Source organism: Capra hircus, chromosome 23 (assembly GCF_001704415.2).
Source record: "Capra hircus breed San Clemente chromosome 23, ASM170441v1, whole genome shotgun sequence".
NCBI lineage: Eukaryota > Metazoa > Chordata > Mammalia > Artiodactyla > Bovidae > Capra > Capra hircus.
This window is the reverse complement of record NC_030830.1, coordinates 26,864,495-27,008,673: the sequence shown is the minus strand read 5'-3', so window position 1 is coordinate 27,008,673 and position 144,179 is coordinate 26,864,495. Positions and strand designations below refer to the sequence as shown.

Genomic DNA, 144,179 nt, shown 5'->3' with positions numbered 1-144,179 from the left:
TTTTGAGATAACATTGGCACCAGGTAAGTCATCCTGGGCCATAAAATGATTGACATGAATCTTGAAGAAAGGCAAGTTTCCAAGTAAATATATAGTTTCATTAACATAGATTAGGAGAACAAGGTGTGAGTAAAACATATAGGTTTGTTGAGCCTTTACCGGTTCTGAGACTTCAGCAGAATTTGAAAAAAGACAGAGTCTAGGGTAAATACATAGTTCCTTAACATAGTTTAAGACAAACATTTCCATAAGAAAAATGCATTGGTTAACTCAAGGTTTGAGAAAAGCTAAGTTCAAGTGGAGCTAGGTGTCATCATGGCAACACAGAATTTTAAAAGAAACCTCTTTCTTAATTTGTATAGAGAAGGGGAAAAAAATCTAACACTTGTTTGTTTCCTCCTGCTGCTTAAGAGAGAGATTAAAAAATGTCTGACACTTCCAGCCTATTTCCTCTGTTTAGAGACCCCTGGCGTTCCTGCCTATTACCCTCTCACTGGGTAGACAGAAGGCAGAAAAAGATTATAATGTGATAGAAACCAAAAAATAGGGGAGTATTTCTTTTTTATTGAAGTATAGTTGATTTACAATGTTGTGTTCATTTCTGGTGTACAGCAAAGTGATTCATTTATACGTGTGCACGTGCATGTGTGTGTGTATATATATACATATTTTTAATATTCTTTCCCATTATGGCTTATTATAGGATACCAAATATTGTTCCCTGTGCTGTTTATCTATTATATATACAATAGTTTGTATCTGCTAATCCCAAATTCCTAATTTATTCCCCCTCCACTCCTTTCCCCTTTGGTAACCATACTTTTATTTTCTATGCCTGTAAATCTGTTTCTGTTTCATAAAGTGATTGCTTGGAAAGACTGAAAGCAGGAAGAGAATGGGGATGACAGAGGATGAGATGGTTGGATGGCATCACCGACTCAATGGACATGAGTTTGAGTAAACTCCGGGAATTGGTGATGGACAGGGAGGCCTGGTGTGCTGCAGTCCATGAGGCTGCAAAGAATTGGACAGGACTGAGTGACTGAATTGACTGAACTGAACTGTGTCATATTTTTTGATTCCACAGATAACTGATACCATATGGTATTTGTCTGACTCCACTTGGTATGATAATCTCTAGGTCCCTTCATTTTGCCACATTTCATTCTCTTTTTATGGCTGAATAGTATTCATAGTATTCCACTGTGTATTTATACGACATGTTCTTTATCCATTCATCTGTCACTGGACATTTATGTTGCTTCCACATCTTGGCTAGTGTAAATAATGCTGTTATGAACATAGAGGTGCATGGATCTTTTTTAATTAGTCTTCTCCAGATATATGCCCAGAGGTGGGATTGCTGCATTATACGGCAACTCTAGTTTTACTTTTTCAGGAATCTCCAACCTTCTTTCCATAGTGGCTACACCAAATTACATTCCCATTAACAGTGCAAGGGTTTCTCTTTTCTCCACACTTTCTTGAATATAGCGGTATTAATTTAGGAAATAAAAGCATAAGAGAAGCACTGAAGCCAAACTTTATAAAACGTTTGACTTTGTAAGGAAAAATTCTTATTCTGATCACCTGATTTGCATGGCAGAAAACTGAGTGATAAACCATTAAGTGGGAATATTTATATCTCTTAAGTGAACATAATCACCTCAATTCATTTCACAATAGCATTTTTGTAGCTATTGCTAGTAAAATTCTTAGAATGGCAAATAGAAAAAAACAAAAATAGTAGAGATTTCTCATTTTGTTTGCTTCTTCATAGACATTTGAAGCTATGAAACTCTCTTTTTTCCCCCACTGAGTAGAAAAGGAACATAAAAACAAATATTGCACTTTGGGAGTCTAAAAGAAAAGCAAATAATTAATATAACTAAGTAATTCTTGTAAAAACAAATATAAGCATGGCAATTAGAAAAAAGTTTTAAAACTCACTATTTTTCCTATAAAAGCCAAGTAATTTCATTAGAAATGATGTATCTTAAGAGAGATCGTCCCACAAGCAGGCCCTGTAACAAGAACTTGAGGGTAAGTAGTTTATTTGTAAGGTGACCTTAGGAGGCCCCAGTATAGGCAAGGCAAAGTGAAACCAGGAAGGATAGGCAGACAATAAAGGATGTGCCAATGAACCAGTTAGTGCTCTCGGTGGCTGGGTGTCAATTCTGTTAGGGACCTCTGGGAGAAGCTATGAAATCACCTCATATTTATCCCACCCAAGGAAGCCAAGGTTTTTATCCTCTCTTTCCCATCATCATTGAGGAAGGCTGCTTCTAGGGGCCTTGCTGCCCAGAACTCCCAGCCTGGTAGCCTAGGCACACAGCAGTCTACCCTGCTCCAAGAGTCACGGGTACTCACATAAAGAGGCTGGGAACATGTTCAGCCGTTACTGTCTGTGCATCTGTGTTAATTGTCTCAAGAGCTATTTCAATTACTTACATTTTTTTTTTTACAATAAACACTGTACCTCCAGCAAGACCTCCAAAAACTCTTAATTGACAAGTTACTTTAATGCCCTTAATTAAAGCTCTATTGGACCAGAAACGAATTAAATAGCTGTTGAGAGAAGATAATAAATAAATGGTTAATTTTATTTAATTATCCGTGTTAATTCTTCATTCCCTAGGAATTGTGACTTTCTAGGTTATCCCTTAATTTTTTTTTTCCATACTGAGAACAATATGCTAAACTTAAATATCAGTCTTTCTCCTCAGTTAAATATATAGCTATTCACTACCAAGAAATAACTGTGAGGGGGGAAAAAGGGAAGCTGAGTGAATTTAGATAGCTTATTAAACACAAATCAAATCAAAATTTACTTAGGTTGTCTTTTTTCTTCTGCCTTTATCTCCTGCTGCATTTCTTATGTCTACTATTCCTCTGTACTTTTAAATACCACTTTACTTAACAACAGTTCTAATGCCTTTCTTTAAGAAAAAACATCAACATTCTACAGCTAAAATGTCCCTCAGGACTCATCCAAAACTTTACCACTGAATTAATAATGACAAACCAATTTAAAAGCTCTATTATTTCAGTTGCAACATTTTGGCCCTATATTTTTTTCCTTTGACAAGTAACAAATCAACCATGCTCTCATCTTTGGATCTGAAAGGCTTTGAGCTTCTGTTTGATTTTTTTTTAACAATTCCACCTGTGACAGAGTTGATGATGGCAGTAAGCAAATATTGAACTTCTCTTCAAGTGTCTCCTTCCCAAAGGACTCTTTTTTTTTTTAAATGAAATTTAGCAATCTAGAAAGTTTGTCCTTTGAAGCCTTCCTCCTTTGGAAGAGCGCACCAGTGAAATTTAGGAAGGAATTAAGTCTTCCCTTAAGGAAGCAAGTCATTCTATTGCCAACAAAGCTAGAGATATCACTTTTGTGACTGAGCCACAGGAAAATTAAATTGCCCTTAGCAATCTGAGGATTATCAGGTGCAAGAAAAAACCACTTTATCCACTTTTATAAATAGGCATACAATCATATAGGGTAAAGACGATTTCTCGGGTCCAAGGAAAAATTTCATTTACATGGCACTCATCAAAAGGTGAGTTTTCAAAGTTAGTTAATCAGGAATCATGCTTAATACAATAATTTTCTTAGCAGTGAAACATTATTATATATTTGGCAGTACGATTAAGAGGATAATTTGGTGACCTCTTCACTGAAAATGGCTCTCATGAAAACCTCATAAGATTTTTATGCATATTCAAATTTCATTTATATGCAAATAATTACTCTAGAGAAATATATCACTAACTTTTCAGTGTTGGAGTAGACAATGCTGTAAGTCAATAAAATCTAGCCATGGCAGGCAGAGTTTAAGGAAGAAAGGAAAAATACAGTAGAAGTCCATTTTGTTAGAACCACTGTTTACCTATCTAGAATCCATTCTCCCTCTCATTCTGATGGATGTTGTACAGGCAATTTGCCAACTAAAATCAATATTTTTCAGCCTGCCTTGCAGCAATGATGGTGACACATTTCTGGACAATAATATATAAGCCATACTCTGCCAGAGGCTTCTAGAAATGCTTTGTATTACTGAGATAAGCAATTTTTTGTTCCTTTCTTTTTATGCTTGTAATGTGGTCTGGACCTGAAGCAGCTATCCCAGGTGACACTAGCAGTAAAGAATCAGCCTGCCAACACAGGATATGCAAGAGACAGAAAGTTTGACCCCTGGGTTGGGAAGATCCCCTCAGAGTAGAAAATGGCAACATATTCCAGTATTCTTGCCTAGAAAATTCCATTGACAAAGGAGCCTAGCTGGCTACAGTCCATGGGGTCACAAAGAGTCGAACATGACTGAACATGTGCACTCACACACACGTCATGGAACCAAAAGTACAAGGGCCACACACACCCAAGATGATGGGGCACAAAAATAAAGGATGACTGAGACATACATGAGTGATCTCAAGGGACTGCTACCTCAAACCTCAATAACCACTAGCCTCAATACTTTTTATATTATACAAAAAATTCATCCCTTTTTGGCTAAGCCACTAGCATCTGGTCCCATGACTCCATGGCAAACAGAAGGGGGAAAGTAGAATCAGTGACAGATTTTACTTTTTGGGGTTCCAAAATCACTGCAGACAGTGACTGCAGCCATGAAATTAAAGAATGCTTGTTCCTTGGAAAGAAAGTTATGACAAATGTAGAAAGCATATTAAAAAGCAGAGACATCATTTTGCTGATAAAGGTCCATACAGTCAAAGCTATGGCTTTTCCAGTAGTCACATACAGATGTGAGAGTTGGACCATAAAGAAGGCTGAGTGCCGAAAATTTGATGGTTTTGAACTGCATTACTGGAGAAGCTTCTTGAGAGTCACTCAGACAGCACGGAGATCAAACCAGTCAATCTTAAAGGAAATCAACCCTGAATATTCATGGGAAGGACTGATCCTGAAGCTCCAATATTCTGGCCACCTGATTCAAAGATCTAATTAACTGGAAAAGACCCTGATGATGGGAAAGAGTGAAGGTAAAATGAAAAGAGGGCAGCAGAGAATGAGATGGCTAGATAGCATGACCAACTCAATGGACATGAGTTTTACAAACTCCAGGAGATAGTGAAGGACAGGGAAGCCTGAAGTGCTGCAGTCCATGGGGTCTCAAAGAGTCAGACACAACTGAGCGACTGAACAACAACAATGGTAGTCAGGTTTCTGTTACACCGTGCCAAATGCAATCCTTTATGCACAATCTTAGATAATGTAACCACCAAAAAAATATTGTAACAAACTTCTTGAATGAGGACAGCTATTTATTTGAGCACTTATCATGAGTCTTAAGTGATACTGGTAGAAGAAAACTACACCTAAGAAAATTATGAGCTTCTGAAATGGTATTCTCCTCTGATTTCTGTACAGAATGTGAGAGAATCTATTATGCAATAGATAAAATAGGATAAGTGAATGTAAATTTAAAATGTCACTCAGCCAGTGCCTAAGACATATTTGCTACAAAGAAGAGACTTCCTGATTAAGCATCTTAAATGATCTTGACTTACCTTCCTCCCCTTCTTTTTCATAAAATGACTCTTCAGTTAATTATATTACTCCTTTTCAACACACACATGACAACCATCTGTATCTCAGAAGCTCTGAAAGTCTGTCCTAACATTAATAATACACATGTTTCTTGAAAGTTCTAGGAATGGTCATAGTTGATGACAGCTCTAGAGAAAGTAGCTCAACTTTCCAAATAGTCAGATGGATCTGTTACGAGCTCTATTTCTCAGCTGGATTGGAATTGACAAATCTTAACTGCGTTTACAAACAACCTCCTTTAAGCCTTTTTTAAAACTTCCCTAATTCTGTCAGTTCTGCAAAGTCGATGCTTAGAAACTGTTTCACTTCATAAACAAAAACCTAACCATTTATAGGTAGGCACATCTCTTTTGAACCATTAAGTCAGCCTTACCCAAACTCAGAGATGTACATATTCATATAATCAATTAAAATATCAAATGAACTTAGGAAATATTTGAGTCATTTTATCTGTAGGTTTTTGCTTTGAAAATCTAAAGAAAGAAACAGCACAGTTTAAATGGAGGTCTCAGCCAACTATACAGGGATTTCTGTATTTGGAGACCTTCAAAGTTTTTTTAAATTGAGGTAAAGAGTAAAGCTTTACCAATACATTTCTATTATTAATAATTATTAATAGTAATTGAAAGTGGGTTGCCCTTGAAGAGGGAAACTATTCTTGAATGAGTCGTTTGCCATCAACTATGATAATTCTGGGGTTTTCCTGGTGGCTCAGAAGGTAAAGAATCTGCCTGCAATGCAGGAGACCCAGGTTCATTCCCTGGGTTGGGAAGATCCCAGGAGTTGGCAACCCACTCCAGTGTTCTTGCCTGGAGAATCCCATGGACAGAGGAGCACAGAGTCACAAAGAGTTGGACATGACTGAAGGGACTTAGCACTCACACACCCATGGTAATTATGAGGAAAAGAAGCAGCCAACACTCGCCTTAATCAGGGGCATGAGTATATTGACTTGAAGGAGGAACTGGACAATGCACCTCTGAGACCTTGTCATCAGTTGAAGACTTCTGGGAAACACTGTTATGAGATATGGCTCTCATCATACTCTGTACCCCTACTATAAACCCTGTATCCAAACACTGTTGTCAATTTTACAACCTATTCTTTCCATGACCATTTGACCAACCTATTAGTTTCTGCCCTTGAATCACTGTAAATTTGTTCCTCAAGCTCTGTTCCAACTTGAAGTAAATAACCAAAGGCACACCCAAAACACTACCCATTTAAAGAACTTCTTTTACTATTTTCAGAACCAATCTTGCTAACCAACTCTGCAGATAACATGTAAAAACTAGTCCTTACTTTTCCACAGCTATAGGTGGCGGGAAAAACAAAGACCTAGACACCAAGTTGCACGGATCTAGACACTCCTTTTTCCAGCTCACTCTGAATGCGAATCAGAGAGAATTTCTTGAAGGTGGGAAGCTGGAGTGTCCAAAATATATGTATATAAATGATATTTGTGACTAAATAATGCACCCTGCTGCTACTGCTAAGTCACTTCAGTCGTGTCCGACTCTGTGTGACCCCATAGACGGCAGCCCACCAGCCTCCCCTGTCCCGGGGATTCTACAGGCAAGAACACTGGAGTGGGTTGCCATTTCCTTCTCCAATGCATGAAAGTGAAAAGTGAAAGTGAAGTCGCTCAGTCGTGTCAGACTCTTCGCGACCCCATGGACTACAGCCTACCAGGCTCCCCCATCCATGGGATTTTCCAGGCAAGAGGACTGGAGTGGGGTGCCATTGCCTTCTCCAAAATAATGCACCCAGAAGACATGAAAATAATTTTGTTTTCAAGAATCTATTACTTAGTATTCTGTGTAAAAAACATTTTTGCATAGACTATGTAAAAGAAAATTTCAGCCTTGTTTCTGAATTAGTTTGGAATACAAGCCAGTGACGTCAGTTAGATTTTATAAAACTGTAGAGCTGAAATTTTTCTTCACTGTTTTAAGTGCTACAGTGTTGAAGAGAATAAGGGGGGATGATGAAGAGCAACCTGGTCCAGTATTTAATCCTTTTTGGCAAAGGTCCAACCACACTGCAGAGATTAAAAGTAACATTTAGAAATCTGGGAATCAAACTTCACCAGTACAATGCCACAGCAATCTGCTATAACCAAGCCCTGGCAGCAATTACCTTTGTAGAGAGATCATTGAATTCCTCCTGGGAAACCTTGAAAAAGGAAACAGTGAAGTAGAGGATGAGAGTTATCCACAAGATAGCATTTAAATACCAAATAAAGGGCATTTAAAAATTGTGGCTCTGGGAGCTTCCCTGGTGGCTCAGTGGCAAAGAATCCACCTGCCCATACCAGAAATATGGGTTGGATCCCTGACCCAGGAAGATCCCACATGCTGTGGAGCAACCAGACCCATACGTCACAACTATTGAACCTGTGCTCTGGAGCCCAGGAGCTGCAACTACTGAAGCCCGCACTCCCTAGAGCCCATGCCCCACAGCAAGAGAAGCCACAGCAATGAGAAGGCTGCACATCACAGCTAGAGGGCAGCCCCCGCTTGCCACAACTAGAGAAAAGCCCGCACAGCAGAGAAGACCCAGCATAGCCAAAAACAAATAAATAAATAAATTATTTTTAATTAAAAAAAAAATTGTGGTACTGGAAAGCACGTCCATTGTTGAGGGGGAAAGCAAGTTCACAAAATGCAGTATTTAATGTGAACCCATTTATTTACAGATATATAATACCTAGGAATATATATATATATAATATACATAAATATAACACACAGAAGAAAAGCCTGAAAATAAATATAAAATAGTGCTTTGAGAAGAACTTGACTCTCTTTTCCCTCTTTCTGATTATCTTTAATAGGAGAAGGCAATGGCACCCCACTCCAGTACTCTTGCCTGGAAAACCCCATGGGCAGAGGAGCCTGGAAGGCTGCAGTCCATGGGGTCGCTGAGGGTCAGACACGACTGAGCGACTTCACTGTCACTTTTCACTTTCATGTATTGGAGAAGGAAATGCAACCCACTCCAGTGTTCTGGCCTGGAGAATCCCAGGGATGGCGGAGCCTGGTGGGCTGCCATCTGTGGGGTCACACAGAGTCGGACATGACTGAAGCGACTTAGCAGCAGCAGCAGCAGGATATACAAATATAGATAGAACTTGTGAAATTTTCAAAGTTGCGTGTAAACAGTTATGGATAGGCTGATGAACTAGCACATGGACATAAAGGCTTGCACCGTGCACAGTCCTAGTAACACACAGCATTACACTGTGTCAGTGCTTCTCATCTCTTCTCCTCAGTCAACTCTGAGCAACTTGAGGTCAGGTAGAGAGGTCAGATACTTCTGGGTACCCAATTCTAAAGAAGTGTATGTCTTTAATAACATGGAAGTAGTAATCAAGCTTAATTCTTATAACAACTCCATAATTGTCAGTCTCCCCGATTTTACAGATGAGAAATTGAAGCTTAAAGATATCAAGTAGCACAGTTCATGTTCTTCAGTTAAGAGCACATGATTCAGGTGCACATCTGTCTGATCCTGAACTCATGTTGGTGTTACAATTTCAAACCTGCTAAACGGAAGAGATAAAGGGAAAGGTGTAAGCCAGGTAGACCTGGAAGTTTAAAGTTACTAATGTAAAGCAAATAAAAAGAAGATAATATAAAATACACAATAAGCAAGGGTTTAAAATATGTATAAAAAATATGCATCTTACGAGCAAGAATGTTCTCCCTGGCTGATATATCCAGGTGGGAACTGAATTATTACCACTAAAGAAAACTGTCATAGAGATTGCTGTCCTAAGGGAAGATACTTTTAGGTAATATCCAGGCTTATTCATCTTGGTTCCCCTGTATTTTATTAAGGTTAGTATCTCAATTTTTTAATGAAGGTCCCAGATGATTTTTTAGGGACAGAAACCTCTTTCTTTCATCTTACATCCTCTTTCATTTGGCAGCAATGCACCCCGGTGGTGCATGAAAGAAACAGCAATCAGAGGAGATTCACGATGATTCTAATGAATCACAAGAGACAGGCCCTTTGTTTCAATGCATTAGCAGAAATCATGGATGTAGAGCAGTCCCCCAGGTTTTCTGGAGTTTCTTAATAATTCAAAGTTATTCCATTAGTGTTATCTCTCGGGCATTATGCCTGAATTTTATGATAGCTTTAATCAAAAAAGATACACCCATACGTAAATGCTGGGATATACTCAGAAAGTAGGTCAGGCTAAGGTTATCCAAAAGCATAGATGAAGTAGTTGATTTTCTCTTTGGGACTTAGAATAATTTTATAATACCAGTTACCATATTGCTCAAGAATGTGGCTATGAATTAAAGAGCTCTAACTATATTGTAATTTACAGCTTCCTACAATCTAAGCAGATAGTCCTAAATATGCCCTGACTTTATTTTGTCTTTGACAAACATGTCTTGGCTGACGATAGAATCTGATTTTCATTGGAAGCTGGCTCTTTTCTGGATGAGGGATTGTGAAAGATGTTGTATTATGCCCATTTTACAGATGAGAAATCCAAGACAAGGAGATTTCATAATTTGTGCAAGGGTATACAAAGAATGTTCAAACTACCGCAGAACTGCACTCATCTCACACACTAGCAAAGTAATGCTCAAAATTCTCCAAGCCAGGCTTCAACAGTATGTGAACCGTGAACTTCGAGATGTTCAAGCGGATTTAGAAAAGACAGAGGAATCAGAGATCAAATTGCCAACATCCTTTGGACCATTGAAAAAGTGAGAGTGCCAGAAAAACATCCACTTCACTTTGTTGACTACGCCAAAGCCTTTGACTATGTGGATCACAACAAACTGTGGAAAATTCTGAAAGAGATGGGAATACCAGACCACCTGACCTGCCTCCTAAGAAATCTGTATGCGGGTCAAGAAGCAAAAATTAGAACTGGACATAGAACGGATGGGTTCCAAATAGGGAAAGGAGTATGTCAAGGCTGTATATTGTCACCCTGCTTATTTAACTTATATGCAAGTACATCATGTGAAATGCTGGGCTGGATGAAGCACAAGCTGGAATCAAGATTGTTGGGAGAAATACCAATAACCTCAGATACGCAGATGACACCACCTTTATGGCACAAACTGAAAAAGAACTAAAGAACTTCTTGATGAAAGTGAAAGAGGAGAGTGAAAAAAATTGGCTTAAAATTCAACATTCAAAAAACAAAGACCATGGCACCCAGTCCCATCACTTCATGGCAAATAGATGGAGAAACAATAGAAACAGTGAGAAACTTCATTTTGAGGGGCTCCAAAATCACTGCAGATGGTGACTGTAGCCATGAAATTGAAAGATACTTGATCCTTGGAAGAAAAGCTATGACCAACCTAGACAGCATATAAAAAGCAGAGACATTATTTTGCCAACAAAGGTCCATCTAGTCAAAGATACGTTTTATCCAGTAGTCACGTATGGATGTGAGAGTTGGACCATAAAGAAAGCTGAGCGTCAAAGAATTGATGCTTTTGAACTGTGGTGATGGGGAAGACTCTTGAGAGTCCCTTGGACTGCAAGGAGATCAAGCCAGTCAATTCTAAAGGAAATCAGTTCTGAATATTCATTGGAAGGACTTCAGTTTCAGCTGAAGCTGAAACTCAAATACTTTGGCCCCCTAATTCAAAGAATTGACTCATTGGGAAAGACCCATATGCTGGGAAAGATTGAAGGCAGGAGGAGGAGATTACAGAGGATGAGACGATAGGATGGCATTACTGACTCAATGGACATGAGTTTGAGCAAGCTCCGGGGAGTTGGTGATGAACAGGGAAGCCTGGTGTGCTGCTGTCCATGGGGTTGCAAAGAGTCAGACATGACTGAGCAACTGAACTGAACTGAACTGATACATTAGCATCCTAGGATTCTAAGCGAGGAAGCCTGGCTTCAAGTTTGTATTTTTTTAATTTATGGCTCTTCATTGTATTTTTTGGTCACACTGTGCACCATGTAGAATCCTAGTTCCCCAACCAGGTATTGAACCCATGCCCTCTGCAGTGGAAGCTTGGAGTCTAACCATTGGACCACCAGGGAAGTCCCTGCACTGACTTTGAAATAAGTCATAAATTATGAAGGTTGGGATGAAAAGTGAGAGAATCCAGGTTATTCATTCCCTGAATGTTTTTCGAGTACAGGGTAAAAAAAAAAAACTCTTCCATTCAAAGAAAGGAACTTGAAATTTTTCCTACATCACGAATTGCATGGACAGTGACATTAGAAGTACCACCTATTCAGTTCAGTTCAGTTCAGTCACTCAGTCATGTCCAACTCTTTGTGACCCCATGAATCGCAGCACGCCAGGCCTCCCTGTCCATCACCATATCCCGGAGTTCACTCAGACTGTCCATCGAGTCAGTGATGCCATCCAGCCATCTCATCCTCGGACGTCCCCTTCTCCTCCTGCCCCCAATCCCTCCCAGCATCAGAGTCTTTTCCAATGAGTCAACTCTTCGCATCAGGTGGCCAAAGTACTGGAGTTTCAGCTTTAGCATCGTTCCCTCCAAAGAAATTCCAGGGCTGATCTCCAGAATGGACTGGGTGGATCTCCTTGCAGTCCAAGGGACTCTCAAGAGTCTTCTCCAACACCACACTTCAAAAGCATCAATTCTTCAGCGCTCAGCTTTCTTCACAGTCCAACTCTCACATCCATACATGACCAATGGAAAAACCATAGCCTTGACTAGACGGACCTTAGTCGGCAAAGTAATGTCTCTGCTTTTGAATATGCTATCTAGGTTGGTCATAACTTTTCTTCCAAGGAGTAAGCGTCTTTTAATTTCATGGCTGCAGTCACCATCTGCAGTGATTCTGGAAACCAAAAAAATAAAATCTGACACTGTTTCCACTGTTTCCCCAACTATTTCCCATGGAGTGATGGGACCAGATGCCATGATCTTCGTTTTCTGAATGGTGAGCTTTAAGCCAACTTTTTCACTCTCCTCTTTCACTTTCATCAAGAGGCTTTTTAGTTCCTCTTCACTTTCTGCCATAAGGGTGGTGTCATCTGCATATCTGAGGCTATTGATATTTCTCCTGGCAAGCTTGATTCCAGCTTGTATTTCTTCCAGTCCAGTGTTTCTCATGATGTACTCTGCATATAACTTAAATAAGCAGGGTGACAATATACAGCCTTGACGTATTCCTTTTCCTATTTGGAACCAGTCTGTTGTTCCATGTACAGTTCTAACTGTCGCTTCCTGACCTGCATACAAATTTCTCAAGAGGCAGGTCAGGTGGTCTGGTATTCCCATCTCTTTCAGAATTTTCCACAGTTTATTGTGATCCACACAGTCAAAGGCTTTGGCATAGTCAATAAAGCAGAAATAGATGTTTTTCTGGAACTCTCTTGCTTTTTCCATGATCCAGCGGATGTCGGCAATTTGATCTCTGGTTCCTCTGCCTTATGGAAATGGCATGATGTCACGACAGACATTCCAGAAACAAATATCTTGTATTCTTATGATATGTATCTACACAAAAGAGTACATCTTTTCACTTCTTTTATTTTTTACCAAATCTCTCATTTCTTATCTATATCTTCAAAAGCTTTAATCCTTACAACAGCACAAAATAAATGTGTCTGGTAAAACTTGATAAATATCAAGTTCTATCCCTGGGTCAGGAAGATCCCCTGGAGAAGGAAATGGGACCCCACTCCAGTAGTCTTGCCTGGAGAATCCCAAGGACAGAGGAACCTGGCAGGCTACAGTCCATAGGGTCATAAAGAGTCAGACATGGATTGAGCTTGAGACATGACATTGACTGAGCTTCTGAGAAAACACACAAGATCAAAAAGGTCTACCAGAATGAGACAAAGAGAGGTGATTTCTACTAAGAAATCTTTTTTGGTAAGACAGTAATGAAGCACAAACTAAACTGATATTCTAAGCACTCTGCTGGGCTCAGGGTATCAAAGATAATAAGTAGCTTCTTCTCAGAGGAACCTATTGTCTATGGAGAATGCAAACCATAACAGACAAAAATAAAATTTTGAGATAGGTATGCTGATGTAGATATGCACATGTATTCTATGTTCAGCAGGAGGTGACTGTTAACTCAGGATACTGGGGTACTGGAAGGGCTTCCTGAGTATCTACTGGAGCTGAGATCAAGTTCTATAGGTTTTAATGAAGCAAAGGGGTGGGTGTAGAGAAGAGGGAAATACATGCTGGAGAGAAGGGGTTATATGAATGAAAACAAAACAATGAGAAAATGCAGTGGTGAACTATGAAAAACTTTAAAATGACAGACAATAAATTATAGAGGAGAGAAAGGAGATATGAAGAGGATACAGTCAGGCAGTGGGTAGACGTTAGATTGGTACATGAATGAGCTAATCCTTGGGGAGTTGTTGTTATTCAGTCACTCAGTAATTTCTGACTCTTTGAGACCCTAGGGACTGCAGCACACCAGGCCTCCCTGTCCATCACCATCTTTCAGAGCTTGCTCAAACTCATGTCCATTGAGTCAGTGATACCATTCAACAATCTCATCTTCTGTAGTCCCCTTCTCCTCTTGCCTTCAATCTTTCCCAGCATTAGGGTCTTTTCTAATGAATCAGCTCTTTGTATCAGGTGGCCAAAATACTGGAGATTCAGCTTTAGCATCAGTCCTTCCAAAGAATATTCATGATTGATTTCCTTTAGGACTGACTGGTTTGATCTCCTTATAGTCCAAGGGACTCTCAAGAATCTTCTCCAAGACCACAGTTCAAAAGCATCAGTTCTTTAGTGCTCAGCCTTCTTTATGGTCCAACTCTCATATCCATACATGACTACTGGAAAAACCTTAGCTTTGACTATATAGACCTTTGTTGGCAAAGTAATGTCTCCACTTTTTAATATGCTGTTTAGGTTTGTCATAGTTTTCCTTCCAAGGAGCAAGCATATTTTAATTCCAAATCCTTGGGGAGTTGCTGAAAGGTTTAAAGCAATCAAGTGGTACTGTGCATGCTAAGTCACTTCAGTTGTGTCTAAGTCTATGCAAACCTATGGACTACAGCCCACCAGGCTCCTCTGTCCATGGGATTCTCCAGGCAAGAATACTGGTATGGGTTGCCATCACCTCCTCCAGGGGATCTTCCTCACCCAGGGATCAAACCTGTGTCTCTGATACCTACCTGTCTTGGCAGGCAGGTTCTTTACCACTAGCACCCCCTGAGAAGCCAAAGTGGTATTACCAAACCTGAATTTCTTTTATTTACTTATTTATTTATATTGAAATATAGTTCATGTACAATATCATGTGAGTTTCAGGGGTAATAATTATGACTTGACATTTGCTCTTGTTCTCTAGCTTTTTTAAGAAATAATGATTTTATTACATTTGTAGCATTTTTTCATCCCTCCAGATATCTCACATTTGCGTTCAGTTACAAGATACAGAAAGCTCCAAAGACACCACAATGCACACACAAAATACAGATAAATCAAAATCATATATGATGAAATGCACCATTCCTATATTCAAATATTCTTTCCACAGATGTCCCAATCTCTTACTGCTCAGCCTAGACTCTGGTGCTGTGAATACTGACTGCTACCTCCTTCTTAGGAAGATAATCCAATTAAATCTTACTTCACAATGGCACCTGCTTCATCCTTGGGGGTGATATCACAGAGGCTGACGATCATTAGATTTTGAATTCTTCACTAGTAAGAAGTCTCATAATAAGAAATGTTCACATATGTTTTTCTTACCCCCAAATCATACCTTAAGGGGGTACTGTGTAGACTCACTTGAGATTTTTTGTGTGTCTTCCACACACTGTCCTAAACATACTACTCATTCAATCCTCACAACATCTCTGTGATACGTTTTTATTATATTTTTTCACGAAAAGTAAACCAAAGAAGTTTCAAAATTTATCCAAGGAACTGTAACTAGTTAGTGATGAAGGAAGACCCAGGGAGTCCAGACGACCAGCTAATTAAAGGCAGAACCCAACATAAAACTCAAGTTCCTGACTTGCAAACTGGCAACAACAGCAGGCTCAAAAAATACCCAATCCCTTGACAGACTTACAAATTGAACATCTCCAAAGAGCACTCCTGACATTGATCGAAAGTGACATTTCAACCCTGAGGAGGCACTGTCTTTCCTCTCTAGAGACCGAATGCTCTGAAGTATGGAAATGATCAACCACAGAGTGTATCTGGTGAACTCCCACGCTTCTGCCCCAGATTGCACTACCCCCGGCGCCCTCAGGGAGAAATACCCAGGTCCACCTGCTGACAAACAGGGTTTTCATTCTGAAAATATTTTCAGTCACCTCAGGAATGCTTGCATATGTAACCTAGAGAACACTTTCACTCCAGTAACCTTGGCTGTAGCATATGGTAACTTGTATGTGCATTTTCTTTCTTGCAGAATCAGAGCAGCAGTCCCTCTGCACCATACCTGATATTGAAGCTTCCTGAGGTTTTATTGAATCAATTTCACCATTCTTTTTCTTACCCCATGGGTGACGGGAGATGACGTGCAAAGCACATACAGGTATTAAGAGTGTTCTAGCATTGTCTCACCAGTTTCCACAGCCTGGTACATAATACAGCTTAATACATCTCAACTGAATGAAGTTTTAAATTTAATAAATGCATATAAGAATAAAGGAAATTTTCTCCTTTCTAAAATTTACCTTTACTTTGTTCAAGGTATATGTCACCATGTGGTTATATGAAAGTTATTTATCATATGTGTTATTTTGTAACTAGACTTTATACCCTAAAGAGGAAAACGTCTACATTTTTTTGTGTACCCTCACTCACACACACACACACACACACACCAAGAAATCCTATGCAGTTGATGTCAAACAATATCTCTTAAATAAATGAGGAGGGAAAAAAGAAACTGTCTCAAGTGAAGTGGAGAACAGCTAACTAAGCTTTCACATGTTTCCTTTCCCAGGAATATTTGAACTGAAAAGAGTATCACTGAAGAGTTATGCCTGATACGCTAATGCGGTTTCACAGAGTTCACAAACCACTTTTATCTTTTTTCAGATTCCATTCCATAAACAGGCTCCTCCTATTGGCCTGAACATAAATGTCTCTCTTTGTAAAAGAAAAAAAAAAAAAAAACTGTAAATGACCTTAGGAGATTTTTGTCACAGTCTCCTGCTTCCCTATTCTCCACGTCAAAATGTGATGGTACCCATAAATGCTGGCATTTGTCCTCTGAGGGTGTTTTGATCAACATCTCCCAGCTCTCACTAGCAGCTTCCTGGACCAGTTCAAGATCCCCCTGTTCCATCTTAATAATGGAATCCTTATTCAATTCTTTTCCAGCAAGAATCAGACACATTTCCTCTGTTAAATGAACACATATTCAATCATTTTAAATTTCCAAGAAAAACAAATGCAGGGCTTGGTTTAAAATATGAGACCCGATTATCCTACATTCCTCTGTAATCAGAGAATGAGCTCATTCACTCTGAACAGCACACCAGGAGTCAGGCTGGATGTTAAATAGCATCATCCTGTCACCAAAAGATGAATGGGTCCAATTATCAGTGGCGCCTTGCCCTCAGTAGAGTATAAACTGAAAGGTAACAGACGAGAGCTCCTTAGCTCCAGGGCCAGGGTTTTGTGACCTAAAACTCAAAAGCAAATTCTGCTCAGCCCAATATAAGATGTCCAGCTTTCTTGCTATTGCTCCCGGAAGGCTTCACTGTGTTAAATCATGATGTTTAAAGGCAATCCATTCACAGGTATACACTGCCCCTCGATTGCTGATTTCTCCTTGTGCTGGAAGAGCTTAGGTTTGTACCTCCCTCTGACTTGCCTTCCAAATCCCTCACTGGAGCTAACGAGGGTTGCACACTCCCTTCCCCACTCCACGTGGGTAAGTGGATTGAGAGTGGGAAGATACTGTAAAGAGGAAGAATTAATACAGCATAGAAACTCAGTGGGGATAAAAGGGTGACTTCTGACTTTTCTGAGATGGATTCTAACTATCTTCACCCAGCAGTAGGCAATGGCTTTGAAAAGAAAAGTAGAAAAGAGAAGAGAAGCTCTTTAGCACTAGAAATATATTCATGCCACCAAAAGTCACCCTCAGTGCTAACACTGGCATCCCATAATTTAAGCCGTAAACCTGTCTTCGTGCCCACATCATTAGTCCAAAGGCACTGAAAAGGCTGTATATCAAAGTGAAAATGCAAGATAGGGTGTGATTCAGTTCACCTTATGAAATCAAAAACCTTTCCTCTTTCTTGGTATAATTCTATATACACTTATAAATGTGAATACACAGCACAGAATAATGACTTCCAAAATGTGGTTGTTTTATGGAATGTTAAAAGGAATGTTTGTCATTTTGGAGATATCTAATATGCAAACTTTTTTTCTGTTTGAGGGGGATCTCAAAGTAGAGGTGGGATTCCATCTCTAATTATCTAAAAAAAAGGAAAACACTGTCCTTCCCAGCCCTCTGGAAGTTGGGCATGGGTGTCAGACATAACCTTAGGCAGTACAAGTCCCAACTGAAATTTTGAACCTTGAGAAAGTAATACAAAAAACTTCAGAGGAAATTAAGGTCTCAATAAGACACTGGAAAAGAGAATCTACAATATATGAGAAGAATTGTACACCATGACCTAGCCTAACATCTGAAAGTCAATCAGTGTAATACACCATATCAGTACAATAAAGGACAAAAGCCACATGATCATGCCAACAGTTGCATAATAGGAGTATTTCACAAAATCCAATATCACCTCATTAAAAAAAAAAAAAAACTTACAAACTAGGAATGGAAGGAAACTATATCAAGCTGATAAATGGAATGGAAAAAATGGACCTAACCTTGAAAGACTTAATTCCTTTCCCCTAAGGATCAGGAATAAAATGAAAATGTGCACTCTTGCCTCTTCTGTTCAACATCATACTGAGATTGTAGCCATGGTAAGTAGGCAAGAAAAATTAAATAAAGGGGAACAAGATTGGGGAAAAAAAAAAAAACTGTCCCCCTTTCAAATAACATGATATTGCATATGTTGTTCAGCAGCTAAGCAGGGTCTAACTCTTTGCAACCCTGTGGATTGCAGCCCACTGGGCTCCTCTGTTCTCCACTATCTCCCAGAGTTTGCTCAAACTCACGCCCATTGAGTTGGTGATGCTATCTAACCATCTCATCCTCTGCCACCCCTTCTCCTTTTCTCTTCTATCTTTCCCAGCGTCAGGGTCTTTTGTAATGAGTCAGCTCTTCCCATCATGTGGCCAAAGAACTGAAGCTTCAGCTTCAGCATCAGTCCTTTCAGTGAATACTCAGGGTTGATTTCCTTTAGGACTGACTGGCTTGACCTCCTTGCAGTCCAAAGGACTCTCCAGCACCACAATTTGAAAGCATCGGTTCTTCAGCACTCAGCATTCTTTATGGTTCAACTCTCACATCCTCATATAACTACCGGAACAACCGTAGCTTTGTCTATGCAGATCTTTGTCAGCAAATCGATGTCTTTGTTTTTTAATGTGTTGTCCAGGTTTGTCACAGCTTTCCTTCCAAGGAGCAAGCATCTTTTAATCTCATGACTGTATTGGAGCCCAAGAAAATAAAATCTGTCACTGCTTCCACTTTTCTCCTATTTGCCATGAAGTGATGGTACCAGATCTTAGATTTTGGAATGTTGAGTTTTGAGCCAGCTTTTTCACTCTCCTCTTTCATTTTCATCAAAAGGCTTTTTAGTTCTTCTTCACTTTCTGCCATAAGGGTGGTGTCATCTGCATATCTGAGGTTCTTGATATCCTAGAGGTCAGTCCAGTGCCAACAGAACAAAGGATGCTCCTATGCGCAGGATGAAATTTTGGTTTTGATATAGCTTCAAATTTTGGTCCAGTTTCTTAGTCTATTTCCTCAGCCCTCCCTTAAATCCAGTGATCTCTATTACCCTCTAAGTAAATCCCATTTAAGTGGAATTGGTGTCTATTTTTGAAAACCAAGAATCCTGACTGCATTGGTATTATTGCTGTACTGGTATTATTGCTGCTTCGTTTTCCTCCTTTCCTAATGATTTTTGCTTAGGAAAGGAAAAGCCTTTATAATTCCTAAAACATACACATATTTTTAACCATTTCTAAGTGCTATTGCTCTCCCAATGTTTAATTCATCTTCACAATTTAACCATGCAACTTAATAATAACTTTAGAAGGCACATATTATTAATCCCATTTTTATATGTGATAAAAGTGTTAGTCACTCAGCCATGTCTGATTCTGTGCAAACTCATGAACTGTAGCCCACTAGGCTCCTCTGTCCATGGAATTCTCCAGGCAAGAATACTGGAGTGGGCAGCCTTTCCCTTCTCCAGGGCATCTTCCTGACCCAGGGATCAAACCTGGGTGTCCTGCATTACAGGCAGATTCTTTACCATCTAAGTTCAAAGAAGTTAAATGATTGTCTAAGAGAGGATAGACCTCAGATGGAAATCTAGATCTGCTTAGCATGGATCCTGAGCAAGTTCTACTATAATAAGCTGTTTCCTTGATTTTCTGTCCTCAAAGCACAGGAAGTGTGCCAGCTTGCCTCTCCCTAAGGAGAATGGCACTGAGGTCAAGTAGAACCCACACTAAACAACATAAAAACTCAATAGTTAAAGAAATAGTTACATGAACTACTTACATGCAGTCAATGGAACAGGAAGCAGTTATTAACAGCTATGTTTTCAAAAGTATTTAATGACATGACAATATTAATTGAAAAATTCAGAATAAACACTGTCAGAAACAAATCCATCTGTGCAACATATAGACATGTATGTGTGTCTTTATATATGTGTTATGTATTAGACAGATATAAAGTGCTAAACATTAATAGCAGAAAGATAAGGAGGGAAAATAGTATACATTTTGAGAAGAAATAGGAGTAGCAGGAGGTAGGCAATTGTAAAGACGATAGATAGCTCCAGTCTTGGGCCTTGAAACTCCTGGAGCCATGCAGTGCTATCGTCTGATACTCACCAAAAACCTATTGTGTGCTCAAATCCCTGAGAAAGCCAAGCCTCTCCTTTCTGGGTCGGAGATTCCCATCGCTTCTGGCTTCTCCAAATAGCCAGATCCTCCTATAGCTTCCTGAATGCTGACCTCTTCTGGCCATTTCTGATATTGCAGCTCTTCCAATGGAGACACTTTTTCGTTGAGACAGCAATCAATCAACCTGTTGTCTCTTCACATGATGCAGATGAACCGAGACGACCAGAGGTGCCTGAGAGGCTAACGCTGCTAGAGACCCACTACCAATAATCCTCAGTGTCCTTAGTGTCAGTCTTGCCACTGTACAAATCCAAGTTCACCATACACGGACATTCTCAAGAGCTCGTTCATCACCTAGCTGTGGGCACTGGAGACTTCTCTGCTGTGGACATTTTTAGACTCAGGGAGTTTTTTTCAAGACAGGGTTTCCATTACTGATTTGAATTTTCTCACTCTCATTTGTGTTCCCTGGTTTTGTGCCTTTCTGTTCTCATCTGTGTCCCCTTTCCGCCTAATTGAACAACACAACTGGCTTTGATCATTATGAGTCTCCACACCAGATGAATTTGGCAGCAATATCAGTTATGAGAGAAGGAAGGCTGGGCCCTTGGATGACTGAAATTCCATCTGTCACTCCAGGGAGCTCTCAGTGTAAGGGGGCTGTGTCCTAACATCTAAAAGGAGGCTCCAAAGGTCTCCAGCTGTAGTGGGAAACAGAACCTTGCTTTGGTCAGTCCTTATGGACATCACTCCACTACCAAGCAATTCCATGGGTCATAACACTATTGTAGCCACTAATGGCCAGCCAGCTTTCTTGCCAGCAACACAACCAGGCCAATACAATCACTTGATGAGGGCATTTGTCAGTCAGACCAGCAATATTTTCTCTTCATGCTGAGAGTTAATAGCCGGCTAAGATAGAATTAGAAAGCAAAGCTTTAACAGTGAAAACTATCCAACTGGTAAAATGCATCTGATGCCATCTATATTACGGTCATAGCCTGACAAACAATTTTGGATGGATTATTTTAGGTAGCACAGATATTCCGTGATCGCCTTGGGATTTTCTAAGGGTCACTTCCTTAGAAAGCGTGTACACAATTTTTGAGCATTCCTGAGTAAATTTATGGCCAGTCTTTCTGAATTTAAATTGTGATAGAGCCCATTAAATGACAAACACTTCACCCCAGGAGTGAGAAAGGGGAGAAGGGAGAAGTGGAGAAGAAACAGCCATCACCATAACGAAGCAAGTGCGGGGCTGTTCAAGCAAGAAGCTGTGAAGCTTTGTGTTTCCAGCCTGCAGAGTCACAGTCGGAAGCACTGTCCTCAGTCATGGTTTCCATTTCCACTGAATCTTTGTATCTTGCCTACAGCATGTCTGCTTTCAATTTAAGTCTAGTTTATTTCAGGCCTCGGGCCTGTGGAGTCCTGCTAATGACAGGGTTGTATAATCTGAACAATCTTTGCTTTCCTGGGGTGCAATTTCTTTGCCTTTGCAAGAAGTCTGGGAACACAAGTACCCATTATGCAAAAACATGCGATAAAGAGAAATATAATTATAATCAAACAGGAAGTATTTAAGAACCTAAACTTTCACAGATATAGAGAATAAACTAGTGGTTACCAGTGGGGAGCAGGAGGGGCAATACAGGATAGAGAATTCAGAAGTACAATTATGTATAAAAAAGCCGCCGAGGAGACTTCCCTGGTGGTTCAGTGGCTGAGACAGGGGTGTGGATTTAATCCCTAGGGCAGAAACTAGATCTCAAGTGCTGCACTAAGACCCGTTGCAGCCAAATTCATAAATATTTTTTAAAAAATAAAATAAACCACCAAGGATATATTGTACAGTACAAGGATTATCGCCAATACTTTATAATAACTATAAATGGAATATAATCTTCAAAAATTGTGAATCACAATGTTATACACTTGAAATTTATATAACATTATACATCAATTATACCTCAATAAAAAAGTTTTTGAAAAAGAACCTAAACTTGCTCTTGGCACCATCAAAGATACAAGAGAAATATATCTTCCATGGAATGTGTTGGGTGCAAGAAACAGAATATGCAGCTAAAACTGGTTTAACAGGTCAGAACAGTTATTTCTCCCCATAATGAAAGTCCTGGAGGCCAGGAAGTTCCAGGGTCGGTGTGGCCACTCGTCAGTATAGAAGATCTGTGTTCCATACAGCTTTCCACTCTGCCACCCTTAAATTACTGGCTCTCATTTTTGGCATTTCTCTTTGGAGTGGCAGGACGACCGTCAGAGCTCCAGGCAGAAAACCGGAAATTTTATTTCCATGAATTTCTTGCAATCAGAGAGTTAAATATTGCCCAGGAACCACAGAGCTGATCTCCACTCAGGTGTTACAGACTAGAATTAAGCCCCCTGACCAAGTTCTAGCTGCCAGAGATGCATCGAAGAGAGTATTCAGGAATTTTCAGTCTTGACAGCAGGAGAAGGATTCTGACAGCAAAGAAAGAAAGCCCACAATACACGTGAGCAGCCCACACAACCTGCCACACAAGACCAGGAGCATTTCACTCTCAAAGAGCTTACAACTGACTGTTAACAATAATTCCGTTTTGTATGGTGATTGACAGTTCAAAAAACCCTTTAGAATAAATTACCTCATTTAATCATCACATGACCCTGCAAAATAGATTAAATTACACTTTCCATATTTTTAAGGAAGAAACTGAATCTCAATATGGAAAAAGGTTAGCAATATAGTACAAATTAAGCCTCCTTCAACCCTTTAAGTCTATTAGTATACAAAGTTATAAATCATGGGGATTTGTACAGAATTGGAATGAAGATATGAAAGCCAGAGACTGAGGCAGGGAAATCGGGACCATGTAGGCATATCACCCGCCAAAATTAGCAAATAGTCTAGGAAAGGGAATGAGCAGACACGCAAAAGTGAGTAGCCAATGAAAGGGTTAATTTTCAGACAGGGATCATGAAGGCAACACCAATGGAGAAGTTGAATTCTACATATTTGTTGGGCACTTACTATTCGTGTAAAGTTAGACTGTGGAGAAAATCAGTGTGAATTAGACTTGGTCTCTGTGATCTGAGAGCAGAGTCTAATGGAGCACCAATTAGTAAATGCTCTGCTAGAAACATGAAGCTCAATATCTCATGCACATGTGAGGGAAGATAAAAGAAAAGTAGGCAGATTTTACAGAGTAGGACACCACAATCTCTTATTTAGCTCTCTTCTCCCTCCACATGAGGCGTTCATTGTTAATGAGAATTCCTTTTCTTCCTACAGAATAAATTTTTGTTCCCAGATCGTTTGACATGAACACCAACCAGCCAGGATGGATATGGGCCAAGGTGCCATATTCTTAAAGACCTGTGCACATTTGATCCGAGTATGAGTGGAGAGACATATCCCATGGTTCATGCAAACCCCCTTGGAGGACTGTAATGAGCTGGTCAGAAGAGTCCTTGGTCTCCATTTCATTACATATTTTGTTCTTTGTGATCCTCAATTTCTCCTACTGAGATCAAGTGCTTATGGACCTGGCTGTCAAATCCTTAATAACCATGTAAATCAACACATTGTCAAGATCTAGGTTCTATCCAAAATTTGACCTAAAATATAGTTATTTAGCCCTAAGTTTTCAACATCTTTCTAGTTTTGTTTTGTTTTTTCCTTAAATCTGTACCACTAGGAAACCCTGAATATATTTGCTCTCTGCAGATCCTTATGAAAGTGATACAATTAGAAACATGGAAAGTGCTGCAAAGTGCTGAGAAAATGTGCTGGAAAGCTCATGAAAAGTGGACAAAGATTTTCTATAAACTAATATAAAGTGAAGTTAAACATTTTTTCTACCTTCGGTATTCTTTAAAAATTGACTTGCCCTCACAAAGGAACTTCAACTCCTAAGCTGTTGTGATGTGCTCAGGAGATATTTCAAGGACATTTCTTGAGAGAGCACTGTGTTATTGAGATCATCTGGACTGAATACACAACTGAACCCAATCAGTTCAGTTCAGTTCAGTTCAGTCGCTCAGTCGTGTCTGACTCTTTGCGTCCCCATGAATCGCAGCACGCCAGACCTCCCTGTCCATTATCAGCTACCCAAACCCATGTCCATCGAGTCGGTGATGCCATCCAGCCATCTCATCCTGTCGTCCCCTTTTCCTCCTGCCCCCAATCCCTCCCAGCATTAAGGTCTTTTCCAATGAGTCAACTCTTCGCATGAGGTGGCCAAAGTATTGGAGTTTCAGCTTCAGCATCATTCCTTCCAAAGCAATCCCAGGGCTGATCTCCTTTAGAATGAACTGGTTGGATCTCCTTGGAGTCCAAGGGACTCTCAAGAGTCTTCTCCAACACCACAGTTCAAAAGCATCAGTTCTTCGGCACTCAGCTTTCTTCACAGTCCAACTCTCACATCTGTACATGACCACTGGAAAAACCATAGCCTTGAATAGACAGATCTTTATTGGCAAAGTAATGTCTCTGTTTTCAATATGTTATCTAGGTTGGTCATAACTTTCCTTCCAAGGAGTAAGCGTCTTTTAATTTCATAGCTGCAATCACCATCTGCAGTGATTTTGGAGCCCCAAAAAATAAAGTCTGACAGTATTTCCACTTCTCCCCATCTATTTCCCATGAAGTGATTGGACCAGATGCCATGATCTTAGTTTTCTGAATGTTGAGTTTAAGCCAACTTTTTCACTCTCCTCCTTAATCAAGGCCTCTATAAATTTGGAAGACTCTGATGGATGCGTGTGAAGATCTACTTATCTTGTATTCTTCCAAGACAAGTCTCATATGTAAGTTCCTTAACTTATTAAAACTGCCACCTACCAATCTGAAGTGATCTACCTCTTTCTGCATTCTCTCTTTGCCCTATGTGTATAAGAGCCAATTTCAGATTTCACTCACCAAGTTCCCAAGGTTGCAAACCAACATTATCTGACCTTCAAATAAATAAAGCAAATCCAGATTTGGGATCATGCGAACTCTACCTTGCACATGGCCTTTCAAAAAATATTTCAGGGACCAGCCCTCCAACTGGCATTTAGTATTTTGTACAACAGTGATGGCTTATTGTATATAAAGGTGAGAATTTTTGAGCAACATGTACAGTTCATGGAGAATAAAAGCAGCCTTCTCAGAAGCTAATAAAAGGCCATCTGGAGACACCCTTCAACACTGATGTTACATTTCATTTTTTTAATGCACTAGAGATTGCATGGAAAATTAGGTTTTGTGAAAGCTGGCATAGTGGCATGTTGTTGCCTTTCCTTCAAACTTTGTCACTTATATTCATAATATTGTTTCTAAACTGACAAGGTGACAAATCAAATCCAATTTTAGAACCTACTTCAGTTTAGTTGCTGTAGATTTCTATATATCACAAATCCACAGCTTGGAAGCAAACTAAATAAATATCATATCTTATGTACCAGTGTCCTTTGATATCTTTAGTAGTCAAGGTGAAGTAGAAAATCTGATTTTTTTCCTTCCAGTCTTAATGAATGAAAAATTGCTTCCATTGTCTTCTTGGACAACCCACACTGTGTTTTCTCCCTCTCCCTGAAGAAAGTAAAACTGACATTCTTCAGTGTTTACTCTGAGACCTGTGTTCATATACAAAACATTCAAAAAGGGCATTAAGGTATACAGAAAACTGAGGCTCAGCAGGACAAGTAGATGAAGTTACCTACCACTCAACATCTGGAAAGACAATAAACTAGAACCTGGGTCAGTCTAATGCCAGTCCATGTTCTTTCCACAGCTGGACATGATTAACTGAGGGTGATCTGAGACTCTACCTCCTGGGTACACAATCATAAAAGCCTCAAGAGTGTGTGTGTGTGTGCATGTGTGTGTATGTATGTATGTGATGGAATATTACTCAGTCATTTAAAAAGGAATGAAATAATGCCATTTACTGCAATATGGATGGATCTAAAGGTGACCATATGAAGTGCAGTAAGTCAGACAGAGAAATACAAATATCATATGATACCACTTATATGTGGAATCTAAAAAAATTATACAAATGAACTTATTTACGAAACAGAAATAGACTAACAGACATAGAAAATTAACTTGTGATTACTAAAGGGGATGAGGGGAGGGATAAATTAGGAATTTGGGATTAATAAACACATACTACTATATATTGGAGAAGGAAATGGCAACCCATTCCAGTATTCTTGCCTGAAGAATCCCACAGACAGCGGAGCCTAGTGGGCTACTGTTCATGAGATCACAAAGAATCGGACACAACTGAGTGACTAAGCACAAGCACTACTATATATAAAGTAAATAAACTATTAAGGACCTACTGTGTAACACAGGGACTATATTGAATATCTTATAGTAACTTATAAGGGCTTCCCTGATAACTCAGTTGATAAAGAATCTGCCTGCAATGCAGGAGACCCTGGTTTGATTCCTGGGTTGGACAGATCTGCTGGAGAAGGGATAGGCTACCCACTCCAGTATTCTAGGGCTTCCCTTGTGGCTCAGCTGGTAAAGAATCCACCTGCAATGAGGGAAACCTGAGTTTGATCTCTGGGTTGGGAAGATCCCCTAGAGAAGGAAAAGGCTACCCACTCCAGTAATCTGGCCTAGAGAATTCCATGGACTGTATAGTCCATGGGGTTGCAAAAAGTAGAACACAACTGAACAACTTTCACTTTCAGTTTCTTTCAGTAACCTATAATGGAAAAAAATCTGAAAAAGAATATATATACATATATATATGTATATATATATAATCAGTTTACTGTACACCAGAAACTAACACAACATTGTCTGTCAACTACAGTTCAAAAAAAAGTAAATTTTTTTTTTTTTTAATGCCACACATCTAGAGAAGCCTTTTGGTCAACAGAAGGAAAAGGAAAAAAAAGAAATGCATTTTCATATTGGAATTTGAATCTTAGAAACAGAGGACTCCAGAGGGTGACCTCTGCCCTGGTGCCACCCTTCTCCAGCCCAAGTTCCCAGAGTGGGGTTGGCAAGTGCTTTCCCAGGCTCTAGTGGAGTTACTGACTGCATCTGAGACAGGAAGACAAAAGCAGATATTTGGGGAAAGCACCAGAAAAGATCGTGGGCAAACAGGCCTTGTAAGTTAAAGAATAAAGACCCTGGGGGGCTTGAATTGCAGAGGAGGGAAAAACAGGCTTAAAAGATTAATGTTATCTCTGTTACACTAATGAGTATACCTAGCTGCCCCAAGACAAAAAGCTCAACTATAGATTTTAACCTTATCTCTTCCTGTGCTTTCTTGCAGAAAATTCTCCTGCATTTCTTTCCCCTCACAGAAGCACTCCCCATTGCTGATAGCCACCCTGGAGCCCCTTGAGGCTGATCAAAGAAGTATGACGATTTCTGGAAATTACCAGTGACTATGAGACAAATCCTTCCATGTGTTATAAAAGCAACTTGCCCCAAGGAGCTGGCACTTTTCTTTCCCCTGCTTTCTTCTCCCTTGTGCATAGGCTATCTCTTCTAATAAAATTCTGTGCTTGTATAAGAGTCTTGTGGAAGATACTCATTTCTACCGTCCAGGAATCTGGAAAGGTCTGGGCAACACAGGGAGGGATGCTCCAGGTTCGCGGGATAGACTACAAGGATTCAGAAGTCCCCGCCGGCCCGCCTGGGACGGAGCGCCCAGATATGGGAAGGCGAGCTAAAGGTTCCAAAAGGCAGCGGGAATCGAAGATGGAGAAGAGGGGAGACCCGGCAGGCAGGTGGAATCTGGAAGGTGCCAGAAGTCGGAGCCAAAAGCGTGGAAGGCGCAGGGGCGGGGTGAGAGAGCTTCAGGGCTAGTGGCAGGGACCCCAACCTGGCTCACTCTCCTCAATCAGTCTTTTGAGCTGCGATGGCCCCGGGGAGAACACCAGGACATGGGTACAGCCTCTTTTAGTCTCCGCCAGGCCTCCCGCGCCGCAGGTGGGGATCCCGGAAGCCCTGAGACGCCTTGGCCACGCAGGGTCTGTTTCCACCTGGCGGGGTGTGGCACTTCGAATCCCGTGTTTTTTCCAGAACCACTTGGAGAGCCCCACTTAGGGGCCCAGCGGGGACCCAAATGGCCCTGACCTAACGTCCCGGGACACACAGGCCAAGGGAGCTTAGATTCTGTTCTCTCATCACCATCCATTTCCCAGGGACCCTGAAGAGGTTGCAGGCACACCCAGCTGCTCAATAAATGTGCACTACTGAATTTTTAAAAAAATTTTAAATAGAAACCTTTATACCCATCAGTACCCAAAATTAGTTTGCTTCCACATCACCTGCACCTACGTCTTCAATACCATTTAGTGGACCCTCAGCAAAGATAAGAAGTAAAAGAGGTTTTTTTCACCTTTGTGTGCGCACACACACACACATATGTATGACCACATACATGTTACAAATAAACTAGTTAATGCAAATAAAGAGTTTGACAGAGGAAATGTGTCTATATAGAGGAGATGTACATACAGCATTCTCTAGCATACATATTTTCTTTCCATCCTTGGTTCTCCATGGAGCACACATTTCTTGTTGACATTCTCTTTAGGAAAGTGTCCTTTTGGACATATATATGTTGGGGTCTCCTGGTTCTTGAATCAAATTTGGCCTCAGCAAACCCATTGGGAATAGTGGGATAGCAGAGTAGATGAGAGCATAAGTTATACACAGGTAACTGAAAAAAACAAAACAAAAAACTTTTTTGCCAATTTCCCATTGTTTAGGGGAACCAATTGCAAGAATGTGGCTTGGGAATTGGACCTAGTGGTCCAGTGATTAAGACTGCGCTTTCACTGCTCCAAGCCTGAGTTTGTTCTCTGGTGGAAACTGAGATTGAATTTGAAAAAAAAAAAAAAAAAAAGGATGTGCCTCAATTTTCCCTTCTTCTCTGTCCACCCCCTGCATTCTACTACTCACACAAATACTCATTTTACTCTCTTAGTTTCTTTATAATCTCTCCCAGATCAAAATGCATGTGTGTAAAAACATCTAATATGAATTGTCAACATGTCTCCCAGAGTTATTTACAGTTATTCTCAGTTCTAACTAGAATTAAAAATGTGGCCTACTTTTATAAGCATTTCTAGTACTACTAAGCATGCAAGAAAGTGTATTTGGGAGTGGCATCTGTGAAATCATACTAGTTGATTATTTCTTCTCTTGGTCTACAAAGTAATTATCCAACTGAATAGTGACTTTGATGAGAGTCAGAAATTTTGAGTTCTCAGACAAATGACGTGAGACCTCCTTGACATCATGCAGTTACAATCTTCCTTTGAGTTTGTCTCCTGCAAACTGGCTACCAGCTCCTTGAGAAGAGCCACGTCATATGTATACATTATTTTTATTTCCAAGAGCTAGAAGTGAGGCTAGCATAAAGCATAATAATTACTATAGAAAAACACTCATTGGTCTTTCACTGTAAGCTGCACAGTTCAAAGCACGTTACATGCATTTTCCCATTTAATCCTTAAGACAAACATTTGACATGGGCTCTGCCATTATCACCCCTTCAAGGTGGAAAACAGCAATACCAAGTACGCAGGGCTATGAAAACTCAAGGCTACAAGGTAGAAGCCTCTCCCTGGAGTTGGGCAGTGCCACAACCCATGCAGAATTAGTGGGGTCTTCTCAGTCAATGCTTTCAGAAACAAATATAATGTTGAACTGAATATTAGGCTTTTGAGGATTGACCACAAGATGGCAGAGTAGAAAGATGTGAGCTGACTCCTTACAAAAACACCAAAATCACAACTAACTGCTGAACAACCATCAACAACAACAAAAACTTGCTGGAACCTACCAAAAAAGACACCCTACATCCGAAGACGAAGAAGAAGCCACAAGACAATAGGAGGGGTGCAGTCACGATAAAATGAATAGTAGGCTTTTATCAGATGTATTGGCAATTTTAAAGAATATTTTTAGAGGTCTTGATGCCTTGAACCAAAGAACATGTTATAGGCAAAGACAGCCATCTGCTTAGTGTCCTTCAAAATATATTGTCCAGGTAACCATTTAATCTGACAGAAAACTGTCACTAGCATTGCTCTGATGACCATATGGTCTAATGAGAATGAGAAAACTAAAGGAGACTAATAGGACAGGCTGTTTGAAGTAAAGATAGACCAGAAAATCCGAGAATATCATCACTGTTACTCTACTACAAGCTCGAGGCTATTTTAGTGCTTGATTATTTCACAGAAAATCTTGCATGTTTTTATTTTCTAAAAGTAATACCATATTAGAACTTAACAATTGAGAGTCAACCAATAGAACCATATATTACATAAACTCACAGCATTTATCCAAATTGATATTTTGTCCATGATCTCAGAATCAAAAGGATATTTGAATAATCCTGAGAGAAGTTATTAAAGTCTGCATTTCTCTTTTTTGAAGGAATTTGTATACTCTGTTGTGTGTGAATGCTGTTATTATCATCCCTCTCCTATCTCATGGTAAATAGTAAGAGAAGGTCAATATAACAATAAGAGGTTTGAATGCAGAGGGAGGAAACAGGTCATGAAGAATTAGTAACTTAAAATGAGTTAGTGTGAATTAGGGATGGATTTACTGAATAGAATTCAATAATAATCTCGTATTCAAGGTCATATTCTAGCTTCTACTAATGAACTAATCACGTTAGCACAAATGCAGCACAGTTAATGAACGATCACAAACATTTAGTTTTATCACAGATCTCAGTCACCAAGGATGACATTAGGTGTATCTAAATAGATTATCAGAGATTTTCTGAGACTGTTTATAGCACCTATGGGTTGCCAGAATGGGCATCATTTCAAATATTGTTTCAGAGAAACAGAATAATCCTGAACTTAGGGAGACACCTACAGGCACAGTTGATAAAATAAAAGGAGGATCCAAGAGTCAGAAAACAATATTTAATCAGGAAAACCGAAATAATCTTCTTTGAAAATACTTTTGAATGCTGAGAACTTTTTATAAGCACAAATTAGACAATAATATCTTAGTAACAAATGTGTATATATATATTATCTTTCAACTTCAGGCTAGTTATAAAAATCAAACTTTGTCAAATGGTCTAAAGCATGACCCATAATTGTTGGAAATGGGTCAGGATTTATTGATTGGTAGAAATAACATTAGTTGCTGTCATTCATCATCATCATCATCTTCATCATTTTTACTGAGTGTCTATCAAATAGCAACAAGTTTATTTAGGTATTTATCACTTTGGTAAGTTTTTTCCCCTTATTTAAAATAAAAATAATTCTGGTAGAACAAACATGGTCTATGCTGGCACATTTATGCCTTAACGTAGGCTTCCCTGGTGGCTCAGTCAGCAAAGAATCCACCTGCAATGCAGGAGACACGGGTTCAGTCCCTGGGTTGGGAAAATTCTCTGGAGAAGAAAAAGGCAACCCACTCCAGTATTCTTGCCTAGGAAATCCCATGGAGAGGAGTCTGGTGGGCAACAGTTCATGGGATCGCAGAGTCGGATATGACTTACCAACTAAACCACCAGCCACCAGGACCTGTTTTTAAAAAAGGATTGCTTAACAATATAAAGTGAATAGGAATTTGCAGATACTAGTGGAGGGTGGCAGTTACATCTGACATAATCTTGTCTGTGAATATAGAACTGTTAACAACCCTCCCCCCTACCTCCATTACAAAACTCCCTGAAACAGAAATTAGAAGGGGAATTCATCCTTTTTTCATGTTACTTTCTCTCTCCTGCTTCCATGCAGGTTTTGCTCAGAAAGTATGCCTCTTCAAACCTCTCCTCCACTTCTGATATTACTACTATAATATTTATATAACACAAATTTCCATTAAATTGCAGGGAAAAAATTTAGACATCATTCTAAAGCCCGACACACTTCCAAAGAAAGAAAAGCTTCTAAAGCTCTGATATTGACCCAAATAATCATTAGAAAACAAATCCTATAATTCAACCTTTTCCTAATGTTGACATTAGGTCTGTGTATCCAGTTGTGAAATCACTGCACATTAAAAAAAAGAGTCCACAAAAAAACAACTAAAATGAGTGATGGAACAGCAGATTCCACACAGCAAATACCTAAGGATCAAGAGCCTACTCTTTTTTTTAGATGAAAGTCAGATTCTGTCAATTCAATATTCCAATATAAGATCATAGCCTCTCCATCTTTTCCATCTCTGAACAGCACCTAAGCAGATAAGCTTAGATACTTAGAATTTCTCTGGTATATTATTGTAACAGTCTCTTAATTCTTATCTCCAGTCTTGCCTCCATTAAAAGACATCTTTCACACAGCTGCTATGCTAAAACTCAAATCTCATCAGATTATTTCCCTGGTAAAAATCCTTATATGATTATCTCTATCTTCAGGATAAAGTCTGAATCCCTTAACTGTACAAGCCTCTGTATGAGATCAGCCCCTGCCTACCTACCTTCCCAGTTTCATGCCTTAGCATTCATTCCTTTAAAAATAATAACCCGAACATTTATAAAACAGATGCCATATGCCAGGGCTGTCCTAAATATTTTTAATGGTGGTAAAAACATACCACATAAGCACTTCCCAGGTGGCACTAGCGGTAAAGAGCCCACCTGTCAATGTGGGTTTGATCCCTGGGCTGGGAAGATCCCCTGGAGGAGGGCATGGCAACCCACTCCAGTATTCCTGCCTGGAGAATCCCATGGAGAGAGGAGCCTGGTGGGCTACAGTCCATGGGGTCACAAGGAGTTGGACAGGACTGAAGCGACTTAGCATGCAGCACACATACCCAATATAAAGTTTACCATGTTAACCATTGTTAAGCACATATTTCTGTGGCTTTAAATACATTTATATTGTGCAATTATCACCGTAATTCATCTCTGGAACTTATCTTCCCTAACTGAACCTCTACACCCATTAAACATTAATTCCCCATTCCCTGTTCTCTCCAGACCCTAGCAAGCACCATTCTACTTTCTGGCTCTATGTATTTGGCTATTCTAGGTATAATACCTCATGTAAGTGAAATTGGGCTTCCCAGGCGGCGCTAGTGGTAAAGAGCCTGCCTGCCAATGCAGGAGATATAAGAGACACAAGTTCAATCCCTGGGTCGGGAAGATCCCTTGAAAGAGGGCATGGCAACCTACTCCAGTATCCTTGCCTGGAGAATCCCACAGACAGGGGAGCCTGGCAGGCTATAGTCCATAGAGTCGCAAAGATTTGGACATGACTGAAGTGATTTAGCATGCATGAATACATAAGTGAAATCATTCAATATTTGACCTTTTGTGACTGAAGTATTTAGCATGTTTTCAAGATTCATCTGTTATGTGTCAGAATTTCCTTTTTAAGGCTGAATGCTGCTAAGTCACTTCAGTCATGTCCGACTCTGTGTGACCCCATAGACAGCAGCCCACCAAGCTCCCCTGTCCCTGGGATTCTCCAGGCAAGAACACTGGAACAAGTTGCCATTTCCTTCTCCAATGCATAAAAATGAAAAGTGAAAGTGAAGTCACTCAGTCGTGTCCGACTCTTCAAGACCCCATGGACCGCAGCCCACCAGGCTCCTCCATCCATAGGCGCTGAATAGTATTCTATGTGTTTATTACATTTTGCTTATTCATTCATCTGTCAGTGGTCACTTGGGTTGCTTCCAGCCTTTGGCTACGGTAAATAATGCTGCCATGAACATTAATACACATATTAATGTACAAGTATCTATTTGAGTCCCTGCTCTGAATTCTTTTGGATATATACCCAGAAGTAGAATTGCTGGGTGATATGGTAATTGTTTAATTTTTTTGAGCACTGTCATCTTCGATGGTGGTGGTTAGTTGCTAAGTTGTGTCTAACTCTTAGCAACCCCATGGACTGTGGCCCAACAGGCTTCTCTGCGCATGGGATTCTCCAGGCAAAAATACTGGAGTGATTTGCCATTTTCTCCTCCATAGTAGCTGCAAAATTGTGCATCTCTACCGGCAGTGTCAAAGGACTCTGTGATAGTTAATTTTACATGTTAACTCAATGGGGTACCCAGATTAAACATTATTTCTAGATGTGTCTGTGAGTGTGTTTCTAGATAAGATTACCATTTGAATTAGTGGACTTGGCAACGTAGACTGCCCTCCCCAGTGTGAGTGAGCACCATAAAATCTGCTGAGGGCCTGAACAAAAACAAAAGGTAGAGAAAGAAGGAATTCACCACTTTTTTCCCATCTCACTAATTTGAGCTGAGATATTGCATCTTCTCTGGCCCTTGGACTGAGATTTAAACCATGGGCTCCCTTGGTTCTCAAGCCTTCAGACTCAGACTGAATCATATCACTGTCTTTTCAGATACATACACAGTGGCCCTTCTACACTCCTAGCTCATATCATCATTCTAAGCCATGCTAAGAGCCTAAGAACTTCCATTTTAGGGACTACTCATGAAGATCCACTCTCCTGGGTCTTAAGCCAAGCCCAGAAATAACAGGGTCACATGTTCATGTCTAAGATGAAAGCAAAGTCACTTGAAGAATTTCTGCTATTTCTTTCCTGCCTCCCCATTCCAACTTCAGGTCTGACTTAATACTTGTATCAAAGTAATTCTGGTAGAATTTGGCTGAGAACCACAATCACAATATATTCCTTTCATAAATATTCCTACTATTTTTTCCAATATAGGTATAATTATTTTATTTACCTATGGATTATATCTTCTGGTGTTTAAGTCAATTAAAACTAAATTAAAGAATAGGACTAGTTAAGGCTATGGTTTTTCCAGTAGTCATGTATGGATGTGAGAGTTGGACTATAAAGAAAGCTAGGTCCTGAAGAATTGATGTTTTTGAACTGTGGTGTTGGAGAAGACTCTTGAGAGTCCCTTGGACTGCAAGGAGATCCAACCAGTCCATCCTAAAGGAGATCAGTCCTGAGTGTTCACTGGAAGGACTGATGCTGAAGTTGAAATTCCAATACTTTGGCCACTTGCTGCGAAGAGGTGACTCATTGGAAAAGACCCTGATGCTGGGAAAGATTGAAGGTGGGAGGAGAAGGGGACGACAGAGGATAAGATGGTTGGATGGCATCATCGATTCAATGGACATGAGTTTCAGTGGACTCCAGGAGTTGGTGATGGACAGGGAGGCCTGGCTGGCTGTGTGCGGTTCACGGGGTCGCAAAGAGTCAGACACGACTGAGCAACTAAACTGTACTAAACTGAAAGAACAGGCTTAGTCAGATTGCTTTAGGTATTGTTTAATTCTTAAAATAGAAAGTAAACAGATTTATAAGAAATATTTCAAAGAAATATCACAACTGTTAAAAATAATACCTTTCTCTCCAGTTTCTGACAAAGTACTCAGCATGTATTATAGAGTTTTTAAGGATAATTTTAATTTTTAAAATTAAAATTAAAGTGAAACTATACACACACACATAGCATGACAGCATTCTCATAAGTCAGGTATTTTAACGTAAAACTTTGAGGAAAGCACATATTAGGTATTGAATAATTTGAAGACATGGCCTCTTTGATCATTACTGAAAGAACAGATTAGAAAAAAGCTAACCCCAAAACAGGATGTTATATAGACTGTTGCTTCTTTTCCAAACACTTTTCAATATCATCAAGCACTTGAACAGCAGCCTTTGGAATTCGAGTCCCAGGACCAAATACATTGGAAACACCAACTTCAAACAGAAATTCATAATCCTGTTGAAAGAATTTATTTTATTAATAGAAGAGACAATATTTATATTTCAAGAAAGTGAAACAAAAGGACAATGAATGCTGTTCCTTCTTCTTTATCCTCAGTGCCGCAAACTTTCTCATCTGATACACTACTGGCATTTGAGGCTGAAAAAAATCCTCTATGACTGGAGCTGCCCTAACCCTAACCTTTACACTCCAAGATATTAAAAGAATAAAAGACATTCTGCCAATTTTCCAAATACCTTAGTGTATTGTTTTTGGTGGGAAGCTGTATGGTCCACCAGCTGAGAACTTCTGGACTCTATACCATATTACCTTACCTAAATTTTTACTATTTGCCATTATTTGTGTTAAATTTAGTATCACATTATAGGTTCAGATTTACAAGGCTATTTATTTCCTCCAGGTGCTTTGCCTGCAGCTAGTGAATGGCAGTACTTTGAATTTGGCTTCATGCTGGAATTAGATTTTCTATAAATGAAAATTGTTGTTGTTGTTGTTCACTCAGCTGTGTCCGACTCTTTGTGACCCCGTGGGCTGCAGCACGTCAGGCTTCCCTATCCTTCACTATCTCCTAGAGTTTGTTCAAATTCATGCTAACTCATTTGAAAAAAATTCTCTGTTGTTGTTGCTGCTATTTATTAGTTTGTTTTAAAGAAAGTTTAAGTGAAAAGATTCCCAGGGCACAAATACTGTTCCAGGCTTTAGACTGTTTTAACATTAGAGTATTTGGAGCTATAATATCAAGTTTAGGAGATGCTTTAAAGCTCTAATCCTCATTCACTGAGTTAGTCAGTTCAGTTCAGTCGCTCGGTCATGTTCAACTCTTTGAGATCCCATGAATCGCAGCACGCCAGGCCTCCCTGTCCATCACCAGCTCCCGGAGTCTACTCAAACTCATGTCCATCGAGGCGGTGATGCCACCCAGTCACCTCATCCTCTGTCGTCCCCTTCTCCTCCTGCCCCCAATCCCTCCCAGCATCAGGGTCTTTCCATTCACTAGAGTGATCATATTTCCAGGACATCCTGGCTTGTGCTTTCTATTGCAACACCTTTTTTTCCATGAGGTTTTTTTTTTTTTTTAGCTTTAATTGACATTAGTTTCAGGTGTACAACCTAATGACTCAATATGTGTATACACTGTAAGATGATCATCATGGTAGATCTAGTTAACATCTATTACCATAAACAAGTAAAAAAATTTTATGTGTGCACATATGAGTTTTGCTTCTCAGCCTTTTGGCTGAGATCGCAGACAGTAAAGCGTCTGTCTATGATGTGGGAGATTCGGGTTCGATCCCTGGGTTGTAAAGATTTCTTGGAGAAGGAAATGGCAACCCACTCCAGTACTATTGCCTGGAAAATCCCATGGACAGAGGAGCCTGGTAGGCTACAGTCCATGGGGTGGCAAAGAGTCGGACACGACTGAGCGACTTCACGTTCACGTTCACGTTCACATATGAGTTTAGAACTTTTAAGATATCCTGAAAACTGTGCAACACTGTGAGCTCTTGGTACCTCTCTTAGTTTCTTAGTACTATGTCTTTGAGGGTTTCCCTGGTGGCTCAGTGGTAAAGAATCCCTCTGCCAATGCAGGAGACGTGGGTTCAGTCCCTGGGTTGGGAAGATCTCCTGGAAGAGGAAATGGCAACCCACTCCAGTATTCCTGCCTGAGAAATCTCATGGACGGAGGAGCCTGGAAGTCTACAGTCAAAGGGTTGCAAAAGAATCAGACATTACCTAGCAACCAAACAACAACAATGTCCTTAGTCCTTGGTCTCTAAATTACTACCTAGTTACTTAGTTACACACTACTCTTAGTAACTTTCAAATATGCAGTACAGTACTATTACCCATGGTCACCACACTGTACATATATTCTCAGAACTTATTTATTTTATAACTGAAAGTCTGTACCTTTCGGCTCCCTTTGCTCGTTTCACCTACCCTCTACCCACTGCTTCTAGCAACCACCAATCTGTTCTTTCACATATAAGTAAGATCATGCCCTATTTGTATTTCTCTGACTTATTTCACTTAATATAAAGCCCTCAAGGTCCACCCATGTTGTCATAAATGGCAAGAATTTTTTTATGGCTGAATAATATTCCTCTGTGTATGTGTGCGTGTCACATTTTCTTTATTCATTCACCCACTGATGGACATTTAGGTTATTTCCATGTCTTGGCTGCTGTAAATAATACTGCTATGAACATGGCAGGGGGTGAACATATATCAAGCTAGTGTTTTTGTTTTCTTCAGATAAATACCCAGCATTAGGATTGCTGGATCATATGTAGCTCTATTTTTAACTTTTTGAAAAATCTCTACTGTTCACCATAGTGGCTGCACCAATTTACATTCCCACCAACAGTGCATGAAAGCTCCCTTTTCTACATATCCTCGACAACACCTGTTATTTCTTGTCTTTTTGATGACAGCTATTCTAACAGATATGAGGTGATATCTCATTGTGGTTTTGATTTGCACATCCTTGTTAACGGGTAATGTTGAGCATCTTTTCATGTACCTATTGACCATTTGTCATCTTTGAAAAAATGTCTATTCAGATCCTCTGCCCAGTTCTTAATTGAATTGTTTGTTTTTGCAACACCCTTTTTAGTAGTATCCATTTTTCATTCTCAAAATTGATCATGAGATGATAAATCACATGGTCATGCTAATTATCCCCCAACTACTTCTTTTCTGTCTCTATTATTTCCTTGTAATATTCTTATAATACCACAATTCTGCAGTGGCACTTTACATGTCTTATTGCTATAAGCTCCACAATGGCAATGGTTAAATCATTCTGATTAACAGCCATACATTAGTGCTCTCTAATTTAAAAGCTAAGAGACTTTCAGCTGAATAATAACAACATTTTATATATTTACTGAAAACAAGTAATGAGAAAAATGCATGGGTGTTAACTGATATCATTATATTTAAAAAAGATGCCAATATTAACACACAAATGTGTCATTATAAAAAATGATCCTTCATCTTTAAACTCAAGAAGAAAAAGCACGGCAAACACCTACAGATGTTCTGCTGCTGCTGCTGCTGCTGCTAAGTCACTTCAGTCGTGTCCAACTCTGTGTGACCCCATAGACGGCAGCCCACTAGGCTCCTCTGTCCATGGGATTCTCCAGGCAAGAATACTGGAGTGGGTTGCCATTTCCTTCTCTAATGCATGAAAGTGAAAAGTGAAAGGGAAGTCGCTCAGTCATGCCCAACTCTTAGCGACCCCATGGACTGCAGCCTACCAGGCTCTTCTGTCCATGGGATTTTCCAGGCAAGAGTACTGGAGTGGGGTACCATTGCCTTCTCCACAGATGTTCCAGGTAATTTAAATATCTAGAGACTTCTATGATATATACAGCTTGAAAATGTCAGCCCCTTGTATTACAGGCCTGCATTTCTTCTCAATTTTTTTTTTTTTAACACCAAAAACATTTTGTATTGGGGTATAACCAATTAAGAATGTTGTGGTAGTTTCAGATGAAGAGCAAAGGGATTCAGCCATGCATATACATATATCCATTCTCTCCCAAAACCCCTACCATCCAGGCTGGCATCAATTTGTATTTCAATGCCACTACCTTGTACTGCCTAATTATTTGAGTCTTACATTTTAATATCATGCCTAAGAGCTTAGGTATTAATATTATGGGCTCTAAAACTGCAATACAGATAGAAGTGTTCCATAGTCAGACAGTAATAAAGAATTAAAGCCCTTTATATTTTCAAATAATATACTTATCAAAATAAGAGGCAAAGGTGCTAATAAAAGTAGTTTTGTGTTGACTAATAAATAAAAATTAAATAGTCACTCAGTCATATCTGACTCTGTGACCCCATGGACTGTGCCCACCAGGCTTGTCTGTCCATGGAATTCTCCAGCCAAGAATACTAGAGTGGGTAGGCATTCTCTTCTCCAGAAATACTAGAGTGGATAGGCATTCTCTTTTCCAGGGGATCTTCCCCATCCAGGGACTAAACCTGGGTCTCCTGCACTGCAGGCAGATTCTTTACCATCTGAGCCACCAGGGAACAAAACCACTTTTGTGTTGACTATACCACATTAAGCATTGCATTGTTAGAAAGAAGTAATATACAACTTGGTTGCCAGTCCATTATAACCAACCTCACAAGCTCATACATATGTTTCTTCTCATTTCATAAGTAGTGTATACATTCATTATTTTATATTCTGAGTTGTAACAGAAGGAGAAAAACTGAAAACATGGGCACAAGGTCACATTTCACTGACAGATTCCTGCTATACAGTGGTGGGGGTCTTTGTACTACATACGGTCATTTACTTAGGAGCAATCTCATATACAGTTCTTGTAACTCAATATTTTTTCCATTCTCGTAAAAACACAATTTGATATTATTAAAAACTGGATTGGAAATAGACCCAGGTTATACCTTAACTATTTTAACTGATTGGTAAGGTCATATATTGGGTCGGGAACATCCCCTGGAAAAGGGATAGGCTACCCACTCCAGTATTCACAGGCTTCCCTGGTGACTCAGATGGTGAAGAAATCTACCTGCAATGCGGGAGACCTGGGTTTGATCCCTGGGTTGGGAAGATCCCGGGAAGGAGGGCATGACAACTCACTCCAGTACTCTTGCCTGGAGAATCCCCATGGACAGAGGAGTCTGGTGGGCTATGGTCCACAGGGTCGCAAAGAGCTGGACACGACTAAGCAACTAAGCACACACAGCACAAGGTCACATACGGGCCGCGTCCCTCCCTGTCTCCTTAATAAATTAATTAGCATTACTGTTATCTAGCATCCATTTATCTTTTCCTAAGAGGATCCACATTCTTGTTCTAGAATCCACACATTCTCCATTCAGCCATAATTTTCAGGACAGGCTGATTCCATTTATGTCTGAATTAGGTGTTCTGGGCTCTCAGAAAACTATATCCCAATTGAATTAGCTTCATGAAAATGGGGGTTTTATAGGACCATGTAACTGATACAGTGCTAAGTTAGGGCAGCATTCAGGGATGGGGATATGGAGGAAATGAACAAGGTAGCGACTCTGAAACAACAGAGGCAAGTGCTGAGAGGACTGAGCAACTAAAGGACTGACTCCACTGCCAGGATGAGGGGTGTTCACTCTTTCCCTGGGGAGGGCTGATATCCTCACTGTGTGTTCACCATTCTTCTCTATTCCAGTTGTTAGATTTTATTACTTTCAGCCTGTTCCTTTTCCATCGTGCTTACTGAATTTGACGAAGACAGATCTCTATCTAGGTGACTAATTTGTAGGGAGGCAACTCTCTCATAGAAGCGTTATGTAGTATTAAATTATGCATACTGAGGGCTTCCCAGGTGATGCTAGTGGTGAAGAACACGCCTGCCAACGCAGGTAGACCTAAGACACAGGTTCAATCCCTAGGTCGGGAAGATTCCCTGAAGGAGGTAATGGCAACCACTCCAGTGTTCTTGCCTAGAGAATCCCATAGACAGAGGACGGACTACAGTCCAAGGGGTCGCAAAGAGTTGGACACAACTGAAGCAACTTAGCATGCATGCATGCATACTGAATTACAATACAGTCTAAACAGAAAACAACATTGACCACTTTTGTAGAATTTACTTAGTAGAAGCACTAAGAAATAATTTGGTTCTAATTTGGCTCTAACTCTGCAACACATTTTTAGAGAAAATATACAGTAAATTAAATAATTACATACAAACTACTGTTACTCAGCAGTCCCAGTACAGTACTAGAAAATGCAGGAGATGAAAATACCTGTGGCGGTATCACTCCCCCACACATGACAAGAATATCTGGCCGTCCAAGGGCGTTGAGTTCCTTGATGAGCTCAGGAACGAGGGTCTTGTGCCCAGCAGCCAGGGTGCTCACACCCACAGAGTGCACATCTGCATCCACAGCCTGCTGGGCCACCTCCCGGGGAGTCTGAACAGTTATAAATTAAAGACGCAAATCATTATTAATCCCAAAAAGTGTTTCTAAAGTGTTACAACTACTTCAGTGGACATTCTAAAATTGTCCTCATTAAAAATCTTGATGTGAATGTAACTTCATATTTCACCATTCTCAAATACCACCTTATCCAACTGTTGTAATAAACACCAGTGCTATGTCTGCTTCTAGCTCTAGCATTTATCAATTAAGTTATATCAAGATGAAGTTCCCTGTAAAATCTTTAAGATAACGGGGAGATATAGGCAAAATATATTATCTCTTCATTATAATTTTTTTAAAAATACATCTGTTGTTTTCATTACCAACATTAACTGAGAGGTAACGTGATAGGATCTAAAGAATTAAAGACTGAATTTAAAATGCAACATTAGAAAAGTGAATTTCAGGATTAAAAATTGAATGAGAAGACAGAAGATGGTGTGGACTACAAAGCACCAGGACCTTGTTCTCCCATGGAAATATGAAATTAACGGTAATATATGGAGCAAAATAGGGCTTCCCTGGTGGCTCAGATAGTAAAAGAATCTGCCTGCAATGCAGGAGATGCACATTCAATCCCTGGATCAGGAAGATCTCTTGGAGAAGGGAATGACTACTCACTCTAGTATTGTTGCCTGGAGGATTCCATGGACAGAGAAGCCAGGCAAGCTAGTCCATGGGGTCAAAAAGAGCCAGGCAAGCTAGTCCATGGGGTCAAAAAGAGCCAGGCAAGCTAGTCCATGGGGTCAAAAAGAGTCAGACACATCTGAGCGACTGACAATCTCACTTTCACTTCATGGAGCAAAATAACAGGAGAACTGTAGAAACTAGTTAAGGGGCTATAGCATCCAGGGAAGTGCATAAACAAGAGAAGGGATGATTCAGGTGAGGCCATGTCCCTCATTTATTATCTGAGTTTACTGCTGCTGCTGCTAAGTCGCTTCAGTCGTGTCTGACTCTGTGCGACCCCATAGGCGGCAGCCCACCAGGCTCCCCCGTCCCCGGGATTCTCCAGGCAAGAACACTGGAGTGGGTTGCCATTTCCTTCTCCAATGCATGAAAGTGAAAAGTGAAAGGGAAGTCGCTCAGTCGTGTCTGACTCTTCACGACCCCATGGACGGCAGCCTACCAGGCTCCTCCATCCATGGGATTTTCCAGGCAAGAGTGCTGGAGTGGGGTGCCATTGCCTTCTCCAATCTTAGTTTACTAATGGGATATAAAATTATAAAGGATGTTTTCAAACATTCAATTATGAATTAACAAAGATCATATCTCCTCTGTTATGAGTTCATGACACTGCTTAGATAATATATATGAATTTAAATCATTTCATATTAAAAAAAAAGTACCTACATGTCTCTAATGGTACATATAATGTAAATCAAGACAATTGGGAAGGATAAGGCCATCTGAGAAACCACTGCATAATTATAAGCAGAAAAAATACTATAAAATTTGTGAATTTTCTTGGAGTTTGGCAAGATTTTAAGACTCATAATTTTAGTGCAAAAACAAAGGATTCATACTCATTAATGGAACTACATTTAAGAAGATCCCGAGGAAAGTCATATAACATATTGGTAAAACCTTGAGTCTGCAAAAAATATTGACATGAAAATAAAACCTTTTAAAATTGTACATATTCTTGCTATTGATTTCTTAAAGACAAGGCATTTAATTTAAGCATGATTTGTTATTCATATCATCCATGCCACCAGAATTTATTAGATTAAAACTCCATTTGAATAATTCAGTTCCATGCCTTATGTTTATATGTCAAAGTGGAAATTATCAAATGTTGCAATTTTGAAAACATCAAATCGATTATTTTTATTAAATCAGTCATCAGAGTACTACATGATTGTACCTTCAGCCACAGATAACTATTTTTTTTAATGATGCAGAATTATGGTAACAAAGCTGATACTACTAAAAGACAAATTAAACTTTTAGAGATGGTATTTAATGGGGAAATTAACTTTCAGTTATTTCTAAGATTCCTTTAGGTTCCAATTTGTTTAAATTTTTCCAACAATTTTTTTAAATTCTTTTTATTTTATGAGAAAAACATTTCCCAAAAGCTAACCACTAAATATTTGCTTTATATTTGATCAGTATTTAAAATAAGCAAACAAACTAAAGCAAAGGGATAGCAAAGTGTAAGAAAGTAGAATGGAAAAGTATTCAACTTAGAAGACTGAAAGCAAACTAAATACATTGTATACAATTTATTTAATCTTAAATATATTTGAGATTCTTAACAAAACTCACCTTAAATGTATGAGACTCTAAACACATTTACATATTTATCTACCAATACAGTTTAAGAACACATACCCAGAAGTCTGGGCTAACTCTTTATCATAAAAATTTTCTCTAGCTTTTCTGAGCAATATCTTAAAATCCCAAATGGGAAAACTCTAATGGGAGACTCTATAAAGGCTGGGCCTCTTGAGTAAGGTGTACTTCTTTCCCAGTAAAAATTCAATGAATACTCTTTAGTCTTCATTTCAGTTGACCTATCTGCAGCATATAACAACAGGACTTGAAATTCCTCCCAACAGTTTTCAATACCTGAAAAAGAGGACCAATATCCACATCAAAACCAAGATCAGCAAATCCTGTAGCAATAACTTTTGCTCCTCTGTCATGTCCATCTTGTCCCATTTTTGCCACAAGAAGACGAGGCCTGCGACCTTCACGTTCCATGAACTTCTCAACCCTAAGGAACATTTTAAAATATATTTTAAGGCTTAAGAGTCCTAAAAAAAAGAAAAGACAGTTTAGTGTTAGCAGGTGTGAGTATCACTTCTAGAAATAAACCTTCAGGACAGGAAGTCAGTAAAGAAATAACATCACAGACCTTCAAGATTATGATGTTGTAGAAGAGTTATATTTAAGGGGCTAGCAAATAAAAATGAGAATAAAGGCATTAGATACCAAAGATTAAATAAAATAAAATATAACACTTATATAATAATTGCCCAAAGTTAAGATATAAAACTATAATTTACTTGCATCAAATCTTTCTAATTTATATAAAAACACCTAATCTGTTTATTCATATTTTATTAATATCTTTGTTTTACATCAAGAACTCAATTAAAGCCTGAATATGTTTACCATCTCCTACCCTAGAAGAAAATTTGAAGACTGTAAGCCTGTAACACTGAGAACATCACAGTGAAGCAAGATGAGAAAACAACAACTTTACAACTTCTTAAGACAGTCTCCATAGTACAATATGCAGAAATAGTAAAATATTAACTAAAATATGCCTTCAGAATTATTTGTATATATACTTGACTCACTAGCTGTTCTGGACTGTCCATATCTCACTTACCATTCACAAGTGTGAACTCCTCCAAGTGGCCTCAATGTGATATCTTATGATAATGTATAATCAAAATAGTTTCTTGCTTAAGTCAATAAATGTACGCCCCAGATGAATAAGCACTAAGAAACAAATTTGCTTTTGTTAAAAGAAAAAAACATGTGCCATTTTGATGACTTTCACCTTGGTTGTTTTGATATTTATCTCATATATGAGTAGTGATATAATTGTGGAAAATTTATTACAGAGGTTGAGAAAACCAATCATCAGAAGGTACTACTCACACTACAGAAACATGATCAATTTATATTAATTCATATTTCCAACTCATGTTGGACTGTGTCACTTACTATCAGTTCAGTAATGACTGCTTTTAACTTATTCATAGATGGCAACCAAATGTTTACTTTCAAAGAGGAAAAGTAAAGATTTTATAATTGTTTGAGTGATTAAACAATGTAAATAAAATTTAAGATAATATAAAAGTGTACCATTTAAGGAGATTGAAATCTAAGTCCCTGGAGGATGTGAAGCAATATTAACATTAGTTAAACAAACATTTGCTTTAAATGAGAAACTCCTAAAGGGGACTATGGTCAAAGTTCAAAATATTATTATAGTAAAACTACAGATTAAGGAGGAAAGTATAAGTCAAATATCAATATTTTCCAGTTGTATGTGAGAAAATTAAGCCCACAGTAGATACATGAGGATTGTGTTAACAGAAAAGATGACATTCTGGTTTAAGAAATCTTACACATTACCTTTTGATAGCAAATGCTATCTCTTTACTTTCTCCAAATTCCTGGCGGTAGGCTCCACTCACCATACGATCATTAGCTTTATGTTCACCAAATACCTTTTTCATGGCATCTGTGATTTCCCCAACTGTACATCTAAAATATTAAATGGAGGTTCTGATAATATCACTATTTGGGATATAATATTTATCTTAATATTCAATATACTTAGACATATTTTATTACCTCTGTCAAAAATAGGCTGTCAAAAACCTAAATCTGAATGTTCTTTACTGCATTCACGACTGCATCTTTCCTCAGAATAATTATGAAAAAAAATACTCTGGATGCCTTTATACAATGTGATCTCTTTTCACCATTTGTCAACTGAAAAATGACTGAATGACCTAAAAACTACTAATAGACAAGTATCTAAAGAGTACTGAGCAATTCACTGCTTAGCAATATAAATGGGCAAAGAGCAATATTCCCAGTAAGATTTTTTTGATAAAAAGTAAATTTTTTATTAATAGCATATTACATTTTTGTTTATTAATTCATTCAACATGTACTGAGTACCTAATATGGGGCAAGACCTGGCAAGTGCTAGAGATATAGTGATAAATAAAACCAAACAAAACAAAAAACCTACTCTTGCAGAGCATATCATCTAGTCAGAGTATACACAGTATACTAACAAACAAATTAATTTCATATGGTAATAAGTACTATGAAGACATTAAAATAGGCAAAATAGAATGAGGTGCTTGGGAAAGCTGTTTTAAAGCAGCTGAAGACATGAAGATACAGCTTTTGAACTAAGATCTAAATGATGAGAAAGAGAAACTCAAGGGAACTTAAGAGAGAAAAGTGTTTGAAAAAGGAAATGCCAAATGCAATGACTCTGAGAAGTAGGAAAATATATTTTATGTGCTAAAAATAGAAAGAAGGAAATTGGGGACATTAACAAAGGAAGCAGGATAAGACAAGGTCAGAGAAGTAGGCAAGAGTTACATTCAGCTGTCTTACAAGCCATAGTAAGATTAGGTTTTAATTTAAAAGAAATGGGAGACCATTGAAGGATTTTAAGCAGATAAGTCATCTTATTTCTTTTGAGAAATTAAAACTGAAAAACAAACAAAAAAGTAACATACTATTCATTCTATCCCTTAAGCAGCTGAAACAACTTAAAAGTTCATTATATTAATTATATTAAGCAATAAACAATAAAAGCAAAACCAATTTCTTTAGTGACATTATCATATATTGGGAGAAAAGATTTTGCGGGTCACTTGCTTTTCTGCACGTTCTGTAATGCAAAGGACTAACTGCCTTTATTCTAGACTATTTTTTCAAAGATGTCTACATAGTACACAGCTCAGGAAGAAAGAGATACTGTCCACCTTTGACAAAAGGCAGGTTTGCTTACTGTGAGCATAATAATGTCTTCCTATACTTGAAAGAACATCAAATTTGAACCTGTAAATCAGTGACATTACAAGAGCTTCAAATGTCCTGAGCCACAGGGAAATACAGCTATTAATAGACTCCATGCAAAATGGATGAATGTTTTTAAAGCACAGATATTTAAAAAAAAAAAACAAGAATCAATTTTATTTTGGTTTCCAATTATTTTCTTTTAGGTTCACATGGTTTACAGAATCAATCGCTTATTTAAGACTGATTCTGAAAAGCTCAACTGGTCAACTTTTGGTATTTGGAAAACTTCAAACTTACATATCCTTTACCTTGCTCGAGTTGCATCTACAGCAAGAGCGAGAATATTCCCATCTCCACTGGCAGCACATGCCGTCAGAGCATCGAGACACCGTTCAGCCAAAGCCTGATCCCTAGTGGATTTGACCTTACAGAAACAGGTAAAAAAGGGACAGTTTGTGTGATTAGAAAATAAAATACAGATCAGATTATACATACATATATAAATACACACACACACATATATACACATATATACACACACACATTTCATATAGAAACTGTTCCAAAATCCTAACTATAAAAGCAAAAAAAAAAAAAGAGAGACAGAGAAAGATAACATATATCCTACATTTGGTATTTTGTTCATTTATTCACTCCCTCAACGTTTAAGAACTTCCTAAAGATGGTAATTGCAGCCATGAAATTAAAAGACACTTACTCCTTGGAAGAAAAGTTATGACCAACCTAGATAGCATATTGAAAAGCAGAGACATTACTTTGCTGACTAAGGTCCGTCTAGTCAAGGCTATGGTTTTTCCTGTGGTCATATATGGATGTGAGAGTTGGATTGTGAAGAAGGCTGAGCACCGAAGAATTGATGCTTTTGAACTGTGGTGCTGAAGACTCTTGAATGTCCCTTGGATTGCAAGGAGATCCAACCAGTTCATTTTGAAGGAGATCAGCCCTGGGATTTCTTTGGAGGTAACAATGCTGAAGCTGCAACTCCAGTACTTTGGCCACCTCATGAGAAGAGTTGACTCACTGGAAAAGACTCTGATGCTGGGAGGGGTTGGGGACAGGAGGAGAAGGGGATGACAGAGGATGAGATGGCTGGATGGCATCACTGACTCGATGAGATGGCTGGATGGCATCTCTGACTCGATGGACGTGAGTCTAAGTGAACTCTGGGAGTTGGTGATGGACAGGGAGGCCTGGCGTGCTGTAGTTCATGGGGTCGCAAAGAGTCGGACACGACTGAGTGACTGAACTGAACTGAACTGAAAGTAATGCCAAATTCTATATAACACTGATCATTCAGAAATAAGCAGGGCAATAATAAATAATAGTGCTGACCCTCCCAAGTACTTAAGAGATCAAACTTGGAAATATCTTAGTTATATAATACTTTATTAGCTCTGGACCCAAATACATACCTAAACAAAGTTACCTAAAGCTCAACTTTCTACAAGTTTTCACATCTGTATGAGTCTAAAATATGATACTGCTTAAGATGCCACTAAAATTTTATCATATTTATAAGCAGAGGGGGATTAGGAAATTTATATTAAAGGCAAAGAACAATCCACATCTATTATCATTACTGAATTTCTCACTCTTATCTAAAAATAAGTTATATTATCATTTATGTTAACTGCATGCCCTTAAGCTGTAAGTTTAAGAAAGTTTAATTACAAGAGAGGAAACAAGGAGTTTTCCAAATATAATGAATATTGAGACTTTTGTGGTCACTTGAAATATAATTCTACATCTTAAATAAAACTCTTTTGAAAAAAAGGCAAAATGTGGGAGAGGAACAATTAACTCCTGAATGAGGGTGTAAAAAGAACTAATATCATTAAACATCTGCCATTAACTCTAATAGAAAAACAAATGGAAGATGAATGCTGTGCATATAGTCTAACTGGACAAAGTCTATTAGATTCTTAAAAGAATACTTAAACTGAGGGGAGGAAAGTCCTATCTTAATCACAAGGATAGTAAACAGAGAAAATCATTAAGGAACGTCAACTTTCCTGCCTTAGAAATAGCAGTAATTACTAAAGCCACAGATTATGAGACAAAGTAGCTCCATATAATAGAAATATATAGGTTACAACAATAAGAATTAATATGTTTTATCTATTTTATTTTAGTACTTTGTATACTTCGGTTCATCTCAGTAAGAAACTGAAAATAAAAAATTATACCAGTACTCTAGTTCCAATCAAAATAAATATCTTTCATTCTAAATTATATCTTACTGAAACACTATTCAAATATATTTGAATGTTTTTTAAAAAAATGAAAGCGAATAATTCTTTCATAGTAGTATCAGGAACACAAAAATAAATTACAGTGAGAAGACCTGGGTTTAAATATGGACTCTGAATTTAATCTTGTCTTTAACTTTGAGCTGTATAACCATCTAAGCCTTACTTCAAATCAATAAATTACTGATTTATTATTATTATGGAGCAGTTTTTAATAAGAACATACAAGTTTCACAGAGGCAGATATTAAGATTAAAAAGGTGAACATTTAATATCAACAGACTTAGATTTGAGTCTTGCTTAATTATTTATCCTGAGCAAGTTTCTCAATCTCCCTTATCTTTAGTTTCTTTATCTCTAAAATGTTGGGAAATAATACATACCTCACATGGTGGTTGTAACAATAGAGCAGGACATCTGAGGGCTTGGACAGTGCCCAGCATACCAAACAAAACCACTCAAAATATGATAGCTGTTATTACCTTCTTAAGTTTTTCAATCTGCTTATTACGCACTGAAGTATTATCAATTGCCAAAACATCCACAGATTCTTCTTTTTCCAACTGGTACTTATTTACTCCAACAATTACTTCGGAACCTATCAATTTCCCAGAGGAAAATAATATATAGATTCTATTCACAAATAACTGTCTAACAGTAATGCTCTGATCACCACATACTTTTCTTATAAGTTTGATATTTTTAAGTAGTATTCTTAACTCTTAATAGACATCAATAAAGATCAGCAAATACCAATATGGAATAGCGGTAGAAGGGGAAAAGACAAGTATATATCAGAATATCTGCAAGGGAGGGCTTTTATTATTCTCTCAAACTTTCCCAGAGCTTCTGATAAACTCTCTTCTAACACTACAAAATTAAGACAGTAGTAGCAGCTACCATCTAAGATTTATAAGGTAGAAGATAAATGTGCAAGAGCTTTTCTAGTAGTTTAATTCCCTTACAGCCAACCACTTTCAAACAACAACAACAACAAAAAAAAAACCTTTAAAATTTATAAACAATAAACTAGAATTACAAACTCTGCTTTATAATGCCTCCAAATATACTTTATACATATTTTCCCATGTGTATCCAGGCATGCAAAAATACAACACAGAGATACATACAGATTCATGAGAAACATTTTATCCAAGTTTCACTTATCCATAACTTTTGTTCTATTAACTGTATGTGCTATCTTCAAATAGAAATTAATATTTCTTTTTAAATACTTCATTTCACATAAAACCTTTTCTACTTTGTCTTACCAGAATCTATTCTAGCTTGTCTTCGGGCAGCACATTCTTCAATTCGAAGCTTAGGTATTCCCTCTGCTACAGCTTTGGCCATTCCACCCATCTCCTCAATTTCATTAATGAGCTAATAAGAAAAATACATTACTAGAAGAAACTAGAAGAAAATATGAAAATATTTTAATAAACAGTACAAACGTAATGCTATGTAAATACTAAAGTTAATAAAATTATAAATTATTTTAGTGATAAATTTAATGTTTCTTGAGAAAAGAAGTAAATTAACAAGAGCATTGATTAGAAATTCTGCAGAGCTAACAATACTATTTAATAGGTGGCTCAGACGGTAAAGAGTCTATCTACAATATGGGAAGCCTGGGTTCAATCCCAGGGTCAGGAAGATTCCCTGGAGAAGGAAATGGCAACCCACCCCAAAATCCCATGGATGGAGTAGTCTGGTGCAGGCTACTCCGTCCATGGTGTCGCAAAGAGTCAGACATGACTGAGCGACTTCACTTCACAAGAGCATAGATCTTAAAAGCTCTCATCACAAGCAAAACTATCTGTAACTATGTGTAGTAATGGATGTTAACCAAACTTATTCAGATAATTCTTTAACAATATATACAAATATTAAATCCTTACACTGTACACTTTAACACAATGTAAATATGCAAATTACATCAATTAAAAAGGACCTTCTGTGTTTAAAATCATTTAAAAAGACAACAGAAGGGGAGAGAGGACCCAAGATGGCAGAGGAATAGGACAGGGAGGCCACTTGCTCCCCTACAAATTCATCAAAAGATCATTTGAATGCTGAACAACTTCCACAAAACAACTTTTGAATGCTGGCGGAGGACACCAGGCACCCAGAAAGGCAGCCCATTCTCTTCTAAAGGAGGTAGGACAAAATATAAAGGACAAAAAGTGAGACAAGAGTTAGGGCCAGAGACCTGTCCTGGGGAGGTGGCGTGAAGGAGAAATTTCCAAACAGTAAGAAACTCTCTCACAGGCAGGTCTGTGGGGAATTTTGGAATCTCAGAGGGCAACATAACAGGGAGAAGAAAAAAAAAAAAAACCCACAGAATACACACCTAACCACAACTGCCATTAGAGAAGTAGCCCAGACACTTGCATCTGCCACCAGCAAGCAGGGGCTGGACAGGGAGGCATGGGCTGCATAATTGGTGCTTAGGTTAAGGACCGGGCATTAATGCCCTGAGGACAATCTGAGGGAGCTAACATGAGATAGCAACCCAAACTGTGAGATCCCCAGAAAGGAAAAAGAAAAGGAGAACTTTACTGCAAAAGGCTCTAACGTGAAGACTGGCCCATTCACACAGCAAAGGATTGAGCGAATACCAAAGGATAGCTAGTCGGCTGCATACAGGCCCCTAGCCTCCACCGGAGGCAGAAAGGCATGTGACAGCCTGAACCAGAAGGCAAGGGGCTGCTGCACTCTTGCCCCAGAGACCGGCATCCTCCACCAAACTGTGAGCAGGTTCCCAGCTGCTAACCACGTCTTCCTGGGATCTTGGACAGTTGACATCTGCCAGAAGAGACACAGCCTGAGATCAGCTCCCCAGGGGAGACACACAGCACACCTGAGATAACGCTCTCGTGGCACAACCAGGAAACCAAGCAGCCAAGACCAGGGAGATGATTAAGATGCATGGCCCACCTGGGACAGTGCACTCGCTAAGCACCTGGTTGCCTGAGCTGCTGAGACCTGGGAAGGGCACAAAACGCATGCCCAACCAAGTCTGTGCACTTGCAGAGTACCCCAGAACCTGAGCGATTTAGACCTGGGAAGCACACACTGCCTTGAGCTGGAGCAAACCCAGTGTGGTCCATACACACCAAGCACTCCCCACACATGCCAGCAATGTTTGTTTGCAGTATCCCTCCTTCCCCATAACACAACTGAACAAGTGAGCCTAAACAAGTGACCACCTTTGCACCCTTGTGTCAGGATGGAATTTAGACACTGAAGAAACTTGCAAACAGAGGAAGCCAAAATAAACAAGAGGGAACCATTCTGGAAGTAACAGGTAAAACAGATTAAAACCCTGTAGTTAACACTGACTAAGCATTGAAGGGGGCCTATAGAACTTGAGAACAAGTACAAGCTGGAACAAGGAACTATCTGAAACTGAACTGACCCCACACTGCTCACAACAGCTCCAAAGAAATCCCTAGATATATATTTTACTATGATCACTTTTTAATTTTTTAAATTATTTATTACTCCTTTAATTTTCATTTTTATAAACTATAATTACCTTAAGACTCTATTTTTAAAGCAAGTTTCATATATATATATTTTATAATTTTTATGACTGGTTTTGTTTTGTTATCTTTAATATGTATTTTTGAGAATCTAACCTCTACTCTAGATTTTTAATCTTTGCTTTTGATATTTGTCACCAATTTTGTACCTTTAAGAATCTAATCTTCAGTACCCACTTTCATTTAGGGGTGTGATTACTGGCTTGATTGCTCTCTCCCCTTTTAACTCTATCTTTTCTCCCCCAGGTCACCTCCATCTCCTCCCTTCCCCTTCTCTTCTCTACTTAACTCCGTGAATCTCTCTGGGTGTTCTGGGCTATGGAGAACACTTAGGGAACTGCTTACTGGCTAGATTGGTCTCTCTTCTTTTGACTCCCCCTCTTCTCCTCCTGGTCACCTCTATCTCCTTCCTCCCTCTTCTCTTCTCCATGTAACTCTGTGAATCTCTCTGGGTGTCCCTCACTGTAGAGAACTGTTTCACCATCAACATACATGTTTTATGATCGAGGATGTTTTATCATGTGCTGTATGGATAGAGCTGTCTTGAGGCTACTGTAAGAATAAGACTGAAAGCCAGAGGCAGGAGGCTTAAATCCAAAACTAAGAACATCAGAGAACTCCTGACTCCAGGGAATACTAATAGACAAGAACTCACCCAAAAACCTCCATACCTACACTGAAACCAAACTCCACCCAAGAGCCAACAATTCCAGAGCAAGACATACCACACTAATTCTCCAGCAATGCAGGAACATAGCCCTGAGCATTAATATACAGGCTGCCCAAAGTCACACCAAACCCACAGACACTCCAAAACTCACTACTGGACACTTCATTTCACTTCAGAGAGAAGAGATCTAGCTCCACCCACCAGAACACAGACACAAGCTCCCCTAACCAAGAAACCTTGACAAGCCATTGGTCCAACCACCCACAGGGAGCAGGCTCCACAATAAAAAGGAACCACACAGTTCCAGCCTACAGAAAGGGCACCACAAACACAGCAATCTAAACGAAATGAAAAGGCAGAGAAATATTCAGCAGGTAAAGGAACATGATAAATGCCCACCAAACCAAACCAAAGAAAAGACAGGGAGTCTACCTAAAAAATAATTCAGAATAATGATAGTAAAGATGATGTAAAATCTTGGAAAGAAAATGGAGTTAAAGAGAAATAGACTAGAAACAAGGATTGAGAAGATGCAAGAAATGTTTAACAAGGACCTAGAAGAAACAAGAGAGGAGTCGACTGATTAGGAATAATGCAATAACTGAGATCAAAAGCAGTCTGGAGGGAACTAACAGTAGAATAACTGAGGCAGAAGATAGGATAAGTGAGGTGGAAGATACAATGTTGGAAATAAATGAAGGAGAGAGGAAAAAAGAAAAAATAATTAAAAGAAGTGAGGACAACCTCAGAGACCTCTGGGACAATATTAAATGCCCCAATATTCGAACCATAGGAGTCCCAGAAGAAATAGACAAAAAGAAAGGCTATGAGAAAATACTTGAGGAGATAATAGTTGAAAATGTCCCTAAAATGGTGAAGGAAATAGCCACCTAAGTCCAAGAAACCCATACAGTCCCAAAAAGGATAAACCCAAGGTGAAACACCCCAAGACATACATTAATCAAACTAACAAAGATCAAACAGAAAGAGCAAACATTAAAAGCAGCAAAGGAAGAGCACAATAACTCACAAGGGGATCCCATAAGGATAACAGCTGACCTCTCAATAGAAAGTCTTCAGGCCATAAGGGAATGGCAGGACATATTTAAAGTGATGAAAGAGCAAAACCTACAACCCAGATTACTATACCCAGCAAGGATCTCATTCAAATATAAAGGAGAAATCAAAAGCTTTACAGACAAGCAAAAGCTGAGAGAATTCAGCACCACCAAACCAGCTCTTCAACAAATGCTAAAGGACCTTCTCTACACAGAAAACACAGAAAAGGTTTATAAACTCGAACCCAAAACAACAAAGTAAATGGCAAATGGGATCTACTTATCAATAATTACCTTTAATGTAAATGGGTTTAATGCCCCAACCAAAAAACAAAGACTGGCTGAATGGATACAAAAACAAAACCCCTACATATGTTGTCTACAAAAGACCCACCTGAAACCAAGGGACACATACAGACTGAAAGGGAAGGGCTGGAAAAAGATATTTCGTGCAAATGGAGACCAAAGAAAGCAGGAGTAGCAATACTCATATCAGATAAAATAGCCTTTGAAATAAAGGCCATGAAAAGAAGGACACTACATAATGATCAAAGGATCAATCCAAGAAGACATAACAATTATAAATATATATGCATCCAACATAAGAGCAACTCAATATGTAAGGCAAATATTAACAAGTATGAAAGGGGAAATTAACAGTAACACAATAATAATGGGAGCCAATATCCCACGCATACCTAAGGATAGATCAACCAAACATAAAATTAGCAAGGAAACATAAACTTTAAATGATACAATGGGCCAGTTAGACCTAATTGATATCTATGGGACATTTCACCTTATTCTCAAGCACACACAAAACATTCTCCAGTATAGATCACATCCTGGCCTATAAATCTAGCCTTGGTAAATTCAAAAAAATTGAAATCATTTCAAGCATCTTTTCTGATCACAATGTGGTAAGATTAGATGTCAACTACAGGAAAAAAAAAAACTATTAAAAATACAAACATATGGAAGCTAAACAACATGCTTCTGAATAACCAACAAATCACGGAAGAAATCACAAAGGAAATCAAAATATACATAGAAACAAACAAAAATGAAAACACAGCAACCCAAAACCTATGGGATTCAATAAAAGCAATGCTAAGAGGAAGGTTTGCAGCAATACAAGCTTACTTCAGGAAACAAGAGAAAAATCAAATAAATAACCTAAATTTACACCTTCTAGCAAAAGAAGAAATGAAGAACCCCAGGGTTAGTAGAAGGAAAGAAATAATAAAAATTAAAGCAGCAATAAATGAAAAAGAAACAAAGGAGGCTTTAGCAAAAATCAACAAAACTAAAAGCTGGTTCTTTGAGAAGATAAATAAAATGACAAACCATTAGCCAGACTCATCAAGAATAAAAGGGAGAAGAATCAAATCATCAAAATTGGAAATGAAAATGGAGAAATCACAACAGACAACACAGAAATACAAAGGACCCTAAGAGACTACTATCAGCAACTAAATGCCAACAAAATGGACAACTTGGAAGAAATGGATGAATTCTTGGAAAAGTGTAACTTTCCAAAACTGAACTAGGAAGAAATAGAAAATCTTAACAGATCCATCACAAGCATGGAAATTGAAACTAATCAAAAATCTTCCAACAAACAAAAGCCCAGAACCAGATGGCTTCACAGGTGAATTCTACCAAAAATTTAGAGAAGTGCTAACACCCATCCTACTCAAACTCTTCCAGAAAATTGCAGAGAAAGATAAACTCCCAAACTCATTCTGTGAGGCCACGATCACCCTAGTACCAAAACCAGAAAAGATGCCACAAAAAAAGAAAACTACAGGCCAATATCACTGATAGATGCAAAAATCCTCAACAAAATTCTAGCAAACAGAATCCAACAACATATCAAAAAGATCATACATTATGACCAAGTAGGCTTTATCCCAGGGATGCAAGGTTTCTTCAATATTTGCAAATCAATCAATGTGATATACCACATTAACAAATTGAAAGGTAAAAACCATATGATTATCTCAATAGATGCAGAGAAAGTCTTTGACAAAATTCAACACCCATTTATGATAAAAACTCTTCAGAAAGGCACAGAAGGAACATGCCTCAACATAATAAAAGCCATATGATAAACCCACAGCAAATATTATCCTCAATGGCAAAAAATTGAAAGCATTTCCCCTAAAGTCAGGAACAAGACAAGGGTGCCCACTCTCACTACTATTCAACATAGTTTTGGAAGTCCTAGCTACAGCAATCAGAGAAGAAAAAGAAATAAAAGGAATCCAGATGGAAAAAAAAAAAAGAAGTAAAACTCTCACTGTTTGCAGATGACATGATCCTCTACATAGAAAACCCTAAAGGCACCACCAGAAAATTACTAGAGATAATCAATGAATATAGTAAAGTTTCAGAATATGAAATTAATACACAGAAATCCCTTGCACTCCTATACACTAACAATGAGAAAACAGAAAGAGAAATTAAGGAAACAATCCCATTCACCATTGCAATAAAAAGAATAAAATACTTAGGAATAAACCTACCTAAAGAAACAAACGACCTATATATAAAAAACTATAAAACACTGGTGAAAGAAATCAAAGATGACACAAATAGATGGAGAAATATACCATGTTTACGGATCAGAAGAATCAACATAATGAAAATGAGTATACTACCCAAAGCAATCTATAGATTCAGTGCAATCCCTATCAAGCTACCAATGGTATTTTTCACAGAGCTAGAACAAATAATTTCACAATTTGTAAGGAAATACAAAAAAAATCTCAAATAGCCAAAGCAATCTTGAGAAAGAAGAATGGAACTGGAGGAATCAACCTGCCTGACTTCAGGCTATACTACAAAGCAACAGTCATCAAGACAGTATGGTACTGGCACAAAGACAGAAATATAGACCCATGGAACAAAATAGAAAGCCCAGAGATAAATCCACGCTCTTTGGAGAAGGAAATGACAACCCACTCCAGTGTTCTTGCCTGGAGAATCCCAGGGACGGGGGAGCATGGTAAGCTGCCGTCTATGGGGTCGCACAGAGTCGGACACGACTGAAGTGACTTAGCAGGATGGACACCTTATCTTTGACAAAGGAGGCAAAGACATACAATGGAGAAAAGATAATCTCTTTAACAAGTGGTGCTGGGAAAACTGGTCAACCACCTGTAAAAGAATGAAACTAGAACACTTTCTAACACCATACACAAAAATTAACTCAAAATGGATTACAGACCTAAATGTGAGACCAGAAACTATAAAACTCCTAGAGGAAAACAGGCAAAACACTCTCTGACATAAATCATGGGAAGATCCTCTATGACCCATGCCCCAGAGTAGGAAATAAAAGCAAAAATAAACAAATGAGACCTAATTAAACTTAAAAGCTTTTGCACTTTTGAAGGAAAACTGAAGAAAAATGAACGAAACTATAAGCAAGGTGAAAAGACAGCCTTCTGAATGGGAGAAAATAATAGCAAATGAAGCAACTGACAAAGAACTAATTGTAAAAATACACAAGCAGCTCATGCAGCTCAATGCCAGAAAAATAAATGACCCAATCAAAATATGGGCCAAAGAACTAAACAGATATTTTTCCAAAGAAGACATATAGATGGCTAACAAACACATGAAAAGATGCTCAATATCACTCATTATCAGAGAAATGCAAATCAAAACCACAATGAGGTACCATCGCATGCCAGTCAGCAATGGCTATCAAAGTCTATAAACACTGGAGAGGGTGTGGAGAAAAGGGGAACCCTCTTACACTGTTGGTAAAAATGCAAACTAGTACAGCCACTATGGAGAACAGCATGGAGATTCCTTAAAAAACTGGAAACAGAACTGCCATACAACCCAGCAATCCCACTGCTGGGTATACACATCGAAGAAACTAGAATTGAAAGAGACACATGTACCCCAATGTTCATCGCAGCAATGTTTACAATAGCTAGGACACGGAAGCAACCTAGATGTCCATCGGCAGCCAAATGGGTAAGAAATCTGCGGTACATATACACAATGGAATATTACGCAGCTATTAAAAAAGAACGCATTCGAATCAGTTATAATGAGATGGATGAAACGAGCCTATTATACAGAGTGAAGTAAGTCAGAAAGAAAAACACCAATACAGTATATTAATGCATATACATATGACATTTAGAAAGATGGTAATGATGATCGTATATGTGAGATAGCAAAAGAGACACAGATATAAAGAACAGACTTTTGGACCTTTTGGGAGAAGGAGAGGGTGGGATAATTTGAGAGAATAGCATTGAAACATGTGTATTACCATATGTGAAATAGATGACCAGTCCAAGTTTGATGCGTGAAACAGGGTACTCAAAGCCAGTGCACTGGGACAACCCAGAGGGATGGGATAGGGAGGGAGGTGGGAGGGGGGTTCTGGATGGGGGACACATGTACACCCGTGGCTGATTCATGTCAATGTATGGCAAAAACCACCACAATATTGTAATTAGCCTCCAATTAAAATAAATTAATTAATTTTAAAAACAAAAATAAGAAAAAAAAACAAAAAAGACAACAGAATTAACAAGTCCATTTTGGAAAACACAACAGCTCTCACTTGTTTGAGAAGCCAACTAAAGATAACACTAACTGTGTAGTCTTTAATTTTAGTTATATAAATAAAGTTTCCTTGGTTACATAAATAAAGACTCTAAAAAACAATTTCAAAATGCCATTTTATTTTTGATTTGAGGTATAGAGTAACGATATAACTCTATTACTGACATCAAGAAACATCTAAACCTTCAATCACAGCCTCATATATACATGAGATAGTGGAAAATGGATGATGGAATGGGATTTGACTTCTCAGAAAGGAGCAAGGTCAAACTGGCTTTCCCCTGACGAATTTAAGAAAGAGAAACCTATACTAGATTCAACAGAAGCCAAGAATCTTTTAGGAAGCTAAAAAAATGGAAACTACTTGAGAGTTTGTAACTACCTTTTCCCTTTCTGTCAGGAAAACTAAAACTTTAGACTAGAGAAGCAATGGCCTATGAAACATCAAGTACCGGAAGAGGCAAGGATAAGATGTGTATGAAACAAAACCCTGCATTCTGAATAAAACTACAAAGAAAAAGGTGCACAGAGGAAACAGTGACAACGTAAGATATATAAGAAAACTTCAAAAGATATAATTATCCTCAGAAAAGGAAGAAGAGATTCTGTATTAATGAAACAAATAGTATGACATGCAAGCAGAAAAAGTAGAATATAGAAGTGACCTCTTAGAAATTAAAAACACGATATGTGAATTTTAAAGTATTTAAGTAGAAAGATAAAGCTGAGGACTCTTCAAAAAAAACAGGAAAAAAAACCCTCAAAGATGCATTATAAGAATTTCAGAACAAGATTTCTAAAGTTCTACAAAAGAGAAATCACAGAAAAATGACAGGAAAGAAATTACCAAAGAAATGATATATGACTATTTCCCAGAGCCATGAAAACATGAAAAAGTGGCCAGGTGAAAAAATGTCCACCAAAGGTCAAGGACAATGTAGGGAAAAATACACATACCAAAGATAGATCAATACAAAAATAAAGAAGAGATCCTAAAGCTTTCAGAAAGAAAAGAGCCTGGGTGAGAATGGCATCAGATTTCTGAACAGAAATATTGGAAGCTGGAATAAAAAGCAAGTGAAAACTTACATATTTGCTTACAAACTCCCAAATGAAAAATTCCAAACCCAGGCTATCAAATATGAAAGTAGAATAAAGACATTTTCAAGCATCCAAAGTTTCAAATAATTCATTTCCCATGAACCATTTTTAGGAGGTTCTCATAAGATGTGCTTTAGAACAACAAGAGACAGGATTCAGGATACAGATTCAACATAGCAGAGGTGAAAAGAATTCCCAGAGTAACAACAAAGGGAAGTCCAAGGATAGTAATGGTCCAGAGAGAAACCAGTCTAAATCAAACGAGAATTTAGAGGGCTTCAGGAAGGTTTTACACTGAGATATAATTATAATACATGAGTATTATGGTATGATGGGAAAGAAGGGGCAAGATCCAGCTAAAATACCACACCACCATACTAACAAAGCAATAGATAAGGTCTAAAACTGACTGAGTCAGGACAAACGGTAACACATGTAATTTTAAAATATGGAGACAAAAACAAACAAAAAATGTAGCTAATTCAAGGAAGCATGAAAACAAGCAAGTGGAGGACAAAGGATTGCTTATTTTATTATAGCCTTTTAACCTTAGTCGTCTTTTTAACTCTTTGAATAAAATAATATAAATAAAAATATACTTTTAAATTAATTTCAGTTTTAAAGTCAAATCTAAAATTCCCCCTTTCTCTCACTTTATAAATCCTGATACAAATCTATAAATGATATCATTTATAAATCAAAAATCTATAAATCTTCATAAATCTGTAAATCTTGAAAGCAAAGTTTCAAAGAGGAGAAACTCACCTTCAAGGCAGCATCATAAATATCATTTGTGAGAGATTCCATCATATATGAACCTCCCCAAGGATCAGCCACTTTGGGAATCCCAGATTCTTCTTGAATAATGATTTGTGTGTTCCTGGCAATTCGAGCACTTTTCACAGTTGGCAAACCCAGGGCTTCATCAAAAGAATTTGTGTGCAAAGACTGAGTACCTCCAAACACCGCTGCCATTGCTTCTACTGTGGTACGAATGATGTTATTGTAAGGATCCTAAAACATTTAGTAAAAAGCAAAACAAGCCAATTGATATATACTGCAGCTGTAAATAATGATACGATTAGGAGTGCCTGATGCATACTTTCTTTGCCAAAATCTGCCTTAGTCTTCAGAATATCAAATAAATTTAAACAAATTAGGAAACAAACTAGACTTAGAATTAAGAGCCCAGGTGCCTAGTCTGTGCTTAAGCAATAAAACATTGCCTCTTATAATCATTTAAATACTAAATATTTGTTGTGCTTATTTTTTATCGCCTAAATAATCTTCTATATGAGCATCATGAAGGTAACACATTATCCTCCATCTCATAATTCACTATTTCCTAATTACTGTATACCTTAAGTATCTACTCTAATGAGGTGGCCAAAACTGGCGATGATTAATAAAACAGATAAAGAATGGACTATGAGAAAGGAAATATGTCTTATAGTTTGTTCTGTTCCTAACTGTGATCTGGGCAAGTCACTAGACCTTTCTGAACTTTAGTTTATTGCTGCTGCTGCTAAGTCACTTCAGTTGTGTCCGACTCTGTGTGATCCCATAGACGGCAGCCCACCAGGCTCCCCCATCCCTGAGATTCTCTAGGCAAGAACACTGGAGTGGGTTGCCATTTCCTTCTTCAATGCATGAAAAGTGAAGTCGCTCAGTCGTGTCTGACTCTTCGCAACCCCATGGACTGCAGCCTACCAGGCTCCCCCACCCATGGGATTTTCCAGGCAAGAGTACTGGAGTGGGTTGCCATTGCCTTCTCTGGAACTTTAGTTTACTTAGCTGTAAAAATGAGGGGATTAAGACAAAAATGATTACTGAAATTCCTTCCATCACTGAAATCTGTATTTTTCCATTTATAAGTACCTGAAGTCATATGTAATATGGATACTTCTAGTTTTTATTTGCTTTTAAATGTATAAAAGCAATGTAACTTTAAAGTTATAACTTATTTTTAATATATCAAAATAATTCAATACATTAAGAAAATGCATGTTAAAAAGATCACCACTATATAATTTTTTAATTAAATGAAATGAAAATAGATTATCCAAGTGACAATAGTTTTTAAGTGGTTTATTTGCATAGATGCTTACTTAAACATATAACATGTACATAAAAAGTATGTATAACACCAACTTCAATGAGGAAGTTTTGTGTTAAGAATTTTAATCATTAAAATTACTTAAGATGATATTAAATTATAACTGTACTTTTTCCTCATCATCACTTATTTTTTACTGTTAAAAAAGTAAAACACACAGCCATACAAGTAAGCTAAGATTTAAATGATTTTATATTGTTAACCACTAGAGGGAGCAAATTTTATTATAATTTGTGTAAAAACAAACATTAAATATGCATTATGCTTCAGAACAATTCGGAGAAGGCAATGGCACCCCACTCCAGTACTCCTGCCTGGAAAATCCCATGGACGGAGGAACCTGGAAGGCTGCAGTCCATGGGGTGGCGAAGAGTCAGACACGACTGAGCGACTTCACTTTCACTTTTCACTTTCATGCATTGGAGAAGGAAATGGCAACCCACTCCAGTGTTCTTGCCTAGAGAATCCCAGGGACGGGGGAGCCTGATGGGCTGCCATCTGTGGGGTCACACAGAGTCAGACACGACTGAAGCCACTTAGCAGCAGCAGCAGCAGCATGATGTCTGCACAGGGAGGTATCTGTCACCTTCTCAACTTTAGTCAGACACTTAACAAATTGTGACCAGTTTTTAGTTACTGCACTTTTTTTATTTATTTAGCTAGCTGTGCTGGGTCTTATGGAGAAGGCAATGGCACTCCACTCCAGTACTCTTGCCTGGAAAATCCCTTGGACAGAGGAGTCCGGTGGGCTACAGTTCATGGGGTCGCTAAGAGTCAGGCACGACCGAGCAACTTCACTTTCACGTCAGAACAATTGTGATTTTCAAATATTAGCAGAAAAGTTCTTAAATATATTTCTTGCCTAGGCCAAGTTGCTTAGAAGAAAATAAATGACTTCTTAAAATTCATACATACTTGCTCAGTAAGTGACCATCCTGATGTCTGACAATGTGCTCTTAGGAGAAGAGATTTAGAGTTTTTAGGCTGAAACATTTTCTCTATTAAATGAGCCCAGAGTCTTCTCCCAGCTCTCATTTTTGCTATTTCCATATAAAAGTTCATTCCAATTCCCCAGAAGAAAGACAACCTAAAATAGTAATGTTAAGTCCAAAATCTAATTATAAAATGGAAAATAAAACTAAATGCATCACACACACACAAACGCTCAGATTTTAATTTCAAATAACTTAATTTGAATTAAAATCAAAGCATATGTACTTCAATAACCTTAAACCTATAATAGAGGACTTGTCTTTTAAAAGAACAAAAACAAATCTGTCTTGAAAATTATATTTACATTTTTAAATTATTTTTCAAAATGTGTCAGTTAATTATTTTCAGAATAGCAGAGAATAAAATTCCTCTAATTTACAAAGAAGTATGGTCAAACTTAACTCTGAATTTTATTACTGGCTTATTCCCTAAAGGAATCTGGTATATTTACACAAATTCACTGTATCAATATATTTTGCTGAACAATCATAAAATAGTCCTATAAACTTTTTAATGTTGAGGTAATATTTGAGTTTAATTTACTCACCTTGGTGCAAATTCATCAATGGTCAGGCCAGCTTGGAGTCCAGTTCTACAGTACTCCAAACCATCTGCTATAGTATAGGCCAGTTCCAGAATGGCATCAGCCCCTGCTTCCTGCATATGGTATCCACTAATTGAAATTGAATTAAATTTTGGCATGTGCTATATAAAATAATAAAAAAAAAACTTTAAATAAAAATATTTAAAAGGTTCTATTAAATTTATTTTCTATGAAATAATACTACTTGAAAATGATGTTCAATTCAGATATAACATTAACTGAAAATATTTAATGTTTAGTTACATTCATTTTTCAATTTAAATGGCTCATCCAATGAACCACAAAGGACTACATGTACCTGTTTTATTTCCTAGTGAAAAGGAATCATCAACCATTGATCAGCACCAAAAGTTAAACACTGAATTAGTTGGCTGAGATTAGGAATGTAACCTCTGGCCCAAGAACTGAATGATAACATCTTTAATTAGAAATTGATGCCTCTGACCTCATAAGAGGTCCTAAGACCTCAAGTCTTTGGGCATATGTGCTGAAGATGTATAAATTTAACTATTGTTAACTAGTTATTAATTATCTTATCTGAACATGAGTAAGTACACAGTGGGGGAAAAAAAGAAAATGATTCAGTGCTAGTACTGTATATGAAAACTAAACAGGAAAAACGCATGACTTAAAATTCAAAGATTTCAGTTTGATTTACTATGACATTTAATGCTTAGGATATCTCAGACAGGTTCCTTCTCCCACAATCACTAATCCACTATTCCCCTAAAATGTCATGTTAGGTAGGGTACATATTACACAGAACCCCCAGAACCAAGAAAAAAAAAAAAAACTATCATCCTTCCAAGAATTAATCAAAAATAAATAATATATACTAAATCACAAAACACTCATTACAGTGGGTTCAGAATGTGAACTCAAGTCAGAGTGCTCAAATTATAGTCATATCACTTAACTAGCCAGAGGACTGTAGGCAATTTTCTCAACCTTGTTATCCCTTGGCTTCCTAAAGTATAAAATAGATATCATAATTCTGCCTTCCTCATGGAGTTGTAGGATTAACAGAAATGACTCACCAAAGCCACTTAGTATTATGCCTATATATGAAGTATTCAAAAAGAGTTAGTTGTTGGTATGGTATGGATTATCTGTATTTTACACTTGCAAATACTTTTTATAACCAACAGCTCTTGAAAAATGTTCATTACAAAGTAATAAGGGGGACTGAATTACGTGGCATTGACAGACTACTTGAGTATATTTACAGTTACAAAGAAAGCAGCAAGGAAGCAAACAGGTGCTTCCCTAACTGAGAGCAGTTTAATAGAATTTCTTTAAGAATAACAGAAATACTAGAATACTGGAATATTATTCAGTCTTAAAAAGGAAGCAAATTCTGACACAAGCTACAATGTAGACGAACCTGGAGGACAGTATGCTAAGTGAAATAGGCCAGACACAAAAAGATAAATATGCTATGATTCCACTTATAAGTACAAACAGAAAGTAAAATGGTGTTTGCCAGGGGCCAAAGGGAGGGGAAAATGGAAAGTATTTAACAGACACAAAGATTCACTTCTGCAAGATGAAAACAATCCTGGAGATGGATGATGGTGATAGTTACACAACAAAGTGAATGGACTTAAAACCACTGAATGGTTTATTTGGAAATGACTCAGATGGTAAATTTTATGTTATATGTGTTTTGCCACAAGTAAATTTTTTTAAAGGAATAACATAAAAGTTTACAAAGTACTTCAATATAACATATTTCATCAATATATGAAACTAGCACATTTATCACTTACATGAAAAATTATATAAAGCAATTTTGAACTTGCAGGTGACATTAGAGTCTTTCACAAGGTTAAAAGTCCAAGTCCATAATAGCAGATTGCTACTATCTACCCCAAGAACCATTCTCCATTCTCCTCTTGTATATGAACCATGCAGTCAGAGTGCCAATGTGTTCTACATTTCCAACCTCCTCTCTGTGTGTCCACTGAGATATAACTGGAGGTTTGGTTTTTTCCTTCTGGAAGTTCACCTTTAACCAGAGGGGTGGAGTCCCTCTCCCCAAACAAAGTCCACCTCTCTACTTCCTTAATCATGAATTGGCACACTAAAAATAGAGGAGAAAGCCAAATGAAAGGACACAGGAATCCTTATGGCTGTGGAGCTTCCATATAACCAAGACCTTGACAGCCTACCTTCCAACTTCTCTTAGATGAAAGAGAACTTCTCTTAGAATCTTCATTTACTTAAAGATACTGCTATTTGTGTGTGTGTTTGTCATATACGGCTCAACTAATCCTCCTATGCATGTTTGTGAAATTGAAAAAGGTGATAGGAATGTATAATTCTAAACAATTCACATGGGCAGATGGAATCTATGAAAAAAAAAACAGGTAAAGTGTAAAGGTTAAATATCAAATGAGGAGAGTAGGCAATACTAGCAAGGGTACTGAGAGAATGGCAATTATAAGAGGTAAAGAGATTTTTTTAAAAAAAGTTTTGATTACAGAATGACTGCCCTTTACTGTGAAATAATGGTCTAACTTTAAGGTAGATAAGAGAAGAGCATTGTCAGCAAAAAGTAAAGTGTGAATGACAGGGGAAAGTATAAATGAATTACTTAGAGGAAATGAAGAAGCTTTATGTTTCCCTGTTGAAGGTTTGCTAATATAGAAATACTATAAGAACCTTCTTTTCCTACCACTCTGGGGAAAATGAACCTACTTCAGGGGTGAAATATTAAGGATCTTATTGTAGTTGCAGATACAAGTGATATCTTCTAATCCAGTTTTAGAAACAAAGTTGCTATTTTGATTCTTATCTATCTGACACCAGTGTCTATTCACAATTGATTCTGAAATCTGGAGAGAAATAAAGAATGTAAATAATGAGCCCTCCCTGATTCTAACAATTATCAGAGAATAAAAATTTTAACAATAAAGAAAATACAATAAAGGCCAACTGTTCAGACTCCTATAGGTAATGACAGACCATAAAACTAGTACATTAAAACTAAAAAGTAAAAACTAACAATATACATACAAACACAAATCCCACATCCTGACTATACTATAACTACTACTCAGACTCAATTACCAAATTCAAATTAGGTTATGGCATTTTATAAAAATTCCTACATTCTAAGAACAATAGTAAAATCTATAATAATAAAGGATACCTTTGCTGTATATTGGAAGATGTCAGCAATAATTTTCATGGATGGTTCTGGAGGAAAAATATAAGTATTTCTGACCATAAATTCCTTTAGTATATCATTTTGGATTGTACCAGTAAGTTTCTCTTTAGGTACGCCTTGTTCTTCTCCAGTTACTATAAAAGTTGCAAGAACTGGAATAACTGCTCCATTCATGGTCATGGAAACCGACATTTTTTCTAAAGGAATTCCATCAAAAAGAATTTTGGTATCTTCCACAGTGTCAATAGCAACTCCAGCCATTCCAACATCACCACGAACTCGAGGGTTGTCTGAATCATAGCCACGATGTGTTGCCAGATCAAAGGCAACTGATAATCCTTGTTGACCAGCTAAATATATAAAGAAAAATAAGGTAGGATTAAACAGTCTGGCATCAAAGTAAACTGATTTTAACACTACTAAAAGTACTGATTCATTTCATTACAATCTACTTTGATAATAAAAAATCTTTATGCTCAAAACAAACTTACATAAAGACTTTAGTTCCTAAGAGTCTGTTGTTTCCCATGTACTAAAAAACGCACAAAGTGAATTCCAGACTTCACTATAATAAAGACTAGAAGGAATAAAACATATTGATCTCATGTCCATCTGAGGATTCTTTTATCTTAACAATTTTTGATAGAAATATCTTTAAGATTCATGGGAAGATATGGCTGTTTATATACAGTTAACATTATTTAGTACTTGTATGCTCATTTATTTTTGCTCTTGTCTTGGCCATTGAAATTTAATGGGAAATAGAATTATAAAAAACACTCAAAAAACTAAAATCTGTACCACATTTTTGTTTATTCCTTTCTTTGGTCGTCTCATAAACCATTTTCCCCTCCCATTCCTATCCTGACAGTTTTAATTAAAAGCTTTTCAAAGGCAAAGCCAATGTCTCAGAATTTTCTTCATATAATTTCACCTAATTCCTTTTATACAATGTGCATTTAGGTATTGTTTTCTTTCAAGAATTGAGCACTTTATTCTGGGTTATCTATTTTTTTGACCATGTAAATGGAAAAACATTCTTTTTTTTTTTTTTGAGAGTATAGCCTTGACTACTAGATTATAAAGTGACTATTAGCTCTATTGAGATTAACTAGCCTCCCTTCAAAAGGCCAAGATGAGGAAGTGTTATATTTGATCATAAATACTATGTCTCACATTAAAATCTCACCCTTAATATTGTCCTTATAGAACTTATTGCTCTCTTCCACAGTACTGAAACCAGCATACTGGCGGATGGTCCAGGGCCTGAAAGTGTACATGGTGGGATACGGTCCGCGCGTGAATGGCTTCATGCCTGGAAGTTCTTCAGGGAAGTCCTTGGTATCCCGGCTGGAATATAAGGGCTTTATGGAGATCCCCTCTGGGGTGTGCCATATTAGTTCTTCTGGGTTTTTGCCTTTCAACTGCTTTTTAGCCAGGGCAGCCCATTCTGGATGAAGGGGCTGTTGCTGATGCAGAAGTCGTTGCCAGATAAGCCTGGAGCCTGAGGACCCTTTCAGCTGCCTCAGGTGATGTGGTGAAAGCAAAAAAAGCCCAGTCTTAGCCCTCAACATGATGGAACATGGAACACGCCAAACAAGAACAAGAACTGACCTAGAAAAAGAAGCACAGTGCATATGTATTTGCAAGACTGGCAAAACAGGAGCTTACTGGTGAGAAAGAAAAAGAGAAAAAACAGTATATAAGTATGATTTCTTCTCCTTTTCTGTTCCCTACACATAATATTTTATAACTTTGGTCCCTCGTGTCCACAACTACTATCATTGTTCTAGTCTAGTCCTCTTCCTCAAGAGCCTCTCAGGAGGTTGTGCTGACCAGTCTTCAGCCCCCTCTCATCCATTCTGCACACTGACACCAATGCAGAGATGATCATGTCACACTGTGAAGATCTTTCAAAGGCGATGCATCAAGTAGAGGATGCAGCATAGCCTCCTAATTAATTTTTCACTCAGAAGGTTTTTAACATCTATATTATGACAGGCATTGTACTGGATGCTGGAGAAAAAAGGGGTGAATCAAACAGACATTTAAGCCCCCTATGCCCTGATCCTGCTTATCTCTCAGAATTACCTCTGCCTTTGACCCACTCCAGTACTCTTGCCTAGAAAATTCCATGGGTAGAGGAGCCTGGCGGGCTACAGTCCATGGGGTCGCTAAGAGTCAGACACGACTGAGTGACTTCACTTCACTTCTTTGACCTCTACACATTTTGTATTCTAGAAATTCTGGATCACCTACAGTGCCCTGCATGTGTCAAAGTTCCATAACTTGCCCTTGCTCTTCCACTGACCTAGAATGCACTACTTTGGCTAAGGCATACCTCTGGTATGCAGGGCTTTCTATGTGACAGGTACTGTTTAAGGACTTTATGTAGAGCAGCAATTTTAACCTCAAAACACCACCAAGAAATAGGAATTTATACTAATATTATCCCCATTTTACAGATGAGGAAACTCAGGCACAGAAGAGCTAGTATTTTAATCCTGGAAAGCAAAGCATTTAACGAATACATTCACACCCTGTCCCTGAAACTACAAGCTGGATTAAATGGCCTCTTCAGTATTCTATACCACCGAGCTCTGTTTCCCTCTTTATAAATCTATCATCTCCCATACTTCAATAGATTAGAACACTGTTTTTTATTTCATATAAAATATATTTCTTTATGTTTTGTTTATACAAAATATATGCATATAAAATTTCATATATATATTTCTTTTCTTCTATTCCATAAACTGATCTAATATCAGAGCTATATATTCCTGATAATTACCCAGTCTTATACTACGTAACTAAGTCCAATTTCATCATTTTACAGATATAGAAATTAAAGTCCAAAGAAATACAGAAATAAAGCAGCTTATCAAAATTCTACACAGAAAAACAGTACTGAAAGTTCTGCATTATTTAATGCTTATCAGAGTCATACAGTCTCAACATGTAGAGCCTAATATTTAAAAGGATTTTGAGTGGAAATTTTTATTAATATATTCATGATTCCCTACAATACATAAGACAAGTAAAGTGAGTTCAAAATTCTATTTTCCATACCATTTCTCATCTATCAATTTAGTGAATTTTAAACAAAATTAAGAATACCCAACATTTGTTAGGGAATTATAAAAGAAAAAGGAATCCAATTGGTGGAAGTATTAACTGAGATTAACTATTTAAAAAAGCAAATTGGTAACATGCACAAACAATCTCTGAAATGATCATGCCATTCCACTGAGGATCATTACTCCTGGAAAAATTATTAGACAAAATACACATTCCCTAGTAGTTTTACTTATAGTTAGGAAAACTCAGAAACATCATCAATGAAGAAGAAATAAATAAGTTCAGTATTTAAAAATTATAGAATTTTATGTAGCTGTAAAAATATGTTTAGGAATTAGGCAAAACTAATCTTTGATGTCAGAAGTCAGAGTGGTTGTGTGGTGACTAGTTGAGAAAGGAAGAAAGAAAGGAGCTCTAGGGTGATGGTCTTAATCTGAATTCCTATTATATAGATGTGTTCAGTTTGTGGAAATTCATCAAATTTTACAAATATAATACATGCTCTTACCTATATCATACATAACATATTATACATAAGTTAAAATTTAAAATGTTATGCGCAGTGTGTTTAAAAAAAGGAGATAGGCTCAAGAAGCATTAAAAGATTAAAAAAAAAAAAAGTGTCCTAGGTAAAAATTGCATAGAACAAAGTCTAAACAGAAATACAACAAAAACAATTCCTATTTCTTTAAACTAGTATGCCTTTTATTCTATTAAACTCATGGGGTCCTAGACATCCATCTTCTTCTGAGCCATAAACTGCACATACTAGCTTAAAAGGCAGATGAGAAGAAAAAATTTATAACTGAACTACTAGGGTAGTAATGTTATAAAAAGTAATCTAATAGAATGGATAGAAAACAAGCTCCTACTGTATAGCATGTGGGACTATATTCAATATTCTGTGATAAAACATAATGAACATGAAAAAATGTACATGTATGTGTTAACTGAGAGGCTTCACTGTACAGCAGTAATTAACACTCAGGGTAACTCTAGTGGTAAAAAATTTGCCTGCCAGTTCGGGAGACACAGAAATGTGGGTTTGATCCCTGGAAAAGGAAATGGAACTCACTCCAGTATTCTTGCCTGGGAAATCCCACAGACAGAAGAGCCTGGTGGACAACAGTCCATGGCATCCCAAATAGTAGGATATGACTGAGCACGCATGCAGAGTACACAGTAATTAACATAACATTGTAATTTAACCATACTTCAATAAAAAATACACTTTTAAAAAAGTAATCTGAAAACTGCCTGAGACTACGTTGCAGAAGATAATATCACAATCATTTCATGCAAAATGCAGGTTCAGTTCAGTCGCTTAATAGTGTCTGACTCTTTGCGACCCCATGGACTGCAGCACAGCAGGCCTCCCTGTCAATCACCAACTCCCAGAGTTTACTCAGACTCATGTCCATTGAGTCAGTGATGCCATCCAATCATCTCATCCTCTGTCGTCTCCTCCTCCTCCTGCCTTCAATCTTTCCCAGCATCAGGGTCTTTTCAAATGAGTCAATTCTTCGCATCAGGTGGCCAAAGTATTGAAATTTCAGCTTCAACATCAGTCCTTCCAATAAATATTCAAGACTGATTTCCCCTAGGATGGACTGGTTGGATCTCCTTGAAGTCCAAGGAATTCTCAAGAGTCTTCTCCAACACCACCGTTCAAAAGCATCAATTCTTCGATGCTCAGCTTTCTTTATAATCCAACTCTCACATCCATACATGACTACTGGAAAAACCATTGCTTTGACTAGACGGACCTTTGTTGGCAAAGTAATGTCCTGCTTTTTAAAAGCTGTCTAGGTTGGTCATAACTTTTCTTCCAAGGAGCAAGCATCTCTTAATTTCATGGCTGAAGTCACCATCTGCAGTGATTTTGGAGCCCAAAAAAATAGTCAGCCACTGTTTCCACTGTTGCCCCATCTATTTGCCATGAAGTGATGGGACTGGATGCCATGATCTTAGTTTTCTGAATGTTGAGCTTTAAGCCAACTTTTTCACTCTCCTCTTCCACTTTCATCAAGAGGCTCTTTAGTTCCTCTTCACTTTCTGCCATAAGGGTTGTTATCATCTGCATATCTGATGTTATTGATATTTCTCCCAGCAATCTTGATTCCAGCTTGTGCTTCATTCAGCCCAGTGTTTCTCATGGATGTACTCTGCATATACGTTAAATAAGCAGGGTGACAATATACAACCTTGACGTACTCCTTTCCTGACGTACTCATTTCTGTCCTCAGGAGGCAGGTCAGCTGGTCTGCTATGCCCATCTCTTGAAGAATTTTCCACCGATTGTTGTGATCCACACAGTCAAAGGCTTTGGCATAGTCAATAAAGCAGAAATAGATGTTTTTCTGGAACTCTCTTGCTTTTTTGATGATCCAATAGATGTTGGCAATTTGATACCTGGATCCTCTGCCTTTTCTCAATCCAGCTTGAACACATGGAAGTTCATAGTTCACATACTGCTGAAGCCTGGCTTGGAGAATTTAGAGCATTACTTTGCATGTGTGTGAGATGAGTGCAATTGATGGTAGTTTGAGCATTCTTTGGCATTCCCTTTCTTTGGGATTGGAATGAAAACTGACCTTTTCCAGTCCTGTGGCCACTACTGTGTTTTCCAAATTTGTTGGCATATTGAGGGCAGCACTAGCATTATTTTTTAGGATTTTAAATAGCTCAACTGGAATTCCATCACCTCCACTAGCTTTGTTCATAGTGATACTTCCTAAGGCCCACTTGACTTCACATTCCAGGATGTCTGGCTCTAGGTGAGTGATCACACCATTGTGGTTATCTGGGTCAAGAAGATCTTTTTTGTATAGTTCTTCTCTGTATTCTTGCCACCTCCTTAATATCTTCTGCTTCTGTTAGGTCCCTACCATTTCTGTCCTTTATTGTGCCCATCTTTGCATGAAATGTTCCCTTGGTATCTCTAATTTTCTTGAAGAGATCTCTAGTCTTTCCCATTCTGTTATTTTCCTCTATTTCTTTGCACTGATCACTTGAGGAAGGCTTTCTTATCTCTCCTTGCTATTCTTTGGAACTCTGCATTCAAATGGGTATATCTTTCCTTTTCTCCTTTGCCTTTAGCTTCTCTTCTTTTCATAGCTGTTTGTAAGGCCTCCTCAGACAACCATTTTGCCTTTTTGCATTTCTTTTTCTTGGGGATGGTCTTGATCACTGCCTCCTGTACAATGTCACGAAACTCCGAACCTCCATCCATAGTCTTTCAGGCAACTCTTTGTTTATCAGATCTAATTCCTTGAATCTATTTGTCACTTTCATTGTAAGGGATTTGATTTAGGTCATACCTGAATGGTCTAATGGTTTTCCCTACTTTCTTCAATTTAAGCCTGAATTTGGCAATAAGGAGTTCATGATTTGAGCCACAGTCAGCTCCTGGTCTTGTTTTTGCTGACTGTACAGAGCTTCTCCATCTTTGGCTGCAAAGAATATAATCAATCTGATTTCAGTGTTGACCATCTGGTGATGTCCATGTGTAGAGTCTTCCCTCGTATTATTAGAAGAGGGTGTTTGCTATGACCAGTGCGTCCTCTTGGCAAAACTCCGTTAGCCTTTGCCCTGCTTCATTCTGTACTCCAGGGCCAAATTTGCCCGTTACTCCAGGTATTCCTTGACTTCTTACTTTTGCATTCCAGTTGCCTATAATGAAAAGGACATCTTTTTGGGGTGTTAGTTCTAAAAGGTCTTGTAGGTCTTCATAGAACTGTTCAGCTTCAGCTTCTTCAGCTTAATGGTTGGGGCATAGACTTGGATCACTGTGATATTGAATGGTTTGCCTTGGAAACAAATAGAGATCATTCTGTCATTTTTGAGATTTCATCCAAGTACCGCATTTCAGACTCTTTTGTTGATGATGATGACTACTCCATTTCTTCTAAGGGATTCTTGCCCACAGTAGTAGATACAACGGTCATCTGAGTTAAATTCACCCATTCCAGTCCATTTTAGTTCACTGATTCCTAAAACGTCGATGTTCACTCTTCCATCTTCTTTTTGACCACTTCCAATTTACAACCAGTCCATCCTAAACGAGATCAGTCCTGGGTGTTCATTGGAAGGACTAATACTAAAGCTGAAACTCCAATACTTTGGCCACCTCATGGGAAGAGTTGACTCATTGGAAAAGACCCTGATGCTGGGAATGATTGAAGGTGGGAGGAGAAGGGGACAACGGAGGATAAGATGGCTGGATGGCATTACCAACTTGATGGACATGAGTTTGACTAAACTCCAGGAGTTGTTGATGGACAAGGAGGCCTGGTGTGCTGCAATTCATGGGGTCACAAGGAGTCGGACACGACTGAGTGACTGAACAGAACTGAGCTGAATTTACCTTGATTCATGGACCTAACATTCCAGGTTTCTATGCAATATTGCTCTTTACAATGTTGCAGGTAGGGCTTTACAAAATGCAGGAAGGGCTTTCCTAAACCTGGATAAATGATTGGAAAGAGGTGACTTCCTGAAAATCACATGACAAATTGGTAAAGACTGGAAATAGACATCATTTTTAGATAAGAACACAACTTCGGCTGATGGAAATAGGATTTCTGAACTTTTCTCAAAAGATACATCAAGAGACACTTTCAACAACCAAAGAAATTATATGCAAAGCAAATATAATAAGTTATGAGTGATTAAAATGTGTGAAAGAGCAACAATGAAGCAACATTTGCCCTAATGATGAAGCAACATCTGCCACACCCTCAAAAAAATGCGGGTAAAACACCTACATACAGTTCTGAATCAAATCCCTTTTAAATTTGTTTACACGTGATTCTACTTTAAAAGCTAGCCGCCTCCAATGTTCGTCCAATTTAGGTGAGAGAGGACAACACAGAGCATGCAAATTAAATTTAGTATCAGCATAAATAAGTCTTTAAACATAAAATACTGAGAGAAAAATCAAGTGATTTAAAATTTGACACACAAACATATTACTCAGAGTTTGGTGCGTATAAAAGATTACTCTCTTTCCAGATAAAAACGAGAACAAGTTAGCAATTTACACTTTCAAGTACGTTTAGACCTGTCTTTCCACTTCTCACCATCACCTTCATCTGTACACAGAAAGAAACTTCCAATTCGGCCACCTCTCACAAAAAACCCTCACAACCACCGCGGCCTCGAAGGAGGCAACTCTGGAGAGAGCATATCCCTCTGGAATCCTACAATCGCTCTCTGCCCGGAGGAACTTCGGGGTTCCTGGGTAACCAGGGAAGATGGCAATATGGCCTCTGGGACATTAAAAGCACCTTCTTTTCTGCAGTACCTCCGAACTTCCGCGGACCTCACTGAAACAGAGAGGCCAGTGGAGCATCTAAACCTAAGAAGAGGTAGAGCAGAGTGGGATCCCTTCTCAGCAGTAAAGAAGGAGAAGTTGGGAGTTGGGAAGAGAGAAAGGACAACTTTCTCCGGGGACAACTAAGGGTGGGGAGGAGTCTGAAGAATGGAGGGATCTGAAAGGCAGACGTGCCTCAAGGTGCACGGTCTTACTCACGAGTCGGCCTGTCTCAGACCGAGGCCTTGGAAGACGACGGCCGGACCTAGGAACCCCGAGCTCTGCAAGTCAGAAGTCCCCAAAGCAGGGCCCGGGACCAAACAAGCGCAAAGGCCAACGCGATGGGACGGGATGGGGGCGTCGGCCGACCGCCCTCGTTCCAACCAATCCCGTCACGCTTTCGTGGGCGCGCTCCTGATGACGTTAGGGGGCGTGGATAGATGCCCGCCACTCCCCATAGGCGTTTCCGGTTTCTCTGTGCTCACTTCCGGGCTTCCTCAGCTTTGGATGGTTTGGGCGCGAAGCGCTCTGAGCACAGCTCCTGAAAGGGTTCAAGGATCAGTTTTTGGTGAGTAATGAAAGCGCTTCGCCCGCCGGTGGCTCCAGTTTGGGGGATAAGTTTTGCGGCCAACACGTTTGTGGCAAACTTGGCGGCTTGTGTTTGAGGAGTTTCAAGTGGTTTTCCCAAAGGAGAGTGGGAGATCCGAACAGGTTTGCCTTTCGCAGCCGGGGATAAACAAAGTACTGTATGATTCGCAAAGAAGGAGTGAAGCCACGCATGTTTCCTCCCTCCCTTCCCCGAATCATCCTCATCTTCGTCCTGCTTCCATACTCTTTCCCGCAGTCTGGAGCGAAGTGCAGCGTTAGTGATAAGTGCCTTTGAGCCTTAAGGAACCTGCGGTTGGCAGCGTCGCTACCCCGAGGCATCAGTTGCAAAAAGTAAACATTGCGTGTTTGTAAGTTTTGGCAGACGTCGTGTTCACCTATTGTACCCACATAGAGATTTAGATTGGTGGTTTCCTCGAGTTTCAGCAAGCTGACAAAGAAGAACAAGACAACCTAGAATGCTTCCCTGTTTCCTACAGGGTAAAGAACACATTCTTTACTGCAGTATGTAGTCTGGCCGCAAACTACAGTTCGAGTCTTTCTTCTGTCCGTTGCGTCTGCACATGTCAAAGCCTCTCTGAATTTTCCCTGAACAGACTGACTGACTTTGAGCTGTCCTGCCAGTGGGCCTTTTTTCCTCTCAGATACTTTACTTCCCTTTCTTCTAGCTAAATATTTCAAAATGTAATTCATATACTACTTTTTTCTCTGAGTACCCTATATCCCCCCATGCACACACCAGTTTGAGATATGCACTCGTCTAACATTTGTTGCACTGTGTATAATTGACTATACACGGAAACTGTTTTCATATCTGTCTCTGCCTACTACCACTTGTGGTGGTTATTTGGTCACTAAGTCCTGACCATCCGATTCTTTGATACCCCATGGACTGCAGCACACCAGGCTCTCCTGTCCTTCACTGTCTCCTGGAGTTTGCTCAAATTCGTGTCTGTTGAGTCAGTGATGCTATCCAGCCATCTCATCCTCTGCCTCCTCCTTCTTCTTTCGCCTTCAGTCTTGCCCTGCATCAGGGTCTTTTCCAGTGAATCAACTCTTCACATCAGGTGGCCAAAGTACTGAAGCTTTAGCTTCAGCATCAGTCCTTTCAATGAATATTAGGGTTGATTTTCTTTAGCATTGACTGGTTTGATCTCCTTGCAGTTCAAGGGACTCTCAGAAGTCTTCTCCAACACCACAGTTCAAAAACATCAGTTCTTCAGTGCTCAACCTTTTTTATGGTCCAACTCTCACATCCATATGTGACTACTGGAAAAACCATAGCTTGACTGTACGGACCTTTGTTAGCAAAGTGATGTCTCTGCTTTTTAATAGGCTGTGTAGGTTTATCATAGCTTTTCTTCCAAGGAGCAAGCATCTTTTAATGTCGTGGCTGGAGACATCATCCTCAGTGATTTTGGAGCCCAAGAAAATAAACTCTATCACTGCTTCCATTTTTTTTCCCCTCTGTTTGCCATAAAATGATGGGACTGGAAGCCATGATCTTAGTTTTTTGTATTTTGAGTTTCAAACCAACTTTTTCAGTCTCCTCGTTTATCCTCATCAGGAAGCTCTTTAGTTTCTTTGCTGTATGGCTTATTGCTTCAAGTATGTATCAATGAAAATAGAGCTTTTCAGATGGTCTGTGGTAAAGGAATGATTTTTTTTGTTATTGTTGCTTTAATTTTTAATCAGTCACTACAACTGCTACTTTTGTAAAATACAATAAAAAAATTGCTAGTCAAATCCATGAAATATACAAGGAAGAACCCCAGTGTAAGCCATAAATTTGGGGTGATATGATGTGTCACTGTAGGTTCATGGATTGTAGTAAATGCTCTGCTCTGGTAAGGGATGTTGATAGTAGGGAAGGTGAGGTGGATATATTCAAATTTTATATTCAAATTCTGCTTAATTTCTCTAAAACTTACCTTAAAAAGTCTCTTTTTAAATGAATTACCAGAAAAATTAAACTTAAAATAAAGCCAGTTATTTTTTGACCAGACCTAGCATTCCTAAAATTGTTGTCAAGTTGCTATAAAAGTTTCTAAATGAATATTTTTAATTTCTGTACTTAAAAAGACTGTAGCACTGAATTACATGTTATTGAATAAAGAATATCAAGAAAAATGATTAACAAAACCAAACTGTAAATAAGTGCCAAATGAGAGAGACCATAAGAGCCCACAGACTTTCAGAGAGCAGTGAGGGAAAGTGGTTAGGAAGGCTTTCAGAAGCAGATGGCTCACAATCTGAGAGGAGGGTGGGCACAGACAGGAGAGTGATGCTCAGGTAGAACTAGTGCATTATTCACAGTGTGTTCAGAAAATCAAGTCTAGCTGGAGAGGGAGACTCATTTGAGGAGTCCTGGGAGAGAAGTATGGAAAGCTTGGCAAGGCTAGATTGTTGAGGACTGCAAGTGTCATGGTAAAGAGTTTGGGTATTATGAGGTGGGTATTATTTAAGGGTTTTTATTTTTTAATTAAAAAAAATCACTTATTTTCTTCCTGAATTTAGAATTGGAAACAGCTAGTAGGGTTGATTGGTGACTTTTCCATGCAGTATCAGCCACAGCCTGTTGGCTCAGGTACATGCACGAGGCTGGCAAGTTGATACTAGCTATTGGTTGGAAATTCAGCTGGGGCTTTTGGCTAGGTCCTCAGTTCCTCTCCATGTTGACTTTCGTCATAGAGTGTTAGCTGGGTTTCAAGAGCAAATATTCCAAGCAAGGGGTAGTGGTAGCTACTAATCTGTTCATGTTTGGCCAGGAAACTGGTACAGAATCATTTGCACCATGATCTACCACTTAAACTGCTGCAGAGTCTACGAGATTTAAGACAAGGAGACATAGACTACACCTCTCAACAACAGGAGTGAGAAGGAATTTGTACCATTTTTAGTCTCCTGAATGGAATGAGGAGTAAATCTTAGCCCTCAATGGTTCCTTCACCTGGATGCTTTTCTCCAGTGAACAGCCTAAACTCCTGTACATGGCAGCCCTTCCAGGGGAGGTCCACAAGCACAGCTCTCATATGGATTGGTTTCTAAGTAGGGGAAGTAAAGGGCATGAGTGTTCACTTAAGAGAATTAGACATTTCAAGAATGAAGCAGAGGAGACTGGTATAGTATACGGTACCACATTGTTCAAGAGCAGAGTAAAGTGTATTTTAGCTTCCACTGTGTTTTGTGAATGTGAGAGTTGGACCGTAAAGAAGGCTGAGCACCGAAGTGTTGATGCTTTTAAACTGTGGTGTTGGAGAAGACTCTTGAGTCCCTTGGACTGCAGGGAGATCAAACCAGTCAATCCTAAAGGAAATCAATCCTGAATATTCATTGGAGAGACTGATGCTGAGTCTGAAGCTCTAATACTTTGGTCACTTAATGCAAAGAGCTGACTCATTGTATAAGACCTGATACTGGGAAAGATTGAAGGCAGGAGGAGAAGGGCACAACAGAGGACTAGATGCTTGGATGGCATCACCGACTCAATGGACGTGAGTTTCATAAAGCTCTGGGAGATGGTGAAGGACAGGGAAGCCTGGCGTTCTGCAGTCCATCGGGGTCCCAAAGAGTCGGACACGACTGAACAACTGTATTTTGTAACTGACTTGACATGTAGTCCCTAAGTATAGCTCATGATCTTTCAGTTGATTCTTTCCCCCCATTTTGGGGGTGGGGGGAAAGCTTGAACTTTTCCTTTTAAAATTTGAGGGAATAGATTTATTCAGAGTACCTTCTTTGTCTGTCTCTAAATCTGCATATATAACTGTATTAATGTAATTAACTTTGAATTTTTAGAAAAGAAATGGTGACTGGTTTATCTATATATCTAATTGTGTGTGTGTAATGTACATACCACACATATTTAGGGGGGTATGTGTGTGCATGTCAACATACTGTACCTGACTTTAAACTGTCTGCTCCTTATGGTCTAATGCAGAAATGAATATTTTATTCCTCTGTTTCTTTTAGCAGAGATGAGTTTAGTGTGAAGAATCTTTGTTATAATTCTTGCAACCTAGCAAGAATTATAGCCTAAATCCTCAAGAGGGAATTTACCACATAAATTTCTACAGTGTAGACTCATGGTATAATCCTAAAAGTTATCTCCTCCCATCTTTGGCATAAATCTGTCTGTGTGTGTGCTAAGTCACATAGAATGATGAATCCACCTGAATGTTACTCTGAGTTGACATTATCTGTGACCAGAAAAAAACAATTCAGCACTTTATATTTCCCTTTTCTTGGATTTAAGCATGGAGATAATATTACTATATGGGGGAGTATAAAGTAAGAAATGTGAAAGTGGTTTTATATGACTTTATAAGGCCATACAAATGGCAGAAATTTTTTACTGAAGTTGAATTAGACATCTTTAATGATAACCAGCATTATTTATTTTAAAATATGTTTAAATGCTTTAAAAACACAGAATACTGTCCCAAAATTTTCATTCTGATTTTTTAAAGCAAACTTGGAACATTTATAGGTAGTCCTTTTAACAAAATATTTGTAATAAAACAAGTCTTAAGCATTTTTCTGTGTCTTTTTCATCTTTACAGATTTGAAAAACTGTTACAATTGTTCTGTTTAAATTAAGATGTCTAGCAAAGCAAATGCTTCCAAGAAAAAATCTCAACAGTTAAAAAGAAATCCAAAAAGAAAAATTGATGATGAAAAAGCAGAATTACCAGAGAAAAAGGTAATCATTCAGGACTTATTCAAAGATTTTATCATTCAGGACTCTGGTAAAAATATCATCTGTTCTGTATAAAGGAGTATGTGAAGACTAAAGGTCAGCTTTACTACAAATTATAGTAATTTAAATTCCATATATATGGTTATGTGGGAGCTGCTGCAACATGATTTATAAAAACTTGCAGATAAAAATTTTTTTATTCTTTTCCAAAATATTAATCAGATAATTCTTTGGGGAAGATGCTATGGGACATTGCTAAGGTGTTCAAATGGGAATACTGGTAATAAAGTATAATAAAGTGAATATGGCATTCATATATTAAAAGACAAGAGAATCCGTCAGTTGGTGGAAGAGATTTTTATTAACATCGAGAAAAATTAGTTGGAGAGGAATTAGCTTCTTCCTGCCATAACTTTGTGCCTCTCTTATAAAAAAATAATCAGCATTTTTTCTCTGTATTAGGTAATGCCTATATTTTTTGTTTTGAAGGAAAAGTATTTAACACTGTTTCACAGGCAAAATAAGTAATGATTTCTTTAAAACATTCTTTAGCACCATATGAAATTCTTTTATACATTATCACCATTGTTCAGGAGTTGCTTTATTATATCCTCCACTTGTGATAAATACACACCTTTTGCTATAGAAGTAGCAATATACTTTTTTTTCATCTTTCCAGAAGGTATATGAATTCACTCCAATATACATGACAAATCTATCGAAAAGCAGTATCTTTTTATCTAGTGCTTAATTGTGTGTGCATGTTTGTGTGTTTTTCTCTCTAGGTTAGAAACACAGTGAAAAAAAATAAAAATCATCCAAAACATCTGTCTTCTGAAGGTATTTCTTTTCTATGTTTAGTTTCACCATATCTTTCTCAAGCTATATCTATTTATGAAAAAGTTCTCAGCATCTTGTTTATGAATTTTGCATAAGCAAAACATAGTAATAAATGGTAGCATTCTCATTTTCGCAAGAATATGTAGTGCTGGTTAGTCAGATACCTAGGTCAGCTAAAATTTTACTTACCACCACCAGCAAAATACTGTGTGGGTTTCTAAACTGAAAGGAACTAGAGAAATTCAAAGTATACAACAGTCTGACTTATTCTGATTTGTGATATAGAGACACACCTACTATTTTCTCTTTGAGACAAATACCCTGTTCTGCTACCACTGTTTAGATTAAATTGGAGCTAAGTTTGTCTAGAGTAAATTAGTTTGGAGTGATCATCTTCACTTAAATATCACTTCATCATGGAAGAATTTTCTACCTCCTCACCCAGGAACAGGTTAGGTCCTCTGGTTTTATACTTACATAATGAACAGTGCTTTTTCCTTTATAATGCTTTGCATACCTGTAACTATAATTATTTAATCTCCCTTCTCTCCAAATGAATTTTCATGTAAGCCAATAGTGTATATCCTTTGTTTATTTATTATAAGCAGAACAATGTTGGTAACCTACAAGAGACTCAATATCTATTTTTGGTTTGGTTAATTGCCTTAGTTCCAGTTGCCACCCAACATATGGCAAAAAACATTTTCCTAGTCTTCTCAATAAGTCCTTTAGTTCAGGTCATTTCTGAGAACCAGACTTTTATGCTGAATCCTAATAATTGGTTCTTCATTTAAAATTGTCTTGCGTTTCTGTCTGCAATATCAGCTAATGGTATTTCAGTTAACACAATAACAACATATTCAACACCTGGCATTTTATGACTGTGCAATAAAAAAAGAAATTAAACAGCTAGTACAGCTTTATAGTATTGTGGTTCTCAGAATTCCATTGGCTCTTTTTAGATAAACTTGTCCTTGAATTTATAAATAAAAATATACACATTTCTAGATTAACCACAGTCTCTTCTTTGACCAGTGACAAGACAAACAAAGCATACTACTCTAAAACAGGTAAAGATAGCATCCAACAAGAGAAAAACCTGGCAACCTCTTTCGAAGAGTAGCAGAGAACATTTGCAAAATATGATGGAATCTGTAGCAATGTGAGTATGAAATATTTTACATTTCACTGTTTCCATTTCTACTTACGTTTCCTACAAACAGTATCCTTTTAAATATTCTTGTCTATTTAATGGTGATATGGTGTTTTTCTCTTTCGCAAGAAGGTTTTTTTAATGTCTTTTGATGGCCTACGCCTTCAATTAAAAAAAGCATTTATTAATATCAGAAACTTGGAATTTTATTGCTGAAATAAAAATGAAATCTACATGGCCTAATCTGCTCTCTGTAAACTTAAAACTTTTTTCTGTCAAGAGGGATACTTTAGGAAGAAATTTGCTCAAATTGATACTTTATATGGAAGCGTGCTAACAGGAATACAGAGATAGGACTCGGCCATCAAGGTGCTGAAATCCATGAGAAGAGGCATATAAATTAGTTACAATGATATAATGTGATAAAAAGAACTTAGATCATTCAGTTCAGTTCACTCGCTCAGTCGTGTATGACTTTGGCAACCCCATGAACCGCAGCACGCCAGGCCTCCCTGTCCATCACCAGCTCCCCAAGTTCACCCAAACCCAAGTCCATCGAGTTGGTGATGCCATCCAACCATCTAATCCTCTGTCATCCCCTTCTCCTCCTGCTCTCAATCTTTCCCAGCATCAGGATCTTTTCAAATGAGTCAGCTCTTCACAGCAGGTGGTCAAAGTATTGGAGTTTTAGCTTCAGCATCAGTCTTTCCAATGAGCACCCAGGACTGGTCTCCTTTAGGATGAACTGGTTGGATCTCTTTGCAGTCCAAGGGACTCTGAAGAGTCTTCTCCAATGCCAGAGTTCAAAAGCATCAATTCTTCGGTGCTCAGCTTTCTTTACAGTCCAACTCTCAAATCCATACATGATCACTGGAAAACCATAGCCTTGACTAAATGGACCTTTGTTGGCAAAGTAATGTCTCTGCTTTTTAATATGCTGTCTAGGTTGGTCATAACTTTCCTTCCAAGGAGTAAGCATCCTTTAATTTCATGGCTGCAATCACCATCTGCAGTGATTTTAGAGCCCCAAAAAATAAAGTCTGACACTGTTTCCCAACTATTTGCCATGAAGTGATGGAACTGGATGCCATGATCTTAGTTTACTGAATGTTGAGCTTTGAGCCACCTTTTCCCTCTCCTCTTTCATTTTCATCAAGAGGTTCTTTAGTTCTTCACTTTCTGCCTTAAGGCTTGTATCATCTGCATGTCTGAGGTTATCGATATTTCTCCCAGCAATCTTGATTCCAGCTTGTGCTTCATCCAGCCCAGCGTTTCTTATGATATACTCTGCATATAAGTTAAATAAGCAGGGTGACAATATAAAGCCTTGATGTACTCCTTCTCCTATTTGGAACCAGTCTGTTGTTCCAGTTCTAACTGTTACTTCCTGACCTGCATACAGATTTCTCAAGAGGCAGGTCAGGTGGTCTGGTATTCCCATCTCTTTCAGAATTTCCCACAGTTTATTGTGATCCACACAGTCAAAGGCTTTGGCATAGTCAATAATGCAGAAATAGATGTTTTTCTGGAACTCTCTTGCTTTTTCAATGATCCAGTGGATGTTGGTGATTTGATCTCTGATTCCTCTGCCTTTTCTAAAACCAGCTTGAACATCTGGAAGTTCACAGTTCAGGTATTGCTGAAGCCTGGCTTGGAGAATTTTGAGCATTACTTTGCATGCGTGTGAGATGAGTGCAAGTGTGCGGTAGTTTGAGCATTCTTTGGCATTGCCTTTCTTTGGGATTGGAATGAAAACTGATCTTTTCCAGTCATGTGACCACTGCTGAGTTTTCCAAATTTGCTGGCATATTGAGGGCAGCACTTTCACAGCAACATCTTTCAGGATTTGAAATAGCTCCACTGGAATTCCATCACCTCCACTAGCTTTGTTCATAGTGATGCTTCCTAAGGCCCACTTGACTTCACATTCCAGGATGTCTGGCTCTAGGCGAGTGATCACACCATTGTGATTATCTGAGTCATGAAGATTGTTTTTGTATAATTCTTCTGTGTATTCTTGCCATCTCTTCTTAGTATTTTCTGTTTCTGTTAGGTCCCTACCATTTCTGTCCTTTATTGTGCCCATCTTTGCATGAAATGTTCCCTTGTTATCTCTAATTTTCTTGAAGAGCTCTCTAGTCTTTCCCATTCTATTATTTTCGTCTATTTCTTTGCATTGATCACTTGAGGAAAGCTTTCTTATCTTTCCTTGCTGTTCTTTAGAACTCTGCATTCAAATTGGTATATCTTTCCTCTTCTCCTTTGCTTTTTGCTTCCCTTCTTTTCACAGCTATTTGTAAGGCCTCCTCAGACAGCCATTTTGCTTTTTTGCATTTCTTTTCCATGGGGATGGTCTTGATTCCTGTCTCCTGTACAATGTCATGAACCTCCATCGATAGTTCATCAGGCACTCTATCAGATCTAGTCCCTTAAATTTATTTCTCATTTCCACTGTATAGTCATAAGGGATTTGATTTAGGTCATACCTGAATGGTCTAGTGGTTTTCTCCACTTTCTTCAATTTCAGTCTGGTTAGGAATTCATGATCTGAGCCACAGTCAGCTCCTGGTCTTGTTTTTGCTGACTGTATAGAGCTTCTCCATCTTTGGCTGCAAAGAATATAATCAGTCTGATTTCAGTGTTGACCATCTGGTGATGTCCATGTGTAGCGTCTTCTCTTCTGTTGTTGGAAGAGGGTGTTTTCTATGACCATTGTGTTCTCTTGGCAGAACTCTATTAGCCTTTGCCCTGCTTCATTCTGTACTCCCAGGCCAAATATGCCTATTACTCCAGGTGTATCTTGACTTCCTACTTTTGCATTCCAGTCCCCTATAATGAAAAGGACATCTTTTGGGGGTGTTAGTTCTAAAAGGTCTTATAGGTCTTCATAGAACCGTTCAGCTTCAGCTTCTTCAATGTTACCGGTCAGAGCATAGACTTGGATTACCGTGATATTGAATGTTTGCCTTGGAAACGAACAGAGATCATTCTGTCACTTTTGAGATTGCATCCAAGTACTGCATTTCAGACTCTTTCGTTGACGACGATGGCTACTCCGTTTCTTCTAAAGGATTCCTGCCCAATAGTAGATATAATGGTCATCTGATATAATTCATCCATTCCAGTCCATCTTAGTTCACTCAGATTATTCCTCTGCTTTAAATGTCCTTGACATAAAATAAAGTGATTGATTCTGCCTGGTTAGTAAGAAGGGGCACTTGAAAGAAATTAGAAAAAATAAACAGATTAAATATAATGTAATGTTTGAAACTAATATATATTCAATCCCAATATTTATTCAATCCCTATTTTTTCTTTTCTAGATCAGTTCTGAGTGACAGTATTAGAGAAAATAAACAAATTCAATATCATCTGAATTTCCTAAAGAAAAGGTAATATAGTTACACAATTAAAAAAACAGTTGAAACACAGTTGGTAAAAATCCAGTCTGTTCTTGTGCTACCAGAACAGATATTTATGGAATAGAGAAGTTTTTTATTTGGGGTTTTCATTCTTTTGTTGTTGTCATTTTTCTTGTTTGTTTGTTTTGTTTCGTTGTTGACGTTTTAAGAAGATGAATGGTTTGGGAATATGTATTCTACCCTAAACTGATGCTGCATGGAATTCTGAAGTAAGTTAAATTTAAGAGAATTTCTAAAGAATCTGAAAATCAAAGCACCTACTTCCAAAGTTCACTTTTCTGTGTTGAGGTTTGAAAAAAAAAATTTTCAACTCTAACTCCTTTCAACTTCATTTTGACCAACTGCAAGTTAACAGTTCACCACTCTCATTTGCTACTTAACCCTATTGCCCTGTTTTCTCTTCACTTCATATTATATAACCTTATTTGTAACAAGTATAATTTTCCAGGATACTGTTGCTCTTTATTTCTTGCAGGTCTAAGGTGGAGGTTTCTTTTCAAGTATTTTTTGTTTTGTTTTGTTTAAGTAATTTTATTTATTTATTTACATAAATAAATATGCTATACTGGGTCTTCGTTGCTGTGTTGTCGTTTCTCTAGCTGTGGCAAGCGGGGGCTACTCTCTAGCTGCAGGACATGGGCTTCTCTTTGTGGTGGCTTCTCTTGTTGCAGATCTCAAGCTGTAAGGCACCCAGGCTTTAGTAGTTGCAGCTCCCAGGCTGTAGAGCACGTTCTCAATAGTTGTGGCACAGGAGCTGAGTTGCTCTGAAACATGTGGGATCTTCCCCATCAGGGTCAAACCTGCATCTCCAGCATTGTCAGGCAGATTCTTTTACCACTGAGGCACCAGGGAAGCCCCCAGGTGTTCTTTAAAGTCACCACTGCCAATAATTTTCAGTGACTTCTTTTTTCCTACTATCTGCCCTAAGCTGCTGCTGCATGAAGTTTTGAAGTTAAACTTAAGAGAATTTATAAAGAATCTGAAAGTCAAAATCACCTACTTCCAGCTTTCTTTTTATAGAAGAATGTTCTGCATCTTAGTTTCCTCAGGTTTGCCTGGAAATGTTTGTGACCTAGTACTTTATTCTTGGGAAGCATGAGCACAAATACTGCTCTTTTAATTCATAATTCTCAATGATATTAATAGTAAGAAAATAGAAAGGGTAAAATAGGATGGAAAATAGGAAAAGGAGTACATCAAGGCTGTATATTGTCACCCTGCTTATTTAACTTATATGAAGAGTACATCATGTGAAATGCTGGGCTGGAGGAAGCACAAGCTGGAATCAAGATTGCCGGGAGAAATATCAATAACCTCAGATATGCAGATGACACCAACCTTATGGCAGAAAGTGAAGAGGAACTAAAAAGCCTCTTGATGAAAGTGAATGTGTAGAGTGAAAAAGTTGGCTTAACGCTCAACATTCAGAAAACTAAGATCATGGCATCTGGTCCCATCATTTCATGGGAAATAGGTAGGAAAACAGTGGAAACAGTGTCAGACTTTATTTTTGGGGGCTCCAAAATCACTGCAGATGGTGACTGCAGCCATGAAATTAAAAGACACTTACTCCTTGGAAGAAAAGTTATGACCAACCTATATAACATATTGAAAAGCAGAGATATTACTTTGCCAACAAAGGTCCATCTAGTCAAGGCTATGGTTTTTCCAGTGGTCGTGTATGGATGTGAGAGTTGGACTGTAAAGAAAGCTAAGTGCCGAAGAATTGATGCTTTTGAACTGTGGTGTTGGAGAAGACTCTTGAGAGTCCCTTGGACTGCAAGGAGATCCAATCAGTCCATTCTGAAGGAGATCAGCCCTGGGATTTCTTTGGAAGGAATGATGCTGATGCTTAAACTCCAGTACTTTGGCCACCTCATACGAAGAGTTGACTCACTGGAAAAGACTCTGATGCTGGGAGGGGTTGGGGGCAGGAGGAGAAGGGGACAACAGAGGATGAGATGGCTGGATGGCATCACCGACTCAATGGACCTGAGTCTGAGTGAACTCCGGGAGTTGATGATGGACAGGGAGGCCTGGCGTGTTGCAATTCATGGGGTCGCAGGGAGTTGGACACGACTGAGCGACTGAACTGAACTGAAGATAGGATGGAGTGGATGGGTGTGAGAGTTTGTGGAGACAGGTTGAAGAGATTAAAGAAAGACAACTAGTAGTGAACTTGTAAACTGTTTACAGGAATGGCAACCTGTTAGTAAAGAAGGAATGACTAAAAATTTAATAGATAAACTAATACATAATAAAAGTGTAGCAAAAATAAATAAAATGTAGCTATATATGATCTTTTTAATATGGGGCAGGTAGCCATGTTTGGTGTGTATGAATGAGAATATTTTAGTATGTAAAACTCTTCTTAAAGTGTAGCAAAAATAAATAAAATTTAGCTATATATGATCTTTTTAATATGGGGCAGGTAGCCATGTTTGGTGTGTATGAATGAGAATATTTTAGTATGTAAAACTCTACTTCACAGTGATCACACTGCTTCATCAGAAAAAATTAAATTCTGTTCAACAGATAACCTGTTTTTTCACAATACAGCAGCCATGGAGAGACATTTCAAAGACTACTTATTGTCTCCTCATTTTTGCTTTCACAGCTCTCTTTTTTTAGTTCCCAAAGTAGCAATACTCAGGATACTTTCCCTTTTACTGATGTGACAGAATGTAGCCTTAGCAAATTGATTGTAATTAGAATCTGAACAAATTTTCCTCTAGCACCATTTCTGTGGCCTTCCCTGGTAGCTCAGCTGGTAAAGAATCCACCTGCAATGCAGGAGACCCCAGTTCTAGCCCTGGGTTGGGAAGATCCCCTGGAGGAGGGTATGACAGCCCACTCCAGTATTCTTGCCTGGAGAATCTCCATGGACAGAGGAGCCTGGCAGGGGCTACAGTCCACAAGGTCACAAAGAATCAGATACAACTGAGCAACTAGGCACAGCACAGCATGTCTCCAAATATAGTTGGAACACTTGTGCTTAGAGATACTTTGTGAATAAAAGTGATAGAGAATTATGTTTCCTGGTATATTAACATATTAAAATCCTACAGTAAATAAATCTGTTTCATTTTGTTTAACCTGGTGGTAGAGGTTTAGTCATGTCCAACTCTTGAGACCCTATACACTATAGCCCACCAGGCTTCTCTGTCTATGGAATTTCCAGACAAGAATACTAGAGTGGGTTGCCATTTCCTTCTCCAGAGGATCTTCCCAACCCAGCATCTTCCAAGTTAGTGTTTACCACAGAAACTCTTTATTGTATAATTAGTCTCATCTTTGCTTCTGTCTTCATGTTGTCTTCATTCTTTTAGACAAGTTGTCCTCAGTAGATTAGAACTGTATATATAGACAGCTTCCTGTTTAGAAAGAGGCAAAAGAAAGCTCTTAGCCTCTTAGCTTCAGTTAGAATATTCTGGGTGATTGATTCTGATCGGTTTGGGTGATTTGCCTCTTGTTGTACTGATTTTGTGGCAAGAGCTGTTATGATTGACATAGATTGAATCATATATGCTTTTCCTTGTCATGAAACAATAGAGTTGCTAGTCAACAAAAATTAACCACTACACTTTCTAGAGGAACATATTTTGGGGAATTCTGACTTATACAATGTTGTAAATGTGCTTAGATGTTGTTAACATAGTATTATGATAGGTATATTGTAACATGATAAACACTGGTTATATTTTTAGTTTAGTAAGATTTTGTAGAATAACCTACAAATTTAGAACATTTGGAATGGTGAATGACCTTTCTGCAGAACAGGTTTGATAAAGTTTTAGAAAAAAACTGTTTATAAAGGGAATCTTTATTTTACTTAAACCAAAAATTCAGGCAGGTTTTGTGCTTATGGGCTAATGATGATTTGGGGAATAGCTGAAGTTTATCCTGACAGTTTAATGAAAAGTATGATTGGTAGAGTTTAAACAACCTACTTTTTTCTTTATAAAAATTAATATTTTGAGTATGATCCCGGGAAGACAAATCTTGGGTTCCACTGTTCTTCTAATTGCCTGCAAATCTCAAGTAGTAGGATTTTTTAGGATCCAGACACACTGCTATTAGACAGAAGGAACCAAATTTAGATTTTGCTCCTTGATTTCTTCCTCATGGAACTCAAGAATCAAACCTGGGAAAGCTGTATTGCTGTCTACTGGAAGTGAGGTTAGTCATAAGATTTGAAGGGGATTTTTTTTTAAGTTAGGAAAAAATCATTAACTTAGAGTAACTGATACAGGCATTCTCTATTATTGGTCACATTCTGTGAAACAACCGAGATTTAAAGTTCAGAGTCATAGTTAAGACTAACAGAATAGTGTTTCACCTCTTACCAGAAATTCACATTAAATGATAGACTTATGTACTATAGTAGTCCAGGAAACACATTCAGAAGATACAAGGAAATTTTTAGTTTATTTTAAACTGTGTATAAATAATCAATCGTTAAATGTGTAAAAGAGAAACTTTTCCTTTTATAAAGCAACCTAGGTACCCCATGATTTGTGGTAAATCTTAATCAATCGAAAGACTTAATGAGGACTTGTCAGGGCTTTTGGTCGGGGGGAGGCTTACTGCTAAGATTAGCCGCTGTTAATAAAAGAATATTTCGGCCTTTAGAAATATGAGGGAAAGAAAAAGGGGACTACAGTATTTCAAATCAAAAACAATACTAATGGTACTCAAAAATAAGCAGTTATGTTGTTATTCTGTCCCAAAGATTGCTGCAACTGTGTGAAACCCTGAAAGTCCCTCCCAAAAAGCTGCAAGATTTATCTCATGTGTCAAGTCTACTGAAAACGGAAAGGGCACAGCACAGAGATAATGAGGAAGGTCTGGCATCTTTGCAGGTATGAAGTTTGAAAAGGGAATTCATTATTAGGGGAAAGGGGAAGAGATTTAATTTAAAGTTTTTTAAACTATGTTATTCTTCTAGTAACTAGTACTACATCTTGGGCAAGGTTTTTTATTAACTTTTTTTTTTTTAATCAAAGCAAAACCTTTCAATTTTGGTCCTCTAAAGTTAACTATTTCTAATATATTTGTAATTAAGTAGCAGCCTTATTTTTTTTATCAGACTTTTAAATATAATGAACTGTCTTATTTTTGATTAGCAAGTTATAGGAATTCATCACTAAATGCTGTAGAATTTCAAAACATTAGTTTTTCTGTCCTTCAGTGCTACTTTATTGACAAGAACACAATCATCATCATCATTTTTATAATCACTATAGATAACTTGTAACAAGAGCCTTCTATGTTTTTCTAGTCACTGTTCTAAGCACTTTACATTTATAGCCCTTAATGACTTACAGAGGCTTGTGCTATATTCCATGTTTTACAAATGTGAAAAAGAGAAATATTGGCATTTTTAGCTGAACCTTAGACAGACTGCTCACAGTTGTGATGCAGTCCTATTAGTCCAACTTTAGGGCATGTGATTTTTTATCTTTATCCTGTGGAAGGTAGTAAGAGATAATATTTGCTGTTAGGATAAACAACAGGCTTTTCATTGGGGGATACTTTAGCAGTTAAGAAAATCAATCTTAAGGGGCTTATTAAATAATTATTAAAACTAAAACAGATTGGACCATATATACTTTTGCTGTTTTGAAGTAGTTTCTAATCTGGTCTTTGTCAGCAGGTCAACTTTCTAAAGTAATAAGTCTGTTAATCTGTTACAAGGTGGTGGTAGTTTAAACAGCGGTTGCATCCCCAATGAGTCAGCATTCACAAATAGGTCATTCCAGCTTTTCCATGTGATTGAGAATAAAAATGGAAGAGTTTATTTGTAAGCAGCAGATCTACTTGTAGCTCTATAAATTACAGATTTATAAACTTGTAATTTATATATTGTAAATATATTGTAAACTTAATATATTTTGTAAATTTATATATATTGTAAATTTACGTTGTTGTTCAGTCACCAAGTCATGTCCGACTGTTAGAGACCTCATGGACTGTAGCACGCCAGGCTTCCCTGTCCCTCACCATCTCCCTGAATTTCCCCGGTGATATCATCCAAGCATCTCATCCACTGTTACCTTCCTCTCCTTCTGCCTTCAGTCTTTCCCAGCACCACAGTCTTTTCCAGTGAGTCAGCTGTTTGCATCAGGCGGCCAAATACTAGAACTTCAGTTTCAGCATCAGTCCTTCCAAAGAGTGTTCAGGGTTGATTTCCTTTAAGATTGACTGGTTTGATCTTGGTTTCCAAGGGACTCTCAAGAGTCTTCTCCAACACCACAGTTGAAAAGCTCTGCCTTCTTTATTGCCCACTTTCGCATCCATACATGACTACTGTAAATGTATAGAGTGGTGTTTTTAGTGGCTTTCTCACTTTCTTCATTGCGTGAGGTTATATTTAACTTTCATTACAGTGTAGCTTTGCAAGAGTTTATTTTCAGTACTGTCACTAGCTCCCCTGCTTAATGAACAGTTGGGAAGCATAATATGGCTTTTTTTTTTTTTTTTAGCTTTGTTTGAGATATAAGTAGCAAAGTGGTAAGATATCTAAAGTGTACATCATGGTGATTTAATGTATGTATACATTGTGAAAGGATGTCCCCCCCATCTTATTCATTAATGCATCTGTCACCTCACTCTTGTTTTTTTTCCTTGGTAAGGACATTTAAGTTCTACTTTCAATTATATAATACAAATTTCAGTTATATAACAAGTTCTCCATGTTTTGTATTAGATCCTGTGACCTTGTTTGGCCTGGTAAATGGAGCTCTCAGACCTAGAGTTTTGGGTACTCAGGAATCAGCACCTTTCTTTAAGGGTCAGATGATAAACATCTTGCTCTTTATGAGTCGCATTGGTTTTCATTGCACAGTCTTTTTCATTTTTTTAACATCCTTTAGAAATGTAAAAATCATTCATAGCTCTTGAACCAATCAAAAACAGCCCATGAGCAGTTGCAGACCTCTGTAGGTACCCTTTCTAATGGTTTCTAGAAGCCATAATATATTTGTTAAGGAAGATTACTATAATTGACAGTAACAATTCTGCTTTCAGTATTTGGAAAATGATATTAAATGTAAATACCAACCATATTGCTTATCAGGATTTCAGAGTTATTTCTTCATTACTTTCGTGTGGCTTCTGTATGGCTTATTTACTTGTCCCCTGATCCCCAGAGGCCACACTGTCCTTTGCTGTTGCTAGGACTAGATTTGAAAGCAATGCAGTACTTAATACCATTTAAAAACCCAGAAGTTGGCTAACTCTATGTGTGGCCTGCAGTCAGTACACCCCTGGTATTCCCATATTTATTTCATTCATTTATTTTCTGTTTTGTTTTCCTCTGAACGTTTTATGTTCTTTTTATGTGAGAAACTGCCACTCATTTTCTGTTATTATCTTTGCCCAAATGTTCAGCACTTATTCTTTTGGCAAGTGAAAATAGCACTCAGATATTCTTAAATTAGAGTTTCTCTGCTATTACATGCTGCTTAAGGAATGCTGCTATACCTGCTGCTGTGAATCCTTGGGTTCTGCTAAATTCACATAGGTCTTCCAGGATCTCTGATACCAGCAGCTTTGGTAAGTTTTTGAGGAAAGTTTCAAAAGGTTCATTTACATCTTTGTTCCACTGGTAAATCAATCTCTAGGGAGACTTTTTTGAAAGAAAAATGAAAATTACCAGTTTCTTCCAGAAGTGTTTCAATATGTAAGATGTTTTTAAAACTGTTTGGGTTTCACTTAATAGTATATTTAATTTAAAACATTAGCTTTCTCTTTCTGATGCAGGAAGAAACAGATAAAATGGTAGCGACTATAGAGTCAATGACTGGGGATATTCACAGCCTAAAGAACAAAGTTCGTGTTCTGACAAGTGAGATAGAAGAAGAAGAAAAGAAGATAAAACAGGTAATTGTTCCCCACCAAAAAAAAAGTTATTACCAGAATCTGGATATAATTTTTCATTATTAGATTTTACCCAGACAGCTTTTGAGTATAATAAGAGAAATCAACTTTTTGAAACAGTCTAGCTTTACAAAATAATCTATAGCTTTCTTTTTCTACTTTAGATGTTTCATATAGATAGTGGGGTACTCTCTCTTCCTGAACTTTCTCAAAAGAGTCTCAGAGCACCCATCCTTCAGGTAAGTACTTACAATTTACCATATTAACTGTATCACCAGTTATAAATTTCATATAGGTAAAAAAATTATATGCTACTTCTTCTTTTAAACAAATGAAATCTATGATATAAACTGTAAGGGAAAATTATTTTTCTCATATGATGGTATAGTTTGAACATCTCATGCTTGTCAGTTGCTGTATAACATTCCATTATATAGATGTGCCATAATGTAATTTGTGGAGATTTTGGAAATAAATAATTTTTCTAGTACAGGTAATGCTGTGTACACCTTTGTATATGCATTATTGCACATTTGTATGTTCATGGCTGTAGGATAGATTTCTGGAAGTAAATTCTGACAGTTGCTTTGTTTATGCTTCTAATAATTGCATGTAACTTTTCCTAAAATAGTATACTATGTCCTATTTGTAGTAGGCTGCACACTAGTAACTTATCTTTTTTCAAGGGACCCCAATAGATACTGTAGTGTCACTGTTTACCCTGGTAGAAAGTCTGTATGTTTTCTCAAAAAGTAGCAAAAATTTTCCTATCTAAAATCTACATAGGCTGAGGAATGGGAATGGGCAGAGAGGAAACAGAATAATATAGATTTAAAAGAAGAATGGCAATTAGTTGATAGATAATTGCAGTTGAGTGATTATATAAGATTATTATTTTATCATTCTCTCTAAATAACATCAATACATATAATATTTTTCATAGTGAAAGGCTAAAAACTAATTACATGGGTAAAGTCAAAAGGTACACACTTCCAGTTACTTATAAATAAGTCATGGGGGTGTAATGTATAAGCTGGTGACTAGAGTTAATACTGTATTGTATATTTGGAAGTTGCTAAGAAAGTAGATCTGAAAGTTCTCATCACAAGGAAAAAAAATTTGTATCATGTTTGGTGATAGATGTTAACTAAACTTACTGTGGTGATCATTTTGCAGTGTATACACATATCAAATCATTATGTTATATGCCTGAAGCTAATATAATGTTCATGTCAATTACATATCAATAAAAAATAAAATTTTTAAAATGAGTTATTCTCTCATGCCCACAGAGAGAAATTTTGACGCTAATTCCAAATCAGAACAGTCTTCTGAAGGACTTGGAAGTTCTCCATAATTCATACCAGATGAAGCACATGTTAACCTTCATTGAAGAAGTCTATAAAAGACTGGATGCCTCTTAAAGAGTTGGGTTTTTTTTTTGTAGATTGTCCCATATTAATGTTTATGAATTGTAAAAATGTTAATCTATGTGATATTGCAGAGGCTGAGGCTTCTTCAGATACGCACTTTAACCTCTAGAGGTCTACCGTTAGCATCTAATGTAGGCCTTAAAGACTGTTTTTATCAGTTCACAAGTCTAGGAACTCACATTTATGTTACTGTATCTCCAGTTATGTGCCCATAACCATAAAGTGAGAATAGCCACAATCTGATGGTTTATAATAGCTGATAGAGCTTGTTTATTGTTTAATGCAAAGCAAGTGTGATACTATGATTTAATATATATAATTGTTTATAGTGCCTAGCACATAAAAACATAAGTGTTTGCTATCCTTATTGTTCTTTAGCTGATGACTTGCATTTTCCGTCTGGTCGTGTGGAACTTGCAACATCCCCAATTGCCCTTGCTCTTTTACACAACACCCTAGACTGTATGTGACATCATTATGATTAACCAGGTGTCTTTAACTTTAAAGGCAGCATGAAAGTTTTGTTTCTTTTTTTAGGTTAGTGAATAGATGCTGAATATTTATTTTCTATTCTCATCAGAGCATACCTTTACTTCATAAAATTGTTAAAAAGAAACCCAAGCTCATTTACTCCCTTAAAACAAATGCCAAACCAAAAATAATAATAATAATAATAACTTCTTTCTAAACCTTTCCTCATGATAATATGCATATTCATGTGAAGAAATTATCACTTAAATTCATTAAAAATCATTTTTAACCAATCACAAGATATCATCTGGGTTGCTTTTAAGTATTTGTGTAATAAAATAACTCATTTAATTACTTTTCTGTCTAACCTAGGATGTTTAGTCAGTTAATTTAGAAGGTGCACTAATTCTGGTAATGCCCTCCAGACTGAGACCACCAGGAAGACAGCTTGGGTTAAACAGATTGGATTTAGTGTTCACTGTAGTCATTGAGAACCTTGGACAGCTCAACAAAAGGGTCAGAAGCAATATCCTCTTAGGAAATAATGGTCAAGAAGGACATTAATAGATTTTAAGGGAAGGAAGGTCTTCAGAAAAGGAAATCTGTAGTGCAGCATTTAAAGAGAATATGATTGTATATACTTTGGACTGTTTACTATGTGCTAGGAAAAGCAACTAAAAGAAAAAGATTTTACAAAATGTCTTAAAACTTCAAAAATCTGGGAAATTTATAATCTTGTGTTTCTTAGAATGCTAGGAGAGCCCCAGCTCACTGATTTCTGTCATTAGTCATGATGTTTATAATAGTTTTGGTGGGATGAAGGAGTTACTAAGTCTACTGTCCTGTCAGAACATCTGTTTAACAGGTGACTGAAAGTCAACAAGACTTTCAGTTCACCATTGTTGCTAAGGGGTAGTTCTTTATCACACATAAACTGGCCATCAGTCAGTTCAGTTCAGTCACTCAGTCATGTCCGACTCTTTGCAACCCCATGAATCACAGCACGCCAGGCCTCCCTGTCCATCACCATCTCCCGGAGTTCACTCAAACTCACGTCCATCGAGTCAGTGATGCCATCCAGCCATCTCATCCTCTGTCATCCCCTTCTTCTCCTGCCCCCAATCCCTCCCAGCATCAGAGTCTTTTCCAGTGAGTCAACTCTTCGCATGAGGTGGCCAAAGTACTGCAGTTTCAGCTTCAGCATCATTCCTTCCAAAGAAATCCCAGGGCTGATCTTCAGAATGGACTGGTTGGATCTCCTTGCAGTCCAAGAGACTCTCAAGAGTCTTCTCCAACACCACAGTTCAGAAGCATCAATTCTTCGGCACTTAACTTTCTTCACAGTCCAACTCTCACATCCATACATGACCACTGGAGAAACCATAGCCTTGACTAGATTACCCTCTTATAGCTTAGAAATGGAGAAGGAAATGGCAACTCACTCCAATATTCTTGCCTAGAGAGAATCCTGTGGACAGAGGAACCTGGTGGGCTGCCGTCTATGGTATTGGACAGGGTCGGACACCACTGAAGCAACTTAGCATGCATGCATGCATTGGAGAAGTAAATGGCAACCCACTCCAGTATTCTCTGCTGGAGAATCCCAGGGATAGAGGAGCGTGGTGGGCTGCTGTCTGTGGGGTCGCAGAGGGCTGGGCATGACTGAAGCGACTTAGCATGCATGCATGCAGAGCTTAAAAAAGTACCTGATCTAATTTTGAGATATCTACAGTATCTTCTGGCAGGTAGGCAAAATATACAATACTTTCTTCAAAGGCTGAATTTTGGTGTGTACTCTCTGTGAAGAATTTAAGAGTTAGTAACAGACCAAGTAAAATTGAAATTCAACTACGCAAGGTCCCAGTAATGCAGATGATCATCCTCTTGAAATATTCTTATCTGTCTAAATTCTCACATACAAAGGCCATGCCAACTATGATATACGTTCTCTTCAGTGATTGATGAGTACCAATGGCAGAAAGTTTAAATTCTAAAAGGTAAATATTTTGGAACAAAGGATATATGGTGTTAAATTATAGGCTGTGATGAAGATAGCATATCAAATAAAATGTAGAGAAAATATATTCAGTAAATGATCTTGAAGAAACTAGCTAAGTCCACTGGGGAGAGAGCTGGAGCATGGGTGCATATGTACTAAGTCACTTGAGTTGTGTCTGACTGTGCAACATATGGACTGTAGCCCATCAGACTCCTCTGTCAAAGGATTCTTCAGGCAAGAATACCGAAGTGGTTGCCTTGCCCTCCTTCAGGGAATCTTCTCGACCCAGGGATCTAACCCATGTCTCTTTACCTCTCCTGCATTGATGTGGGGCGCCAGGGATTCTTTACCACTAGCACCACCTGGAAAGCCCAGGGGGTAGAGGGGTGGTGGTGGTAAATATTCCTGCTTTATGACAGAATAGATTCAAAGTAAATAAAATTAAATGAAAAAATAGAAACTAAAAAGAATTTATGAAAGAATAACTGATGTTAGTGTGTCTAAATCCCTACAGACACACTCGTCTTGTAGTACTTTATTGCATTTTGCAGATACTGCATTTTTTACAAACGTTTGTGGCCATCCTGTATCGAGCAATATTGATGCCATTTTCCGAACACTGTTATTTTTAAATTAAGGTGTCTACATTGTTTATATATATATATAAATTTATTTATTTTAATTGGAGGTTAATTACTTTACAATATTGTATTGGTTTTGCCATACATCAACATGAATCCACCACAGGTATACACGTGTTCCCCATCCTGAACCCTCCTCCCTCCTCCCTCCCTATACCACCCCTCTGGGTCGTCCCAGTGCACCAGCCTCAAGCATCCTATATCCTACATTGAACCTGGACTGCCAATTTGTTTCATATATGATATTATACATGTTTCAATGCCATTCTCCCAAATCATCCCACCCTCTCCCTCTCCCACAGAGTCCAAAAGACTGTTCTATACATCTGTGTCTCTTTTGCTGTCTTGCATACAGGGTTATCATTACCATCTTTCTAAATTCCATATATATGTGTTAGTATACTGTATTGGTGTTTTTCTTTCTGGCTTACTTCACTCTGTGTAATCGGCTCCAGTTTCATCCACCTTATTAGAACTGATTCAAATGTATTCTTTTTAATGGCTGAGTAATACTCCATTGTGTGTATGTACCACAGCTTTCTTATCCATTCATCTGCTGATGGACATCTAGGTTGCTTCCATGTCCTGGCTATTATAAACAGTGCTGTGATGAACGTTGGGGTACACGTGTCTCTTTCAATTCTGGTTTCCTCAGTGTGTATGCCCAGCAGTGGGATTGCTGGGTCATAAGGCAGTTCTATTTCTAGTATTTTAAGGAATCTCCACACTGTTCTCCATAAGATATAATACTGTTGTACAATTAATAGACATTGTATAATGTAAATGGAACTTTTATACTCGCTGTAAAGTAAAAAAATTGGTGTGACTTTGTGGTGAGATTTGCTTTATTGTAGTGATCTGGAACTGAGCCTGCAGAATCTATGAGGTATGCCTGTATTATGCATATAAACAAAGATAAAACCATAAAGGAAAAAAATCAGTAGATCACTACCTAAGACTTTGAACTTTTTAAGATACAATTTTGAAAAAAATAAGCCAAAGGCACAACACAGACTGAAAAAATCTGCAACATATATAAAACATAGTATTTTTATTCATAAAGCTGTAAAATCCAGTAACAGGTTAAACACCAATAGGAAAATGGGCAATTGTCAAAGGAAATAAGTAGTCAATAAGTATCAATACTTGGAAGATTTTTCAACCTTAAAAATCATGTAAATGCAAATGAAGACAAACTTTTTTAATTATTGGGCTGAAAAAGATTGAAAAGGACTGAAAAGGAAAGTTGCTGAACATACAGGAAAATGGGTACCTGGTAATGCTGCTGAAGGAAGGAGGGCAAATGATATCATTTGGCGGGGGCCGGGGAGAGTGCACCCTGTACAGATACGTTAACAGAAACACAGTTTACTATCAGTCATTTAAAGTCATTATTTTATTATTAATTCATCCATTCTCACAACTTTCAGTTGGGCATATGTTTAACAAACAGGTTTTGCCTGAATATGAGACACCTGCTCAGTGACCTAAAATTAAAGGATTTGCTTTCTTTTATTTGGTCGGATAGAATATCTTGGCATTGTTTACTGAAAATAAATACAGGTGCATCTGTCAAAATTAATACTTGAGTCATTCAGATTGGCATAGTTTCCAAACAGAAGTCTCCTAAATCCTCTCAGACTTCATTCACTGTCGAGAAATATTCAGCTTTAAGGAAGAAAGAAGGAAAGCAAAAACAGAGAAATCCATGTTTCCCATGTGCACTTTATTCTTTCTAAAGGGACTGATACATTTTTCTGCCCTAACTAGTTTTCTTGTTAAGAGTTGCTGCACTTTCTTTCTGACTAACTTCACTCTGCAGGACAGTCTCTGGGTCCATCCACGTCTTTACAAATGACCCAATTTCGTTCCTTTTCGTGGCTGAGTGATAGTCCTTTGTATATATGTATAATATCTTCTTTACCCATTCTTCTGTTGATGGACATTTAGGTTGCTTCCATGTTCTGGCTATTGTAAATAGTAATGCAGTGAACTTTGGGGTGTGCTCTGTGGTGACCGAAATAGGAAGGAAATGCAAAAGAGAGGGGATATGTGTATACATATAGCTGATTGATTCAGTTTATCATGCAGGAAAAACTAACACAACATTGCAAAGCAACTATACCTCAATAAAAATTAATTTAAAACATCAAAAAGTTGCTGTCCTTGAGTGTATTTCTTGCCGTTCACCGCCACACAACCACTTTCATTAAAGTGGCTGCTGCTTGTAGAAACCATATCCAAACACTGGTTACATTTGTTAAAATTGGACAAAGAGGAAGATAAAGGGGGGACATTTTCCAAATACAACAAAGTGGGAATTCCTTGGTAGTCCAGTGGTTAAGACTTGGTGCTTTCACAGCCTAGGGCCCAGATTCCATCCCAAGTCTCAGGGGTTTAAGCTACCACAAGCTGCATGGTGAGGCCAAAAAAAGAAAAAAAATATATATATATATATATATATTTTTTTTTTAAATGAACTTTTTCTTAACTAATAGAAACAAATGTACCTTAAAATCAGTTTTAATCATTTCCACCCCTAAGGAGTTCTTCAAAATTAAGGTAGATTTTCAAATGGAATGAAAGCTATATAACAAAAATAACAGTGATAAAGTGGCTGATATTTATTGATCTGTGCTACATGGCAGGCACTGTTGTAAGCCCATTACATGTATACATGTATTTATGCCAATATTTAATCTGAATTATGGGGATCAAACCCTGTAGTAATCAGCATTATTCACATCCTGCATAATCTGAGGCAAAGGAAGCTAAGTAACTGAAATCACTCAAATAGTAAGTGATAGAGCTAGAATGTGAAAAAGAATTATAATTTTGACTTCTTAGGAATTTGCTGATAAGCTACAAATAAAAGGTAGTTCTGAAGCTAATGAGTGAATCCTAATACAGCAATGTACAAATATTTGATAATATGTATTATGAATTTGTTCAGTTGGATTTCTAGAAGAAAATCTTAAATTAACATTAGAAACCTTCCCCCCTCCTTTTTTTCTTTTGTTCCTTTTAATTTCAAGAGTCAAAAGTTTCAGTTAGGGTGGGGAGAGAGGCAGGTTGGGGTTTCAGGATGGGGGGACACGTGCACCCATGACTGATTCATGTCAATGTATGGCCAGAACCATTACAATATTGTAAAGTAATTATCCTCCAATTAATTTTAAAAAATTTCTTTCACTTGGCAATGGATATTTGGTAACCTATCATTCCACTGTAGAATTAAATGTATTTGAAAAAAATTTTCTTTACATCCAAATATATATTTACCCAAATTCTCACATATTGTTGGATTTTATGATCATTGTTTCATTTTGATTTTTTTTTTGTCTTCTACCCATTCTCGTTTCTCTTTGCATCACTTCGTTTCTGCTTCAGATAACCTGCATTAAAATTTGTCTTTAATTTTCTACTTGATTAATGACTGTACAGAAATAAAGTTAAAAAAAAAGTTTAGGTTAACTTGATGAACCTATTTCAAGTTTAATTATCTTCATCCAATGCAGTTTCCTGGAAAAGATATATTTTTCCTTTTTAGCTATTTTTCCTATGGCAAAAAGCTACTATTCTAGGTAGGTAAAGAACTTTGTAAAAAGAATAGAAATTTCTGTTCTAGAACATGTACTTTAAACCTGGGAAGACAAGTATCAGTTCAGTTCAGTTCAGTCTCTCAATCGTGTCTGACTCTTTGCGACCCCATGAATCGCAGCACGCCAGGCCTCCCTGTTCATCACCAACTCCCAGAGTTCACTCAGACTCAGGTCCATCGAGTTGGTGATGCCATCCAGCCATCTCATCCTCTGTCGTCCCCTTCTCCTCCTGCCCACAATCCCTCCCAGCATCAGAGTCTTTTCCAATGAGTCAACTCGTCTCATGAGGTGGCCAAAGTAATGGAGGTTAAGCTTCAGCATCATTCCTTCCAAAGAAATCCCAGGGCTGATCTCCTTCAGAATGGACTGGCTGGATCTCCTTGCAGTACAAGGGGCTCTCAAGAGTCTTCTCCAACACCACAGTTCAAACGCATCAATTCTTTGGTGCTCAGCTTTCTTCACAGTCCAACTCTCACATCCATACATGACCACTGGAAAAACCAAAGCCTTGACTAGATGGACCTTAGTTGGCAAAGTAATGTCTCTGCTTTCGAATATGCTATCTAGGTTGCTCATAACTTTTCTTCCAAGGAGTAAGCATCTTTTAATTTCATGGCTGCAATCACCATCTGCAGTGATTTTGGAGCCCCAAAAAATAGTCTGACACTGTTTCCACTGTTTCTCCATCTATTTCCCATGAAGTGATGGGACCAGATGCCATGACCTTCGTTTTCTGAATGTTGAGCTTTAAGCCAACTTTTTCACTCTCCTCTTTCCCTTTCATCAAGAGGCTTTTTAGTTCCTCTTCACTTTCTGCCATAAGGGTGGTGTCATCTGCATATCTGAGGTTACTGATATTTCTCCCGGCAATCTTGATTCCAGCTTGTGTTTCTTCCAGTCCAGCCTTTCTCATGATGTACTCTGCACAGAAGTTAAATAAGCAGGGTGACAATATACAGCCTTGACGTACTCCTTTTCCTATTTGGAACCAATCTGTTGTTCCATGTCCAGTTCTAACTGTTGCTTCCTGACAGGTATAAGTCCTCCAAGTTCATAAATAACTCGGCCCCTGACTTTTTAAGGTTTTCTCTGATACTATACTTCATACCTAAAACAGTTTCTGTTCTATAAATAACAGCTGGTGTTCATTTTTTAAAATCCATTTTTCTCGAATTAATGTACAGGAAAGATTAGATTTATATAGGTCCCTGGGTAATATCATTTTTTAAAAGTTATCAGTATACCAGGATCAAAAATGCTCTTACTTTGATATCCAGTAATTGTCCTCTAAAACAATTTCCTCCAGTCACTTTCAACTACCAACTACCCGTTGTATTACTTAAACCAATGTCTTCAAATAAGAATGCCCTAACATCTCTAGGTTTGATCTTGACTTTGTCAGACTTAAACATGGTAAACAGTATCCTCCCAAGTGACCACATTGAAGTTCTCTCTCTATACCGCTGAGACATTTGTACTGCTCATTATCCTAAGGCTCAGGTATTGTGTACTGAGATGCCCGTGGTGCTTGAAATTGCAGCCAGTGGAGCCAAGTAAATTCTGAATGAATTTTCATTTGAAAGACCAAGGTAAAGGAATTAAAATTCTCAAAAAACACTCTGTTCCATGAGGGGCCTCCTTAGAGATCACTCTCTTTCAGACTTGGAAGTTTAGAACAGCAAAATCATTTTCTTCAGAATAGATAAAAATATATAAACAGTCAGTACTGTCTTCCTATTGTATCCTGTTTGTCTGGGTCCCATTCCTTTTTATTCTTTTCCATTGTATCCTGTCAGAAAGATAGATTTTGTGTCTAGAGAACATCCATCTCTCAATCATGAGTATTCAGTGCCTTTTACACCATAAAACCAAATGTGGTAGAAAGAGGAGGAATGAAAATACTCATGGTGATTTTTTTCACCTGATGTCATAAACTCCTCCCCTCCTCCTGTTGTGGATACCCTGTCTTTCTCTTGCCCTCCTCTTTCCACGTAGAACTAATTAGGGAAGGTAGGGTTGAAGAATCAACCAGCCTTGGACGGAGAAGGAAATACTGCACTGCCACACAGTTTAAGACTTCAGTTCCAGACTGAACTCTCAACATTAGGTAAGCATTTATTCATTAAAATGGCAAGTATCGAGTCATTGGTTATAATTACAAGCAGAAATGGGAGACATAGAAAGAGGAGAGGTGAAATTCAATGTTGTATAGGAAGATCAACCTATATTTAAGTTTACAGGAAAAGATAACTTCTTGCTGTTGTTTTGGGGTTTGGGGGTGCTTTTGTCTCTTTGCTCTCTTAAGTTTTGATATGGAGGAAAAAAAGTCTTACAAAATATAAATTATTTGCACTGTGACATGGGCACACTAGGGAAACAGATAAGAATCTTTCTATACAGAAAACCTATCATCTGAAAAATAATCAGTATTATTGGATTACAAGTACTGTAAAAAGTTCTTTGTTTCCTCCTTAACAAACATTCACTATTGTATTATAAATGGTGTATGCTGCGCTAGCCGCTCAGTCATGTCTGACTCTTTGTGACCCCATGGACTGTAGCATCCCAGGATCCTCTGTCCATAAGATTCTCCAGGCAAGAATACTAGAGTGGGTTGCCATTCCCTTCTCCAGGAGATCTTCCCAACCCAGGGATCGAACCCAGTCTCCCGCATTGCAGGCGGATTCTTTACCATCTGAGCCATCAGGGAAGCCCATAAATGGCATATTACATCATAAAAACAGAGACCTTTTGTTTTATTTATTTATAAGAATGAATTCTAGGAGCGTGTCATGCCTTCCTTGTCTGATTAATACTAATAACATATTTTAGCTGCTTGCTGTGTCCTGATGGGCACCCAAATGCCTCAAGAAACCTCAGTTCCTAAAAGTTATGTGAGTTTAATTATTTTCCTTGAGAAAGCGACTCTGCTAATGATAAAATTGTGGCCAAAGGAGGCACAAACCTTTACTCTCCTGTTCAAGAACAGGTGTTTATTCAGAAACAAATTCACAAGCATAGAGAACAGACTTGTGATTGCCAAGAGGTGGCGGTGGGGAGGGATGGATTGGGAGTTGGGGATTAGTAGGTGCAAGCTATCGTATATAGAACGGATAAACAAAGGTCCTACTGTATAGCACAGGGAACTATATTCAATATCCTGTGATAAACCATAATGAAAAATAATGTACATATATGTATAACGAATCACTTTCCTGTACTGCAGAATTTAGCACATTATAAATCAACTATACTTCAATAAAATAATTTTTAAAGAACATTTGCTTATTATAGGGAATTTATAATTGAATTATGAGGATATAACATTCTGATGTAACACTTTTCAGAGTTAATAGTTGTCATTACGACTTTCTAATGGGATTCCAAATGTTAAAAAATATTTTATGAGACTATTTTTCATTCTTATTCTCTGGGAATTTCTGTTTTCTTTTTTGTGAGCTTTAAAATTTATCTTTGTCTTAAACAAAAGGAAGATCCTTATGAAATTTATCACTGTTTTCACAAAAGATATTGTCTATAGTGTTGCATATTAATTACAGTGTCCTCTTTGTGTGAACCCATGGGAGCACTGTCTCTCTGATTTTAATGTCACCAATCTGTGACCCTGAAAAATTTGTGATTCAAAAGAGCTGCTTAGCCTAGAAAGATAAACTGAAGCCAGAGCAAGGTCGGTTTTGATTATATAAAAGTTAGAGAACTGGACTTAATTTAGAAATGAATAAGTGAAATTTTAGCAAATGCTCTGGTAAAAAGTATTAGGATAATTTTATGGGCAGTCTGAATCATGTAACTAATCATGTTTATTTCTCTTTGTGTTACCTGTAGAAAGCTTAGAGTACAATACGGACCCTTACCTGCAAGTATAGTTGATTTTCATTGTTCGTGGTAAGGTTGAAAAAGTCACCTGTCTTAATTACTTTTGAACCATTGCTCCTAAGGAAAATTCAAGATTAGTTTCCTGCAAGCCTCTGGTAACAAGGTTTTTATTAGCAGATCAATACATAACCTTGTTATATGTGTGTTTTCATTTAAAGACACATTACTTAATGTATCTTGTTGATTATCACTGAACTTACAATCAAGAGCATTACAACCCATGCCTAAAAGAAACTTATCCAATATGTGCATTTTCTTTAGGAAGGCACATAAGAGCCTTTTTGCACTTTGGAACACTAAGCAGCACTTAAGCACTATGCTCGGGGGCCACTTTATACAGTGAAATAGCCAACAAAAAGCAAAAACTGCAAAAGAACACGGCACTGGGATTTCCCTGGTGGTCCAATGGTTAAGATTCCACGCTTCCAATGCAGGGGGTTGCAGGTTCCATCCCTGGTGTGGGAACTAAATCCCAACTAAGACTAACCAAAAAAAAAAAAAGACACTAACTAGACGTGTAAAGGACTTGTTTGCAGTAGGAGAGCTTGAGCAAGAAGTTAGCTTCTTCAGCTACAACTGACTGAAAATGTGGACATTGGGAGGCTCCAATTTTTCACTGCCCTGTCCATGTCCACAAATGACTCCAGGATCACTGTCAGTACGGATTTGAAGTTACAAATAAATTTTAACAAGTAGGTGAATTCACAAATATGAAATCCATGAATAAAGAGGATCAACCCTACATGCAAGATTGTACTCTATATGCCTTGCCTGCCTACTTCACTCATAACTCCGTATTTCTTTTGTATATTTGTGTTTCTGGTAGCCTGAATTTTTATTTAAATTTAATTTTTTATGTATTTTTCCTGTGTGTATAAGTGGTTTTGAATCCTTCGGGAAACAAACCAAGCAATTAATAAGCAAATCAGCTACAAGTATTTGGAATTCCTCTTCTTTGCACTAGCGACCTTACTACGTATTTGTATACAAAAAGATCTCTGAACATCAAACTTAGTAAGAGAAATATGATCAACTTCCCTTTAAAATCATTTCATTTCATTTTCTCTCAAAAGATGCTGGATTAGAATTAGTGAATGTGTTTAACCTAAGGATTTACTAAGAAGTTAAGACTGCATTTAGAGATGAGGTGAGTGAGTGAAAAGTCAAGCAGATACAAGGATGAGGAGATAGTGGCTATACTTCTTTCTGTGTTCAACCTCAACTCTGAAAACTTCCTCTTTTCAGTTTCTAATATTGGCTCAGACTACGAGTATTAAGGCCCAGAAGCCTGATTTACTGACTGCCTTGAAGTGAAGTGAAGTCGCTCAGTTGTGTCCGACTCTTTGTGACCCTGTGGACTGTAGCCTACAAGGCTCCTCTGTCCATGGGATTTTCCAGGCAATAGTACTGGAGTGGATTGCCATTTCCTTCTCCAGGGGATCTTCCCGACCCAGGGATCAAACCCTGGTCTCCTGCATTGTAGACAGATGCTTTACCGTCTGAGCCACCAGGGAAGTCTAGTCCTTCATATCTCTCCAACTCTTGCTGGGAATGCAAACACTTCAGACATACCACTCAGTGGACTGGAGCCCAGGGGGCTGGATCATAAGAAACATGCTTCTTAGAATTCAGACCCACATAAACTATATGACAGAGTTTTATGACAATGGATTTTAAATAAATCTACAGTCATACATTCTGAGTGTCTCATAGCCACACAGAGATGCCACATAGAGAAGTCAAGTAGCTTTCTCTGTCTGGAAAATGTATTGTAAAGAAATAATCCAGCAGAAGCCCAAGTTCTCAACGTTTAGTTATCTTTGCATCCAAGTGCCTGGCTACTCAGGGTAGGGAACAAGAGTAAGTTGGATAAGCTCTATTACACTATTTTTAAATTTTAAAAATTAAAATTAAAAAAAAATTTTTTTTTCTCTAATTCAGTCAAGACCTGATTGGAAATATGGTGGAAAAAAATTTTCTTGGAAACAAAAAGCCATGGGACAGAGCCCCCAAAATCTACAAAATGCAATTATATAAGAATGCATGGAGTTGCATACATTACATTTAGGCCCTTAATTTTATTGGATTAAAATGAGCCTCAGACTTTGTTCACATCTGATTCATCTTTAAGCTAGGCATTTCTCTCCTCTTAGCCACCTAACCCACTCAAGTTTTTCTCTGGTCTTTGCCCCACATTGTGAAAAGAAGTTTCCCTACTTAACCTAAGACTTTCCTCTGAGCTTCATACCATGCATTCAACAACTACTTTCAGCGACCCTTACTGTATGCCAGCCCCTGCGGTAGGTGCTGGGGATACAGTGGAGCACAGAGCAGACGTGGGTCTTTCTTCATGCAGCTCACAGGCTACTTAAGACAGGCTTATACCAAAGAAAGCACAAATAAATGTAAAGTTATAACTGCTGGCATGTCCTGAAGGAAGAATTCAGAATACAGTGAACATGTATAATCGAAGGCTTAACCCAGTGCAGACACTCACATCTCCCCGGGATCCAGTTTTGTGAACTTTCCATTTCCAGTGCTTCTGAATGACACATCCCAGGGCCTCCTTCTCTCTCTCTTTCTTCCCTCTTCAGATGAAGGTGGCATTCAGAATTAATCTTAAAAAAGAACAACGGTATAGATGAATCTGTTTGCAGGGCAGGACTAGCAACCCAAAGGTAGAAAATAGACATGGGGACACAGTGGGGGGAAGCGAAGGATGAGATGATTTGGAAGATTATACACATATACACTGTGCTGTGCTTAGCTGCTCAGTGGTGTCCGACTCTTTGCGACCCCATGGACTGTAGGCCTCTAGGCTCCTCTGTCCACGGGGATTCTCCAGGCAAGAATACTGGAGTGGGTTGCCATGCCCTCCTTCAGAGGATCTTCCCAACCCAGGGATTGAATCCGAGTCTTCTGCATTGCAGGCAAATGCTTTACCATCTGAGCCACCAAGGAAGCCCAAGAATACTGGGGTGGGTAGCCTATCCCTTCTCTAGGGGATCTTCCTGATCCAGGAATAGAATTGAGGTCTCCTGTGTTGCAGGCGGATTCTTTACTAGCTGAGCTACCAGGGAAGCTCAACATATATACACTACCATATGTAAATAGATAGCTACTGGGAACCTGTGGTAGGGTACAGGGAGCTCAGCTCAGTGCTGTGTGACGACCTAAATGGGTGTGATTGAGAGGGTGGGAGGGAGGTCCAAGAGGGAGGGGATAATGTATACATATAGTTAATTCACTTCATTATATGGCAGAAACTAACACAACATTGTAAAGCAATTACACTCCAGTTAAAAAGAATTACACCCTTATCCCTATGCAGTGAGGCTACTGGGGAGATTGACAAGCCCCATACCAACCCTTGCAAGGTGACTGGCTGCTCTGGCTTTGTCCTGCAGTACCACATCCCTGTCCCGAGTGGCACTAGCATCATCCCAGCCCCTGTGTCTAAGAAGTTACTGACAATACCTCGAACTGGTGACTTTCTGTACCTCTGCCATGGGCTGTACTGCCTCCATCGCCAACTTTCCCTTTTTTTTTTTTTTTTTTGGATGCACTTGCTGAATCATATTTACCTGACCAAAGATTGAACCCATGTCCTTGGCAGTGAAAGCAGGGAGTTCTAACCACTAAATAACTTTTGATGCCATTTCCAAGACCTACAGCTAGCTCACTCCTAAAAGAGATGATATTCACCAAGTCTTCATATTAGGAATTCACTGACCATCTTAAGACCCACACCAGAGTTTCTGGGCAGAAGACTCCGGGTCCAGTTGTAGCCACCATATCATTATATGAGAAAAAGTGAATGAAGCCCAGTTTAAACAAACAAACAAACAGAGACAAAAAAATGTTTCTAGGATCTTTCAGGATAGCTTTAAATATTAACAGACAAAAATTAAATATATCCTTTCATGTTTTTAAATAGGGGTGGAATTACTAGCTCTCCACTCTCCAGAGAAGATGCAGGTTCTTAACTGTTCTACCAAATTACTGATCCTGGAAAAAATGCTGAAGAGTCACTTTCCTGAATCACTCAAGGTATGAAACATTGAATAGTTCTATCTTCATTTTATTAATCTGTGAAATAATATTAGACTTATAGCTGTTTCCCAAATTTTCCTAATGGTGAGACTCCGGGAGTACTTGGTAAACATACAGTTTCCCAATCCTCTCCTTCTAGAGACTGATTCAATGGATTGGGGATACAATGCAGTTAGTTATATTTTTGACAGTCTTGCTAGATACAGTCTTGCTAGGAAAATTCAGGCTGTGCTAGACTGGACTATTTATGAAATAAATTTCAGTTCTAAATTTTATTAAACGGCAGAAGGGTAATTTCTTACTTGTTAAAATTTTATTTTTTAAAGACTTCTAAATTCAGATTAGTTGACTTGGCCTGAATGGTATGTATAATTTTTTTGAAATATCTTTCACATTATCTCATTTGAGCTTCAAAAACACCTAATCAATCCCTCTCTAAAATTAATTCCCCTGTAATATTAAAATCTCTGAATAGGCAGATATTTATATTATAATTGTACAGGTAATATTACTAAATAACTTCCCCATTTCCAGGTGCTAGAATTCAGACTAAAATCCAGATTATCACGTTTCAAATTGAGTGTTTTTGGAAATGCTTGCCTCTCACAGCACCATCTGAAGTAAGGATTAAGGAAATGAACCGTATAGGCACAGATAGATGCCTTTCTGAGAAATCTCCTCTTTAATAGCTGCTTAGCTCTTTGCTCCTAATTTCTTATTTCTCCTACCCTGAGTCTTTTTATCCCTAAATCTCTTTATCCTCCTTTAATGATTTCTTTGTTATATAATGCCTGGCTTTGTTCTTTGACCATCATTTCAAAATACCCTTTCAGTAAACACTAAGTCCTTTAGTGAATAAAAAAGATAAAGAAAAGGTAGTCTCAGTTGTTTCCTCTTCCTCCACCCACTGGAATTTATGGCTGCGTTTTTATAATCTCACTTTAGGCTTAAAATCTAGTTTAGTTGCTCAGTTGTGTCTGACTCTGCGACCCTGTGGATTGTAGGCTACCAGGCTCCTCTGTCCACCGGATTTTCCAGGCAAGAGTACTGGAATGGGTTGCCATTTCCTTCTCTAAAGGATCTTCCCGACCCAGGGATTGAGCCCAGGTCTCCCACACTGTAGGCAGACACTTTACTATCTGAGCCACCAGGAAAATCTTAAGGCTTAAATGTTTAAATAACCTTCCGGATTTCCTTCACAAGCTCTACCTGCTCATTTCTCTAGCATTTTTACTCCTTCCTAGCCACTTTGCATCTCCTCTCAACACTCACTCTTTGGATAAATAAATTATTGAAATAATTTGTTTTCTAATAAGGATTATGCTTTGCTCATGTGAAACCATTGTAATAAATGTATTACTCTGTACACATAAGATCATCAATTCTGGAATTTAACCATGAAGAGAACAAGCATGATCCTTCCAGGTTACTTTAGTTGGTGGATTTTCACTAAGTGTGATCCATGTTGCGCATTAGTATTAGACTACATTTAGAAAGATACTGTCTATGTGAAAATCTGAGTGAGGTCCCAGTTTGGGTAAGACAGAAGAGAGTTGGATCATCTTCTAGGCATTGAGATGAGGTGAGTGATTTGAATTAAGATAGTGATAAAGGAGGTAAAATGTGGGCTCTGAAGCTCTTATAATTTAACTTTTTTCACTGAAGTACAGCACTAGAAGGGGCTTGCCAGGTGGTGCTAGTGGTAAAGAAACTGCCTGCCAATGCAGGAGACAGAAGAGACCCTGGGTCGAGAAGATCCCCTGGAGGATTTCTTCACTCCTGGAGAATCCCATGGACAGATGAGCCTGGAGAGCTGTGTCCATAGGGTCACAAAGATTCAGATAGGACTGAAGCAATGCACCCACATAACACTAGAAAGTGCACAAAACATGATACAGCTCAGTGGATTTTCTGAAAATGAATATCTGTGTAACTTCTATTCCATTCAAGAAAGAACAGTACATCAAACACCGTTCTTCCCCCACTCCATACTCTTTTCTTGTCGATATCTTTCCCTGCTCTCCCATAGTAACCACTATCAGCTTCTAAAGTCGACATTTAATTCTGCCTGTCTTTGAATGTAATATAAATTGGATCACACAGTAAGTATCTTTTTGAACTTAGCTTCTTTGGCTGGACAAGCTCAATACCGTGTTCTCTTTTGTAATCCATTGTAAGAATATGCCACAATTTATTTAGTTATTCCACTGTTGCTGGATATTGTTACCAGTTTCTGTCTACTGTATTATAAAAACATTGCTGTGAACACTGGCCTATAGCTTAGCTCTCCTCCTTACCACCACAACTTTGTTTTCTCTAGAAGCACAGAGATAACATATGGAAGTTGCTTTGTGGGACAGAATCTTTGATTCTTAGTGGGAAAAAAATGTGAAAAGTCACAGAACAGAATTCTAATGATACTTAAGTATTGCTTAGTCAATAAGCATTTGGTCAGCTCTATCAGACTCCATGGATATAACAGTGAATAAGACATAGTTACAACCCTTAGGGAATGGTTATAGAGACCTGCTCTATCAAATCTAACATGCAGGGTATGCTTTTTGGCTTTTTTTCTGGGGGATAGTATCTCAGTCTCAAGTGATATTTAATTGTAATTCAAGGTTGAAAGAGTAGTTGTACTTCACATATGATTTTAAGATAGTGTGCTGCTGCTAAGGCGCTTCAGTCGTGTCCAGCTCTGTGCGACCCCATAGACGGCAGCCCACCAGGCTCCCCCGTCCCTGGGATTCTCCAGGCAAGAACACTGGAGTGAGTTGCCATTTCCTTCTCCAAAGCATGAAAGTGAAAAGTGAAAGTGAAGTCATTGAGTCATGTCCAACTCTCAGCGACCCCATGGACTGCAGCCTACAAGGCTCCTCTGTCAATGGGATTTTCCAGGCAAGAGTACTGGAGTGGGGTGCCATTGCCTTCTCTGTTAAGATAGTGTAGTAAACTTCAAAGGCAGCTGCACATCAAAATTATCCATAGAAATTTTAAAAGGCATATGAACTCTAAATCTAGATATTAGACGCTGATTCATTAAGTATTACTGACCTATATTCCAAGTCCCTGTCTGGTAAGCCTATTGATTTGGTACCTCTCACCATTGTGCTAAAAAAAACCACTAAGTTTTGGGAGCATTTTCATAGACTGTCATAGACACTTTAACAGTTTCCTTGTGCACTGATGAAATAAAAAGGGAGAAGTCTGTATGTGTATGGGTTCTGAATATATGTGTGTTTATTTATAATTTCCCCTCATGGCCATAACTTTGCACTAGTACAAGAAATGAAAAGAGCAATAAGCATCTGAAATGGTTAATAATATAACTAGCTATTCCTCTGGGTTCTCTGCCTCAGGTTTATGGAGCAGTGATGAACATAAATCGTGGGAATCCCTTTCAAAAGGAAGTGGTGTTGGATTCATGGCCTGACTTCAAAGCCATCATCACACGGCGGCAGAAAGAGGTACAGTTTTAAAAGGCAAAAAAGAATTGGTACCAACTGAAATGAAAAGATGAAGTAAAGGGGAAATCGTAACCATCATAGCTTAACACGCTATACACTTCACCATTAGCTTCTAATTTGACTGGCTTTGGAGTACCAGACATATGGAAACCTCCAGTCTAAATGTGTTCACTAGGATGATTTCTCTAGTGTTTGATAACCCCTCGAAGCATGAAGCAGATACACTTGTACACACTAGTTTTCCCACTGGGTTGATGATTCCTTATGATCATTGACTTTGGTCATATGCATAAATATGAAAGAAGATTGAAAAAGACAGCATCCTCCCCATTCTGCCTCTGAGACAAAGGAGAGGCTCACATGATCAAAGGTGGTGTGCTTTATGTGTTTGTGGTTATGTCTTCTGTCCTAGGCTGAGACAGACAACCTGGACCATTATACTAATGCCTATGCTGTGTTCTACAAAGATGTCAATGCTTACCGACAGCTGTTGGAAGAACATGGTGTTATCAACTGGGATCAAGTTTTTCAAATACAGGGTGGGTCAAGTACAAGACACTAGACACGCATCTTTTTTTCTTCTTTTTGTCATATCTCTCAGATATATAAATATGACACACTTCACACATATAAGCACACATATGTACAAATACACTTACATACATTTTATATATTAACAGCTTATGTATTACAGTCTTATAGCAATACTTTTTTTTTAATGAGGTTTGGCCTTTGGGGTTGGCAGAGGCCATTTAAATTAGGCTGTTTTTAAGTGATTTTTTTTTCTTTCAAAAAATGGTATCAGTGAATATCACAGGATATTTCTCCTTATTACTTCTAACCCTTTCCTATCATAATCTTTTAAAGAAAATCTAATTTAAGTCTAAGCCAATAGGTAAGCCTTTCTTCTTTCTAAAGCAAATGATTCTTGAAAAAGATAATCAACTGGTCTGCATAGGATAAACTGAAATGATTTTATAAGGAAAGAGTATATGTGGGCTCCGAGGAGATAACTGCATAGCCATCAACACTTCTGGAAGAACTTTAGGCCAAGACTGAAACAGATTAAGACTTTTGATTATTTGGATGGATAGCTTTGGCTTCAGTGTATCACTTGCTGTCTCAACTTTTTATAATGATTGGGAGTTGATATAGGCAATGAAGTTTGTGTGTAGCTCTTCTAGTGAAATGAGTTCCTTGGTCATTTGACAAGAAGGTAGGAACCCCCATGTTAGATATATAAATTCTGGTAATTTTTATCAGCCAGAAGTAGCTGAAGCCCTCTACAAGAAAAGTTTCTGTCCACCTATAATGATTTATGTAAATTCATAACCTAAAAACTTGGGATGTTGTATATGTATTAAAAAAGAATCCCCTTGCAAATGCTCAAAAAGACTTTATAGAGGCAGTTCTAAACTCTCTCACACATTTACAGATTTACCCCTGTTACGCTGGTTAGAAGTGAGGCATAATTCAACCACTTGCTTATCTAATTAACAATTCAGAAAAATCTCACCAGGATTACTTTAATGTGGAAATGTGTATATCTCCTCCTTGATGTGAAAAGTCATGGCAGTTACTGGATGGATTTTGGTATTATTGGTTAATATCCTCAAATCCCCTGAATTCATCATTATGGAGAGACCATCCCTCTAACTGCCAATACTTTTTTTCAGAAGGCTGAGCTATTTGTTGTGAGTTATACTCATTTTAATTGACAGTCATCTTTCCTGAGGGTTTGGTGGGGAGAGATGTGATTTATAGCACCTAATATAGCTGGAATGGTAAAACCCCTCATTTACCATGTAGAGCAAGGCTCTTGACTTCTGATGTGGTCTCAACTGTAGGTTTCTGTGGTAAGAACTGTAATCTCTTTAGGACACTGAATAGCTTCTAAGAAGTCATCAGGGTCTTTACTATTCTTATTCAGAGAACCTAAAAAGGAGCCATTTCTATAACATCTCTAAATCATGAGCCTCCCTAAAAGCCTATCAGCTACATATAAACAGCCTTTTACTTTTTGCAGGCGAGGTCAGAACTACTAGTTGGGCTGGTGGATAGATCAGGATTTAGGCAGTGAAGCTGCTTCAGTACTGGGTGTTTAGAGCAAGAACACACCCTGCATAGGAATGCCTTTGTCATTTTTAATCTACAAACCATCCATAAACAATGTTAAATCAGGGTTAATCCTCTAATGGACTCAGAGGAGCCAAACTCCTTGTGTTTGCCGTACACAGGAAACAAAAACATGCATAATTGCCCAGACAGGCCCTGCTTGTTGCTCACTGCTAGTTGCATGAACGAGAGAGCTTGTCTACATGAGCACCAGCCTGAAAGTTTCAAAGGCCTGCTCACTGGTAACTATGAACCAAAAAAAATGTCCCAAGTTCTGGCTTATTCAGTTAGCAACCCTTCCCCTTCTAAGGAGGTGGAATGGTCAATAGCAGAACGAGAAGTAGAGATTGCTTTCTCCTTGAGAAAAGAGAAAATCATTTGTTAAAAATGATACCCTGTCAACAGATAGGAGGACATGATCCACAGCACCATGGAGAGATGATTGGCAAAATCTAAACAAATCCTGTTGTTTGGTGATTAGAGGGCCCTAACCACCAGGATTCTCCGACAAAAGAAGTTTTTAAAGAGGGGAGAGAGGAGTTTAGTGGGAATTGAAAGGTCTGTTGATGAAAAGACTCACAAGACAAAAAGTGGGCAAAATCAAACTATAGTGTTTAAGGATGCAGACTTGGATAATAAAACTGTAAAGAAAACAAGAAAATGGTTATCTTAAAAATTATTATAATGATTATTTTTGGAGGAGAGAGAAGGAATTGTGATTAAAAGAGTGGGAGAGTGATACATAGAAGGGAGCTCATCAAATTCTATTCTGTGGCTTTAGAAGTAGTCAAAATGTATGTAATTATTTCTAATTAAGCTATACCTTTTATGCAGTTTTTGTTACCTGTTACATCTTATAAGTCTAAAAGGTTTTGTTTTAATGTTAGGATGACCTTTAGAAAGAATTGACTCAGTCTAACTTAGAAGAAAAAAATTCTGTTGGAACTACCAGCCACACTTTGAGTCAGCAGGGCTCACTACCACTTAGATGTAATTCAGTGTTTTAATATGGAGTGCTAGCCACAGCATCTATAATCTTAATAGCATTAACTTGAAGACTTTCTTATCTTTTCTTAGACTTAACTCCATGATGGAGAAGCCGAGGCTCAGAGCACAGTCTGTGTTCACCAGGACCTGCCGTTCATGTTTTCTTCAAGAGGAAGTGATTTTCTAGGAGAAGGAAGCAAGCAATTAGATATGAAAGGAAGTGGGAAAGTCAATTTCCAGAGCATTCAAGCAATAGCAGCCAGAATGGAAAGGACAGAGCAGATCAGGATTTGGAGAAGTGGACAATCAGTTCTAAGTAAACAAGCCCCTTGTCATGCTGTAATTACTATCAGAACAGAGACCATGCCATTCTTATATCCCACTCTGGGGCTATGCCCAGCACAGCACTTTACATACAAGAAGTACTGAGTAAGGGTTTATAGAGAATACAGTATAGCTATGACAAATGAGTGAGTGCTGGGTAAGTTAAGTTCAGAATAAACCCCACCAGTCTAAATTTATATATTGACATTGCCGTGATGGGCATTTAAGCAGGAGACTGAAAGACAGTCTTTAAAGTAAGATTGCCCTGCCAAATAAGTTGAAGCTCTTTCATACTTCCAGAACATCCCTTACCCTCAGGGGTTTAAGATCAATCTGAGAAGTCAAGAAAATAAAAAGTTCCCATATAGCATTACAAATTCTTAAGGGATAGTCCCATCAGAAATACCCATGGAAGATAGTGATCAACATGGAAATTTGAAAATCTCATACAAGACTTGAAAATCAGACAAAGGAGTAGCTCTGATAATATATGTATAAATACAAAGTGGTTAAGATAATACAAGGTGGGAAGCTGGTGGTATTGATGATACCAAGTATAGAAATACTAAAACAAATTTGCCTTTGGCATTCTCAGATAAAGCATCCACATTTTTTTTTTTTCATTGTGTGTTTCCACATGCAGGGCTGCAGAGTGAATTACATGATGTTTCCAAAGCTGTTGCTGACTCAAAGCAGGTGGATGTAAAGCTAGCTTCCTTCAAGGCCACTTGCTTACCTCCGATTTCAGCTGCAGACACCAGTTTCTTGTACGTAAACAAGCTTCTTCTGGGGGAGAATTTATGCCATGGCAGTACAAACTGCCTGGAATACTGAATACCATTTAGGAATATTGGATCTAGATGACTGAATCTAAATGTGTGTATGTGTTTACTCTTTTCCTTTTTGCTGTGCTTGACTGCTCATAATTTCCTGCAAAATCAAATCTATGTCTCTCTCCATTGTCATTAACTATGGACAGCTTTTTCACAGAATACACAAAAAAAATCATTTCTTGGGCATCCTCCTCCTCCAAATAATTCTAAATAACTTCCGTTGTCTGTGCCCAAGGTGGTTATAATTGTTTTTTGTTGTTTCAGGGATGAAGGTGTTTAGCTGACTTACGTGTCTTTTATGCCAGGCACTAAATGTTTCAAAGTTTTAAATACATTGCCTCTTGAATCCTTTCTACAACCTTATAAAACAGTACCATTATTACTCCCTTTTTGAACAGAATTGAAATAACACACAGGAGCAAACTGTAGAGCCAGAAACAACCAAAAGAAGCCTAATTCCAGGATCCAGCCCTTCAGAATGTGTGTTAGTTTATATCTGCATTCTTTCACTTTGTGGTCCCTGATCTGTCATTCACTAGTTACTTTCCATTTTGCCTTACCTTTCTGTGTGTGTGTGTGTGTGTGTGTGTGTGTGTGTGTTAGTCGCTCAGTGTGTCTGACTCTTTGCAACCCCGTGGACTCTAGCCTCCCAGCCTCCTCTGTCCATGGGATTCTCCAAGCAAGAATAGTGGAGAGAGTTGCCAGTTTCTTCTCGAGGTTACCTTTCTGAGCCTCAATCAATTCTTCCTAAAAACTGATGTATAATACCTTCTTTGCATGTTTCTTGTAAGCAAATGAAACTAACCACTTCACTGAATGTTACTTTTCTCCACTTCCATGGTGTATGTTGAAGTAATTATTAAGCAAAACAAGACTAAACCTAGAAAAGAAGGGACATTTCAAGTCACATAAAGCAACTGGATTTCATTGCTACTTTTTCAGTCATGAAAATTTTCAAACACAAGAGTTGAGAAACTAGTGTAATTAACCTCCAACACCAATATACTTAAAAATCTTAAACACCTGCCTCTTTCAATCACAAAATAATGCAGTTCTCAATTTTGTTTTTTGTTCAATCCAACTGTAACCTTTTCAACAATACATTTTCCTATTAATTGAATTTTAAAAATACAACCAAACTTGTGCTCATTAAATATACATGTATATTTTAAAAATGTACAAAAAGAACAAGATTTATTATGTTAGGAATCTTTTATCCAGATCTCTATCTTTCCCACCCCCTGATTTATTCTGAAGGAAATATCTTATATATTATTCCATTATACGACACTGTACCGTCTGAGCCACCAGGGAAGCCACTTAAATATTATACCTCCAAAAAAAGAATTATTATTATTATTAGCCAGGCCTCACGGCTTGTGGCATCTTATTAATCCCTGGTGGTTCAGATGGTAAATAATCCACCTGCAATGCAGGAGACCTGGGTTCGATCCCTGGGTTGGGAAAATCCCCTAGAGGAGAGCATGGCAACCCACTCCAGTATTCTTGCCTGGAGAGTCCCCATGGACAGAGGAGCCTGGTGGGCTACAGTCCATGGGGTTGCAAAGAATCAGACATGACTGAGCAACTAAGCATAGCATAGTATGGCTAGTGGGATCTTATTAATAGCTTTCCCATCAGGCATCGAACCCTGGCCCCAAAAGTGAACACATTGAATTCACTCAGGGAATTCCCAAGAATTTTTTTTTAACTGCTATAGTAACATCACCTCTGTGTCAGGGGTCCCCCAGACCACCCACAAGTTCAGTGATTGGCTAAGAGGACTCAGGACTCAATATATTTAGTCATGGCTATAACTTATTATGGGAGGAGGCAATGGCACCCCACTCCAGTACTCTTGCCTGGAAAATCCCAAGGACAGAGGAGCCTGGTAGGCTACAGTCCATGGGGTCGCGAAGAGTCAGACATGACTGAGCAACTTCCCTTTCATTTTTCACTTTCATGCATTGGAGAAGGAAATGGCAACCCACTCCAATATTCTTGCCTGGAGAATCCCAGGGATGGGGGAGCCTGGTGGGCTGCCGTCTATGGGGTCATACAGAATCGGGCATGACTGAAGTGACTTAGCAGCATAACTTATTATAATGAAAAGATATAAAGCAAAATCAGCACAAGGGGAAAAAGGTGCTTTGGCAAAGTCCAGAGGAAACCGGACACAAGCTCCCCAGAGGCCTCCCTGAGCAGAGTCACGCAGTATGCGTTTGATTTTCAGCAATGAGTTGTGACAACACAGATAAGATTTTTTTACTGGAGGTACCTTCTGCCAGTTCAGTTCAGTTCAGTCGCTCAGTCATGTCCGACTCTTTGCGACCCCATGAATCGCAGCACGCCAGGCCTCCCTGTCCATCACCATCTCCCGGAGTTCACTCAGACTCACATCCATCAAGTCAGTGATGCCATCCAGCCATCTCATCCTCTGTTGTCCCCTTCTCCTCCTGCCCCCAATCCCTCCCAGCATCAGAGTCTTTTCCAACGAGTCAACTCTTCGCACGAGGGGGCCAAAGTACTGGAGTTTCAGCTTTAGCATCAGTCCTTCCAAAGAAATCCCAGGGCTGATCTCCTTCAGAATGGACTGGTTGGATCTCCTTGCAGTCCAAAGAGCCTTCTCCAACACCACAGTGCAAAAGCATCAATTCTTTGGCGCTCAGCCTTCTTCACAGGCCAACTCTCACATCCATACATGACCACAGGAAAAACCATAGCCTTGACTAGACCAATTTCCTAGACTCCCAGGAGGAAAACAGGTGTTCAGCATAAAGTGCATCGATTGTACAAACAGGCCAAGCTAACCACTCTTACCAGTTCTGGGAATGGCAGGACTCCTCCAGCAATCAAAATTACCTGACACTTAGCGGCACCCCACTCCAGTACTGTTGCCTGGAAAATCCCATGGACGGAGGAGCCTGGTGGGCTGCTGTCTGTGGGGTCGCACAGAGTCGGACATGACTGAAGCGACTTAGTAGCAGCAGCAGCAGCCAAAGGCCAACTTCGCAAGCAGGTTCTCTAAAAACAGTGGCCTTGAGCCTTCTTTGTTAGCTCTTTCCTTAAAATTTTGTGAACACTATTTCCTAAATATAAAATAACCTGTTAGTAGTCACATTTTCCCAATTATCACAAAACTTTTAGCACTTTATTTGTTTTGAATAAGCACCTGGTTATTATATGCAGCTGGTTAATATCTCTCTTAAGTTTCTTTTGACAGACAGATACCCCTTTCATCTTTTTCTATTTCTCATGTTACTTTTGGTTGAAAAAAAATCACACTATTTGTCCTTTAGAGTTTCCCCACAGTCTGTCCAATTAAATAGACATCAGTTTGAGAAAATTCCAGGAAATAGTGAAGGACGAGGAGGTCTGACATGCTGCAGTCCATGGGGTTGCAAAGAGCCGCTCATGACTGAGCTACTCAACAAGTCTGTTTGCTGTCATATCCCTGAGATGTTATTTAAAATTTTCTTCAATCCCCCATCAGACTTTTTTAAATCAAATTTTTTCTTGAATTGCTCCTTTCTGCATAGGAAGTTAGACAATTTATCTTTAAAACCTAAATCATTACCCAAATTTGTACACTTTATTTTGGATACCTGCCCTTCACATACAAGGTCATTGTCTCGAATGTCCCTCCTGAAACACGTGGTTTAGTGTTTTCATTTGTAGCAGCATCACTACCTGAAGCTTCTTTGACTTTGTTCGAAAGTTTATTTTCGAGAATTAAATGAAAAAATCCTGTTAAGCCAGTTATTGCTTGCATTTATTTATATTCTTTCCCCCTGCTTAGTGGTTAGGCGAATGGCCCAGCTCCAGGTCCCACAGAATACCTGAAATATGAGCTAACATTGCATAACCACTAATAAAAGAAAACACAAACTTTTTTTTTCTATTATTATGTGCCAACTAATGAATCTTCCTGTTTTCTTTTTTTTAATTTTAATTCTATTTTATTTTACTTTACAATACTGTATTGGTTTTGCCATACATCAATATGAATCTGCCACGGGTGTACATGAGTTCCCGATCCTGAACCCCCTTCCCACCTCCCTCCCTATACCATCTCTCTAGGTCATCCCAGTGTACCAGCCCCAAGCATCCTGTATCCTGCATCAAACCTAGACTGGCGATTCATTTCTTATATGATATTATACATGTTTCAATGCTATTCTCCCAAATCATCCCACCCTCTCCCTCTCCCACAGAGTCCAAAAGACTGTTCTATACATCTGTGTCTCTTTTGCTGTCTCGCATACAGGTTTATCGTTACCATCTTTCTAAATTCCATATATATGAGAAAACACCAACTTTTACTTCATAAATAAGGACATGGTACAGGACCTCCCTGGTGGTCTAGTGGCTAAGACTTCACGCTCCCAGTTCAGGGTGTCCAGGTTCAATCCCTGCTCGGGAACTATATCTCACCTGCTGCAAGTAAAAGATCCAACATGCTGAAACTAAGACCTGGGGCAGTCAAACAAATACTTTAAAAAAGGACATAGTGAGAATGACATCAGTGGCCTCTTAACTGGGGATGTTCTTAGGATATATTAATAACTTCAAGCATGAAAGAAAATTCACAATACAACCAGCCCCCAGAGACTTGCAACTAAGTAACCTGTCTCAGTTCTTAGAAACTGCAACAATTTCTGTCCTTTTTTTTTTTTTTAATCTTAATGCCCATGGATTTTGAAATCTTTTTCCAGAATGTTTAGGGAAAGGTCTGAAAGAGCTAGCATTTCTTAAGCACCTACAAATGCCTAGAACATTAAGCAGTTTATATTTCTTTTGTGGACATGGTTGCATAAATGTAGGAGTCCTATCCTAAAACATTTATTATTATCAAGAAAAATATTAGAGGCCCAAGTATCTGGACTTATTCAAGGCCTCAGAGAGGGTGTCAGCAGACTCAGGACTTAATAAGAACAAGTCTGAGGTTTGTTTTCCAGAAAAATGAAATAATTTCCTTCATCTATTCTGAGGACAATAATAAGTGGGCAAAAATTTGAAGGAAAGACTTAGACTCAATATAATGAGTGTTTTGTCCTGTTAAAAATGAAATCCTAAAGATGTTTGTAAGTGGTAAGTGATAGATTCTTATTTATTGAAAATACTCTAGTATTTGCTAGGCACTTCTCTCCAGGATGGGTGACAATATACAGCCTTGACGTACTCCTTTTCCTATTTGGAACCAGTCTGTTGTTTCATGTCCAGTTCTAACTGTTGCTTCCTGACCTGCATACAGATTTCTCAAGAGGCAGGTTAGGTGGTCTGGTATTCCCTTCTCTTTCAGAATTTTCCAGTTTATTTGGATCCACACAGTCAAAGGCTTTGGCATAGTCAATAAAGCAGAAATAGATGTTTTTCTGGAACTCTCTTGCTTTTTCCATGATCCAGTGGATGTTGGCAATTTGATCTCTGGTTCCTCTGCCTTTTCGAAAACCAACTTGAACATCAGGGAGTTCACGTTCACGTATTGCTGAAGCCTGGCTTGGAGAATTTTGAGCATTACTTTACTAGCATATGAGATGAGTGCAAGTGTGCGGTAGTTTGAGCATTCTTTGGCATTGCCTTTCTTTGGAATTGGAATGAAAACTGACCTTTTCCAGTCCTGTGGCCACTGCTGAGTTTTCCAAATTTGCTGGCATATTGAGGGCAGCACTTTCACAGCATCATCTTTCAGGATTTGAAATAGCTCAATAGGAATTCCATCAGCTCTACTAGCTTTGTTCGTAGTGATGATTTCTAAGGCCCACTTGACTTCACATTCCAGGATGTCTGTCTCTAGATGAGTGATCATACCATTGTGATTATCTGGGTTGTGAAGATTTTTTTTGTACAGTTTTTCTGTGTATTCTTGCCACCTTTTCTTAATATCTTCTGCTTCTGTTAGGTCCCTACAATTTCTGTCCTTTATCGAGCCCATCTTTGCATGAAATGTTCCCCTGGTATCTCTAATTTTCTTGAAGAGAAAATTAGTCTTAGTCTTTCCCATTCTGTTCTTTTCCTCTACTTCTTTGCATTGATTGCTGAAGAAGGCTTTCTTATCTCTTCTTGCTATTCTTTAGAACTCTACATTCAGATGTTTATATCTTTATATCTTATATATAAATTATATATATATAATTATATATAATATATATATTATATATCTTATATCTTTTTATATATCTTTATATCTTTCCTTTTCTCCTTTGCTTTTCACTTGTCTTCTTTTCACAGCTTTGAAAGCCATCCTCAGACAGCCATTTTGCATTTTTGCATTTCTTTTCCATGGGGATGATCTTGATCCCTGTCTCCTGTACAATGTCACAAACCTCATTCCATAGTTCATCAGGCACTCTTATCTATCAGATCTAGGCCCTTAAATCTATTTCTCACTTCCACTGTATAATCATAAGGGATTTGATTTAGGTCATATCTGAATGGTCTAGCAGTTTTTCTACTTTCTTCAATTTAAGTCTGAATTTGGGGCAGGAGGAGAAGGGGACTACAGAGGATGAGATGGTTGGATGGCATCACTGACTCTATGGATGTGAGCCTGAGTGAACTCCGGGAGTTGGTAATGGACAGGGAGGCCTGGCATGCTGCGATTCATGGGGTTGCAAAGAGTCGGACACGACTGAGCGACTGGACTGAACTGATCTCCAGGATGCTTTCTCAGTTTGAATGAAAGTAAAAAGAGAAGTAGTTGGGGAATTCCCTGGAGGTCCGGTGGTTGGGACGGGGTGCTTTCACTGCTGGGGCCAGGTTTGATCCCTGGTGGGAGAACTAAGATTCCCCAGGGTTTGAAGCGAATGAAAAAGAGAGAAATACTTGTTTGTCATCATATGATCCCGAGTTCATATTTCTTCCCATGTCATTTTCTTCAAGAATGAATTCTTCCCTACAACTAACCTACCTGAGTGTTGCTGATGTTGACTTACTCAACCAGACTTGGTCTCGGGGTGGCAATGAACAGTGTCGCCGGTACATCGCCAACCTCATCTCCTGCTTCCCCAGTGTGTGTGTCCGTGATGACAAGGGGAACCCCGTGTCTTGGTCTATGATGGACCAGTTTGCCACCATGTGCCATGGCTACACCATGCCTGAGCATCGCAGGAAAGGTTATAATCGGCTGGTGATCCTCACATTGGCCAGAAAGTTGCAAAGCCGGGGATTCCCCTGTCAAGGCAACATCGTGGATGACAACACTACATCCATTAACCTCGCGAAGAGCATCCAAGGCGACTTCTTGCCTTGTCGGTTCCATAGGCTGATTCTCACCCCTCCAGCTTTCTCTAGGCAAGTTCACCTCTAGCCCATTGGAACTCCAGGGGTTCTCTTCCTTTTTCTGAATATACACACACTCCTTAACTGCCAATGAGGGGACACTTAAAACTAGAATCAGGGGGACTTCAAATTGTTGAAAAAGACCAGAAGACAAACAGGCTTAGGCTGGGAAGCCCTAACTCTCCCTGTCTCAAATTTCTATGGTAGTGACGATAGAGGTCAGAAACAGCTGTGACTAGAAACAGGATAACTATCTTCCTTTAGAATCCACTGCAGGAAAAAGGTTCTAAGCCATCAGTCTTAGCACAGGAGCAGAAATGACTGCATGAGAACAAATGACTAACATGGGACTAACTGCATTATTATTTCCCTTGGGCTTATGCCCACTTTTCTACAACCACACCGGTGTCCTACAACCATAAATAACACTCTCCTGTGCCTGCCACTGCTCTGTCTCCCCAAATCTCTTCCTACCACCTGTGACTCAGGATCTCTGTAGACTATCCTGTCTTCCCCCCTCCCTCCTTTAATTCCTGTCTCTCCTCTAGCCTATAGTTCTTCCCTGGGAATGTTTAAATGTAGTGGTTCTCACATTTTAGTGCACTTCAGAATCACCTGGAGGGCAGGTTGCAACAAAGATAGCTGAGTCTCTCCGCACAGCCCCTAATTCAGTAAGTTTGAGGATGGGTCTGAGGTCGGGCCTGAAAATTTGTACTTCCAGCAAGTTTCCATTTCTCAGTTGCCTTGGATGGAGCACTTTAAAAAGCTAGAAGCAGATGCTATCAGCATAAGACTGGACACTGCCTATCACCTATTCCAGCCCCCTTGTTCATTATCAGCTTTCTCATGTAAAACTAAGAGGCCTGTTTATGTACGTGTGCATTTGGTATGCAAATATAAACATACATATACATATATTTTCACTTCTTTCTTACTTCTGTGTGCATACGTACATACTCAGAGAATCATGGTAAGATAATAAACTTTATTCTCATTACATATGAATATTTGTGGACAAAAGAAAACAAATGACTTCTTCAAGATTGTATAGATAACCAGTGCTAGAGGTTGAGCCAGAATGGTGTTATGTTGATTTTAAACTGTTTTCTTTTCACTAGACCATGTATCTTTTAGGAAATGTAAAATAAATTTAAATGATTAAATAATAAAATCGACATCTTCTTCATCTTTTATTCTTGTCAGTATTTTTTTTTTTTAATTTGGGTTCCAATTGCTTCTGTCTGTGTATCTTTCAAGGACAGTAAAGGAAGAGATAAACATCACAAGCTGTGTTTTTCTATCTGCAATAAAAGCTGACACAAACAATGGCTGGATTTGTCTAGTCTGGATAAAGTTGACTTAGCCATATAGAAAATATATGGCTTATATGGTTTCTTATTGTGCAGAGGTCACACAAATCTCAACTACAAAGATAAGAGGAAATTTAAATTTTAGGTGTTTATTCTGGGAAAAGTAATGGAGACGAAAATGGCAGCCCAATCCAGTACTCTTGCTTGGAAAATCCCATGGACGGAGGAGCCTGGTAGGCTACCGTCCATGGGGTCGCAAAGAGTCAGACAGGACTAAGCGACTTCACTTTCACTTTTCTGAGAAAAGTAAACTGGCTGAAGGAGAGCTTCAGTTATAATGAAAACGATTCCTTGGGAGTGAATATATGCTTAGGTCATCCTGAGCCAGTGGTTACCAGAGACTTATCCTTGGGGCCGGAGGGGAGAGTTCTAAGGAACTGGAGTCCATAAGTCTCTCAGGAGAATGTGGTCTAATTTCCACCCCAGGGACATGCAGTATCTATAGCACTGATGAACAGAGGGTTACTCCCACCTGGTACATGGTCTCATTATTACAGCCTTGTGCCTTATTTCTTCCTAATGATAATGCGCCTACTGTTTACTTAACATGTAACTGCATGCTGATAATTGTGCCAAATTTTATATATACTTATGTGTAATAAATATATGTGTTTATTTTATTATGGGGAATCTGGCTCAGGGGTTTAATGACTTATCAAGAGTTATGCAGATATAAAGTCATGATCAGAGCCTGGTTTGTCAGATTCTGAAGCCTGTACTTTTTTTTTGCGGCCATGGCAGGTTTTAGTAGCAGCATGTGAGATCTAGTTTCCTGACCAGGGATTGAACCCATGCCCCTTGCTTTGGAAGCATGGAGTCTTAATCATTGGACCACCAGGGAAGTCCCATGAGGCCTGTACTTTCAATTATTATTGGCCTCTCGAGCAGCTTGGAACTCTTTGGGGACTCAGTAAAGACAACATCCTCAGCTACAGTGAGGTGTGTGCTTGTCTGCTCAGGGTGGAGGCTGACTGGGTTTTGTAATTGTCTTTGCACTGAGTGAGGACAAGCGTTCTCTCTGCGTCAGACCCACTGAGAAGAAATACAGAGGAGGAACGGAGAATTCAGTCTGCTCAGACTTTGGAAGCAGGATAAGACAGGGCAGTTCGGAAGACATTCACGCGTCCTCTAGAAGAGAATCTCATCCAACATCACAAGCTTTGTTTCTACTCACTTTGCAATTCTGTCACGAATTTTTGTTTGGTGATTTAAATTTTGACAAAAACATGAAAGAACTATAAATTACCTGTCTTTCAGTTGTCTGTGATAATACCTAGTTTTCCCTTATTGCATTAAACTCTAATGTAACTGAGCAGGACCCCATGGGGCCTTTCGGGGGAGGGGAACAGGGCTTTCCGCACATCCTCTACTTGAGCTCCTCTCGGAAGTGCCTAGATAATAGTACTTGCTGTACATTTCCTGAGTTGTTTTGCAAATATGAAACCACTCCCCTCCCTCACCAAATGGAAGAAATTAACTACAGACAACTGTGAGCACACAGCTCCAGGACTCCTGGAGCCTAAGGACTGATGTTAACCCATGTGATACCACCGGTTCCCTCACCATCAACCAATCAGAGAATTGTGCACGAGCTGACCCTGCAACCCACCCCACTTCACCTGGCTTTTCAAAGTGCTTTGCTGAAATACTTCGGGGAGCTGGGACTTTTTTAAGGTATGAACCACCCTGCATGGCCCTGCAGTAAGACTTTCTCTCCTACAAACTCCCACGTGTCAGTTTGTTTGGTCTCACTAGGAGCAGGGAAAAATTAAAACTGAAAGTAAAACACAACTGATGGAATCACACCGCACCACCTTCAAAGATGATTTCTCTCTTCTAGCTGGGATATTAGCATTGGAATTATTTTGTGCTGTGCTGTGCTTAGTCTTATCTGACTCTTCCTGGCCCCATGAACTGCAGCCTGCCAGGCTCCTCTATCCATGGGGATTCTCCAGGCAAGAATAGTGGAGTGGGTAGCCATTCCCTTCCCCAGGGGATCTTCCCAAACCAGGGATCAAGCCCAGGTCCCCTGCAGCGCAGGATTCTTTTGGACAGAGCTGCCAGGGAAGCCCTAAAAAAAAGAAAAAAAAAAGTACAGTCTAGCCAGCATCAACAGCCTAGTTCCCTTTCCCCAGGTTTCTAATCACCCATGTTTTTCAATCTCTGGTAAAAATATTGGCTCCAACTATAAAACCCAATTGCTAATAGCTCTTTTGCTTTTTCTGACCTTACTGTACCTGGCAATGAGAGGAAAAGGAGACGGAAGCCACTCCCAGCCTCCCCTTTTTTCCTTTAGCCCCTCCAGCCTCACCAGTGCTCGTGGTGTGTATGTTCCCAACCCTGTTCCAAGTTTGTTCACTTTTTGAGTGAACTTTTGCTCACTTCCCCTTATTCATGCTTTTGTGATTTTAAAAGTTACAAACAAGAATACCTAACATTGAATTACCCTTATTACTAATTGATGAGGAGCTCTCTCTCCAAAAGATCTATGCATTTCCAAGGCTGCTTGAGTATACAGTACTCAATTGAAAACTGTTATAAGGCATTAATTTATAATGCAATAATAGGACTGTCCTAAGAGAAGCAGAAGAATTGATGCTTTTGAACGGTGATGTTGGAGAAGACTCTTGAGAGTCCCTTGGACTACAAGATCCAACCAGTCCATTCTAAAGGAGATCAGCCCTGGGTGTTCTTTGGAAGGAATGATGCTGAAGCTGAAACTCCAGTACTTTGGCAACCTCATGCGAAGAGTTGACTCATTGGAAAAGACTCTGATGCTGGGAGGGATTGGGGGCAGGAGGAAAAGGAGACAAGAGAGGATGAGATGGCTGGATGGCATCACCAATTCAATGGACGTGAGTTTGAGTGGCCTCTGGGAGATTGTGATGGACAGGGAGGCCTGGCATGCTGAAATTCATGATATCGCAAAGAGCTGAACACGACTGAGCAACTGAACTGAACTGAACTGAAGAGAAGCAGAAGATATTAAGAAGATGTGTCAAGAATACACAGAACTGTACAAAAAAGATCTTCACGACCCTGATAATCACAATGGTGTGATCACTCACACTCACCTAGAGCAAGACATCCTGGAATGTGACGTCAAGTGGGCCTTAGGAAGCATCACTACGAACAAAGCTAGTGGAGGTGATGGAATTCCAGTTGAGCTATTTCAAATCCCAAAAGATGATCCTGTGAAAGTGCTGCAGTCAATGTCAGCAAATTTGGAAAACTCAGCTGTGGCCACAGGACTGGGAAAGGTCAGTTTTCATTCAGTCCCAAAGAAAGGCAATGCCAAAGAATGCTCAATCTACCGAACAATTGCACTCATCTCACACGCTAGTAAAGTAATGCTCAAAATTCTCCAAGCCAGGCTTCAGCAGTATGTGAACTGTGAAATTCCAGATGTTCAAGCTGGTTTTAGAAAAGGCAGAGGAACCAGAGATCAAATTGCCAACCTCCGCTGGATCATGGAAAAAGCAAGAGAGTTCCAGAAAAACATCTATTTCTGCTTTACTGACCATGCCAAAGCCTTTGACTGTGTGGATCACAATAAACTGTGGAAAATTCTGAAAGAGATGGGAATACCAGACCACCTGCCCTGCCTCTTGAGAAATCTGTATGCAGGTCAGGGAGCAACAGTTAGAACTGGACATGGAGCAGATTGGTTCCAAACAGGAAAAGGAGTATGTCAAGGCTGTATATTGTCACCCTGCTTATTTAAGTTATATGCAGAGTACATCATGAGAAACACTGGGCTGGAGGAAGCACAAGCTGGAATCAGGAATCAAGATTGCTGGGAGAATTACCAATGACCTCAGATATGCAGATGACACCACCCTTATGGCAGAAAGTGAAGAAGAACTAAAGAGCCTCTTGATGAAGGTGAAAGAGGAGAGACAAAATTGGCTTAAAGCTCATCATTCATGGCATCCAGTCCATCACTTCATGGAAAATAGATGTGGAACCAGCGGCTGACTTTATTTTTCTGGCCTCCAAAATCACTGCAGATGGAGATTGCAGCATGAAATTAAAAGACACTTATTCCTTTGAAGGAAAGTTATGACTAACCTAGACAGCATATTAAAAAGCAGAGACATTACTTTGCCAACAAAGGTCCGTCTAGTCAAGGCTATGGCTTTTCCAGTGGTCATGTATGGATGTGAGAGTTGCACTATAAAGAAAGCTGAGCACTGAAGAATTGATGCTTTTGCACTGTGGTGTTGGAGAAGACTCTTGAGAGTCCCTTGGACTGCAAGGAGATCCAACCAGTCCATCCTAAAGGAGATCGGTCCTGGGTGTAATTGGAAAGACTGATGTTGAAGCTGAAACTCCAATACTTTGGCCACCTGCTGAGAAGAGCTGACTCATTTGAAAAGACCCTGATGCTGGGAAAGATTGAAGGCAGGAGAAGGAGATAACATAGGATGAGATGGTTGGATGGCATCACTGACTCAATGGACATGGGTTTGGGTAGACTCCAGCAGTTGGTGATGAACAGGGAGGCCTGGTGTGCTGCGGTTCATGGGGTCGCAAAAAGTTGGAAACGACTGAGCGACTGAACTGAACTGAATAGGACTGTCAGATGTTAGTTAATACTATGCAGTTACTGCACTGAACACTAGATGTCAGATTTTAGCTCTAGATTATTTCTCAAAGAGCTAGCACTTGTTTCTATTTGTTTCATTAGAATTTTTTTTACGTTCTGGACTATTTCCTTTCAGCAGGTACCTGGGACTAGGAATATGGAAAATAAATAGGCAAAAATAACACTAAAATTTTGAAAAAATAGGTTAAAAGGGGAGATTAACCCCACTAATATTAAAACATACTATAAAACTCATGTAAAGTGTAGTAATGGTACATGATTATGCACAACAATGAGCTGGGGTGGGAAGGGGAATGCCCAGAAATAACAAGTACATAGGAAAGCTTAAAATAAGATCAAAGTGACATCTCAGGTCACTCGGATAAAGATGGAATTTTAAGTAAGTGGCAGTGAGACAAATGGATAGCAATCTGAAAAAAAGTAAAGTTGTACCCATTCTTCGTATCTATACAAGAATAAATTCCAAATTGATCCAAGATACAAATAAATAAATAAATAAGTCATAAAAATACTAGAAGAAAACATTGGTTGGTTCCTTTATCATCCAGATAAAAGAAAAATCCTTCCAAATTCAGAAGCAATAAAACTATTAAGTTGGATAAATAAAATACATATGTATGTGTGCGTGTGTGTGACTCCTCAATGGCAAAAGACCAAATCTAGTGTTAAAATACAAATTACAAAGTAGGAGAAACTATTTGCAATTTATATTACAAATAGAAAATTATTTTCAGTAAAATATAAAGAGTCCTTAACAGTGAGAGGAAAAAGTACTCAAACCCAATAGGAAAATGAGCAAAAGGCACGATTAATTCACAGAAAAACAAAACGGTCCTAATGCTTTGTTGTTCAGTTGCTCAGTCATGTCCAACTCTTTGTGACTCCATAAACTGCAGCACACCAGGCTTCCCTGTCCTTCACTATGTCCCAGAATTTGCTTAAACTCATGGCCATTGAGTCGATGATAGCATCCAACCATCTCATCCTCTGCCGCTCCCTTCTCCTCATGCCCCCAATCTTTCCCAGCTGCTGCTGCTGCTAAGTCTCTTCAGTCGTGTCCGACTCTGTGCGATCCCATAGACGGCAGCCCACCAGGCTCCCCCGTCCCTGGGATTCTCCAGGCAAGAACACTGGAGTGGGTTGCCATTTCCTTCTCCAGTGCATGAAAGTGAAAAGTGAAAGTCAAGTCATTCAGTCGTGTCTGACCCTCAGCGACCCTATGGACTGCAGCCTTGCAGGCTCCTCCGTCCATGGGATTTTCCAGGCAAGAGTACTGCAGTGGGGTGCCATTGCCTTCTCTGATCTTTCCCAGCAACAGGGTCTTTTCCAATGAGTTGGCTCTTTGCATCAGGCAGCCAAAGGATTGGAGTTTCAGCTTTAGCACCAGTCCTTCCAATGAATATTCAGGTTTGATTTCCTTTAGGGTTAACTGGTTTGATCTCCTTTCTGTCCAAGGGACTCTCAAGAGTCTTCTCCAGCACCACAGTTCAAAAGCATCAATTCTTCAGTGCTCAGCTTTCTTTATAGTGCAACTCTCACATCCATACATGACCACTGGAAAAGCCATAGCCTTGACTATACGAAAAAGATGCATAACTTCACATAAATGAAAAATGCAATTAAACTATCATGTGATATCTTTTCCTACCTATCAGATTGGCAAAAATAAAAAAATATTGAGAACACAAATTTGAAGTTATAAAAAAATAGGCATATTCATAAAATGATAGTAGGAGGAGGAAAGCTATAACTCCACTGAGGGGAATTCAGTAACATCTAATAAAACACATGGGCATTTCCACGATTCAACTTCCAGAAATTTAGACTAAGGATTCCTCCACAAATCTAAAGCCAGTGTTTGCACTGGGTTATTCACTCCTATATTATTCTTTGTAATATCAAGCTTTTAGAGATAACCTAAATTTCCATCCTTCAAAGTCACTTTGAATGAATTATGAGACATCTACACAATGAAGTGTTTGTAATCATAAGGAAGTTCTCTGTGATATAACCTGAGGTAATTTCCATGATATGTTTTTAAATGAAAAAAGAAAACTACATGTACAAAAGTCTATAAGAAAGAATTAGAAAATCAGTGTATATCTAACAGATCTCTGCTAATTTTTCTTACTTTTGCTAACAAAAATACAGGAAAATTAAATCAGAAACTAATTTTTAAATGACTTGTAAACAGTGGAGGAAGGCATTGCAGAGTCAAACAGTACTGCGCAACTGAACACAAGTAGTGGAGTTAAGGATGGGACTAAGACTTCCCGAATATATCCCTTTCATATTGTTTTGACTTTTGAACAATATATGAAACTGGGTGTGTGTGTGTTAGTTGCACAGTAGTATCTGACTCTTTTCAACCCCATGCACTGCAACTCACCAGGTTCCTCTGTCCATGGAATTCTCCAGACAAGAATACTGGAGTGAGTTGTCATTCCCTTCTCCAGGAGATCTTCACAAAGCAGGGATTGAACCCCGGGTCTCCTATATTGCAGGCAGATTCTTTACCACCTGAGTCACCAGGAAAACCCCTATAAAACTGAGATTAAAGATACAATCTTTTTTTTTAATTCTGTTGACTGAAAGGGCAACAAGTGACCATACTCAATGATAATCCCTGATTGTTGGATCTTTGTAAATATCTTTCAGGGAGACTAGAATTCTTAGAGAAAAAGGCTGAAGAACAGGAAAAAGGAAAGGAGAAAAAGAAAGAATACTTTGAGCAAGGAAAAATGAAATCCTTAAGACTAATTTATGCAGCTAATAGATGGCAGGGATAGGGATTATATCCAGGCAGTTTAGCTCCATCAGTCTCTCTCAAATTCTGCACTATATCACAGTAGAAAGGAAGGAAGGAACTGCTTAAAAAACAAAAACAAAAAAAAAAAATAGGAGGAGAAAGGGCAGAGGAGAGGTAAAAGAGACGCAAAGTGTGGTCAGAGGAAAGCAGGAAAGGGGACATATCAGAAGTTTTAAACTGAAGGAGGGCTAAATCCTATGCCTTTCTTGGTGAATTTATGGCATTGAAAATGACATGATTGGTCTTAATAAAAAAGTTGAGAAAGAAGGGGTAGTAGAGAAAAGAAACTCATTAATTCACCCATACTGAGTCAAAAATTGAATTTGAGTTGAGTTAATCAACTCAACCTACTATACCATTCTACCCAAGCCTTGCCCTAGAGGGGTGAATTATGATGTATGAATAAGGGATAATGAGGGATTATTACTAACAGTTTCTTTGAGTTCCTGGACATTCCAGGTCAACTCGTTTCAGACTTGGTTAACGAGAGACTCAGTGTTTTCTATCCATTCTTGATATAACGTAGCACATTATAACAGATAGATATTTGGGGAATGAAATCTCTCCAGGTGTAAAATATCACTGAGGATTTCTACAACTGTTATATCCCTTACCTGATTACATGCATATTGGTTAATAAAATGACAATTGCCTTGCCCCATTAAAAATGTTCAACTATAAATGAATCATGATTGGATACATTAAATCATATCCTTTATTTTACTAATCTAAGTAATTATTTTATTTGAAATATTTTATAAATATTGATTCACACATTTTGAATCAAGATTGAATTATCTCTGGAATAATACTACAGGCTACCATAGGTGGCTTGGTAGTAAAGAATCCACCTACCGGTGCCAGAGACACGAGAGATCCTTGGGGCTGGGAAAATCACCTGGAGAAGGGAATGGCAACCCACTCCAGCATTCTTGCCTGGAGAATCCCATGGACAGAGGAGACTGGCGGGCTACAGTCCATGGGATCGCAGTCAGACACAACTTAGCAACTGAGCATGCATGCACTGTTGAACAGGTCAAATTTTGTTTATGCTCAAGATGAATGTAGGGTATAGAACACTGGTTCTTTAATATAATCATAAAATGCCAATTCAATTACTAATGACACAATTTCCTGTTTAATAAGTTGCTTATTCACACTGAGTAATAGAGCCTGGTCTTAAATCCTAATCTCTGACAGGAGAGGATGATGATGAATATACTTTAAAACTTTGGATAATGCAGGCAGCTGACAATGAATTATAGTTTAAAAATCCCCTTTAAGCAGCTACTACTCAGAGTGCTACATGCATCATCTCCTGCAGCTAACTGGTACACCTAGCATCCTTTGTCTTTTCAAAGTGCCAAGCAGACATCTTTTAAGGGTCACCACCTCTCTATTGGGCTTCCTTGACAACTCAGCTGGTAAAGAATCCACCTGCAATGTGGGAGACCTGGGTTCGATCCCTGGGTTGAGAAGATCCCCGGGAGAAGGGAACAGCTACCCACTTCCAGTATCCTGGCCTGGAGAATTCCATGGACTGTATAGCCTACGGGTCGCAAAGAGCTGGACACGACCAAGCAACTTTCACTTTCTTTCTCCTCTCTATGGAGTGAAAAGACAATGTGCTTAAATATTTCATTCAAAACATATCATGCATATATAGCAAATTAATCTCAGGGCCACATGTTAGGTAAACTAAGTCTCTTTTCTCCTAGGAACACAATTTTTGGTAATACAAAATACAAAAAAAAAACAAAGATAGCTTTTTTTTAAAATTGCCTTCAGTTTCTATTTTATTTCAGACCTCTGGGCAAAGCTGCCTGATATCCCCAAAATTGCCATGTTCCCTCTCTTCCTCTTTTTCCCTTCAGTTTACAGCTAGTAACATTAGCTCCTTTATTCTAAAATTATAAATCTGGTACTTATTCTCTGGCTCTAGACTTCTGCACCTTTCCTTTAGGACTTCATTAAAAAAGAGTTTGGAGAGTTCCCTGGTGGCTGAATGATTAGTATTCAACACTTTCACTACCAAGGGCCTGGGTTCAACCCCTGGTCAGGGAAATGAGATCCTGTAAGTCACACAGAGTGATCAAAAATAGCAAAACAGACAAATGAACAAACAAATGAAAACAAAAGCATGCTTTGGGTTCCCAGTTCTTAAAAAGTCAATAATTACTTTTTAAAAATAAACTTAAATATTTTGCAAGTGTCATAGTTTTCCAAGTGCTCCTGGAAGAATGGTCTCCTCTGTTCTCCACCACGACCCTGGGAAGCACACAGGACAGGTGCAATTGACATCTTGCAGATGAGAACATAGGCTTGGCGACACTGGGAGACTTGCTCAAGATACCATGGCCCATCGAAGTCTCCTGACAGTCCAGTGTAGATTTTCTCTGCATGGTCTGAGTTGTCCGAGTCAGGAGAATATTAGTTGTCGAAGGAAATATGGTTAGAATCTCTTCTAAAAGGCTCGTGGCTTTCAAGGTCCATCCATAATCAGACTGGGTTTTATTTATATACAATAACCTCATCTTGGTCTCAAATCTCACTCTGTGTTCATTTAGGTGGCTTGTCTCTTTTTTTATTTATTCATTCAACTGTAAACAGTGACAGGCTGGAGTAGGATTATGAAAATATTTTATGTCATGTCTAAGAGTCTGACTTTATTTTTGAGGCTGTGAGGATTGGAGATGGAGGGACAGACACATACACACATACACATATAACAACACTTGGTTAAATATTAGACATGTACAGTGGGTGTAGCCTCTTAGGGAAAGGGAAGATATTAGAATTGTCAGTCAAGCTAACCCTCGAGATAAGGAATACTTGAAAGAGGGGACTGATTTAAGAGAATAAATGATGAGCTCAAGTTTAGACATTTGGGGTTTAGAGTGAGTTGGCTGAAAAAAAAAAAAAAAAAACACAGAACCAAAAGATGAGAGTCATGTTTTATTCAGTGGACATTCTTAGAACTTCAAGTCTGGGAGATAGCATCTCAAATACATTGAAAGACTGCCCTAAAGAGGAAGGGGGAAGCCAGGACAGATAGTAGTTTTTTGCAACATAATCAGGTAGTTGAAACATCAAAAATTACTGTTAATAAAAGAAAACTGAATGCCTCAAGTTAAGGAATTTAGTGCTTTTGAATGTTTGGGAAGATGTAAGAGTCTGGGCTCACTTCAGTCATTCCTTTGATATGCTCCTCAGCTATCTAGGGCCAGTATCTTGTATTTTCTCATCCTGAATTTTCTCAGGTACACAGTCTGATGTGACTGTAGCAGCTGACTCCTAGATGAGCTTGGAAATGGGCAGCTCCTTTGTATCTATCCTGAATCCTCTTAGGGCTTACCATCCAGGTGGCTCTAATGTGATGGTTTGCAATATCCTTTGTTTACTGACATGGCAAGCAATATTTTAGTTGTCAAGTGACAATGAAAAGAAGTGTCAAATAATAAATAGAACAGAATAATTTTTTCACTAGGTTAGGCTGTGATAAGAAACAACTCCCAAATTTTATTGGTTTACTATAACAAAAGTTTGTTTCTTGCTTAGAATATATATCAACTGCTGCAGTTCTGTTTGAGACTACTCAGATCTGTGCCATGTACTTTGTTCATTCCCAGATTATAGCCAAGATGGCACCTATGATGAGGAAATGCCCTGGGTCAATCTTGCAGTGACTCTTCCTTTCTGCTCAGATGCCTCCAGTGTCACACCTGTTTAAGCTGAAGCAAGTCACATGGCCAAAGTAACGTCAACATTGGTGGGGTGGAGGAGTCTATTCCCATAGGGAATATGGCAAGTCACATGCTACAGAAGCCAGCTGGTATGACTCTCTTTCAAGATGAGGAAGTAAATAATTTGAGACAATAATACAATCTACTACTTCAAGTCTGGAAATAAGCATCATAGTCTATAATAGAGATATAAACTGGCAAATCATCAGAGTACAGGTTGCAACTGAAGCCATGGGAATGGATGAAATCATGGAAAGTATTTTAGACTTGAGAGGAGAGAAATGTCAAAGACAAAACTATTCTCTACATTTGCCTCCATATTCACCATCGCACCATTGCTCATAATGGTGTTTTATTCAGAATACCCTCCCTATCGATCATTCCCATATCCAAATTCTGTTTAGAGCAGTTAGTTATAAATTATAGTTATAATTTATGTTATGTAGTTATAATTACATAAAAATATATAGTTATAATAGATAATTATAGTTATAATTAGCAAAATTTTTATAAACTTCTTAACAACACCCTGTCTTCTTTTCTGGAATGCTGACCTATCTCTATGGTACAGTTTTGTTACATGGTAAATCCAGTTGTTCGCTTTTCCATTATAGAAGCCAAGGGCTTCTTTGCATCTTTTCTTTTATGGTCCCACGTTGTCATGGGATAGGCAGGTTGCATAAACTCAGCCAGGTGGATATTTCTGAGTGGGAACTTGACTCCTCAGAAAGTGCCGTAGGGGCAAGTGTGAGAGCTGGAGTTCATACAGTCCAGCAAAGAAATCTGTTCCTATTGTACCAACTCCCTATTCCCCTGGCAACAATTTTGATCTCTATCCATTTTAAAGTCTAGTATTCTCACTTTTTCCAACAAATCTGTCAGCTCCTAATATCTTTAGGACAAAGTCTATTTTCCTTAGAGTTTGTTGTTTAGTCACTAAGTCATGTCTGACTGTTTGTGGCCCCTTGGACTGTGGCACATCAGGCTTCCCAGTCCTTCAGTATCTCCACAAGTTTGCACAAACTCATGTTCATAGTGTCAGTGACGCCATCTGACCATCTCATCCTCTGTCGCCCCCTTCTCTCCCGGCCCTCAATCATTCCCAGCACCAGGGGCTTTTCGAATGAGTTGGCCCTTTGCATCTGGTGGCTGTTCCGAAGGGAAGTAAATGGGTTCATTTTTTCAGCACCCCTTATCAGGCTTATATGCACGTTAAGATACTAAGCACAGCAGACACACTCTCCTGAAGGCAAGCAGCCTATTTCTTTGTTTTATATTCTTTTTAGACATTCTCTCACTGAGGCTTAATTTATTTGACATTTCCTCTTAATATTCTTCGATGCTGTGAAAGTGCTGCACTCAATATGCCAGCAAATTTGGAAAACTCAGCAGTGGCCACAGGACTGGAGAAGGTCAGTTTTCATTCCAATCCCAAAGAAAGGCAATGCCAAAGAATGCTCAAACCACACAGTTGCACTCATCTCACACGCTAGTAAAGTAATGCTCAAAATTGTCCAAGCCAGGCTTCAGCAATATGCGAACCATGAAATTCCTGATGTTCAAGTTGGTTTTCAAAAAAGCAGAGGAACCAGAGATCAAATTGCCAACATCCACTGGATCATGGAAAAAGCAAGAGAGTTCCAGAAAAACATCTATTTCTGCTTTATTGACTATGCCAAAGCCTTTGACTGTGTGGATCACAATAAACTGTGGAAAATTCTGAAAGAGATGGGAATACCAGACCACCTGACCTGCCTCTTGAGAAATCTGTATGCAGGCCAAGAAGCAACAGTTAGAACTGGACATGGAACAACAGACTGGTTCCAAATAGGAAAAGGAGTATGTCAAGGCTGTATATTATCACCCTGCTTATTTACGTTATATGCATAGTACACCATGAGAAACGCTGGACTGGAAGAAACACAAGCTGGAATCAAGATTGCCGGGAAAAATATCAGTAACCTCAGATATGCAGATGATACCAACCTTATGGCAGAAAGTGGAGAGGAACTAAAAAAGCCTCTTGATGAAAGTGAAAGAGGAGAGTGAAAAAGTTGGCTTAAAGCTCAACATTCAGAAAACGAAGATCATGGCATCCAGTCCCATCACTCCCTGGGAAATAGATGGAGAAACAGTGGAAACAGTGTCAGACTTTATTTTTTTGGGCTCCAAAATCACTGCAGATGGTGACTGCAGCCATGAAATTTAAAGACGCTTACTCCTTGGAAGAAAAGTTATGACCAACCTAGATAGTATATTCAAAAGCAGAGACGTTACTTTGCCGACTAAGGTCCATCTAGTCAAGGCTATGGTTTTTCCAGTGGTCATGTATGGATGTGAGAGTTGGACTGTGAAGAAGGCTGAGCACCGAAGAATTGATGCTTTTGAACTGTGGTATTGGAGAAGACTCTTGAGAGTCCCTTGGACTGCAAGGAGATCCAACCAGTCCATTTCTGAAGGAGATCAACCCTGGGATTTCTTTGGAAGGAATGATGCTAAAGCTGAAACTCCAGTACTTTGGCCACCTCATGCGAAGAAGAGTTGACTCATTGGAGAAGACTCTGATGCTGGGAGGGATTGTGGGCAGGAGGAGAAGGGGACGACCAAGAATGAGATGGCTGGATGGCATCATGGACTCGATGGACGCGAGTCTGAGTGAACTCCAGGAGTTGGTGATGAACAGGGAGGACTGGCGTGTTGCGATTCATGGGGTCGCAAACAGTCGCACGTGACTGAGTGACTGAACTGAACTGAATGCGTTAATATACAACTTCTTGACATCTAGAAATTCAGGTATTATGTAGTGGGTGAGTCAGCTTCACTCCTCAGCAAATAGATTTTCCCTGTTCCCCATCCCCAGTGTAATCCCTCATCCAATCCCCATTGGCAAGAAAATTTAAAATCTATAAATCTTGTGGTTTACATTATACTTCCCTCAGAATACAAACACCTTCTTCGAATTCTCCCAATACTCCTGCAAGGAAGGAAAACACAGTGTTCTTATTGCCACTTGAAAGCAGAAAATTAATAAAAGTCCTAGAGTTTATCTCTGGTCTAGAGTATTATCTTTGGTAAGGTTTCTTATAATGCTGTTCATGGACCACTAGCATGAGGCTTGCTGAGGGTCTTGGTAAGAGTACACATTCTAAGTCCTTCCCCAAACAGAATCCTTGAGAGTAGGGAAGGCATTAACCTGCAGTTGATTTTTAATGTACATTAAAGTTAACTTAAAAAATATCTCCTATTTTTGGACAGAGGATTCGATGTATGTAACTCATGTAAAGAATAAAAACTCCAAGAGGGCAAGCAATTGTTTCCTCCATGTCCCCATCACCTAGAACAGCGGCTGACATGTAGTATAAGCTCAGTGACTGCTGATTAAGCAAATGAATGGAAAAGAACATGAAGTCACAGGTTTAAAACAGGAAAGTAATTTATTAATAAAATGGGATCAAGCCTTTAAACTTGTGAGAATCCTGACTTTACTGTTTATTGGTGCTTGATTTTTAACCTCTTTGTTCTTCAAAGTTCTCAAGGAAACTATGGGAATAGTGAGACTTCCTTAGTTTGTTGTGAAGAATAAATGACTTTAAATATATAGAGTGTCTAAAACACTCAAAAACTTTCGTTAATTGTAATTTAGCAGTAACTGGCCCCAGGTCAGGCATCAAATCAGCCAGGTATGACCCAGGTTTTCTTACTCCTTATACATTTTTTTTTTTTAATGACTTGGCAGATCTCAGAAGGTCCTCTCTTTCCAAAATATCTCTTTCACCATACTACTTGGTCCTTCAAATACAGATAGGAATTTCCACCATTACAGTCATTTTTCTAAAGCAGACAGGAAAACAGTTAGCACTTTCTAATAAAGAACCTGGAAACAAAGTTCAAACTGGAAATCAGAAACTAAGTTGTTGTTGTTTTTTCTGTTAGCTGCTGCTGCTGCTGCTGCTGCTGCTGCTGCTGCTAAGTCGCTTCAGTCCTATCTGACTCTGTGTGACCCCATAGCCGGCAGCCCATTAGGCTCCCCCGTCCCTGGGGTTCTCCAGGCAAGAACACTGGAGTGGGTTGCCATTTTCTTTTCCAATGCATGAAAGCTAGCTTTCCCCATTAGCAAAGTTAACCGTGCCAGAGGACCTTGTGGTTGTTCAGTGGCTAAGTCATGTCAGACTCTTTGCGACCCCATGGACTTCACCAAACCAGGTTCCCCTGTCCCTCACTATCTCTCAGAGTTTGCTCAGATTCATGTCCATTGAATCAGTGAGGCTATCTAACCATCTCATTCTCTGCCGCCCCTCCTCTTGCCTTCAATCATTCCCAGCATCAGGGTATTTTCCAGTTGAGTCCACTCTTTACATCAGGTGGCAAGTATTGGCCCTTCAGCATCCTTCTAATGAATATTCAGGCTTGATTTCCTTTAGGATTGTCTGGTTTGATCTCTTTGCTGTCCAAGGGACTGCCAAGAGTCTTCTCCAGCGTCACGATTCAGAGGGCCTGTTACTAATTAGATTCTGAAAGTCTACCCAGAGATTCATATACATGTATTTTAATTTGGGAGGTTAAAGAGAAGTGTGTGTGTGTCGCGGGGCGGGTGGAGGGGTGCGGAGGAGGTAGGGGAGTAGTGAAATGTGAAACTTTAAAAATGAACACACAATTTTAAATCCTGAAGTTCTTTTAGCGGTTTGGTTTTATTTATTTCCATTTGATCAAAGGCACTAATGCCCTTTCCTGGAACAAGTAAGATCATAACCAAAATGAAGACCAATGTGACCACTGTCCTACTGATTCCCGCATTCCAATGGAAGAACAACAAATATGGCCAAAAGCCATTCCTCAAAGGGGTCCACATTTCTGGCTACGTTCGATAAGCTTGGCAACCTGGTGGGGTGGGTTCGGAGTCACGGAAACTTTAATCAGAAAAACTTGATTAAATTAGTTTTTTTTTTTTTTTAACTTCCTTGTTCCTTCACTCCAAGGAGAGTCCTTGGAAAGAAGCCATACTTTGTGCTTGGCATTTCGATCAGGAAGTGGGCGTGTGTGTGCAGTACAAGTGTGTACCGTATCTGGAGACAAATGGAGATGGGCTGGAAGTATAGAGCGGAGAAAAAAAAAAGCGGAGAGACTGAGACCACAGCTGCAGGGGTAGGATGACAGGTAAGAAGACGAAGTGCGATCCGAGGCGGGGGAGGGGAGGCTGTGTTGGGTGTGGAAGGGGCGGGATGGCTGGAGGGTGGTGTTTGGGAGGGGAGGCTTTTCGCCTTTAAAGGTCCGGAATACCGGAGAGCGTGGGCGCTAAACCGTAGCGGGCGTGGCCAGTCCGAGACCGGGAGGCGGGGCGCGCGAGGCCACGCCTACGGCCGTCTGTCCCGCGCTTTCCGGAGCTCTGCTTGGTGTTCGCCGCAAAATTCCGTGGAAGAACCACCGGATGAATGGCCCTCATACTGGGATGGGGGCCCCGGGTCCCCGCGGGGCTCCAGATCTCGCAGACTCGCCCCGCAGCGAGCAACGCTCCCGGCTGTTTGCGCGCGAGGAGGGGCGCGGGGCTCCCTCGGCCCCAGGTGCCCCGAACCCCTCGGCGGCGAAATGGAGCCGCAAGCAGGGCGGCACCCACGAGGACTGCGGGGCGGGGGAGAACGCGGACTGTGATTCCTGGGTCCGAGATAAAGTGCTCTTTCTTTTGCACCCAGAGAGGTGGTTGGGGACTCAGGGGGACGCCGAGCGGGAAGAGGTGG

General features: G+C 38.7%; 4 protein-coding genes across 7 annotated transcripts in view; 3 read left to right on the top strand and 1 right to left on the bottom strand.

Annotated features, from left to right (window-relative positions):
• Positions 35,745 to 76,609, bottom strand: MUT (methylmalonyl-CoA mutase). Of its 4 annotated transcripts, none has more exons than XM_005696395.3 (13): positions 76,408 to 76,609; positions 69,007 to 69,431; positions 67,800 to 68,167; positions 64,589 to 64,746; positions 63,964 to 64,135; positions 61,698 to 61,946; positions 51,231 to 51,342; positions 50,442 to 50,557; positions 47,998 to 48,113; positions 46,274 to 46,405; positions 44,750 to 44,897; positions 41,999 to 42,166; positions 35,745 to 36,217 (listed from the first exon to the last, which is right to left on the bottom strand). In XM_005696395.3, the coding sequence occupies exons 2-13, from the start codon at positions 69,389 to 69,391 to the stop codon at positions 36,089 to 36,091; spliced, it is 2,253 nt and encodes a 750-aa protein (XP_005696452.2). In that variant the 5' UTR covers positions 69,392 to 69,431; positions 76,408 to 76,609; the 3' UTR covers positions 35,745 to 36,088. The 4 variants fall into 4 exon arrangements, with proteins under 4 accessions (XP_005696452.2, XP_005696450.2, XP_005696451.2 ...); XM_005696393.3 differs by having other exon boundaries at positions 76,432 to 76,592; XM_005696394.3 differs by having other exon boundaries at positions 76,428 to 76,583.
• CENPQ (centromere protein Q) lies at positions 76,679 to 97,010 on the top strand. Its single transcript, XM_005696396.3, has 9 exons — positions 76,679 to 76,780; positions 81,381 to 81,520; positions 82,303 to 82,357; positions 83,393 to 83,519; positions 86,834 to 86,902; positions 91,665 to 91,794; positions 94,697 to 94,816; positions 94,978 to 95,052; positions 96,106 to 97,010. Exons 2-9 carry the CDS (start codon positions 81,419 to 81,421, stop codon positions 96,235 to 96,237), a joined length of 810 nt encoding a protein of 269 aa, XP_005696453.1. The 5' UTR covers positions 76,679 to 76,780; positions 81,381 to 81,418; the 3' UTR covers positions 96,238 to 97,010.
• On the top strand, positions 110,810 to 126,913 carry GLYATL3 (glycine-N-acyltransferase like 3). Its single transcript, XM_005696397.3, has 5 exons — positions 110,810 to 110,906; positions 114,269 to 114,376; positions 114,789 to 114,915; positions 118,446 to 118,569; positions 125,518 to 126,913. The coding sequence occupies exons 1-5, from the start codon at positions 110,829 to 110,831 to the stop codon at positions 125,942 to 125,944; spliced, it is 864 nt and encodes a 287-aa protein (XP_005696454.2). The 5' UTR covers positions 110,810 to 110,828; the 3' UTR covers positions 125,945 to 126,913.
• Positions 143,748 to 144,179, top strand: part of C23H6orf141 (chromosome 23 C6orf141 homolog) — a 4,089-nt gene continuing 3,657 nt past the window's right edge. The window contains exon 1 of the mRNA XM_013970828.2: positions 143,748 to 144,179. This exon is cut by the window's right edge and continues 539 nt beyond it. Coding sequence (XP_013826282.2) covers positions 143,873 to 144,179 — 307 coding nt within the window. The 5' untranslated portion in view covers positions 143,748 to 143,872.

Bases quoted from the DNA above. Each gene is read 5' to 3' on its own strand.
- MUT (XM_005696395.3), bottom strand. From the start codon at position 69,391: ATGTTGAGGGCTAAGACTGGGCTTTTTTTGCTTTCACCACATCACCTG. The intron at 64,136-64,588 runs GTGAGTAAATTA...TTACTATTTTAG, and splicing joins ATTGATGAATTTGCACCAAG to GTTGTCTTTCTTCTGGGGAA. The intron at 44,898-46,273 runs GTAATGTGTAAG...AATGTTCCTTAG, and splicing joins ATAGCATTTGCTATCAAAAG to GGTTGAGAAGTTCATGGAAC.
- CENPQ (XM_005696396.3), top strand. From the start codon at position 81,419: ATGTCTAGCAAAGCAAATGCTTCCAAGAAAAAATCTCAACAGTTAAAA. The intron at 86,903-91,664 runs GTAATATAGTTA...TCTGTCCCAAAG, and splicing joins CTGAATTTCCTAAAGAAAAG to ATTGCTGCAACTGTGTGAAA. The intron at 94,817-94,977 runs GTAATTGTTCCC...TTTCTACTTTAG, and splicing joins AAGAAAAGAAGATAAAACAG to ATGTTTCATATAGATAGTGG.
- GLYATL3 (XM_005696397.3), top strand. From the start codon at position 110,829: ATGCAGGTTCTTAACTGTTCTACCAAATTACTGATCCTGGAAAAAATG. The intron at 110,907-114,268 runs GTATGAAACATT...TCTCTGCCTCAG, and splicing joins ACTTTCCTGAATCACTCAAG to GTTTATGGAGCAGTGATGAA. The intron at 114,916-118,445 runs GTGGGTCAAGTA...TTCCACATGCAG, and splicing joins TCAAGTTTTTCAAATACAGG to GGCTGCAGAGTGAATTACAT.